The following is a 143,056-nucleotide window of genomic DNA, read 5'->3' on the forward strand; positions in this document are numbered from 1 at the left end:
ATGGCACAACAGTGGCGGGCCTCAACATTAACAATGATGATGATACAGAGAGGAGGCAGAGAGGTTTACGGAATGGCGTCAGAACAACAATCTGTCTCTGTGTGTGGAAGAGACAAAGAAGCTGATTATTGACTTCAGGACAGACTTGCAGTGACTGCATTCACTGTGGTTCTGCTGTGGGAGACAGACAAAAGCTTGGTGTGCACACTGCAGGCGGCCACGCCTGGTTGTTACGGAGCATCCTGACTAGCTTCATTACTGTCTGGTGGGTGAAACTGCAAGAAAGTGGTGCACAGGCCTGTGCAGACGACAGGGAGAACCTCTTTGGGCTCTCTCCTGTTATACTTGAAGAACCTCTTTGGGCTCTTTCCTGTTATACTTGAAGAACCTCTTTGGGCTCTCTCCTGTTATACTTGAAGAACCTCTTTGGGCTCTCTCCTGCTATACTTGAAGAACCTCTTTGGGCTCTCTCCTGTTATACTTGAAGAACCTCTTTGGGCTCTCTCCTGTTATACTTGAAGAACCTCTTTGGGCTCTCTCCTGTTATACTTGAAGAACCTCTTTGGGCTCTCTCCTGTTATACTTGAAGAACCTCTTTGGGCTCTCTCCTGTTATACTTGAGAACATCTGCTTTGCATAGCCTACAAAGAACCTCCACCCACCCAGCTCAAATGCTCTAATATCTGACTGGAGATACAGCAGCATCCGGCCCTTCACCACCAGACAGCAAAACAGCTTCTTCCTTCTGGCAATCATGCTGCTAAACATCCTGCTCCCTCCCAACATCCCCTGGCCTGAGTCTGACCACTGAGCAATGCACACATATACTACACTGTACTACCCATCTACTCACACAGACACAATGGCACTATGCCTGAACATTACACATTGCCTTGTTGCCACTGACTAGCGCTACTTAGGTTAAACTATGACCATATTGCACATACTATACTATTACTATCACACATACAAACTATTGCACCATGCTCAGCTGACCTATCTTTTTATGTCAAATATTTTGCTGATTACAATTTCATTGTTGTATTTTCTCCTCTGCAGTATCATTCTAATACCTGCACTCCTTATACATGTGCCTTTGTCATGACTTGCACAGCTTTGCCTTCACTGGGTTCTGCACTTTTGAGATCCAGGTTGTAACAATCCAGGGAGTGGTGTGAATGTTCAGCTAGCTAGCAGGTACTTGTTTTAAATTCATCTTTCAGCGAAGAGATGAATACAAATCTGATTTTTTTTAAAGAAAGTCTGCAATGAGGTGTCGAGGTGGTCATTGTACCTGCTCCAACAGTCTAGAGAAGTCTGGCTTCATGAGCATGTCAAAAAGTAGTCGCACAGAGTTGAGGTCGATGCCTGGGAATTTGGGGTTGGTTTTGAAGTGGCCATCATCACTGTTGAAAACAAAGAGGTGAAGAAAAGTGAGAATTATTCTTAGAAATTAAGGATAATTTACAGAATCCCAAATGAACTAGCCTCATTAACAAACATCATACTGTTTAAAAAGTGTCTGGGCCTCTTACTGTTACCTACCTGTTTATACAAATCCAAGACAGATTTTCAACTCAAAACCACTTGTACTTTTTTCAAATAATTACTTGAAATGTTACTCTATGATGGCCTAGTAACAGGGTATTATGGCATGTCCTTAAAACATTCTGCAATACTGTACATGGTGAACTAAATTACTATATTTGTACGTAAAAGCCTTAACCCTGGCCTACTAAAGTCAAACTAAGCACACGATAAGTGAGAGCATGTGTTGGGCTGTCCTGACTAGGGTGTTGAGAGGAGGGTATATTTTGGGTATGAGGCACAGGCTGGTAAATCCTGGCACGTGGCAACATTTGAGAGGGTGGAGGTTGGCAATCCCTGCACCTTTTCATCTCTGTTTTACCCTCTCTCCCTCCCTCTCTCGCACCCTTCTCAGGATGAGCATAAAGATCACAGCACAGGGAGCAAACAGAATCGGCAGGCATTTAAGCTCATTCCCTCATCCGAATCGCCTCACCGTGGAAACAGTACCGAAGACACCGGACACCAAAGCACAGTGGACAAGCAAGGGAAAAACGCCCTGCATATTTATGCAGCCCCCTGCATGTTTATAAAGGCCATTAATTGCAAAGTTGTGTCGAATGTCAACAGCTGACTGACAGCAGAGACCCCTGACAATGGATATGTGAGATTTCACTCTAATGCCAGGCGATACCTGCTGCCATTGCTTCTGTTGGCACAAGCAGTGATTCCATGACATCACATCTAACAAGGCCAAGGGCTAAGCTCACTGCAATGCTTTCTGGGTAAACGTGCTCTTGTGTCGTCGGAGTGCCAAACGAGCAAGCACAAAGGATGGCACATGACAGCCATGTCAACCATTAAAGGAAGTAAGAGAAGTGAAAGGAGAAAGGTCTTTTAATTTTTTATTGTTTCTGTATTAACTTACAAAAACAATTCCGTAATTCCATAACAATTCCATTTCCACTTTAGGAAAGTCAGCTAAGACACATGTCTTTTTTAATTATTATTATTATTTTTTTTTTAAACTGCTTTGTTTTGAGAGATTAAGGGACGACAGAGTGTTCTTAGGAAGACATTATGCCGATGAAGGCTCATAAATCATTCCCATGACCTGAACTCATGACGTAGAGCGTAGAGCTTGTTGTTTTTGTTTTTACTTTAAAGACGTAGGTCTAATGACTGACCACAGAACCTGACCTGGCTGAAAAACATAAAATCATGTCATCCTCTGGTGGCACCATCTCTTCAAGATAGCAGATGCGAGGAGTTAACATAACCACCCACACCACACTCCAGTGAGTCCACCCTTTCACCCTGAACCATGTCCCAACAGGCAGAAGAGTGGACAGAGCTAACCTTTGGTCCAGAAAGCTGGCGTTCCAACATGCAGTGGATGAGAGCAGTAGAATGGCATCGCTATGGAAAAAAAGAAAAAGATGGAGCACACTTTATTTATCTGTGGAGATGTACGGCTGTTTGATAGCTGATTAGGTGACAGTTCATAATTCACTGACGATAAAACTTAACTTAAAAGCACTTTGCAGACAATTAATCTAACACACTCTTACTTGGTTATGGTGGAGTCTGTGCTGTCAGACAGCTTCAGTCTCAGCATGTTCAGGCTCTCATAATTAATAAGCGAGATGCTCGTGGAAGCGTTGATCATGCGGAAGTCTTCTGGAACTGCAGAGTCCTGTAAACACAGCAGAAGCGGTGGTAATGAGATCTCCATGTTTGACAAAAACATGACACTACTCAGACAGCCACAACAGGACATCTGTTTGGGCTGACTGTCTCTCGAGTGAACACACAGACGGAAAACAAGAGCGAGGAGAAACAAACATACACAAGCCCCCTATCATTTCATGGCCCTTCCATTGTCTACCTCTTGGATAGGAAGATTTTGAGGTGTTTCCTATTATTAGTTTGTCATATTTAGTTTCACACTGTTTTACTCAGTGAAGTTAATAAATAAATATGTATTGGAATGGATAAATAAATAAGTCATGATTACAAACAAGGTCTACAATGCTTACATAACAGCACCCCCTTGTGGATCATGTGTCTGTCTCTCCACAACCAAACCCAAGAAGCAAAAAAAAATAAAAAATTCCATCTCCTCAAGTTTATGACACCTAGATTTAGGCAGGGCTCCAAGGCACCAAACATCAGCTTGAGTCAGAGTGGTAGTTCGTGAGGCAGAGTCTAGAATTCAGAGTGATTACTCACTTCATCGTTGCCATACAACAGGAAGTTATGGTCTCCCCCGCAGTAGATTTTCCTAATGACGAAATGCTCCGGATCTACAGAGGACGGAGAGAAAAAGAGTGGAAGAGTAAGAAAGGATGAGGCCACAAGTAGTCAAAGGCGCACAGAGGTGTCACTACATGAAAGCCTACAGGACCAGCAGCGATTCATGGAGAACACACAAGGACCGGTACGCTGATGCAATGCCATGTGAAGACGGTGGACACTATTTTCACACAGCTCACACACATGGAATACTTTACATGTGCATCCTCGTCATTCAAGACCTTACCATGACTGCTTTGGTGAAAGGTCTCACAGAGTTCAGAGTTCGCGCCCTTCATTACCTACTTTAGCTTTGGTAGCTATATGCTAGCGCTGCCAGAGTGCCCTCCTAAGGCTCCTGTTTACCCTGCACTGAGCTGCTCCAGCAGCAGCAGAGAGCTTCCCTGGCGCTGTCCCTCAATCTGTCTGTCCTGGATGCCTGTGTATCCCCTTACGAAGAAAGAAGTTAATCTTAGTAAACATACTAAAACCAAAAACACAATTGGCTAATTTTGTTAATTTATTTCAAACAAATGGCATTATTGTACTGTGTGTTAACTGTCTACAGTACACTAATATTGTAATTTGTTTGAAATAAATTACCCAAATTACCCATAAATGGACTCCAACTGCCAAGCCACTATATGTTTGTCACCAAAAAACACACAAAAACATCATTAGAGCTGAAGACAGTATAAAAGGTTGTGTCAGCTGCTTTGGCAACAGTCTCCAATGCTGCTTAATAGCACCTGAAAAAAATCTCTGATCAGAACAGAACAAAAAAAAAAAGTATTTTTTTTTTTTTTTAAATCACACAAATTATTAAAGACAACTGGCAACCATGGGATAACAATTGTTGAAATCTTTAAATACACTCCTGACACCTGACACATTTGACCACTAGAGGGCAAAACTGAGATGAGCAAGTATGTACACCTGAGTGTGTGTGTGTGTGTGTGTGTGTGTGTGTGTGTGTGTGTGTGTGTGTGTGTGTGTGTGTGTGTGTGTGTGTGTGTGTGTGTGTGCGTGTGGTTAAAAGTTGAAGCTGTTTGGTGGTTTGAATGTAATTGTTCAGCTCGTGTATATGACCAGGCACAGCTGCACTAACTCAGTCTGCTCCTCCCCTTCTCACCTGAGGACTGTATCCTGGCTATGCAGGAGGGAGGGACGCTGCGGAGAGGAAACGGGCTCATAATGTCAGTCGTGGCACCAATGCCCAGCTGGCCATCAGCGTTGCAGCCAAAGGCGTACACCAGGCTGGACGAGGGCACAAATGCCAGGGTGTGGTGCCTAGACACATGAGCAGAGGTATGCAGTCAAACCACCAGTATACACGTCTGAAACCAAAAAACACTCAGACAAGACCCTAGAACAAGCACGAAGAAAGACAGGAGCCACATACTCACATAATTTCTAAATAAAGTGCCTGCCTTGAAATGCTTCATGTAGAAAATACTCTGAGTTGCCCTTAGCGTTTCTCCCGTCTGTCTAATTAGAGGAATGCTGACTAACAGTCCTCCAAAGAACAGCTCTTTACAGGATCCTTCTAACTTTAGATTATACAGAACTAACCTCAACTATACATAAATGTTTAGCAGTGCCAAATCCATTTCATTACTGAAGATTTGTATGTTCAAAAAATAAATGACTGAATGGATGAATGATAAATACATTACGGGACAATAATGTCACCTGAACTGGCAAGGGCATGGGTCCAGGGTGTGGTGATATGGGCACTTATCTCCCTCTGGATCGAAATACTGTTTTCTGATTGGCTAATGGGGTGTACATTAAGTTCGTATAACCGGACACCTTGGACGTAGTCCCAGTAGAAAAGTTAAATCGCCGTTCCATATCAATGCTCTTGAATGGTTACCATTGACAACCAACGTAACGTTTTTCTTCAAAAAAAGCACTAGGCTTCAAATTAAGAATTCATCAGGTTATTATGCATATTAAGTTTCCTAAAGATAAAGGAAATTCTAAATAATAATAATAATAAAAAAAATTTGGATGTTGTAAACGGGAGATAAGCGGGATAACGGCCTTCGAGCTGTCCAGTTCTACAAAGATAATGGACTGCGCGGAGCAACTCCACTCCACTGCGTGTCGTGGAGTTCTTTCCCCCACAGCGTCCATTACCTTTGTAGAACTGTACAGCTCGTCGGCCGTTATCCCTTACATAACCGAGTGAGGCATGCTGTCAAACTACCTTCACTTTACTGAGGGCAAATACCAACCTATGGAAAAGAGTCTTTGGAAAGTGAAAGTGACTGATTCCAATCAACCCAAACATAGTTAAGTATCCAAAATAGGAATTAGATGTCTGGCACAGAAAGCCTGTACTATACATATATGCCAAATAAGGGGTGGGTGATCATTCAAACATACTTGGTTGGTTCTACATGGGATGTAGTAAATGGCTATTTCGTGAACACCCAGTACAAATTGTCACAAATTTTTTGCTTGGTCGTTTTTATTCTCATGCTCTCTCCCTCTCTCCCTCCATTCACACCACTCTCCTTGCCTGAAAATCCACCTACACCAAATAAAACAAGCTTTTTCCTGGGAGATGACACTGGCGAGATCGTCGCACAAGATTTCTTTACAATTTTTGTAACATTTTAAATGCTTGCTTTTATTCTCAGAGAGGAGCACAAAAGACTGCAATAGCGTATTGTTGCTGTTGCAAGATTGTGAGCTGCTTCACATTGAGTTGCAAGAGGAGGAGAGACCAGGCCACAGTGCAGAAAGAGCTAAATAGCCCTGGACACCAGCTGATCAGCCAATAACAAGAGAGTTATCTGCCTTCTTCCAGTCTGTTGCCACCGACAGTGAATCAGATCCCTTGTAATTGTTGAAGGACCACTGGGAAATGTTCCTTCACATGAAAAAAAATAATAATAATAATCTGTGTCTGTCCACTAGTTTCCAATCGGAAAGGGTACTTAGTCCCAGTGACATGCCAGCAGGCATCTCTTTAGCCAGTAGGCTTGTGTTATTGGCACACATACATACACCACACCTGTGCACTCCTGTCCATACATATACACACACACACACACACACACACACACACACACACACACACACACACACACACACACACACACACACACACACACACACACACACACACACACACACACACACACACACACACACACACACACACGCACACACGCATACACACTTCTGTGATGTTGCTGTTATTCTGTTATTGTTTGTCACAGTAACAGCCTGGACTTATGACTTATGTTCACACACTACGCTATTTTTATTGTATTGTTTTTTTATGTTTTTGCCTGTTGTCACAAACATTATGCACAAAAAGTGCACTTAAATGTATGTTGTTTTGAAATCTCTCTCAGGGATTCTTGTTGAATGTACTTTCTTTTGAGCTCTGTTTTTGTTAAGGGTGTGCTTTTGTTAAGGGTGTGTTTTGGTTTCCTGGTTGGAATATATATTGTTTTGTTAAACTTAACTTGGTTGTGATTTCCCCATTTTTGTATGCAAGTTACAATTGTTCCAATAGGAACCACTTATAAACATAAACAAGAATGTTTTAATGCAGACATACGTGGCAGGGACCTATAGAATCCTCATTATGGTGTGATTGTATGAATCAAAGGATTAAATTGAGCATTTATGATGATTATGATTAGATGAAAATACGCCAAAGGTTATTAAAATATACACAGCAAATGGCAGTTATTCAGTTGAGACTTGTGAGACTGGAAAGCAGCAACACTGCCAAACACTGCACTGGTAAAATTAGGGCATACGTCTGCACATGAGGGTACACTTTGAGGTGGAATGCCTTGACAATATGTTACGTGTAATTACACTAATCTGGGAACCCTCCACTTTCCCTGTGTTATGACCTTATGTGTCAAACCTTCAGACACATATAGAAGAAACTCAGTATGAGAAAGTAGTGACACTCCTCTATCAGTGTAGGGGTTATGGGTTCGGAGGTAGCGGAGTGGGTTAGGGGTTTGTAGGGGGTGCAGTGGTGAGGTTAAGGTTAGGGGTTTGGAGGGAGCTGAGAGGTGAGGGTTAGGGTTAGGGGTACCTGCCACAGGCGATCTGGGACACCTCTGTGCCCATGAGCTCAAGGACTCTGCGGGGGAGGGGCTCGTTGTTGATGGAGTCGTGGCCCAGCTGGCCCCTGGAACCGCTTCCAAATGTGAACAAACCTCCGTCCTGCCCCAACACACAGTCACAGACACAGACACAGACACACACACACACAGTCAGACAGAAGACAGACATAAAGATAAAAAACAGAAGACATCAGCAAAGGATTGTGTCCTGCGATGAGTAAAACCTGAAGGTGATGACTGTATTATTAGTAAATGAGGACAATGAAATAGTTGCTTCTATTTTGGCTTTCTCTGCCTCACCATCATCTCTGCAACGTTCTGCCATTCTGTCCAAGGAAAACAAGAATTCCTAACATGGAAAATATGACTCTGAAATCTCTACTAGCAATGTGATATGAGAAATGTACCACACCTTTGTTAATGCAGCTGTATGCTCTTCTCCACAGCTGATGTACACTACTTTCTGGGATCTTAGGAACTTTATATGGCAAGGGACTGCACGATCTGGGGAGGCAAACAATAAGGAGCATTGAATGTGCTGAACCACTACAATGACTGAATAAGAGCTCAGTCCAACACACCAGAACACTGGATTTGTACTTCTGTTTGTGTATCTGAATAATCAGGGCTAATTAAAGGGTTTATCTTGTATTGTTTTTTTAATGTCTAATGGGTAACCCATTTCAGACAAGCATTTGCTCCCATTCACATTGTGTTTGTACTTAGATGAACCTAAGGCGGATTCACTTTAAAGATTGATCTAAGTCCAAGTCTTAAAATGCTGGTTTAAGATCGCCGCATGTTACAGGTCATAAGAGTGATGTACGTAAGGTGACCTCCTGCCCCATGGGAAGATGTCTGCTTCTGCCAGCCTGGTCCATTATATTAGCAAATCAACAGCTCACTGATCCATTATCCTTAATCTCATTCATGGGAACACTCATATCCTCAAAAAGCCTAGTACGTACATCACCAAAACTCATTTAATTACTTCACAAAAAGCACACATCAATCCTTTTCATAGCAGTTTCTGTACAATTCTGTATATATTGCCAAATTGTCAATCTGCATCATGTATTTTCCATAAAGAGAAACTCCCTTTATGCTTACCTTGCTCATCATTCAGGCCCAGCTGGCCAGTGCTGTTTTTGCCCCAGCCAAACACGGCCCCTGAGAGGGACAGGGCAAAGCTGTGGTCTCCTCCAGCACTGATCTGAGACAGGGGGATCCCCACCAGAGACTTGAGGGGTTGGGGGGACAGGGTGCTGGACTCCCCCTTCCCCAGACCCAGCTGACCGTTGGAGTTCTGGCCCCACGTGAATATCTGCCCGTCTGAGGATAGAATTAAAGGGGAGAGGTCAGTACAGGGATTGCGTTCATGTGTCTCAACTAGAGATGTGTGGCAGAAGCTGATAAACCTGAGCGTTAATAATTATGCATTCCTGATTAACAGAGTTGCTTTTTAAGTCTGTAAATACATCAAAGGATTATTTTGCCTCGAGAGACAACCATGTATCAGTGAAATAAAAAAGGAAAAAAAAAATAAGCACAAACAGTATAATCCCTATATTGGACGTTAAAGGCTGAGGGTGCATGGTACTACCTTTGGAAAGTGCAATGCAGTGCCGGTTGCCACACATCACCTGTGTGATCCGATGCTCACACAGCTTCTTGATCAACCTACACAATATCAGTTGTGAAAAATACAATCTTCAGCAAAAATTATAACTAAAATCAATATAAAATTCATAATATGACAAACGTTCTTTAGTAGACCCTAAGAAGTTCACATCTAGAGAGGATGTACTCTAAACAGGACTTTCAAGAAAAAAAACCTGAGGACTTTTTTTTTTTTTTTTTTAAAGGGTGTATGATCTCTCTGTAACCGAAGACGAAGCCCTGTTCCAACAACATACTGATCAAGTGATACAGGAACAAACTGATGAAGTTACAGGCTGAAGAGAGTAGGCATAAGATGCTGCCTCTTCCATGTTTCAGTGCTAACAAAAACACTAACTGAGACTAGATGTTTCCAACAAGGGACATTGTCATACAACACACCCATAAACATTGAAAACTGGGATTGCAAGGGTGGCATTTGAATTTCAAGAGGGCACTGGACAGTTGCCTTTACTTTTGCCGCTGCATTATTCCAACAGTAGTATTTCATTGTAAGAAATTGGTAACATAGCCTACACTTGCCATGATGCCTTGATAAACCCAGCCTGTCAACCGTACTGTACCTAGGCACTCTGACGACATCCTCTGCCATGCCCAGCCCCAGCTGGCCCTCACCGCCGGCCCCCCAGGCAAATACTTGGCCCTGCTCATTCACTGCCAGCGAGTGGGCAGAGCCGCACGACACGCCAGCAATCTTCTGAGCATCCAGTGCCCCCACCAGCTCTGTCGGTGGGTGGGGCAGAGAGACAGATAACCAAAAAGGAAGATAGGATGGAAGACAAGAAGGAAAGGGAGACAGTTTTCAGCATTAAATATGTATTTGTGTGTGTGAACAGGGAGATCTGACAACAGATCAGAAACCAGCACCATGGCATATCTGGAATTTCCCCAAGCTTTTCTCATTGTTATTGGATGGTTGTGAGATATGCGTCTACGCAGAAGACATTTAAGTGTGTGCAGCACCCGCCTTATATACACTATATGTGCCTAACACTACTACTGTGGTAAGCCCTCTAGTTTTAGCGCTCTTTGACTGCCATGTGTTCATCAGTTAGACAGACCTTACCCTTATTGTTAGAGGAAAAAATTAGCTAATTAGCATCACTATTTAAAAAGCAAAAGTCAACACATTATGTGCAGATGATTCATGGAAATGACTGAATGACACTTTAATATTCAGCAGCAATTCTGATTTAGGCCAACGGTTAAGTAGGTCAATAGTACACCCAGCAAAGTTGGCACTGTATCCCTGAAATACTAAAACTAAAACGGAGGGTCCCAGCGTACATTTCTTTAATGGACTGAAAATAACTGAAAAAACTACTCTTTATCCCACTGGGTGTTTCTAGTAAGACATTTACTAGTCCTAGGTGCAACTGTTCTTGAATATTAACTCATTAAATTATTAATAACAAACCAAGTCAGTCAATATATTGTTGTGTGTGAACAGGGAGATCTGACAACAGATCAGAAACCAGCACCATGGCATATCTGGAATTTCCCCAAGCTTTTCTTACTTTCATTACTAGCTCACAGATAGAAAGTAAAAATAAAAAATGCTGCCCACATCCTCTACTGCAAATGCTTTTCCTTTCCTCATGTCTTTCTAAACCAAATCAGGCTGAAAGAGAACTACGGATGGGTTTTAAATGGCACTAAATTTAAGCATTCAGCCTGGGGTATGGCTTAAATAATGCATCATCTCTGTGTACGAAACGCAGAGGAAATTGGTGTGTGGCCACTGATGCAGCTAGTGGTGATATGGCAGGCATGCAATGCCGTGTGCAGCGTGCTGCAGCCTGGGCCAAGTGAAGCTTTCTCACACTCGAAAAGCCAGATTCACCTAAACAGGTACACAGAGATGTGAGAGTGAGAGGATATGTGGCAAAGAAGCCACATTCAGAATACCACAGCACAGTACTACAAGCATGCACATTTTTAACTTTACATCAGTGGTTCACTCAATCGCATGTAGTCTTTCTTAAGGTGTACACTAGCTGCATGACCATGCAGCCTGCCTGACACACAAAAAAATAGCAACAGTTGCAGACACTTTCACAAGGACAGGGAGCATGACTTCACAGGCTCCAGGGGAAGCAGCTTACAGCAAAGTCATCGTGAAACAGGTTCATTTTGGCTGTTTGTTTTTGCTTTGGCCTATGACTCTTGTTTTGATTCCTGACAGCCTGATCTTCCTCCTGCTACTGCAGGCACATGATGAGCCCACTCACATGCAGGCACACCTGATCAAAACAGAGCAGCGGATTGGCCCGAGGCCATGTGGATTATACGTGCACGTGAAGCTGTGTATCTTCCTGGGAAAGAGGCTATGCGTCTCTACAACCTGTAGCCTGTAAGGGATTAGACACCTGGGTAAAGAAACTCAGAGAAAGTGCTAAAATAAGAACCCTATGGCTTTGTTTTGCTTGAAAAATTAAGCCATGGGCCTCCTCTATAACTATTAGGAGGTTTACCACTTACTCAGAGTTAACCTAGGTTTATCACTAAACCACTTAAACCAGGTTTATCACTAAAGCACAGTTTCATAGGCATTATAACTACCCCTAATGGGTGAGGGTGAGACTGAGAGGCTGCAGACGGTACAAACAAGAACATGTGTGCCAAGCTCTAAGTGTATGTGTGTTTATGACAGTATGAATTATGTGTGTGTGTGTGTGTGTGTGTGTGTGTGTGTGTGTGTGTGTGTGTGTGTGACGCAGGACACTCACCTGGCGTGCTTCCGGCCTTCTCGTGGCCCAGCTGTCCACTGCAGTTGGAGCCACATGTGTACACACTCCCATCATGCAACAGGAAAAGCGAGTGATGCCCCCCACAGGCCACCTCCCTCAGGGCCCTTCCGCTAAACACCCGACAGGTCCGTGGCTCTAGGACAGAACTCTCCGGCTCTCCACCACCAAGCTGTCCAGAAGACGCACTACCCCAACATAGCATCATGGCTCCAAAAGTAAGACGAAGAGAAAGCCAGAACAAGGGCTAAAGAATGGATGGAAGAATGAGGGGAGAGAGGCAAGGGGGAGCTTCAGGCTAGGTCACCCTGCCTTCTCCCTTTGCTGAGAATGACAAGCCTGCAAGGGAGAAAATAAATGCTGGCATTAGACAGCAATAAGCAAGAACTCATACAAATATGGAGGGCAGAACAGACTGCGTCACTTGCTCTGGTCCAAAGCGTCAGGTGGTATTTTCAGAATGACAGTGAGGTGAGACAGGGATGGGATGCCTGGAAGGGGTGGGGCAAGTTGACGTGTGACCATGACGAGATAAGGAACCTTCCCCAGTGCAGTTAAATAAAACTCAGCCTCCCCGTTAATCCCCCATCTAAGCAGCTTCAATCTGCCACGGCTACTCCAACCGGCACGATGTCCTCAGAGCATATACCCAGGGGCTGCGTTTATGTGTTCATTTACGAGCTTGGGCTGAACAACAAAAAGGTCACGAAGCCACAAGTTCAACCACCCAAACCCCAAACATTTCGCCCCCCTCCATGGGAGATTACTAGAACCAACAGTAATAGGAAGGCAAGGACATATACAAAAACTGTTCCGACAAAAATATGGCAAGACATGGAAACTGTTGACTCACGTTACTTCGTGGTTGCTTCTGACTGTGACACGTGATAAAATAAGTTTAAGCACAATGTAATTGGCAAAAATACGTCAGGTAACTCGGCCTTGTGTACCAGTTTTATCTGGCAATTTAACCACTGGAACAGCAAAACAATTTTGTTGAATATAACTTACTTAGCAAAAGTGCACTGTTTCGACATTAACCTTTGAATATAGAGAGATCTAATTGTATTGGCTAGGTTAGCAATGAAATCTCCTTCCAGCACTGTCATGCTTTTCAAGTCATACTGTTTCGTATCCAGGGAGATGTACTTTTGACCAGGGAGTAGAAGAGACCAGGGGGTATTCCACGTACGTGGTTTAGTGACAAACCTGGATAAATTAACTCAGAGTAAGTGGTAAACTCCCTAATAGAAGAGCCCCATGGTTTTGTTTTGACTGGAGAATTATGTGATAGGGCTCTGCTACTTGGAGGTTTAGTAATTATTCGAAGTTTATTTACTCAGGTTTGTCAATAAAGTAACGTTTTATCGAGAAAGATCAGCTGAAAGGCGTTACGTTAACTAAGTGCCACTCTTGTCGTTTTTATCAAATATGGACATATGAAGAACAGATAAACACACCACTTTACATCTACAGCCGCAGAGACTAGGCACTATAAATATATGTGTTTTGGCTCGCACCACCCCGCAAAAACGCTTTACAGCAAGACCTCGCTAATTTTATCGCCTAAAGATATGAGTTAGCATGCTAGCCTTTCATTGGGGTCAACTGTGCTGATGTTGGCATTTGCAAGGTTTTTGCATGCCTTTTCAGTACTGAGTAGTAGTAGTAGATTGATAGTTTTCGACCATAACACCTGACTGTTGCTTTGATTTCTGATCATATCAGACTAAAGAAAGCTATCTAGCGTTGGTGGTGGATTTGCACGGCAAATTACGTAATAGCAAACTAAATACGTCGGGAACTAGCTGGCTAGCTTGACTATTATTTTATTTTTTAACATAGCAGAAACTGAAACTTCAGTGGTTAGCTTTGCTCGCTCATGTTATCCAACAATATAACATTATAAACGTTAACAGATATTGGATACCACTTCGACTATCGAGCCATGAAGCCAAGAACCAAGCTATTAGGACAGCTAACGTATCCGTTCTCTTTACGTTATTCAAGTAGACAAGAAAGAAATGTTAACTTACATTATAAACAATGATAGTGCAAACTCACTACGACATCCAGTCGTTCAATACAATCCTGTGGTTATGACTACTGATGACACTGACGAATTTCCGTCCTGAAACAGTAGCGATAGATATCAACTTAGCCAGCTTGATAGAAAATGACTGACAATCACTGCAGATGTATTGGAGCTAACGTTACCGATGAAGCATCACTTAGATAATACAAACAAAATCATAACACAGACATAATCATGAATTTTAAAACGATTTGCACAGCCAGTTAGTTAATATATCTAGATATCTCGCTAGTTATGCCAGCCAATTTCTATCATATGCTACCATGCAAACAACTTCAAAATTGTCTGCTAGCTAACAACTCTGGGTCACCTGGAGGTTTGAATTCTGGCAATAGAAAAAAAGTGCTGCTATCTCAGTGTCAAATTATAATGCAATGAGACAGTTCACAGGAAATACTGTTTGTGTAGGGATATTTTAAGATGTTACCTGTGTTGATACATTCCTCGAATCCTTGGTCCAAACGTTTTGACAATAACAAGGAAGTTATGATTCAGATAATTGTCAAACGTCATCGGTCACGTGACTGATCTGTCAACGTCAGTTGCAACACCCTTCACTGCAGTTCCCTCCACTGCCGCTGTGCTCAGCAGCGTTTCGCCAGCCTATCCCATGACATCGGTCTTTGGCAATGGCCGCCGAAAACGGTTCAAAACATGTCAAAATACTAGTTCGGTCTAAAACTCAAGACGCTCGTTACGAACGATGAGTGTTGAAAATGAACGTAATTAAAAAAGCCCATCATAATTTGCATGTCTGACTGTCGTATTAATGGTGACGTAGATTTCAATTTAAGACAGTGAAATAAGTCTATATTTCACTGTTATTTTGCTTTGCTGAAGTGTGAAAGACTTACAATGAAGGTCTACATAAAGAAGAAATAGGAGTGAGTTCATTATTTTATTTCCCATAATAATATGCCATTTTTACGTAGCGTTCGCAGCCTTTCAAGTGTGTGGCATATTGGCCTAAAAACTGTACCCCCTAAATGAATGGATCAAATGTATTTATTAGAAGGGGTAATACATGATTCTGAAATTAAAAAGTGGGTAATTGTCGTCCGTGTGGCATCCACAAAGGCCAATTGACCTCTATAGGCCGAATTGCAAAAGGTGCTGTACGCAATCTTTCAAGCATATGGAATTGTGTGCACAACCATGTTATACACCTTCTAATAAATACATTTGACCCCATATATTGCGGAGCTACAATTTACATTTTTTTGCAGTATCAGCATATGTCAATTACACCTTTAGAGGTCAAAAGGTCACACGCTTGAAAGGCTCTATAGGCCATGTTGATGATAATTAACCATTTTTTTAATTTCAGAATCCTGTTCTACAACTTCCAATAAAGAAATCTGGGGCCGTATTCACAAAGCCTTTTATCTTACCACTAGGAGTGCTCCTAACTCGCACTAAAACCTTTTACGTAGGAGTAATTTCTTAAAAGTGATTCACAACGGCTCTGAGACCTACTCATACTAAGGATAAAACCAACTCCTAAGCTTAAGATAAAAACTCCGTTGCTATGGATGACGTCGATCCTCATGCACGAGTTTAGAAGTGGTGCGCACGGTGATTGGTTGCTGACAGGCGCTCTCATTCAAAACTCAGTCCTAACATCCCCCTAACGATCCCACTAAATCAACAGAAAATAAGAGAATAACCTAGGCTTATTCAATAGTTATGGATAGTGCACTTAGCAGAATGCACACGCATGATGACAAGTTTGTGCATCCAATGAGAATGACGCTTTGCACGTTAAGAGAAAGAGAAATTGCCGAAAAAAACACGGAAATTGCATGAAATCAAAGAAGTAATAATTAAAGCACCCTGCAAACTATGCGTGAGGCATGGGAGGACATATGTGTTAACATAAATGCTTCATTCCCTGCCGTGTGTCGCTCTGTCGATGACTGCGAGAAGCGGTGGTATGCGCTCCAGTCACAATGTAGGATGGAGATTGCGGAGTGAACTTTAAAAGAGCCGTCGCGGCTACAGGTATTGTGTCACCAAAATAGGCCTCATGCGTATACTTGCATGTTGTAGTTCAACTGTGCTCCCGGTTGTGGATTGAGGAAGGGTGTCAAAAGCCATGTCTTGCATGGATAACCACGGTCACCCAACAAGTGGCATTCAGCAGGTACATGGTGCCGCTCAAAAAGGCGCAGACCGCTCTCCATTAAAATGCGCGAATCGTGAGTAGATCCAGGCCACTTCGCAACAATATCCATGATTGTGAAAAATCCAAAAATCTTAATGTTATCAAACATTTAATTTCCGGACTGATTGGGTTGTTTCGGATAGTTGGAGACGTGATTGCATCCCACACTAATTCTAGTAAAATGTTGATGCCTTCACGGTTTAAACGATATCTTCTCAACAATTCAGAGTCGTTCATTGTCTCCAACACCTTACGTCTGGCCTCAGCCATTTTAAGACTTTTTGTGAATAGGTCTTAGTGACTTAGGAGTCCTCACGAGGAGTTTTAAGCTGTCCTAGACTTAGGTGCTACTTTTAGGGATAAAATATTTTGTGAATTGCTCTTAGTAAAAAAAAATAGGAGTCCTAAATTTAAGACTGACACGCCCATTATTTTTAGGAGTTTCTCCTAAATTCGCCACTTATGAGCTACTTTTAGCTTCTTTGTGAATACGGCCCCTGACCCCTATATTAATAATAATAATTCATTTTATTTTTAACGCACTTTTCATTCCAAAGAATCTCAGAGTGCCTACATATTAGAAATTAACTATAATAATACAATAAAATAAAAAAATAAATAAAAATTGTTAACATAAGCATAACAGAAAAGATTTAACACAAGGCCAGAAATGCCTTCCTGAATAAAAAAGTTTTAAGTCCAGCTTTAAAGGAGTCCAGCGTCTGCGTTGCCCTTAGGTGGTCAGGGAGGCTGTTCCATAAGTGTGGCGCTTCCGAGCAAAAGGCCCGGTCGCCCATGGTGCGGAGCTTGGTTTTGGGGACGCGGAGGAGCGAGCTGTTTGAAGACCTGAGGGTGCAGGTGGAGGTTTGGGGAGTAAATAATTCTTGCAGGTAGGGAGGTGCATGTCCATTTATGCATGTATGGGTGATTATAAGGTCTTTGTTGTCAATCGGGAAAGAGACAGGGAGCCAGTGTAGTGAGTGTAATATTGGTGTTATGTGTTCATATTTCCGGACCTTCATCAGAATCCTGGCAGCGCTGTTTTGGATGTATTGCAGCTTCTGGATGTTCTTGCCAGTGATCCCATAGAAAAGTGAATTACAATAGTCCAGTCTTGAGGAGATAAAGGTGTGGACAAGCTTCTCTGCATCTGATAGGGTTAAAGTGGGGCGGAGTTTGGAGATGTTTCTTAGATGATAAAAAGAGGTTTTGCACAGGTGTTTTATATGATCATTAAAGTTCAGGTGAGAGTCAAACTTAACTCCGAGATTAGTGACTGTGGAGGAGAGGTGGATGACCTGGCTGTTGAAGGTGAGATGAGTCAAGGAGGATGACTGAACCTGGTGTGGAGTGCCAACAAGAAGGGCTTCAGTTTTGCTACTATTAAGCTAGAGAAAGTTGTTGCTCATCCATGCCTTTATCTCCCCAAGACAGGCGGTGAGACATGACAATCATATTAATGTCATTACGGCCTCTAGAGTTGAATAGGCCGTGCGCTTGAAAGGTTGGGCTGAACTTTTTATTTTAAAATCTTGTTCTGCACCTTGAACTATCTTATTTCACAATCTATGTACCTCTCATTTTTAAATAGTTTTAGTTGATGTAAAAAGAGCATTTTAGCTTATTCAGTTGTCAATTCATGTGTATCAGATCAATTTGACTAAATGTTTGATAAAGTATTACAACTTCCTGAATAATACAGCTGTATTAGGCTTGTTTGCTTGTAAAAAAGTATATGTAGAAACTATCATGTAAACTATCACCAGTCATGTAACCTCATTTGTGGCAAACGCATTAAGGGGTAGTCTGACAGATGATGGACAAACATATTGAAATATTTATATGTTTATTTCTTTGTTTTTGTTCATATCACAACTTGGATAACTAGATGTGGGTGAGAGATGTGAGATGTGGGTTGCACGTCTCGCAAATATTGTAAGCACTGCAAATTGCTGAAGAATTGATAGACTGAAGTATGGATAGCCTTCTCAAAGTTGTTCTATTTTTATTTATTTTTTACTTCATTGTGCAGTGACATAAGTGCCATTAGAAAGGAGGTAGGCTATGGTTTTGTTTTATGATAAGATATCTCTCTGAACAATTGCGAAATTTGTGCAGTTTGATATTTATTTATTTTATTTATGCGTTTATTTAAAAAGGGACTCTGTACATTGATAAACATTTCCCAGAAAATGTAAATGCACCAGAATTAGCCTGGTTAGTTAGTTTTCATCCGTTGTCCCTTTGCATGGCATGACAGAGAGATATGGAAATAAAATAAAGAAATAATAATAAAAAATTATATAATTAAAAGAAATAATAATAATATAAAAAAGATAAGCAACAGTTTGACAAAACAGTGCAGTTAAGAAAACAAATGGTAAAAACCAGGCAGACATACAAGGTAAACAACAGTGTGACAAAACAGTGCAGTTAAGATAACAAATTGTAAAAACCAGACAGACAAGGTGTTTGACATAAAACAGAATGTACCACACTTAAACATTTTTTTTTAATCAAACTCTGGCTAACAACATTGGTGCAATAGGGTGATGTGGTAGGAGTACAAATGTTTTTAGAACATTCAATGCCAAAATGCTTTATCAGTATGTGGATTAAACTAAAGTAAATTAATTTAATTCATGCTGTTTCTGACCAGCCTACAATTTAGACTTAAACTTAGACTTTGAAGGATACCAAACAACAGCCCAACCCTTAGCCTACACAAATGTATTTAATCAGTATTTGCAAATGCTTGGCGTTGACATTTAAAATAATTTATCTACCGTGGAAAACAGTAAACTGTGCATAACTTACAGACAGAAACTTTTAGAGCTAGGCCATTCCAAACACATCACAGTAGTTAATAGCATGAGTAAGCTTGTCGCGTAATATGTCAATGCTACTGTAATTGGGAAGCTGTAAAGTGCCACAACAGGTGTTAGCCCTGGGGAAGTATTCGTCAGCGCTGTCCATGTTCACCCTCACAATTATCAGGTGGCGCTTGGCCAGCCCTCCAATAGGAAGCCGGTTTGTTCCATAGATGAAGGCTGACATGAAAGATATTGGAAAGGTTCTTAACAAATGAAAGGGTTTTTCTCAAATATGTCTGAAAAGTTGTTCTCAAATTTATTTCAGATGATGTATTGTACTTTTAAGGTAAATGACTTGAACTTACTCAAAAATTTCAACTTGTCCTCTTTCGACAGCTCAAACAGAACTCTCCAGAAATTCTGAATCAACAAATCTGCACTCTCACATCCATGGTACTCAGCAATCTGCAAATGAGCAAATCAGTACACACTAATCACTACTACACATATCATTTAACTACCTGGTGTTACAAGTTGAGGTGAAGTCATTTACCTTCCTGAGATCCTCCCACTCATACTCTGCCTCTCCTAAGCTGAGTATCCTTAACTCATCAGGATAGAACATCTTCCATGTTTGGGCAGGGCATGCTCGACCAAACCCTTCTGCAAAGGCCTCAAACTGTCGTGCCACGGATTTGTTAAACACAAAATCCACGTACAGATCAACAAATCGTTGCCTGATGATAAACAGTAAACAGTCTGTTAGCGCTTTATGATAGGCCTGTTCACCGTTTCATTGCTTCAGAGTTGTTCACTGTTGTTGATCAGTTCTTTTTTCTTCTTCAAACAACCCTTACAAAATTAAGGCATACAAAAAGGGCATATAACCTGTTGCCTTTGGTCACTAAAACCTCTCCCCCGTTTGGAATGAGATCCTGTCCTTTCACCTAAAATCAATTAAAAAGTAAATCAATCAATGTCAGTGTGACAAAACAACTGTTCATTTTCTACATATGCCAAATGCAATCATGTTCTTACATTTAAATACTTACAGTGAAATCTTGCTCCAACTGTTCTAGGATTTCATTCTCATAATCCAGTAATGCTTTTAAAGACCTGGTGTGATCAACAACAAAATAACAAGAGACATATACAACATTAACCTCACTGTCAGCGTTTACCTCACAGGAATGCATTATTAGTACTTATAGTAATACGTTGAAAACATACCTGGCCTGACATGGTGACAGTTCCTCCAAGTCTCTCAGTGTTGGCTTCTCCCCCAGAAGCTTTTTAAACAGTGCTGAAGGAAAGGGAATGTTCACTAGACGGTAATTGTAAAATGCCATCCCAAAGATGGTGCCTATATCCCTGTAAACATCAACAGCTTTGCATTCCTGTAAAATATGAACAACATGTAGCATATTAACATGTTTGTGTATATGCTTGTATGTATAGTCTGTGTTATATACCGTTCCATTTATCAATCCATCTACTTTCTATCTGTGTTAACTTTTTTATTTTAAACTGTACATTCTTGAAGTTTCAAAATCTCACATCTGACATGAACCACACAAGTTCAGATTCCTCAAAGATCTCTAGCAGCTTGGAATCCTCTGAGAGCAGAGCTTTGCCGAAGAGGCTAAAGAATTCCTGGGATACACCACCATCATCAATGCCGTTTTCTTCCATGAATATCACCTGATAGACATGATAAAACTCATTAAATAAGTAATTCCCCCTGTGAATGAATATTGCTACATCAAATTGATCGTACTAAACAGACAGACCTTCAATGGCCTGCTAAAGTCATGGATGTTCCTTTGCAGATACTCAAATGAGTCCTTCAGTAAAGTCTGTCTCCTTACATGCAGAGCGTTGCCATTTATCTGCAGCATGATGGAAGACTAATACAAAATGGAATATTATTGAACACATTCAATTAGATGAGCATTCTTATCAGCACAACAAACATGTTTCTCAGGGCCATCATAAAACATGTCTGAAATGATCAAATTAAAAGTCTGGACTCACACATCTGATTTGTTTGTCCAACAGAAACACAACCTTCTTTGTATCCATGTCAAAGATGCAAGGGAATGTTGTTACAGACATGACTATTTTCTAAACATGGAAAAATCACAAAACACTGTATTAATAAATTGGTAAGCAAGTTAGGGTAACCTTTAGAGAAATACATAATATATATTTATGTACCATGTAAAGTTTTATAAATTGCGTGAGCTCTGCAGGATCCCAGCCGAACAAAACCACATTGCAAACCCCTTGTGATACCTTTTAAAAACACAAAAACACAGTATTAAGTGTAGTTAGTTTTCATCTGCAGTGCCCTCCAGAATTTTTTGAGTTTATTTTTGAGTATGAGTGAAAAAGGCTAATGAAAATCATAAGAAAACCTCAAGAAAAAAGTCACAGCTGATCACAAAATTCACATAATTAATTCAACATGTGTGACGCAATTTTTGGCACTCCCTCATTTAGGGCCTGATTTACTAATATGCGAGTGCTTCTTAATCTGCGTTCGCAAATTAACGCACGGTGTTTTAGCGCATTTTAGTTGGTATTTATCAAACCAGATCGCGCTGGGCAATCTGTGTTTACTCCGCCCTATATAGGGCCTGATTTACTAACATTGCGACCGCTGCTTAAACTGCGTTCGCACATTAACGCACGGTGTTTTTCCGTATTTTCAGTGGTATTTATTTAGGAAGAGAAAATGAAGCTACAGCAAGTGGAGATTGATATACTGGTTCACGTTCGCTCAATCACTGAACCTGATTCAATGTGTGCGCTGCTATAATGTTGTTCTGCCCGCCATCACCTACAGCAAGATGTTTAAAAGAACACGATTATAAAGAATATGCTATTGGTGGTATTAATGCATAAACTGTCTATTATAACAATATAGATGTGTACATGGCGAGATTAATCATTTCTACAAGGGACATGGGTTCACTACAATATATATGGACGTGGGTGCAATCAATGGTTCATATTACATTCGGAAAGTTTGCGATTTCAAAAAAAGTCCTGTTTGATGTCTATAATTTCAGCTGTGGCAGTGGGGAAATGTATTGACCAGTGCGCCATAGCAATGCTTCGAGTACCTGTGTGAATATTTGTGAAGGCTGAGACATATCAACTGCTGATACTATAACTGTTTGAAATGATCCGGTGCCAATATTTGCAATGTTTACCAACTGATTGAATGGAATGTGATCTCCGTTAGAGGGTTAGATGTCATCTCTGATCTGGTTCAGTAATTGAAGTATTGCGTGGCTGGTTAACCTGTACCGTCTAATGATTTGTGGTTCATTTAACTGAAAATGTGTTATGCGAGTTGAAAAAATGATTTCTGTGCGCTGTCTCTGTCTTCTTTCTTCGCCTTGCTCTTATCACTGCTACCATATCAACGTTTTCAGACTCAATGAAATTGCGCTTCCTGGTTAAGACGTGCTTTTATGAGGCGGAGAATTATCCTGCAAATTGGAGACGTGCGCTCCACAGGCAGTTTAGTAAATACCACGCATGACATCATTAGGCGCACTTACCTTGTCTCCACCCATGTAAATTGCGCCTCACGCCTACGTTACCACCCACCTCCAAGTTACCTCCCCTGTTCACACCCACAGGCGTTAATATGCGCTGCGGCCCCTTAGTAAATACCGTTTTATGTTTACGACCGCTATTTTACGCCAGAAATGGGCGCAATCCTGTTAGTAAATCAGGCCCTTAGTATTTTCTTCAACTGTCTTTTGCCAACAGATCAGCAGAGTCCTGGCTCTTCATGAGCTCAACCCACAGGTTTTCAATTGGATTCAGGTCAGGGGTAGGGATGGGTATCGTTTGGGTTTTTTCCGATACCGGTACATAACCGATACTTTTAAAACGATACCGGTGCCTAAACGGTGCCAGAACCGATACTTTTTTTTTTTTTTTTAATTAAAGACATTAGGCTTATTTATTGCCGAGGCAAATAGTTTTCTTCAAATTTAACAATATATTAACTGTTTAAGGTATACTATAAATAAAAATAAATACAAAACACTTGGCTTCAAACCTTTTAACTTCAACTATGAACAATATATTAACTTATAACAACTGTTTACAGTATACTTAAATAAATATAAATAAATACATAACACACTCTGTACACACACTTCACACTTCAGTAATACTTTTGCAGAAATATGAGCATGTTTGCCTTCAGAGTAAAAAAGATATTAATTAGTTTGCATTTATTTAAACCCACTGGTTTTGTGAATGTGTACTGCCCCTTTAAGAGTTTAGCTTCAGAGCCTCTTGAGTTCTCTCCCCCATTTACACGCAATTTTGTTGTTGCATATGCTGCACGTCGCGTTGTTTGAATCTTTTTGTGCGAAATACAGCCACACTTTTGATCGTTTACCTTTCGACATTTTCTCCGTTATATTGATGGCTAGCTCTGTTTGTGCTTGCTCTGTGCAAGGCTGCCTGCTCTTCGCTGTCAGACTGTTGCAATGTTATTGTAGCGTCCGAGTGCTCTCTTAAGAACTCACATTGAGAAGGAATATCTTTGGATGAGACGGTAGCTCTCCGTTTAATAAAGCGTATCCAACTTCTGCTTAGAACAACCACACTTATCTTGAAACCGAAACCACACGCAAGTCAACCCATTACCATGGCAACTACTCAACACAAATCTCGTTTCCACTAGTCCCATACGGAATGCAGCGTGAGCGACACAGGCGAGAGTCTACATTGGGAGATGGAGCAGTTTTATATGTGCCCCACGAAATCTGTTAGCAACACAAAAAAGTATACAGATCGTACTCAGAAAGATCTACGCCACTAACGTTACATCTCGTTAGCTATCGCTAGTTTTGTTAAATTATAAAAATTTAAATTAAAAAAAAAAAAAAATCTGCTCAGGCACCGAAAGGAAGCACCGAAATCTGCGTTGCATTTCGGTCCGGGTAGGTATCGGTTGTATGGAACCGGTGCCGTATTGGTACCGGTTCTCGGTACCCAACCCTAGTCAGGGGATAGGTCACAGGAAAACCTTTATTTTGTGTTCATTTCTTTAACCATTTTTGTGGTGTTTGATGTGTGCTTTGGATCGTTGTCCTGTTGAAAGATCCAACTATGACCAAGTTTTAGCTTCTTCATTAAAATCACCAGGTACTTTCTAGAATCCATAATGCCATGTATGCGAACAATACTGCCAGGGCCTTTAGAGGAGTCCCACAGCATCACATATCCTCCACCATATTTAACGCTTGGTTTTAAGTGCTTTTCTCTGTACCTATCTTTATTGGTGTGTGGCAAACTCTGAGCGCTTTTGCTTGTGAAGAAAAAATAGAAAGTCTTCTTTCTGGCATACCTTCCAAGCAGTTTATTGGCATGGACGTGACGTGTTATGATGGATTTGTAGACGTGGTGACCCTAGGACGCTACCAAACTCTGTAATTCTAAAACTGGGCTTTGGAGTTTTTGACCTCTCTGGCCGTCATCCTCACTGTGGCTGCTGACAAAATGGCCTTGTGCCTTCAAGGCTGGTTCATGATAGTTTTGAATTTCTTAAACTTCTTAATGATTGCCCTGGCTGTTAATATGGGCATTTAACTCCAACCAGCGTTTTTCTTCTATCCATTCCCTGACTTGTGCAAGTCAACACACTTTTGCCTTATTGCAATGGAATATTCTTGAATCTTTCCCATGTTGATGGATCGATTTGGGCCCTGTGTCACCTCATTTCTATACAACAGTGAAACATTAAATCATTGATGACTGCTTAACATTTCCTAAACACTTAGGCCACCTTTAAATAAGTTACATATAAGAAGGATCATACTTAATTTACATTTCCTTGAGTAAAATTCTTGGGGTGCCATAGGGACATATGTGATTTTGTTTTAAAACTTTATTTTTCACTAATGGTTGCCTCACTCGCAGACTAAATTTACCTTAAATAAAGATACGATTTTTTTTCTGTTTTCAATAAAACATTGAGATTAATAACCAAAAGGCTTTTATAAGCCTTTTCAATCATCTTTAGAAAAGGTGACAATATTTCTGGAGGGCACTGTACAGGCCGATTTTTACTTCTCCGATTCGGTAGTAGAGGGAAACTTTGGCACGCCTTGGCAACACCTTCACCCAGGTGTTAACGCCCATCCCAGCCCTCGGAGAGCTGGTCGGAGAGGAACGTTTTTTTCTAACTTTTCGTAGAGAGTAGGAGAGAGTCGGATACCCCCTTGGCTGTGATTGGTCCACTAACAACATTATTTCCCAACGACATCATAACCCACCGAGTCAATGTCTCTCACAAAAGAAAATTATCGACAAGTTCTCCAACAGCTGAATCCAGCTGATTACAACCACTATATACTGTATAACACTTGTTGTCTCTCTACATCTCAGTCACGGTGTGTGTCGAACTCACTTTCATTAATCCAGCCTACTGATTTTTGTTTAGCCTCCTATCTTGATCTATTTCTTTTATTCAGACGTTACATAACTTTCATGACCACAAATATAAATTGGCCAGCGTTTTAAATTGTTTCTTAATGTAGAATGGTCGGAGCAAAGCCTCATGGGAAAGGGGACAACTCCCGTACAGTTAAACTGTTAAACAAACTCCCGCACATAGGAAGAAGGCTGTTATCCTTAATGGGATTTATTTTATTGTCAAAAACGCCAAGTGGAGTTTATTTACAGCCAACACTATTGTATTACGAACACTGACAACACACACACATAATGAGAAGGTAGCCTACACCTGGCGATTCTCTTGCCTTTAATCTTTCACCTTTGAATAATCTAAAACGTCGTTTTAAAGCGCTGTCCTTATAATTATTATTGCCGCGGTAAATTACTTTCAGCACCCACAGCCGTCGTAGAAGTGTATAGGGCCTGTAAGTACGATCAAATCCTTCTGATTCCGACCACCCGCCCATTTATTTTCGAGGGCGGAGAAGGTCGGAGAAGGATGCAGAAGTGTATTTCACTCTTAAGTCTTCTCATGTTTAAACACAGCTTGTATGCTGACTACTATGTGGGGGGCTATTATTAATACTTACAAAGGTGAAAAAGTCGTTAATCTCCGTCACATGAAAATGACTGTCACTCAGTCCACTGTGTCTTTGGCTGTTAACCTGCCAAAGGTAGAAACACCAGGGAGTCTTTTCATGTGCTTGACAGGATGGAGGGGTAACTTATACTTTTTTAAAAGACATAACATGTTTTGAATGCAGTCTGGAGATGGGCTTACTGCATAAAGCTTCTGTAGCACCACCACGGTTTTCTTCAATGGCTGTGAGTAGTCTCTCTTCTCATCTCTGATCCGCTCAAAGAACTGTGTGGATACAGAGTGGAAGTTCTTGACCACAGTTCTGAAGAAAGAATACCCAATTCTGGACCAGTATCCATCTGTGAAGTAAAGATGTTTAATACTATTATTACATTTTGTGTGTGTGTGTGTGTGTGTGTGTGTGTGTGTGTTTTTTATATATATATATATACTGTATACTGTATGTATACACCATATCACTCGTCATATTTTATTATTGTATTTATTACAAATGTATCCTACTTTGGTGACCAAAGAGGATAGATTTTGCAATAAATACTAAACCACATCAAATGGATAACAATGCCTATATGAATACATCCATATACATGAACTTACTAATCAGGAACTAAATGTGACATTTTTCGCATTGCCCTTCTTGCCATTACTAACCTACTACGTACATGGACTAAATTTGTGAATGAAGTATTTGTCTTTTTGCATACTACAGTAAATAGCACTAAAGTTCTGTATACATTTTTGCAAACTACAGTAAATAGCACTAAAGTTTTGTATACATTTTTGCATACTACAGTACATACTGTAATGCTAAAGTTCTAGCTTGTTTGACTTGTGAAACTGTGAACCTCTCATCCAAGGTCATACTACTAGATAATTGTTGGTTTAAGTTTTTCACTAATCACAGAGGAGGTTGTATTAATAACTTTACTTTTCTTTTCCTTTATTTAGGCATGACTACCAAATAAGTTACAAAATGAACTATTTTGCTCAAGAGAGACTGCCCGCAAACAAATTTGATCTTTTTATGAATGTTGCTCAGTTGAATAGGAGTAGCACATCCTCTGAATTATTAAAAGTTTAAATATTATATTTATTGCTGTATGACATGAACAGAAGCTGAATTACAAGAAACCTAATGCATTCTTTGGGGGTTGACATGGAGGTACATTAAAAGTCAAACCGCTGTAGAGCAAAGTCATGTTGCATATTTATTCAAGAATGTTACTTATCAACCAAAAAATTACCACATTGTTAGAGTTAAGGGTTAAGATATATAATATCAGTGGATACTCACTAAGAACCTTCAACAAATCAGGATGCAGTCTGAGAATGGCCTCAGCCAATGAGACAGCGAGGTCTGTCCCCAGCTGCTGTTTGAGCAGCACCCTCAGCAGCTCAGGCAGGATGAGGTAAACCCTGAGGGCCTCCACTCCAGCAGGGCAGTGGCTCAGGGAGGGGAGCAGATGCCGCTGCACCACCCTCTCAACCTGAAACAAACACAGACAGGCAGAGTGGAGTAGCCACAGTCTTCACATTGCTGGGGGGCTGCAGGTGTGAAAACTATGTTGAGACATTTTGCCATTAAATTACAAATCTCAAATTGTCGTAAATTGAGCAAAGAAAATGAATATGAATGTTACCTCTTTCAGAACCTTCTCTTTCTGTGACAGCTTCTCAAAAAACTGGCGAGTCATTGACAAATCCAAACCGCACTGATGTTCTGAAGTCGAGTAATGTTTGTCAGAGCTGCACACAAGTACGGAAGGGCTTAACAGGGTGTATGTAAGAGAAATACTGTGTATATATCTATGAAATATGATGAGCAAATGACCTCTACCTTTTTTCAAGAAAACTCCCATTGATACATGAGACAGAGGAGAACATCTTTGTGATGTTCCTAGAAGTATGGAGTAAAGGAGGCAATGCGTATTTTATTTGTGTGATAAAGTATTTTTAAAGTTTTTTTTAATGAGTACATACAGTTAAAACCAAATGGTAACATAGTGACTGAGCCATAATTGGTTACCTCTTTGTATTTGTCCAATCTTTTTGGTTGCTAGAGATCCATCTGTCTGCTATCTCTAAATCTAACTCCCATGCCTTCTTCATTGGATCAAAATTAGGATGACCAGCAACCCACCTCTGTAGAATAATGTAACGTATCAAGTCTTGGACTACAGAATAAAACTGCGATAATGCAAATTTTCAATTGAAGGATATTTCAAACATACCTCTCCAGGCCTACTAACAGCAAACGACTGGTTAGCCCCTGCAAAAATTCTCTTCATGGTGCTGTCATTGTTTTGCTCTGTCAGGGTTTAAAAACATTGCTGCTACTCAAAAACAAATCTATTTATTTAGCAAGTTTGTTTTTCATAAAAAGTGCTTATTGCCTTCAAGTATTTATGTTCCATTAAAAGTATATCAATAATATATTTACACCACTGCCAAATAGTTGAGCAATATGCTCCAATACACAACAGAAGAGAACAGCTAGTTCAGAATGTGCCTGTTTACCTAAGAAACAATTAAGAATAAAACTGTGTAAGGATGCACAGCACAGGGTTAACTATGTGTGAAGTGAAAGAGATGTTTTACCTTGTGGTAGATCAACAGGTAGAGGAACAGCCTGATTGTTTGTCTGGCCACTCCCGAGCTGCCCTTGCTCTCCACATCCAAATGCATAAATTATGCCTTGGGACTCAACAAATGCCAATGTGTGATATCTTAGACAAAAACATATGTGCACTGAGATACAGCATTTCCAAGTTTTGCTTTTTAATTTTTTCTGCTGTTCTAAATACATTTTACAAATGAATGTTACCTCCCACAGGCTATCTGAGACACCTTTGACCCCCAGAATTCAGCCACCAGTCGTGGTCGTAGTTCATCTCGGAGAGAGTTGTGCCCCAGCTGGCCATATCGTCCTGATCCACATGTAAACACTAAACCATCCTAGACAAAGAAACACATGAAAAGTTGTTCCTATTCTGTATGTCAGGAGTACACACACATATATACATATATATCCAGCACACACAGACACAATGAAATACCCATTTACCTTGGTTAACACAGCAGTATATTCTGCTCCACAAGAAATGAAAATGGTCTTCTTCTGACTAAGGGAGACTACAGGGGCAGGACTGAATCTGTCTGCACACAAGAGTCAATGAGTAAAATCAGACTGTAGAAACAACAAGTGCCAGTGCCATCCGAATGATGTAGCACCCAGTACCATCCCAATGATGTAGCATCCAATACCATCCCACCCCTAGTTATTTGGAGATGTGATAGAAGGCAGTAGTCAACATAGAATTTACTGATGGTTTAAATGAACCATTATACAGTATAAATGATGTTGCTTCACTGTGAGGTAACAATCCTCTGCTTCCCCTGTACAAACCTGAATCGTCTCCAAGGCCCAGCTGGCCAGTGCTGTTTTTGCCCCAGCCAAACACGGCCCCTGAGAGGGACAGGGCAAAGCTGTGGTCTCCTCCAGCACTGATCTGAGACAGGGGGATCCCCACCAGAGACTTGAGGGGTTGGGGGAACCGGGTGCTGGACTCCCCCTTTCCCAGACCCAGCTGACCGTTGGAGTTCTGGCCCCACGTGAATATCTGCCCGTCTGAAAGCAGAACACATCTTCACAGCGCTGACTTCAGCAAACATCAAATAACACCCGTTTTGTTAAATGACAAAAAATACATTTGTTAAAACACATTTCCTGCCAAATCTTCCTTAATCTTCCATGGGTTATAAAAAAGGAAATTGATGTTCTCCAAAGGCACATATCTCATTGACCATGTTTACTTTATGCCATATTAAACTAATGGTTTTATAAAAAACAATATCACCCACTGAAGAGTGTGTATGCCTATAAAAGTTGATTATATGTGTAGCGTGATGGGGGGGTTCCCAGCATGCATAGGGCGTGTGTGTTTGTTGTGGTTATTTAGTTGTTATCATTCGGGTTAATCGTCCCTTTTGTGTCTAGTAGAGGTGTTTGTAAAATGTCCATAATTTAGCTTGTGTCTTGCGTTGATTCATTCCTGTGTTAGTTTAGTTGTCCACCATTAGTGTAATTGTGGGTTCCTTGCTATACCTCTTCCAAAAAGAAGTTGCAGCCAAAACCAGAAGCAATGCTGTTTGTTGTCTCTGGGAAGAACCCTTTGAGTGACACAATATATGCTATACATTTTTTTTTAGTTTATAACATGAATACCTTTGGTAAGAGCTACTGAGTGATGGTCCCCACAAGCAATCTGTACAATTTTTCTGTTTTGAAGGTTTGCCAGACACCTGAGTATGAAAACCAAAGACACGTGATGAGCTTGGCAAAGTGCATGATAGTAAACGTAGCTGTGGAACTAAGATTTCACCTACTTTGGGAGGCTGGATACATCAGAGGAATTCCAATGAAGCAGTGTGCCCTGGTCAGTTAGCAATGCAACATGTGTTGCTCCAACACAAACTGCTACAATCTTGCCACTCCTTGTTAGACTGACTGCAGATATAGAAAGTGAAAGGTGGGTGAAAGGTACATTTTCTAAATTCAAAATAATGTTGACTGTTATTTATATTATAGATCAAGAATGACATCTGCTTATAAATGTTTTGTGTATTCGTAATATACATAATGCACATGCCATTGCCAAATATATGGAATGTCAATGTTATCCAATGTGAAGTAGGCCAACAAAAATGTTCTTCCACAAGTCAAACTGTAGATCCTGCAGTATAAATGTAGAGCTGTACAAATGACATTGCCCGGTAAGCAAAAACAGGGTGAGGTACTGTAAAAAAAAAAAAAAAAAAAAAAACTGGTGGATAGAGGGCGCTATTAAAGCAGATATTTTACTTCAAATTCCTTAACAGCTTTAACACGCCTAATTTCTGTTCGTGTTTAACATACTCCGATGAAACTCATATAAGGGCTGGCATCAGCATGTCATGTTCAGAATTTCAGCTTGTGTCTCAGTCTAGATAAAGACAGAATCTGGGCTTTGTAAGGGCAGATTCGTAATTTTTTCATTTTACGCACGATGTTGACTGCACAATTGATGCGTATTGACGGGCAGCAATTAGTAATCTCCGAAATACGATAGCCACTTTTGCGAGCAAAATTTCGACATGCAAACGAAGATGGCCAAGTCTGATAGGCCTAAGTAGGTAACACTGCTACACTAAGCTTAACTTTTATAAACTGCTAAACCTGTTTTACTTGATGAGAATAGCTATTTAAATAGCCTACACTTTGGGATTAATAGTAGGCTACCACCTTGGTTTGTGGAATACACTTTACACTACCATAACGTCTCTGACGCCACTTACTTTTTTTCCACGTTGCTCCCTCTTGACTGTTTAATCTCACTGCCACTGATGCACTTCCATTTTCCCTCAGGATCGCGGTCACTCGTTCTCCAATAGATAGGTCGCTGATTGCTGCTGCGGGGACAGCCATCTGTACCGCATCGGATGTATGACAACACTTATCCTTCTTGTTAAGAATATTAAGTTCTTGAAGTTTTGCTTCCCCCCAACAATACATCTTATACTGATAGGTGTAGTTTTTCATGTAACAACGACAGTTAGCCTACTATTGGCAAGGACATCAAAAACATAGATTCTGAGTAATCTGAAAACCATCTGTGAGTGTTCATGAGGAGGCAAATCAACACATAAGTAGTGATGCTGACGTCGAGACCGAAAATGAAACTCATCGGCTAGGCTACAACAGAAATGAAACTTGCTGGTTTCGAGACAGCTATACTACTCACAGAGAAAGGCCTTTTTGTCATCCTTTGAAAGCTCCTGGACTGTCTACCAGAATAAGAGTTGGGTGATTTTCAAAGAATCCAAATTCATACAATGCATTTTGGAGACAGATTCACATGTCACCCAACTGAAATAATAAGTACACTAAAACATCCCCAAAGAACATACTCAAGTTGCACGGGCAAAACAGTGGTATTTTACTAAATGCTCCAAACAAGGGACATATTTTACCTTTAAACAAGTTCAAGAAACATGATGGTAATACAGCGATTGCTTAATAACCTCTGTAAATTCATGCCCATAACCAAGTTGACAGTGGTTCCCAGAGGCTCACTATTGTACACACTACATAGTACATAGTTAATTACTGATATATATTTATGTAAAGTGTGTACTTTATGTATGTCTTTTTTTTGTTTGGTTAGCAAAACCTACTTTGTCCGATTTTGAAGAAAATTTGCAGAAAGGTGTAGTATGAACAAAGGAAGAACTCATTACATTTTGGAACGAAAACGTACACGAATTTAGTTTCGTTTTCGCTAACATTGCGCGATATGGGGCGCCTGGGCGAATTCAGTTTCGCTTTCATTAACGTTGTAATAGACGGCATTTGCCCTTGGCAGAGGAATACGCTCCACTGTGTTCCATTGCAGCTATGTAATTAAATCAAGCATATGGCCATGAAGCAACTGGATATTAAAGAAGTGGGATTCTGAGTCCGTGAGGATTACCTTTATTTGTAATTTACATTGCTTTATCTGATTCAGAACATTAATACGGATTAGTTTCAAATACATTACATCATGTGTTTTATCAAGGAACTGCCTGCAATGCAAGACTGGATTCATCCGTTTTTGCTTAACCTGTTTGAGATTGTTCCAGTCCAAAGTCTGTGTAATCAATAAATACATCTGTCTTTTTTCTGTTGAAATCAGCCTGTACAGGTAAAATGAGCACACTTAAACATTATTGCATGGTGGAAGGAAAACCTAGGTAAACATAGGTCACCTTTTTAAGAGTTCATCAGATCTTTATAGTCGCTCATGATGATGAAAATTCTCTGTTACAAGTCATTTATGCTCTTCCAGTACTGTGCAGCCATTCCTCAGTTAGTCAAAAATGCTACATACAGTGCTGTCAATCAAAGTCATGCATTGCTAAATAGTCACTTATCTATAAATAATACACTTCATCAAAGAAACAGCATTTGTTAGTGCACATGATTAACATAATTCAATGATTTAAAAGTGAATCTTATATTTCTTTTCAGAGTCTACATAAACTGAATAGGTTTCATTAATATGTCGAAATGTGTGATACAAATGCAATGTGATACGTGTGATACACGTGTGATGCAAGAGATTTTTCTGTGACACCATGTTAGGACTGTTAGGGTTTGTCATTCTTTTCAGAAGCCTCCATTGTGGTTCAGAGCCTCATTGAGCAGAGTCTGGAGTCTCTCTTTGGACTGGTACATAGGAAGGTCCAGAATGCCATGACATGTGAGGGATTCTGGGAAATGATTCTGAGATGACTTGCACCTGACGCGTATGGTCATCTTAATCTGATCCATGCCCAAGATCGGCACACGACCACAGCCAGTCAGGAACACTTAAAGAGTACATGGATGGGTAGAAGACAGAGGGAGAGTAAGCCAGTGGCGAAGGAGGAAAAAAAAATAAGAAACACAGACAAATACATCCATGCACCCGTTATGTCCTGAGATTGTCAACCAATACTATACTGGAATGTGTGTGCTGGACTTACAGATAAGGCTTTCTTTTGATCTTGAGAAAGCTTGTCAAACACCTCCCAGAACATTTTAATCACAGGGTGGTTTCCATGGTATCCTCTCTCATACACTGTGTTCTACAAGAGATTTAAACTTTACAGTTTAGCAAGGTAATAGCAAAACAAAACAAAAAATAAATGATACGCAGAATGGCCTACATTTTTTTTGCATCAACAGTAATATAGATAGATAATGTAGATACTGTTGCTAGCAACAACAGTGATATAGATATAAAGCTGATGAGACACTAAGCACTGTTCCAATAAAAAAACAGCTTCTCATCAGGGCCAAACATCCATAACACACATTATATACCCAGAGGTGTATCATCATTGTAAGACTTCATAGTCATAATAGGTAGACTAATCACATGTTTGAGTCTGTCCCAGTCGTAGTCCTCCCTCCCCACCATCAACCTCCTCAGCTCCTCTGGGTAAAACATTTCCACCATGTCTCTGGCACACTCTTTGACCGCCCCTCTTGAACTCCTCAAACACCCTCTCCACTGATTTGTTTAAGACATATGTCACATACGACTGCACAAACGCTTTCCTGTTTGCAAGAATAGACAAGTATGACATGAGATGCACTGCAAAAGGAAATTCCATGTCCATATCTGAATTAGACTTGTTACGCTGATTATGTGGAGGTAAACACAATAGAAGATCAACCTCAGTCAGTCATTAGAAATGGACAAAAATAAGGTAAATGTGAAGTGAAGTACTTGTTTTTGCTTGTCACAAGTTTTCCCATTTCTTTTGGATCCAGCTCGACTTTAATGTCATCCCACGTAATTTGTCAATATGATGTATGAATTTCTTTCATGTGGCTGCTAATTATTTGGTTGTACGCTTGCAATTAATGATGATTGTGCTTAACCTCCACAATACTTACTGAATAGGTTGTGTCTAGATTTTCAATGCCATCCTCAGAATAGTCGTACAAGATGTACCGCAAACTCCTTTAGAAACAAAACACATATGAATACAATCCAACGATGTATGTTGCACTAGTATTGCATTAGAAGTAAATAATAACTCCATCATCTGGTTAATGCTTATTAAGTTACGTACTTACTCTCCAAGAACAAGACTGAACTCAGTCAGGTCTTCCAGTGTTACCTTGACACCCAGAAGTTTCTTGAACATAGCCAGGGGAAACGGTAAGTTTACAATGTTGTTGTTGTTCAAGGCTAGACCACAAAGTATTCCAAAAAAGAAGTACCTTTTGGTTTCATGTTTTGGCTGTTTAGGAAGAAAAAAGTTCAACAGATAAAGAATAGTACAACAGAGTACAAGGTAGACAGTTCTCTGTGTTAAAAAAAAGGAAAAATAATTTACCTTAGATGGGAACCATACAAGAGTTTTGGTGTAATCGTACATGAACATGCAAGAGTCCGGTGCAAAAAACTCATCAAACCTGTGAAGGAAAAAATCCTTTTGGTGCACAAGTGTCAGTTTTGACTCGTCAACCTAAAAACATGTAATTGGACCTAAAAACATGTAATTATTGTACAGAAATAAAGCTATGACCGTCCTTATCATTCCTAGCAACATAGAACCAACCAGTTGATCCACGAGCTAAATGTGCTTACCTTTAGCTGTTCTAGAGAAGTGTTCATGGTAACTAGCGGCCAATTGCCTAAATGTATCCTCCAGGAGATGAGGGCGTCTGATTTTGAGCATGAACACAGGAGTAGGGGCCTCCTCAGGGATGAAGCCAGGACCTTCCCTCCCAGTGAAAGATTGCTGATGCATCAATTGGTGGGATGCCTGACATACAAATAACCCAGACAATGTCAGGATTATGGCTTTAAAGCAGAGCTGCGAGTGTTGTGAATGGCTGTATGACGTATTTATTCTCATCCATCATATGTGGACTCCAAGGGTCGGGATACCTTTCAGCCCTAGGTTCATGCTGTAATTTATTCTAACAAGCGATTTCCTATTTCCTAGTAAGTCAAGCTGCAGCTGACCTGTTATTCTGAGTAGGTGACATAATTTAGCTTTCATAGACAAGTTATAAGGTAAGGCGCTCAAATGTGTTATGAAATTATCTGTGAATCGGAAACCAGTTGAATGTACCATGACAGTTGATGACAGTTGAAGAATAAAGACTAAAGAACTTGCGGACATTGTGATATCGGGTAATACTTTATAGGACTTAGTACAAGTCAGTACTATTCAGAAGCAGCGAAAATGCGTTATTGAAAGTGATGATGAAGATGAGACTACTACAGTTTGAATCACTTGTGTTTTACTGAAAATTAAAGCCATTTTAGCTGAGCCCTGTTGTCCGTTTTCTATTGATTATTGTAACTTAAAGTTAGCAAGTAATTGTTTGCTAGGCAACACCTGAAACACACTGTGTTGTGAGAAGACTTGAGAGCTGAACAAAACGACATGTTTTCTATTTACAATAACCATTTATTTTCATTTACAAAATGAAAGGAGCTAAAACTGCCATATACTAAACAACTTACTAACCTCGACCAGTCGATCATGCCGGAAAGTATCATGCCGGAAAGTATCAACATATAATATGTTACAGCCTCAGTCTGATATTTCCCGGCATGACCTCACTCTTAATTAGTAAGTAGTTAAGAATAGCATAAAAAACGTATTGAGAATAATAATAGAATAATAATTGAGGAGAAAGACGTATACATGTGTAACATGAGCATCATAAAGGTAAATTAGCACCTTGCTCTGAAGATCTAAGAGGAATGGAAAATGGCAGAAAATCGCAGGTGTAAGTGCCTCTTCCTACAGGAAACCGACAATTAATACATTAGTATCCATGCAAATTCATCAAGATATGGGAATATTGTTAGAATATTTGGCACTGATACCTGCACTTGTGATCATTTCATTTGTCTCCACGATGTCACATCTTTCTGAAGCATGATAGGGTCTTGGCCAAGTTCCTCAATGTAGAAATCAGTAAAAGGAACTTGCTTAGACATCTCAGGTTTCCTGTTTGCCTTCAAAGAAAATTAGAGAAATTTGATACATCACCATGACACTCCCATTGTTAAAACAGAGCTGAGCAGGTCGATGTTCAAAGCTCAGTAAATCTTATTACAGTACTTGATTTTATTAATTTATGAGTTTTAAAGCAGCACTAAGGAGTTTTTGGCTTGGAGCTCTCCCTAGCGTCGAAATCTGTTTTATGACAAATTAACGAGTCAACAACTTTGCTTACACAGACAAACATCAAGCAAGTGCAAGACAAGACATAGCAGGACAGCAAACAAACTACTTACACAATAGACCGGAAGGCTCCAGAAATCCTACAGTAATTTCCCTATTGACCCACGATGGCAATGGCGGAGAGGCCATTCTCCATAATAAAAGTAATTGTAGCGGCACAATTTTTTTCAAGCTGTTATTTTAAGGTAGAATTGTTACATATTGTAACTTTAACTTCCAAGCCTCGATTCTGGCCAAATGAGAGGGGGTTTATTTTGAGAATATGGATGGATAGACAACACTACTAATATACAGAATATACAGCAGACCTCACAGCTATACAGATCTATCTATCTACCCCAAGTCTATGTGCACAAATGAAGTAAACATTCATGAATTAGTTGACCCTTTTATTGTGCACTGTGTTCTTGTATTGTAGCAGTGATCAGAGGGGGGCATCAGGTTTTCCATTCCTGTAATACTGCAGTAGTACCTTAACATTTCTTAGACTCATGAAATGCCATCTGATGGCTAAAGAAACACTCACTCTGTGAAGGTACTTGAGGACCTCGAGAGTAGCTTTCACCTCAGGGATGTGGTCCAGCATCAGGTTGGCTCTCAGGAGGAAGGACAGGGCGTATTTCCACACCTGGATGTGCTTGGACATCATCGCTTTCCCCACAAGCCCTCTGTGTGTCACAGACATCACTATGACATTTACCATGTCCAACTGCTTTCAGGTACTAATGTTTCAGTTATTGACTACCCAATAGAGGATTCAAACTCAAGAGTTGATATAAAACCCAGCACCTATCGGGTAAGACAGAATTCAATCTAACGATTCAGTCACTGAATTGAGTTTGATGAGCTTTTGTTGGTCTGATGTGACTTTTCGAGTCTAAGCAGGAGAGATCCAAATATCACACCAGATTTCTGAATCATGCCCACATATCATGCCCTTTCATTATCATGCCCACACAGCATGCATGTACTATATCACGAACAGGAAATCTCAACATATTGCAGTTATTACTAAGGTCACATGTGTTTTCCTCATGTACAGGTCACATGCAGATCAGACGGATGGCAACCAGACAGGTTATCAAAAGTTAACGGTAAAGGCCAGGTATTTAGCGAATGCTTTTATCCAAAGATATCCCACATTCCACTTACAGCGATCGAGAATCAAACCCTAGTGAACCAAAAGCAGCAACGCTAACTACTTCACCACTGTGCCATAAACACACCACACGGTTATCAAGGGTCACATGATCTTACGTAGAATTTCCATGACACAGTCACCAAGGTTAGTCATGGCCACTGTGAGTGGCAGAACCAGGTTAATGACATTCTGGTCTTTATGGAGAAGGGGACAGACAGGAAGTAGTAGAAAAATGTCTGCTGCCTTCTTAGCTGATGAGGAACAACAAAAGGTTTTCACCAGCGGTCTGATGTCTATCTGTGAGGACCGAAGAAAACATATCAGTAAAAAGAAAACAAAGTTTAGTATCTTCATAGAATTATTCAGAGATCGTATGAGTTGATTATAGTAAAATTGAATATTGAAAAGGTGTATGACTTAACTGCTTTGCGGATCCAAGGAACTTGCAGCCGTTTGTCAAATGCCTTACTTGCAGCTTGTAAGTATACTCTAACAGAATTTGCTGTCATCATAGCTTGAGGGCTCACTGTAATTATTGAGACCACATTATTGAACATACATGGTTAAACTTTATATTCCTGATTTCACAATATAGTTCCACCTGATCATGTTGTACTGGAAGTGACATAATAACTTACATGTCCTTTATGAAACTTCCCACAAGACTTGAACTTGATGAAATATCCGGAAAATTCTGTAAGAATCCACAGAAAAATAATCAATGTATTTGCATAACACATGTATTAATAGGCAATGCTGTGTTGAGAGTTTGGAGGCTAAAAACCTACTAAATGCACCTTTCAGCCTCGGCACAGTTTTGATCACCAGTGGTCATTGTTAGCCATCTCTTTCCAACTGGTTGCAGTGGTGATGTTGCCTGAAGGAAATAACACCCTGCGGCCCTGGTGGCTACGGCTGAACACCACCCGTGGGAATATCCCTTACCTATCCCACGCTCACTCGTACTATATTGCTTAATTGTACAGGTATGCTATTGTTTCATTATAATAGTATCCATTATCACCGTAATACATTTAATTCAATTATTTACCAGCACTGCTTATGACCCGTACCTTCTCAGGTCGGATGAAACAAAGTTGTAATTCCATCCCACTGAGATGTTGAAATCTAGTTGTTGATGAGACAGTTTAGTTAAAATAAAACGTATTCATCAAATCCATTGCCTCAAATCCATTGGCTGCAAAGGTAACATCAGCGGTGAGCTGCCTCTACCTTAATACCAAAACTGGCAAGCCAGTTGGCTACCCACATTAAGTATCTGAGAAATGAAAATGTAGTAGTGGGATGGATGATAATTAAACATGATTGTGCATCGCAACTTCAGGAGCATTGTAATGTAAATATGGATGTTGTGTTTTTTTCTGTAATGCTAAACCAGTGGCAAAACCTGTGGCATCCACAGGAGCCAATAAATGATAACCTGCAGCCTGTGAAGAATGTTTTGTCAATAACACAAATGTGCTTCTGCTTACATATACGTAAGCTACACTACAAGAAGTTCTGTTGCTTACAAATACACTTCAGTAACACCTGCCACAGGCTATCTGTGAAGCTGGCCCATCTAGGCCTTCCACCATCCTGGGTTGAAGCTCCTTGGCTGCGGAGCTGTGTCCAAGCCGGCCTAGGGCCCCCTTTCCAAAGGTGTAAACATGTCCATTCTAGGCACCGAAACACAATGACAGTTAAAGATAATAAAGTGACAGATTTCACATAAGGGATAAATAATTCCAGTCTCTCTATATCTCGCTGTATGTGTGTGTGCATGTGCATGCACATGCATGTGTGTGTGTGTACCCGGGTGAGAACAGCAGTGTGTGCTTCTCCACAACAGATAGACCTTATGTCACAATCTCTGAGGGCAGGCACTGAAACATCCTCCGAGAGCAACTTCTACCAACCATCCAGGAACAGTTTGGTGATGAACAATGCCTTTTCCAGCATGATGGAGCACCTTGCCATAAGGCAAACGTGATAAATAAGTGGCTCAGGGAACAAAACATTGATATTTTGGGTCCATTGGCCAGGAAACTCCCCAGACCTTAATCCCATTGAGAATTTGTGGTCAATCCTCAAGAGGCGGGTGGACAAAAAAAAAAAAAAAATCCAAGCATTGATTATACAAGAATGGACCGCCATCAGTCAGGATGTGGCCCAGAAGTTATTTGACAGCATGCCAGGTCAATACTTCCCCTGACTAGTAGGAAAAATGTGGGCGGGGGAAGTGGTAGACCTTAAACTTTGTAAAAAATTATATTTGTGTCATTCTCAAAACTTTTGGCAACGAATGTAGTCTTGCTACCCATGATGATTATATGGGATATTCCTTTATGAGCGTGAATCTGACAAGGGTCAATGGGAACACTCCACGAGATGATTGTCATTCTTTGCCATGGGAGTAAAGGAGTATGATCAGAGCGGTAAATTAATCTTGGTAAAGTGTGGTGGCGAGTACAACATTAGGGGAGGACATGAGACCTCTTCTATGGATTGGGTACCTCACGCTCGTATCCGCGTACCAGATGCGGACAAGGGTGTGGCTTTACCACTATTGCTGTGCTCCTATTGGAGGGAGTGAAGCTTAGGGAAAGCCTCCCGAGAAAGCTATCTGTTTTGTAAGCAAACGTTGAAAATATCACAAGGACGTTGAACGTGAACTGCGAACGGAGTATAGTTAGGTGAATTGGATTTTGACTGGAGCAGATAAGGGTATGAACAATGTTGTTCTCGTGAAATCATAGTGTATAATCTACAGCTTCGGGACAGGGCTACTTTAATGAAATGGCTTCTCTCTAAATACAGCTACGGGTACGGTTACCCAGTGGTGCTAAATGGTTGGCTAACTTTCAATCGCGCATTTAATCGTCCCCGAGCGAAATAGTTCAGTTTTGAAATGAGTTGAGCAGCTGCATGTATGGACGTTATTAATATGGATGTTTGTGCATACAAAACACAATCGCTGTTTGGCATTGGTCAAGTTGTTGGTTTAAGAAAGCCAGTACTCCGATGCTAGTTGCTAGTTGAATAGCTCTCTAACATGGCATTTAGCTTGTAGTCCAGAACCAGATGGAATGGGAAGGAGGCGTTGCTGGTACTGCGAGTAACCATATTATGTGTTGAGCTTGTTGCATCATGCGGTAAACTATGGTGCATGCTAAGATGGTAGTGGTTAAAAGTCTATAATTATAAGTTATTATACCTGGCTTTAAGGTGAGCTAGTTCAAATTGGTATGTGCCACTGCTGGTGAACATGTAATAAATCAATAAGAAGGCCTATAAATACATATTAATTTATTATGTCAACTACAGTTTGTTGTATTTTTGTGTACTGAAGAATCGTATTTATTCCATTGTATATCGGCTGACCCGTGCACATGCGCACGTTGTTCGATGCTAGAACAATTCGTGTCGGTAGAACGTTAACTGCTAGCTGTCTATTTACCAGTCCACCGCATACCAAAATAACTTGATATGCTGATATATTCAGTCGTCAGTCATCACACATTTTCTGCGGAGTACCAAACAAAACCCGTGGTGAATGAATGTGATGACAAAATGTAAGATGTCATGCAAGTACATTGTTTTAATTACTGCACTGAGATGTGCTGACCCACTTCTGTTTTTGTTATATCCTCATAGCATTCTCTGAACTGAACAGCTGCTGCCTGTTCCTCACTGGAGTTCATTCCACCCCGAGGTTATGTCAACAACTGTACTCCTTCGACTGGCTAGGTCTGCAGGAGGGCCCCACCTATGCTATCGTGCCGCCCGGCAGATTGCCTGTGCCCAGCAGCAGGAGAGCCGGCAGCGGGCATTAAGCACCTCCAGCATGCCACTGTCCAGCAACTCTCGCTTTGACCCAGACAGCAGCGGCCAACCCACTACCTGGGACTCGTTTGGCATCTGGGATAATCGCATTGATGAGCCCATCTTGCTGCCGTCCAGCATTCGCTATGGCAAGCTCATCCCAAAGGTGAGCCTGTCTAAGGTGGGCTGTGCCTCGCTCATTGGCCAAAGGAAGGAGAATGAGGATCGCTACCAGCTCTCGCAGATGACTGACAACATCATGTACTTTGCTGTGTTCGATGGCCACGGCGGGCCCGAGGCAGCCGACTTCTGTTACAAGTTTATGGCAAAGTACATCAAGTAAGAGGCCCTGCAAGATGTCATACTCTTGCTGTTCATTTTTTTCTGTCATGGACAATGTGATAATAAGCTTGTGAGGGTATGAATAGAAATGTTAGGAATCACTACTGATGTGATTATTAAGGATTTGTGATATGTATTTTCATAGTAGGCCACGTTCCCAGAGCAAAACTCATTATGATACTTGGGTAATCATTTCAGCCCCTCTTAACTCCCTACACAAATAGTTCACTGTTGGTAAGACTCAGAAGTAGTAAACAAGTTATTTGTTCTACTGTTACCAGAAGGTCAGAAGCTCACACTTTAGTTCAGACAAGCAAGTGACGTGTAGAGAACTGTATTTACACTTACAAAAGGGAAAACACCATGCATACGCAAAACTTTGCCTATATAAACCGTGTACTTGTTGTTGCAGAGATCTTGTTGGTGGAGAGGAGAACTTGGAGGTGGTTTTAACAAAGGCATTCCTGGAAGTAGATAAAGCCTTAGCCAGGCATCTTCACTTCCCAGATGGTACGTACTACAAATTGAAATGTGAAATACCACTGTGTTGCACATTGAGTTCTTAGGGTGCTGCCGTTTGTGTTGAGTTTGGCCCCGTCTTGTCTTGGAGCATGTAGGGAAGCTTCTGTAAACTGACAGTATTTTGTGTAGATGTCCACTTCAATTTGTCCATATCTGCCCATATGCTTAAGACAGAATAACATATTTGTAGATGATTGTAATGATTGTGATGTAATTGCCATACTTTAAACACATTAATCATATGCTATTTTATGTACCCTGTACTGCATTACTGAAGGCATTACTTTAGTCAGAGCAAGTAGATTTAATCCCATTCATTTATCATGGTTAATCTAGCTCGATTGACTCTACATCTACATACTGCAGTAGTTCAACCCCATCAAGACCTATATAAGGTGGAGGTGAAGGTGTTAGATCTGCTAGATTCTTCTGTCGGTGCATTGATTGTGAGGCCCAGCCCTTGGTCCTGGTGCGTGCAATGTACAATTTTGCCCTTGTGTGTGTGCGTGTTATTCACGACAGCTACGGACCCAGCTAAAAGCCTCTAAGAGCTGAAGCTCACCGGTACCTTAATGGAAGGCGGGGGGCTAGATTGGTACAGCGGGTCCTTGCCTGGACTTCTGGAAGGTTCCACAACTTTCTCAACCTTTTTTTCTTCCTCTATATCTCTCACATTCTCTTTATCTTTTCTATTTTGCTGAAATGGCTTTTCTCCTCACGTGCAGTGTTGGGAATCAGACACTTGGACTTAACTGTAGTATTGCAGGTGTCTGAATTAAAGTTTAGAGCTATATTTGTAGCCTGCTGCAGTCTGCATTTGATTTATAATGGCCTTTCATTCCCACAGAGTACGCTAAAAGATGTGGCCAGGCTGATACCATGAGCCAAGATTGGAGAAGTGTCTCATTTGTTTTAGTTAATGGTTGCACTAATTAATGTGCTTGTTCAGAAAAAAGAGACATTTTAAAACCTAAATTCACATTTCAACCAAACATAGAAAAAGCACACACAGCTGCAACATATTTTACCGTCTCCATTTTAAGGGAGAATACGCTATAGGTACCTCTGTTAAAGTGTATTTAAAAGTATCGTGATTTGCTGGAACTTTTAAAAATGTTTTAGTTCTATAGACAAGACTTATTGGAACAATCAGCTCCATACTGTAACCTAACTGTGAAATTACATTTTGGCAGCCAGGTACCCTGCCTCGGGCTAATTATACCTAGCTACTGTCCGGTTAAAGTGTACCCTTTGAACTCAGACTGTATGCTATCATGTCATCCTGCCTGAAAGACCTCCCACACTCTCACTCACTCACTCGCTCAGTCTGACAGAGGAATCTCTTGTCACTCTTCCAAAGGAGGCCCTGCATGCTTAACTCTCTCTTCACTGCTCAAGTTCATATCCTGTTTTGGAAACAGAACCTCCCCTCCTCTCCTCCTTCAACCGCCCTCCCCCTACAGTCCCCCTCCTGTCCTCATTCTGTGGAGTTCAGTAGCTAGCGTGATGGCATCCGGTGTCTGAGCGAGAGAATGTGTATGTTGCTATGTGTGAGTGTGTGACCGAGAATGGACTAGATAGCTGTGTGTTTGTGTAGCCCACATGCATCCATGTTTTCGAACAAAGTGCTTACTAAGAAAGCCATCCCTGTGCATGTCTTTGTGCTTGTGAAGTGTGTGCTTGTATGTGGGAATGTGTGTGGATGAGTGTGCTTGTGTAACCCCTCACACCTCTGGTCCATTGCAGCCACTCCGGGCACCACGGCAACGGTGGCGTTGTTAAGAGATGGTATCGAGCTGGTGGTTGGCAGTGTGGGTGATAGTCGGGCGATGCTGTGCCGTAAGGGCAAGGCCCTCAAGCTCACGGTGGACCACACGCCGGAAAGGAAGGACGAGAAAGAGAGGTGCACATACTGATGAACATGCAGACATACAAATAGCCCCAGTGTATGAATATTCAGACATACAGCTACATTTCTCAAGGGGTTTGAATAGTTTCAAGCTCGTCTCACACTGAAACACGCATGCATATATTGTCACACTGGTCTAACACATAGCCATTTGCAGTCACATGTGTACAGTCACAACGATTTACACACACTTCTCAGTATAAGCTGATGAAACCATTGGAGCAGCAGCTCCCATTTAGAAACGGACTGAACTTCGTAAAAACATCAGTTGTTTCTGACGACTGACATTAGTTAAACTGCACTACCATGTCACAACATTCTCTTCCCTGTATCTTATCTCACAGTAAGCGCAAACAGTGTTTAGGCCCCACAAGCTAAACATTTAAGGAATCGCCTTGAGTTGTGTGTGCCCTCCAAACAAGTCTGTGCCTCCATGTGTGTGTTGTGGCCACAGTTGATGCACATTTTGTTGATGCGTTCTCTTGCTCTGTCCCCACAGGATCCGTAAGAGTGGGGGCTTTGTGACTTGGAACAGTCTGGGGCAGCCACACGTCAACGGCAGGCTAGCAATGACCCGCAGCATAGGCGACTTTGACCTCAAGAACATGGGGGTCATCGCTGAGCCCGAGACCAAGCGTGTAAAGGTGAGCAAACTCCCTGTTACACGTGCAATGTTCTCTCAGTCGTCTACCAGCTTCCATTTTGGTAGGGTGTGAAAACAAGTTTTCCACAACAAAATGGCAAAATTCATGGTGGTTTATATCAGAAGTCAAACAAACTGGGTCTGAAATCACTAATCGCTCTAAAATGTTCTGTGCTGTGGCTCCATAGGTCAGATAAATGCAGTCATATGCAGTTCCGATACCGTATGGATATTATGAAAGGTACCCTTGGCTGAGATTATAGGGAATTAAATGGTATTTGCTGTGATGACAACAATTTTGGCCTATTGCCTCAAATGGATTAGTAGTAGAGGGCTGTAGGAGTGGGTGTTGTACTTCACTGACTGCTGTAGTAATCACAGTGATATTTACGACATTATGTTTACGTATGGACACCCACATGTGTATAGGCAAGTCTGTCTCTCCTGCGTTCTGTCTGTGTGTGCATCCATTGCCTGGTGTATGTGTGCAAGCGTGCTTCATGTTTCTGTGACTGTGTGGTTGTCCACCAGCTGCATCATGTCCACGACTCCTTCCTGGCACTCACCACTGACGGCATCAACTTCATTATGAACAGCCAGGAGATCTGCGACATCATCAACCAGTGTCACGACCCCAAAGAAGCAGCCCAGAGAATCTCTGAGCAGGTATGTTATGTCAATACACAGCGATTACACATAGTGATCACATGCTTTGAGTAGCGCAGGCCCCAGGTTAAACCCTGTTTAATTAACTTGCTTAATCTTTCAGTAACCGCTAACCTCCTGAGTTCAGATTTTTTTTTTAAAACAAAGCATTGTTACATGAGTAAAGAGACTAAAGGAGTATGTAAACGTTTGACACTTTCTGAACCATGTTTTTATAGGAATCTAGAACTGGTATCATCTCCAAATTCATATTCATGGTACAAGGTCATGTAAAGGACATCTTGAAAAAATAATTGCAAACATTGCCCACTACATTGCCATCTATATTGTTTCTCAGTGCTGATTGTGCTGTTAATGGTGATTAGTAAGGTTTTTGCATGCCTTTTCTGTAGTTAGATTATTGACCAAAACTGCTTACTGCGGCTTTATGATTAAGAAAAATAAGATCTACTTATCAGTTTTTTTTTGGGTGGATCTTTCTTGTAGATCTGTAAGATTTAGCTTTTTTGACCTGGAAAGCAGCTTTAACCTGAAGATGACTTTTGAGTGCAATGAATGTGCATATAGACAGCTGATGTGCAGGCAGGTCATGTTACAGACCAAACAGAAAGGGCATGCACACTGAATATTTGTCAGTATTGTCATGGGAGGTTGGTGTCAGGTGATCGTGTGTGTGTGTGTGTGTGTGTGTGTGTTTCATAATGTGTCAACTCACGTGTCTATTTGTCCTGACAGGCAATACAGTACGGCTCAGAGGACAACAGCACCCTAATTGTAGTGCCGTTTGGCGCCTGGGGAAAACACAAGAGCTCCGACGCCAGCTACTCCTTCAGCCGAAGCTTTGTGTCCAGTGGCCGCTGGGCTTAAGGTGGAGAGAGAGAGGGAGAGAGGGAGAGGTGATGGAGAAAAAAGGAGAATGAGAGGCTATTTTTATCCCCCCGGAATGGGATGCGTCCAGTGTGCAATATGTAGAGATCCAATCCAAGAACCATGATCCAGCGCCTTAGAAATATCACATCATCTAACGCAGTATGTAGTGTAGGACTGGGAGGAGAGGGCTTAGAACTGGGAGTAATGTGCACTTACCACGGGCTATGTCCAATTCATCAACATGCTACCACATCATTTGACTCCTGACTCTTACGGCGAGTGTTGCACAGAATGATTTTTGACAGTAAGGTCATTGTTAAGCTGTAGAGTAACTGTTTCTAGCAATGTTTCCTCTCCTTGTTTGTGTCACAGTGGCATTTGCGATTGCAAAAGGATTTGCACTCTGTCACCACCTACAGGCTTGGACCAATTCAGACAGCTAGTGATATTTGGTGTTGCATAATACCTCACATGTTTGAAAATGTGCAATAATTATCCAGCTGAGTCCTTCTGCACCTTTACTATGGGCCAGAGTCGATTGGTGCGGCAGCCACTTACACATGAGGGCCAAGTTGTCCCCAGCTGTTTTGAACTGTGGTTAATCGCACTTTGTGTGTGGCAGATGTAGGCAGTATTCTGGTTACTGAGTTGCAAAGAAACAAGTTTTCTGGTAAAAAAAAAAAAAAAAGAAACCATCCAATGGTGTTTCAATTTTAAAACTTTCATTTTGCATTTACACTCAAAAATCAGCTGTTTGAGTTTGCACTTCAACTGTTCCTCTTAATGTTCAGATTGCCTGACTACAGCCCTGTCTATTGATAGAACTGCAGATAAGACATTTGCACAGTTTCCTGGCATTTTATGTTACATGCTATAGTTTGTGAAATAATTACCTCAGCCTCAGTTACGACAGCATATTAAAAGTATGGACAAAGCTAATTGTAGGAAGATTCAATCGGCTTCTCTTCATTGGCATTTTCTGCACTCTCATAATTATCAACTGGTTTTATGTGTGTAATTCCCCATGCTTCCGCATGAGGTTGTACTTCACCTGTTTTCTTTAGTCATTCTCTTTCTGTCAGTAATAGGCTGTGCTGTGTCTCTTCTTGTTTTGCATTGAGTTCAGAACTTAAATGGATGACCAGGTTGTTAACAAAAAAAGGAGCAGCTATAGTTTTTAGATGTTCGAAGGCATTAAGAACAAAGAGGTCTTGATGGCAGCTCTTTCAATGATTGGCCTTAGTGGTGACACTGTGTAAAACCCCTTGCTACTCACACCCTACACACTTAGTTCCAAAAGTACTGTGAGGATAGGATGTAAACAAAGTGATGTAAGTTATTTGCACTGTCCGGGAAATGACCCCACCTCCTCAGTCTATTCCATAAACATCATCGGCTAGTCTGATCTACTGAACATGTTTAAAATCGTTTCTATACCTATGGCATTGCAATTCTGTGGCTGTGTCAGTGGAAACAGTAAGCACTTAATTGGCACCAGCTTTCAGTGTTAGCCACAGAACTAGCAGCAGCTATAAGGGTTAAGTTTGGTTCCATTAAGGCACTCTGTTGAGGAAGGACTACTAAGGCCTTCATAGAATGTCTAGTTTAATGAAGCAGACGTGCTTTCTGTCCCAGTGAAGTAAAGGTTTTATTTTTGTTCTTGATCCCTGAAAAGTGCATTGTATGTTAATCCTCTTGTCATTTTTGTATAATAAGGTTTTTGTATATAACTATTTATATATTTGATGTCAGGCTAAAGTACTGTGGTTTTTAAAATGTATACTATTGTATAGCGGTTGCTCAATTGAAATTTTCAAGTATTTGTGTGGACTACATTCGGTTCTTGTGTTGAGTGAGCATATAGAACAGAGTTCTGCTGCTGTCATGTTGAGAGAACTAAGAGTGAGGTAACAAGTGGGGAACTGTGGTCGAGTTTGTTGCTCTGTCTCTGTGAACAGTGTTGGTGTTGGGAGCCTTGTGTGACATGAGAATGTTTCAGTGAACTCATGCAAGTGGGTTGAAATCTTTGGAAATGACTGTGATTTGGACTTAAAAGGCCAAGGCATTGTGGGACTTGGTTCAGCTTTATGTCTTCCCACATGGGTTCCTTTTTCAGCAATCTCTTCTAAACAAACTAGGTCTGAACTCTGGATTTTGGCTTTGTGGGCCTCTAATGTAGTTATATACCAGGCACAGCATCTCACAAACTTTCTCTCTTTTTGTATGTACCAAAATACACGTATCAGATTGTTCCTGTCAGTGTGAACAACTACCAGTAATGAATGTATGATGTGTATTATGAACACATTTGTTCTCAAAGAAGGCCATAATTCAAATCCTCCTGCCTAGACCCGAGTGCTACTTCCAGATTGCTTCCTGTTTTGGCTTACTTTTGTGGCGTTTGTTCAAATCTTTTTTGTTAACTCAATTCAGTCCACTCTTCAGCCCTCCTGACTTTTCCCCCACTATTTAGATAATGTAACATATTTCATCAACATTCACTGCAATTAGTGAACATCACTATCCATGGTAATAGGAAGTCTCTCAATATGAAACCAGCTATTTTTACTTCCTATATCTTGGAAGTAATTGAAATATTTTGCTGTACAGTATGTTTAACCATTTCGCCTTCCCAGGTACAATATACAGTTTGTTTCCATGCTGTGTACATGTGCTTAAAATCTCTTAATAAACTCAAAATGAGAAACTGTTTGTTTGTCCTCTTTTAATGCAATTGTATAGTCGGTTACTTGTGAATGCCTCTCACTTGCCTTTACAGGCTTTGTTTTACTGGTATCAGCACACTGTGCAATTCACACCACTATATGCAGCTTTAGCTATGTGCTTTACTTTCACCTTTACTGAAAAAGATGTGCTTCTCATTGACGCACTCACTGTCTGTGATGGAAGTGCAAGTGTTTCTGTGGATTAGCGGTTGGATAAGGGCAGGTGATTTTGGTACAGTTTTAATTTGAGGCACATTCAGGCACTGGTTTTGGAGCCATTAGTATGCTTTAATCATCACATAAACAACCAATTGACTATCAATTTCAGAGTCAGTTCAGTTGTTCGGGCTACTTTACCCTACACCAAATGACTCCATTTAGTGTATTGTGCAATGTACATTGAAGCGTTCAATGTGAACCCAACACAGATTTCTCCTTTCCTAAACAACAGTAAAGCCCACAAGATGGCGTTGTTATTGCACTCCCAACATAATACCTAGAGGGCACCTCTTGTTCTGCAATACCTCATCAGTGATGGGTCAGTATAATGGGAAATTATGGAGTGGTGATTTATACCCAGTTTTATCCTTAGAATGAGGCCAACTGACTGGTTAGAACTTAAACTGTTCATTAAAGAAAAAAAAAAGTATCTTTTTATGGCAGGAGTTACACAACTAGACTAATACCTAATAGGTCTACTTTGGCAATCTTTACCACAGTGAGGAGTGAAAACCTCTGAGTGTTGTTGACTAATTCAATGTGGCACGGGTTATTGACCTTAACTATTTACGCCAGTCTCGTCACCTTTTCTTGATGTGATTCAGATGTTTTAAACTGGTGACGTAAAAACACACTGGTCGGACCTATATGATCATTAACTAAGATCTCCTCCAGAGACGTTTTGTGATTGGTTCTATTCTTGTTAGATGTGTGCTTAAGGTCCTGGCTATTGTTTAATGGGCCAGTCTTGTTTGACATTAGCAAGCAATAAATCAAAGTTACAAAACGGCAGATAACTTGTTTCATAATGTGAACATATGGTGTTATGAAAATCTGAATTATGTCAACGTTCACTGTTACAAAAGCATACATTTGTAACTAGCCATGTGTGAAGGTCATACAACTTAAGTCAAACTCAAACCAAAAACAGACAAAACCAGCCAGAAAGACATGTAATCTGATATATTAAATACTGTAGTCTATCCATTATTCTTTGTATTACTACAACACTTATATTCCCATAATGTGCAAAGTAAATAGCATAAGAGGTCTGTTTATTGCATGTAGCAGGGCTGGATGTGTTTTTGAATTCTGAAGTTGTGTTTCCCTTACTTTCTCTGTCTGTGTGTTTGTATTTTTCCCCTCTGTGGATCTGGGGTTCAGTGGTGGCTGTGTCGTGTGACGTTGTGTTTGGGGTACCACGCTAAGATCCTCGTTTTACCCCATCCCAACTCATTACAGTGCATGAAATGCCCTGTATTGTTATTCCTAGGCTTCTTCTTCTTCTTCTTCTTATTCTTGTTACCTTTTTCTGCGATTAATTCAGCCCGAACCGCTTAACGTAGAAACTTCATTCAAACTTTGTCGCGTAGGTCTTGTAAACGACACTTATGCTATGTATTTTTCACTTTTCTAAACTTTATACATTTTAAGATATTAAAGAAAAACGAATATAAATTTCTCCCATTGACTTACATTGGGCCATTATGACATCATAATAGGGTCTTTAAACTGGCTTGCACCTGTGCTTTACTGACACCTATGCCAAATCAAAGGAACCTCCTCTCTCTCTGTCCCTCTCAATTTAACTGTAACTATAGGAACATTAAGACACCATCCATTCTTTATTTTTTTCTCTCCATCTCTCCATCTTTCTCTCTCAGTCAACTTTCTCTCACCCTCAATCTCTCTTCTTCACTCCATTTTTATCTCCTTTTTTCAATATTTTCACTCTCTCTTTATCTCTTCATCCAGAGCCACTCTTGTTCACTCTTCCACTCTTCTTTCCTTTCTTATTTTCTTCTTCCATTTTTCTTTCCTTCTTCCACTCTTCTTGCCTTTCTTTTTTCCTTCATCCACTCTTCTTTCCTTCTTCCACTTTTCTTTCCTTTCTTCACTCTTCTTTCCTTCTTACACTCTTCTTTCCTTCTTTCACTCTTCTTTCTTTTCTTATTTCCTTCTTCCACTCTTCTTTCCTTCCTTCACTCTTCTTTCCTTTCTTCTTTCATTATTTCACTCTTCTTTCTTTTCTTCTTTCCTTCTTCCACTCTTCTTTCCTTTCTTCACCCTTCTTTCTTTTCTTCTTTCCTTCTTTCACTCTTCTTTCCTTTCTTCTTTCCTTCTTCCACTCTTCTCTCCTTTCTTCACTCTTCTTTCCTTTTGTCTTTCCTTCTTCCACTCTTCTTTCCTTTCTTCTTTCCTTCTTTCACTCTTCTTTCTTTTCTTCTTCCTTTCTTAACCTTTGCATTTCATGCACTGGTATTTCCTTCAGGAAATGCATTTTCTAGTTCATATTATTATTTATACTAGAAGAGTAAACAATAAATTACCAAGTTTTCAAATGAGCCCTATTCGAGACAAGATACTGTAATTTCATTGGCTGAAGTGGCAGAGTCCAAAATGTATTGAAATTAAGTTTAATAATAAATGTAAACTATGGCCTATTATTTTCCCAATCAGTATTTGCATTAAGAGTTACTGTATCAAAAAGCCACGTACAAAGGAGAAAGCAATCGAGCCTCTGTCAAAGTCCTGATCAAAATTCTCCTGAAAATCCGTGGCACCATAGTCCAGGAATGCCATCCCCATCAACCTAAATCTTTTATAAAAAATTCTACCCAGAATAATGGGGTGCAACACTGCAAAAGAACAATGTGTAAAGCTGGTACTTTCATTTTAGAATACTTAAGGCTGTTATTTAGTAGATAAACAACTTATTTAGCCTTTAAGATATGCTACAATATAAGTGTTCAGATAAATATGTCAGTATCTTTTGGAAACCAGAAAATAGTGATGACTTTCAGGGGGGTTGAATACTTTTGCAAGCCACTGCACTTAAACAGGCCTCCAAAGGCAAAACGCATGGCCTACTTAAATTTAGCATATGGTCTAGGCATTACATTACATTCTTCTTCATACCTGTGACTGTGACTTATGTCACACTGAAGTTTTCACGGATCATCTGAGGCGAATGTGCTCTGCCCACCTCCCGTTTAATTCAACAGCTTCTGGAGTCTATATAAGCAACGCGTGGTATGGGACTGAGTAAATCCACTTGAGGTCACTCCGGGAACAATTGCAAGGAAAAGTCTGCTTGTCACCTCGAAACTAAATTTCTTCAAGACAGGTAAGGCATTTTGCCTTTTTTGTGTCTGCATTGGGCCAGTTTCAGCAGTCGTAGTTGAAGCGCTCGCTTATTCGATATTCCTCATTGAAGGCTAAGCTCGCGAGGCATAACGCGCGGATCTGTCAAGGAAACTGCCGGTGACACCTCGTGCTTACGACAAGCTTTCGTAACCGTAGCTTAATATGTGCACATTTCCCCCTCCTATGGACACTGTCAAATCCTGTTGTGTTGTGGAATCATTTTTACCGGTTTATTTAGTGGAAAGTCCTTGACGATGGCTACTGTCTCCCCAACCCTAAGGTGCCAAATGCATCAGTTTGTTTGAACAGGGAATACATAAAGTAAGCGCCCATACATTCCTCTCAGAGTGATGCTCGCCTATCTTGTATACGGGAACTAGTATTAAAGAAACTGTTAGCCTTTAAAACTCACTTCTCAGAAGAATGCTTCAAATGTATTGTAGTTCACGATCTACAGAGATCTAGTATGACAACTACCACCCAAACATGAGGTGTGTCGTTACAGTGAGTTTGTGGAGAGAAGCTACCTCAATTCTTACGCAGGCAATGGTCAGTGATAACATGCGATATACTTGCAATAGCTTTAACTTCCATGTGAGGAAGGATCCCTACCCTTTTGCTCAATGTGTTACTGTCTCTTTGAATCACTGAGATCGTTTGCACAACATCACCAAACTCTGGGATTCTCGCCACTTTCCAACTCTGCAGTGAGGTCGCATGATGTTGATTTCTGAACATCCCATAATTGAATACACTCAGATATGTTGATGGTGAACAATGTAGCCAATGTCTGCCCCTGCTCAGCTTTTGAATAGCTTGCACGACGACAATAGTTACTCTCATGACTACGAGCTTCAGAAAGGTAGTAGTAGGAACACCAATAGTGAGGATGACAACGCACACTGCCTGGTATTATTATACAGAGCACCTGTGCCTTTGAATGACACTGCTGTTGCTCCGCATCTATCACATTTTACCTGCTCATACATGAAAGGTGTCCTTGATACCTTTTCACAGGCTGAGTTGAACTCTTTATATCCCTAGCCAGTGGCTGAGCAGCTCCATGCTTGACTTTGACCAAGAAGCATTCCTATAAGGGGCATGCCGAACTCTGATATCATTGAGGGCTCCCTGCTCATACACACACAGTTGTATAGAAATGTATGGCCATGTTTGGTAAGGTACAGGTACAACATAAAATGCTTCGCTTAGCCTTAGATCATGTTAAAACAAAGACAAAAGAAACTTCTCTGCAGTCAACTTGCTGTTTCACTCATTTATTTAATTTTCCCATATTTACATTTTGTACAGGTATTTGTCATAGCATTAGCACAGACTTCAACCATCTGTTTTTCTTTTGTTGTCTTTAATGATTTAGATAATAAATAATAATAATAATAATAATTCATTTTATTTTTAAAGCACTTTTCATTCAAAGGAATCTCAGAGTGCCTAGATATTAGACTTATGTAAAATTCAGTCATTTCCTACAGAAACAAACACTGAAACTGGAAACATCATTTTCTACAGTTTCTTTACAGTTACTGAGGTAAACAGTCACAGGTCTATCTCTGTAAGGATCCTTTCCATGTTGTCAGACAAAAGTCTTGACTTGACTTGACTTGTCAGGCCTGTCAGTGGCAAGAACAAGCAGTTTACTTTGATGCAGATGCCTTCACCATGGAAGTACGTTTACATTTTGCTGTTGCCAGTTATAGTGTTCTAGCTGAATACTGAATCGATCGTCAATTGTCCTAAGTAAAGGTTTGGACCCGAAAAGACCTAAGAAATAGGGACCAGGTAATGTGAAAAATCCCAAAGTTTCCATTTAACAAGTGAGTTCTCTGTTTAGTAAGCTCAAATATAATTCACAGACTGACAACAACCACATAGGAATGTATTGGCACTGCCTTCTCCATGCTGTTGCCTTGTCACACATGTAACTGTAGTTGCAACTTTGGTTGGGTACAGAGACGCCCATAGGAGATGGCGGATCGGGCAAATCATGTCAACATACAGGTGCTGGAGGATATGGGCACCAATGGCCTGGTAGGGCCAAAGGTCATCACCATGGAAACAGGCAAGACTCAGCGTGGTGCTGTTGTCAGCTTTCACAAAATCCAGTATAAAGTGGAACTCAAGAGTGGACCTCTATGTAAAAGGAAGACCACCGCTAAGGAGATACTGGTAGATCTCAGGTGAGTCAAAACACACATAACCACTCCCTTTAATGCAGTAGTTTACATAATGCTATGTTATATAATGTATGACGTATTATGTAATGTCAGAAAGACTGTAGCTCCTACCAAGCTTTTTAGTTTTAACATGTCTCTGAACAATTTATAACTTGTTTAAGTTAGTGGAAGTTAGCCTCACACATTTACAAATGCCTTCATCAGTATTAATGACATATTTGCTGTATCCTAAATCTGAGAAAAACGACCATAACCATCAATCATACCTGTATTTCTGAATAAAAATCATGAATTAAACAACAGCCTAACACAAAGGATAGATAGATCCACAGCGTATTGTAATTGTGCTTGTTTCAACTCAGTAGTTATGGTTCTTTCTCACATAGCCTGTCCCAATGGCAGTAAATGCCTCTGGCGTTTCCCAGGGCAGATCGAATGCATAATTTTGCCTTTCTCCATAGTGTTAATTATAGGCTATTAAGCATGCCTTCTTGCGTATAATCTCTTTGATATACCAGAGTGCAGCCTGCCAGGGAATGGAATTAAATGTTGTCACGTGATAGGCGACAAGACTCTACTTCATTTAGTTCCTTTTTTTTTGTCTGAAGGACTGGTTTGTGTAAGTCCCCGATAGAACCTTTCTTTGCAGTCTGTGGAATGTACCAAATAGATGTCCAAGTGCATTTACTTACCACTAATTCATTTCAATGGTTTTTCTAACAGTTTAGGGTTATTTCAGATAACACATGGTCACAAATATGCTTTACAGAGACCATGAGATAAGCCCACTATTGCTAAGTGCCCGTAGATGTGTGTTTTGGATGTGTTTTGCTACACTGCTGGGCATTTACATTTAGTCATTTAGCAGACGCTTTTATCCAAAGCGACTTACAAGGATGTATACACATTTGCATTTACACTGATGGCACACTGCACATCAGGAGCATTTAGGGGTTCAGTGTCTTGCTCAGGGACGCTTTGACAGGGTATCGACAGGGTAACTAGCAACCTTCTGATTACTAAACGACTTCTCTACCTCCTGTACTACTGTCGCACGATTTTGGCACTGCTTTATTTAGAATAGCAACTAAAATCAGTACAGTCAGGACGGTTCCTGTTAAACAGGGGGACAGGCTTGTATATTACTTCTGTTACCTTCTTGAGTAACAAACCTTTACAGTGCAACTAATATTATTGCTATTCTAATTAATACTGCTGCACACCTATATAATAGACATACAAAATGTATGTATATTATATGTTTGTACCATACCCCTATTTCCTTGTGCCACATACCACTGGAAAGTGTTATTTGCTAAATACATTTGGCTGCCAAATACAAATGAAGTACAGTGATATTTGGTTACCAAATGGAATTAATTGCCAAGAGTGAGGATGGTCTTTGTGCTCTACTCTTCTAATGACACCTTGAGGCCAAGGCAAGGTAAGTGGCTCGGCTGTTGAGAAGCTGGATTATAGCACTTTTACTCAAAGAACTGCCCAATTCAATCTTCCTGCACCGCAGCTAAAGATTTTGGAGTGAAGGCAAGGTTTGTTCAATAAATTAATAAATGTGATCTGTGCAATTTTGACTGGGTGAAAGTTTGCATTGCGTGACTGTGTTATATCTGCGCCTGAACGTCTGAAATTTTAATGAAAGTAAAATGACAATTAACGTTTTACTCCTCGCTACTGCCCATAATATTTAACAAAAACACGCTCATATTAGACCAGACTTAACACACTATCTGAAAATGTCTCGTATGCCCTAGTGCACTTGAGGAATTTTTGACAAAACCAGTGAGTTAACTCTGATCAGATCTCTCTCTCTCACTCTCTCTCTCTCTCTCTCCCTGTTTTCCAGTGGGATCATGCAACCTGGTTTAAATGCTATTTTAGGACCCACAGGAAGCGGGAAGTCTTCGTAAGTACATTGAGATATTATAAACCTTACGAACATTTTAAGATCCGACAACTGCACTCCTTCCTTACCAGGACTGCTCAGTCCTACATTTATTATTATTATTATTATTATTATTATTATTATTATTGTTATCATTTACTTATTTTAAAGAATTACTTCCCTCCTTTTGGAGTTACATGATTTTATATGTGTGCACTGTATTATGTCAGTTCCTGTGAAATGCCATCACTAGTGCAAGAGAGGTAACCTGGATGCTCTAGCCTCTCCATGAGGGCAGGGTATTTAAGGCCACCAGAGAATAAGAAGCCATAAAATTGTATCTATGTGCGCTTCACGTAATTAACCCTTACCTATACACATTACTTTATTATTTCTTAAGGTTCCTGGATGTGTTGGCTGCCAGGAAGGACCCGACTGGTCTGTCAGGAGAAGTGTTGATAGATGGAGCACCCCAGCCCCCCAACTTTAAGTGCCTGTCTGGCTATGTGGTCCAGGTAGCATAAACTTCCTGGTACTGTCTGCATACAGTATACTCGCAGAGAAATGGCATGCTCTGAATGGCTAATGCTGTACCTCATACTATGAGACCCTGCATTGTTATGTCTGTAATGCAGAGGTTTGAGTGGTGTTGTGGTGGTATTTGTGTTTTTTCTCTGTAGGATGATGTGGTGATGGGAACGTTGACTGTCAGGGAGAATCTGCGTTTTTCCGCAGCACTGCGTCTGCCCGCCTCAGTGGACCAGAGGGAGAAGGAGACGCGTGTCAACCGGCTCATCAAAGAGCTGGGACTCAGCAAGGTGGCTGATTCAAAGGTGAGGACAAGGTCTCTCTCTCTCTCTCTCTCTCTCTCTCTCTCTCTCTCTTTCTCTTTCTCTCTCTCTCTCTCTCTCTCGCTCCCCCCTAGTAAGGTTTCTGGGTGATAATAGATCACTCCGAGGTCCCAGAGAAAAGACTGCTGAATTTCCTTGGGATAACGGCATGCTGAATTTTCGAAATAACTGAAAACAGTCATAGAATTTCCCCAGATTCTCTTGGAGAGAAATCCTTCACGTGCATTTGTTCGAAGGTTTGGAAGTCAGCCACGATTGTGTTAAGGTGGCAAACACACGGACAATTACACTTGCATAACTCACAGTTACGGGTAACTGAACACACACAAGAGACTCCATAGCCACTCATCGCACTCCAACACACTCACGGGCAGATACACATAAACAGAGCAAAGAGCATTTCTCTTTGTCTCTCACTTCCACACATACATATACACAGAAACTCTTACCCTTTCCCTCTCCTACTTTCTCTCTCACAGACACACACACTCCTTTTCTCTCACTCCTACTTGAATAAGAATTTTCTTATTTATATGTACTTTATTTACTCAATAATGTTAAGTTGAATGAGCTGAGCAAAATATAAAAAAGAAATCTTCAGAATGAGCCTGTCCTCGCTGTGTGTTTTCTTTAACATGTGTTTTCATACACATCAGCTTAAGTGTGTTGTATTTTATGTATATATTTGTGTCTGTGTGGGGCTGTTCTGTGTATGTTTATATGTTTTGTGATCTTGTGGATTGTGCAGGTGGGCACCCAGCTGATTCGAGGCATCTCTGGAGGAGAGCGTAAAAGGACCAACATTGGCATGGAGCTGATCATCGACCCCTCTGTTCTGTTCCTGGATGAGCCTACCACTGGTCTGGACGCCAGCACAGCCAACTCAGTCCTGCTGCTGCTTAAGAAGTACAGACATATTGAACCCATGCAAATGATGCAGATACTCACACACACATATACACAACTAGTCATTCACAGAGACCCACACATGCAAATACAAACAGAAAGGAACGTAAACATTTGTTTGTGCCCATATCATAATGTGTAGAGATATAGTCCTTCAAGATAAAACAAACTAATGCCATGCAGTAACATTACCTGTAAAATGGAATAAACAGAAGCCTAAATTATGAAATAATTTCTGGCCTCAGACAAGAATGTTATAAGTCTAACTCTTTTGTGTTGCTTTAGGATGGCTAACCATGGACGCACCATTATAATGTCTATCCACCAGCCGCGGTACTCCATCTACCGCCTTTTTGACTCCCTTACCCTGCTGGTCAGCGGCAAACAGGTGTATCATGGGCCAGCCCAGAATGCACTGGACTACTTTGCTAATATAGGTCAGAGCTATGTGAACTGTTGTGCTGCACCTCCGTAATCAATAATTCTGTTTAGTTCAGACTTCTTAGAAGTCTGTGCAACAAAACTGGTCACAGGTCAATGCAGTTGACAGGCAGGATAGACCTGTCATGAAATCCATAAAAATAAACTTCTGTGTTTGTTCACACTTCTGATATTGTTCCTCAGGTTATGCATGTGAGGCACATAACAACCCGGCAGACTTCTTCCTGGATATCATCAATGGAGACTCCACGGCAGTCACCCTTAATAAGATGAATACCTCTGGAGGTACAGTTACGTATGTTGTTCTGCATGTGTCTAGTGGCGGACACAGGAAGTGGCAGGGACACTCTTGTGATGCATGTGTGTCTACGTGCACAAGAATTTTGAAGGGCCTTTGCTCTGCCCTTGGCAACACGTGGCAACACGTTCATTTTTGTAACCGCCACCGGCATGCCCCCTCCCCACGCACACATATTCCGCAATTTTTATTATCGAGGCCTACATGAAATTCTGCAGCCGTTATACTGTTTAAAAAAAATATTTAAACCCTTCGGAGGGGCATCTTGAGTCGAGGAGGGCAGACGGGCAGTTGCCTGGGCAACCTTAGCCCCCTCCTGTGCACGACCCTGCTTATGCTGGTTCCATGTTAGGAAGTTCCAACTTTCACATTAGGACTCTTACCTGTGCATTTCGGTTGTGAAATTGTCAGCTATTTTATCTGACATCGGTGTAGTAATTGCCACAATACAATATCACCTTGTTCACCTTCTAAAAGGGTGGGAATTTCCTATTTCTAGTGTGTTTCCCTGCCAACTAGCAGTTCTTATAAGCCCATAAGAGAAATTAGGCTCAAAACAAGCACATTATGATGATCAGAGGCTTTGATATGGCCTGATGCAGTCAGACAGATTACCCTTAAAACTCAGCGGTTAGCATTGGACAATTTTCCACTCAGGATGTCTGGATGTTGCCAAATCTGGAATCAATAATATTGGGCTCCTGTAAGTGAATAACAAGAGGGTCTAACAGTGGGACTGACTAGGTTTTCTTTTAATAACTTAAAAGTAACTAGAGGAAAAACGTTGTGCCCATATACTCATCATTGCATTTAGAATAATATAAGGTCATAAAACAATGTTCTTTGGCACACCTGAGTGGATTCATGCCCTTCACCTTATATGAGGCCTACAGCAGACCTATACCTTTTCAGAAAGCTGTGTATGTTGGTTGTAGCTTTGTGTTACCATGTTGGTACAGTTTAAGGAGAACCCTGAACCATGTTTGTACTGAGTGAAGTTTGAGGAGAACCCTGACCATATTTTATCTGACTTGTAGAGTTAGACTTTGAGGAGGGAAGCAGCAACCGACAGAGTATTGAGGACCGATTGGTTGAAGAGTACCGTAACTGCAGCTATGCCCGCGACACCAAGGCCGAACTGGAACGCATCACCAATGGCAGAGACTACACATTTATACACAAGGCCCGTACCATCACCTACAACAGCTCATTCCTGCATCAGCTGAAGTGGGTGCTCAAAAGAACCTTCCGGAACCTGATGTTGAACCCACAGACTTCCGTGGCTCAGGTAATCATTGTTCTTAAATGCCTGAAAAAAAGATACAAGCTAATAGATCAAACTGTATAAAATTCTACAACTTGCCTTGTTACCAACATTAGATGTAAAGATGCAGAGGTGGCGGAAAATGTATGTAGCAAACAGCTCCTTGACAAATTATGCCACATATTTGCAAAGATAATCAAGAATTCACATACTGCTTAGTGTACTTATCTATTTTTTAAGGGGGACACTCTCTTGACCACAACATTTTTTGTTAGATGTTGACAAAGACTTTGTGTCTAAAGTGCTATACACTGCCTGGCTAATCACTTTTATCCTGACTGGCTGCTTCCTCAGGTCAGGTCAAAGCATGAGTGTGACCCTGGGGTCAAAAAGTTGAATCTGATGAACTAAACACCTCAGGAGAACTTGTGTGAGAGCAGGGGAGAGCATACGAGGACCTTTGTCTTTTTTTTTTTGCTTGTTATATTCAGCACTAGTACTACTACTAATAGAAGTACCGAATCTAAGCTAAAACACACACCACATCATCATAGGCACGCTCTCAATCCTCAGAGACTCCTGAGCAGTTGTTTAGCATCATCCCATGCTACTTTTGGACTGAGGATCTGTTTGGCACCAAACACAGTGAAATGTTTCACCACTCCATCCCTTCCTAAAAAGAAAGAAAGAAATCAGAAAAGAAAAGGAAACAATTTTGTGAGATCCTGACGCTGACGACCTTATGACAGGACTTACCCAGCTTGAGTAAGTGACTCAAGAGTAAGCCTGGTACTAATTGCCCACCCCGCCACCCTGGCCGTCTCTGAAAGGGAACTTTATGCCCTCATTAGCCCCCCCACTGCAGTGAAATGCCAGCCACTGGAGCCCTCACTTGAAGCATTATTAACAGCTAATGGGCTCACGGATGAACCAGACTAATCCAGGGCGTCCTGGCCTCCTAATCAGATTTTGTGACTGCCGTGACCCCTTGGTTGCCCCCATTGGCTGGGATCTGAAGTGATATCATATCTGGCAGGTGGAGAAAGGAAAGGCATTGGGAGAGAGTGGTGCAGTGTGGTGGGGTGGGGTGATGAGGGATGGAGCGGTTTAGTGTCTCATGACTGGGGCCTCACCTCTGTGGTGGTATGTGTTTGTATCTGTTGGCCAGGGATCAGGGAGTTTTAAACTGTCTATCCCAGTCGAATAAAGATTCATTATACATCTCCATTCTAATCTTCCACTCTCATCCCATCCTGCTTCACCACCAGCTCAAATGTTTCCATTTTTGTCCATGCATTCTCACAGTTCACGTCTTTTTCCACTCTTTTTGACTGTTTTATTCAGTTGGCCTCCTCATGACTTCAGAGGCTCCATTCCTCAGTATGGAGAGGGTTGGTGGCTGTGGGAACAATTCTCCGGAAAAAAAAAAAAAACACTCTCTATCCACCCTACTTGTATGTGTGAACAAGGCCAAAGATACGTCAACATTCTTGGAAGACTAATCCCCTATGCTAGCCCCTCACAGCGAGTGTTCCTGTTCTCTTCACAGATCAACTGGCTTCATGTAGGTCATGTGTGCCTCCTCCTACATAGTAATCGCATGTTACCTTACATGCAGTGAGTGCTCAATTGTGTGGAAACCCTGGATCCCTTTGTTTTTATGTAATGGAATAATGTAAGTTGGTGTCTACATTATCATGGCTAATGGTGAACTTTCGCTGGCAGAACAGGTCACTTGAAGGGTCATGGTACTGTTTGGGACCACAAGGGCTGAGAAAACATGGCTTACCAAACTTATGTCAGTCACTGCACAGTCACTCTGCTAGTATAGCCAGTACTACAGTACTACAGTCTACAGTATCACCCACAACTGCTGCTACAAGAACTGCTCCCAAGGCATGGATGCTCATGTTAATCAACTAGCAGCAGTCTTTCCTGTGTACACTCAGTGCTCCTCCCTGATCTTTGCATTGGTAAAGAGCTAGGTTCGGAGCTATGGCCCCATTCTTTCAGTTCAGTTTAGTTCTGGCCCCAGTTCAGGTCTTGAGGTGTTTAAAAGAACCTTGGGTTATGGTCGGATAGTGCGTCCTATAGTCTTTTCTTAACCTTGGTTTTCCTTGATGAGTTAATTTACACCTTTCCTTGATGAAAAACATGAATAGGTCAAGGAAATACTTGAAGTAGAATTCATAAAGACTTAGGTGCTAAGAGAATCCGACTGCACTTACACTAGGCTTCTAATTATGTGAAGGGGGATGGTATTGACATGGGTCACGCTGATCAGATGTTGATTGGGTTGTTGTTGCTGCCGCAAGGAATTGCGGGGCGATACTACCTCCTTTCCTTTCTTAAAAGGATGGTCCAGTGTACCCTTTGCTGAAGGAGATACGAAAGGAAGAACTGAAGCACCTTTCCTAAGCATTAAGATAACCCTAATCCTAACCCTTTTATCAATGCTGCCACTTACATACTCCTGGGTCATTTCACTCAAGGAACCTTCCTAAGCAGGAAAGACTGTCGGAACAGGGCTTTAACAGCCAAGAGTAAGGCCGAATCCCGATTCTTCCCCTTGCCCCTTTTGCTTTGTCTTGTCTTTGTCTTAACCCTAGCACTTGCAAGTGTAAGGGCCAAGGGCTGAGATCTTTCCCCTATGAAATGAGACGCCACTCAGTTTCGGGTACGTCATGCGTGACTGTATGAGCTATGAATCTAGCGATTTAAAAAAAGTCTAATGAAGAACATGGTTGCAAATATATATGTATACAACTGTGTAGAGCACGAAACAAGACTGTCGTCATTTTTAAATTAATTATAAGCCAAAAATACTTACATGTAGTGTATGTAGCATGATAGCTGGCAAGCTACCATATAAGCCAATGGAGTGGTGGTATACGCGCTAATTGTATCCTAAAACTACCGTTTGAAAGCTTCAGTTAAGACCTACAATACTATGCATCGTTCGAGTAGCACATTTCAGATCAAACCGAGTCATTATAAAAATATAAAAAGTTGTGTAGATAGCTTTATTCATGTAAAATATTCCTCGCTTCAAGCAGCCATGTTTTTTTGAAAATTCCCGAGCTGGTTTCGCGGTGTGCTCTGGGATAGCCCTTGGAGGAGCAAGGTAGCTCTCCGATCATCTCAAAAACAAGGGCCATACACCCCTTAATCTTACCCCTTAATCTTGATCAAATTGGGTATTGAGACACCACTAGCTCTCACATGAACGCGCAACTTCAAGGGTAAGGGGGAAGATAAGGGGTAAGGGGAAGTATTGAGATTGGGCCTAAATGTCACATTTGTGTTGCCAATGAGAGATGAAGGCCACAACCTTTGACCTCTCTTCTTTGTTGTTCCTGTAGCTTGGAGTCACCATCTTCCTGGCTCTCATCGTGGGGGCTATTTTCTTTGGTGTAAAGGATGACCAGAGTGGCATCCAGAACAGGTGAGTGCAAAAATGGAAGAAATAACATAAATTCATACATATAATATGTATATACATAGCATGCTAAACCAAGTGTGAATTATGCACATGGATGACAACATTATCAAAAAAAACTTGTATGCATAATGTAGACACTTGATTCTCAGGTTTCTTTAATCTGAAATTGTGATAATTAAATTAATTTCTTAATGCATGACAGTTTTAGTCCTTTCACGTGTAAAGAGTCCTTTCACATGTAAGAGATTGAGGACAACCACAACAAAAACCTAAAAAAGAACTTTGCACAAACTAAGGAAATTAAAATGAAAACCTCTACAGATTGACACATTTACAAAGTGTTCTTGTTTTCAGAGTTGAGTACACAGACACAATGAGCAACAGCAAGCCAAGGCCAAAATGGCTGCCGTGGCATTTGATCTGATTAGAGTCCATAGCAGTGTTAAGGAATAGGTCCTTAGATAAATGCTTTAACCTGAAGTGTTATAAGCTGAATAACATACCCTTTGGGACCCTCTTTAAGTGGCAAGTGTAAGCCTCTTACCTTAATCACACACAATGCACATTATTTTGATTACTGGCCCCATTTCTTGTGCTTTGACGTGCAGTGGAGCACATACAGTCTACACACGCACACCGACACAGACACAAGCATACATACACACACACACACACACACACACACACACACACACACACACACACACACACACAGGCATGCACTTACTGTATACACATAGTTTCATACATTTTCATGTCATGATTTATATATGCACAACATCAATCAAATTATCCAGCTCTTTCCTCACCTTGACTGGCTCATGGCTGTGTGTGTCTCATGCCTGAACTGGCTAAATGGAAGGATTTAAATTTTAATGCCACTCTAGTCACTTGACATTTCGTCTGGCTTAGAAAAACCCTTGAATTGTATTATGGATTGGTTTGTCATTTTTCAACAAATATGTAGGAATGTAAGAACCACAGTAATCCATAGGTCATGGGTTTTTATTTGTGCATTGATGTATTCACAATAACATGAGGCTCATTTGCCACAGTATGAGTACAGTTGGTTTAAAGAAGCAGAGATATGTATTCATCATGGAGATGCTACAGCCCAGCACAGTGCAAAGCACAACAGAAACCATCCCTGAAAGCATAGAAGTGTTTCCCTGCACCACTGGCATTCTACTTAACCTCTGACAGTCCTACTTTTGGACATATTTATGTACCCAGACATGTAGGGCCAGCAACAGTCAATATTGTCGTGTACATGCATGGCCTTAATATATATATCATCTCTGAATAGCTAGTAGAGAGCACGACACCACAGGTTAAAGCAACAAGAAACAGTATGCAACATTTTCCCATCTTTGGAACTATGTTTTACTGGCAACTAGTTTTGGTACTATCCTCCAATTAATTTTGCTGGTCATGTGAAGGATTCCCACTGACCAGTGACCACCCAGGCTAAGTGCTTTTGTTGGTCCAGCTTTCAAAACACAACATCGCCAGCTACCCTGTATCACTTAAAGACACCCGTTAGCATGCTACCAAGGTTTTAGGACCAACTGTGCTGTGTTTTGCATGCCATTTAGTCCAGTGTAAAGGTGTAATGAAAAGTTATGTTACCATATTTTTGTAATTATAAAAAATGTCCAGTTTCTTAAATGTTGTACAGCAGTGGGGTTTTACAAGGTGTGCTGATTTCCTTCTGCAGATTCGGTGCAATGTTTTTCATCACAACCAACCAGTGTTTCAGTACGCTCTCAGCTGCTGAGCTCTTCATCACCGAGAGGAAACTCTTCATGTATGTACCACAACGGGTGTGCGTGTGTATGGTGCGTCATGCACAGATGCATTTGATATTAGGGGTTTCAGGAGGATTACTTGCTATTATATTGATGTATTACCAACAGGTGAAGTAAATTCCTTCTTGAAGTCAAGTGGTCTTCTCTTATAGAAACAGTGCTGATGTGTAAATAAGGGTTTCTGCATTTTATTTTGAGGCTTAAGTGCCTGATCTGAGAGACTACCTATGTTATCTCTCTCCAGTCATGAGTATACTAGCGGTTACTACAGGATCTCTGTCTACTTCCTGTCCAAGATTCTGTCTGACATCATCGCTCTGCGCACAATGCCATCAGTCATCTTCACTTGTGTGGTATACTTCATGATTGGTATGTCTGCTTTTATTATTAGTCCACAGCAATAGTTAACAGTAACCAGTAACCAGTAGTCACTATTATTTAGTTGCTGTAGATGTGTTTTACTTGATTATACTGTAGATGGTTGAATGGTGATTCTACCATTAAGAAATCACTGTGTAATGTTCATCACTCAGAGTTGAAGTAACAGTGTTATTTGACAGGGTTCAAGCCCACTGTTGGGGCCTTCTTCCTCTTCATGTTCACGGTGACCCTGGTGGCCTACACCGCCACGGCCATGACCATGGCCATCTCAGCCGACCAGACGGTCGTGGCAGTCGCCAACATCTTCATGACCATCAGCTTCGTCTTCATGATGGTGAGTGCACCTCCTCAGACATGTCACTTACATTCAACACTTATTTCCTGACAGATGACCAATAACCAAATAGAACCTATAGAACTAAGGACAGAAAGAGAGAGAGGTTGATCCTGCTTTTAAGTTTAAACATATACAGCATGTCTTCCTTGGTTGGTTTTGCAAATAGCAGATTAGCCCATCTCAGTAAGTTCTTGTATTGATATCAAGATTTCTGAATATTTGCTATGATTTTGACACGATATCATAGCAATTTATAGAGAGTATACTTTTCCTTCAATTCTGTACTCTATGGTACCGAATCCTTAAAGCATCTAATTGTTGTCAGCTGTGGCATATTTGTTCTGTAGATATTCTCTGGCCTACTGGTGAGATTGACCAGTATCATGGACTGGCTGGCCTGGCTGAAGTACTTCAGTATTCCTCGCTACGGCTTAACAGTAAGTATTGCTAGCTCCCTACAGAACAGGATGAGGTACAGGAACATTCAGGTAACAAAAAGATAGCGCCACAGGCATTGTTACACAAACGCTTACCTGATTCAAATGCTTAATGTATGGATTTGAAAAGACACTTTCAAAAAGACAGAAACCAAGTAATATTCAATATTAACTTTACAAGTCAAACTTTTTTGTTGTTCTCTATTTGACAAAAAAGCATGATGAGCAAGAGAGTTAAATAAACCTACACCTTTTAAAGCATTTCTTGTGTTCACCATGTTCGTTTGAACAGGCTTTGCAGATAAATGAGTTTGTGGGTCTGGAATTCTGCAAAAACCTCTCCATCACCTCTCGCATGAACAACCACACCATAAACCCTGTCGAGCTGACGTAAGTACACACGGGGCATACACACCTACAAGTATGGGTTCAGGCACACTTAAGCACAGAAGCACACACACTCACACAAATATGCATGCATACTTGTATTAGAAGATGCACTCAACATGAGAAATGAATAACTTCAATGGTAGATGTGACATGCCTCCATTTTCAAAGGTATTGCATTCCTGTAACTCAGTTGTCCCTCTTTGTAAAATTCAGATGCAGTGGTATGCAATTATTAAATCCCTGAATAGTCGATTGCTTATCTTGATCTGACTGTGAACTGCACTGAACTGTCTTTCCTGCACTTAGAGCTCTCTGGCGCCATCTCTTGACAGATACCCAGCAGTGCACATCATTTCCATCTAGGGATCCCAACTCATATGCTCTTATGACGAGAGCCAGAAATTCACAGAAATTCATAGTGTTAAGTACAGTCAGTTTGGCATAGTTAGAGACAAAAACTTCATATTTATAGGAAAACTAAAGTTAGGGTTGAATTTAGGATTATGGATGGGTATAAAGTGGAAATCAAAGTGCTGTCACACTAAATAGTGTGTTACACTCTAGTGCTGTCACAGTAACTAGTGTGTTACACTAACTAGTGAGTTACACTGTATGTAGTTAATGAAGTACACAAACATTACAAAGTAAGAACAAAGTTAAAACTATTTGAAATGTAAGGGTGACCAATGGTGTTTGAAAATTGATCCTGTATGTGGTGTGCTACAACTACTGGACTGTCTGTTATGACTTATTGGCTGCTGGTCCATCTCATTTGTAGATGCACAGGCGAACAGCAACTGGAGGCCCAGGGCATTAATTACTCCACATGGGGCTTATGGGAGAACCACGTGGCTCTGGTAGTGATGACCATCCTCTTCCTCACCATTGCCTATGTGAAGCTGCGCTTCATGAAGAAATTCACATGATCACATAGGATTCAACAGCTCACCCATTATGCTGAGTAATTCTGCTGTTTTGGTAAATCACACTGCACTAGCAAGAAGAAATAAAACTGCCCATGTCTACAGTGTTGGAACACAGGGGTGGGGCGTTTACATTACAACCTAAGTTGAAGTTATTTGTTCTGAAATGTCTTCCTTTTCACTCTGATATTTAATCTCAGTATAATGTTGCCTTATTGTATGTGCTATTTATCCTTACAAATCATATTGCCTTGTTCTAATTATAAGCCAAATGTTTCAAAGTATTTAAAAAAGCTGTCAGCAGTCTGAATCATTTATGTGTATATATAGCAAATTGAAGTGCCTTTTATATGGAAGATATGTTTCTGTTTCTGGTTCGTTTTCACATTTTGTTGTAAAACAATACTGCATGTTTTATTGTAATTGTTCCCTTGTGAAATTGAAGTGCATTTTGTATTCAGGATTTTCTGAAAGCTTAGTTTAAGTTCTCTTTTTGCCTTGTGTGTGCCCTGCCATCTGTTTGAACTAAAGCTATACTGTTCTGACTGGAGAGTGTTGCTTACTGATGACAAACTTGCCAAAGACTAACCGTGCAGAATTGGTCTTTGGTCCATTTAGATGTTCTAAAAGCTGTTTAGTGATTTAGTGGGAATATATGTCTGTTTGTTTTAAACACATCACTTTGAAGTGCTCCAAATGTCAAATATGAACGGGTTAATGATGGTCTCAAGGACTCATTGCTGGCAGAGGTCAGTGAGTTCCCGACCTTAAATCCAAAGGTCTCACATCATCATAATCTCTCTTAATCAGTTTAATCAGTCCACATCAACAAACATCAGTCGGTGGATTATCATAACACGATCTCATGGTCTGCACACACATTTCACACCATTGCTGTTGAAAACCAAATCCAGAGATTTAAACTGAAATCCTTTAAACCCCCTACGGCTGTTCACACCTAAATTATTAGCGATAGGACTCCGTTTTAATGTGAGGAGCCCCTGAACTACATGAAGTTAGATCACAACTGAAAATGGTCTTTCTGTGAGATTTTATTGAGCATCAGCACAGTCTCAAGATAACATCAGGAAATGATATTAAACACACTCAGGGTTACATTAATTCTGCAAAGTACAAAATAGTACCAACAATTTCACATGGGCTTCCCATGAACCTAAGATGCACTCCAAATCGAAGTTTGTTACAAGTTACAATGTGTACCATATGTGTTCCAATATAAAAGAGTTAACTACCACCAAGCTTTATATATAAAACAATACCTAACCAAATGTGCCACACTTTTGTGTACCTTAAATATAAAAATGAATTGTGAATCCAATATTGGTAGAACCTGCATATCTAATCATAGATAAAATAAGACAAAGCTCATGCCTCAAACAATAGGAACGTAGATGAACATTGTGAAGGTAGGCTGTAGCTCCCTTTAAATTCATCATAACACAAACTTTGGCATTGTCAAACTATGGACATGCACCCCAAAATAATCCACAGGAAACTCCACCTTGTGACATTTACATATGGATATGGAATTGTGTTGCATAAGCTTGATAAATGCATGCAATACTGAGTGTAACTCAAAGAAGGTGCGTGATTAACAGGCAGACTGCTGCTCTGTAGAGTGAGACTTATGGTGCCTTCACTTAGCTTTTTCATCCCCAAAGTTTCACACCATGCCTTCAGTGCTTGCTGATCTGAGGAGTTGTGCAAATTGCTTCATCATATAGTGTGATAATCATATCAGTCATCATGTAACACTGCATTATTCATTATTGTATAATAATAGCACAAATAACACTATTGGTAATGGTAATACTGCCTTCTGTTCTGTATTGCACAGATGTGAACACATGCATGACTCCTTCATAAGATTAGGCATATCAATTCAGATTTGAGCTCAAACTGCACTTTCTTTGTCCTACAGATAAGCAAGCAATGCAAGCTTGACTGAAGAAATAGTTGTATTCTGTGAGCAGGAGCTATATGTGTGCATAACACATGTATTTGGTACATGTTTCTTTCATCCTAGTCCGTTCATAATTATTCATTGGCCTCATGATCAATATAATGAGAGGAATGTTTTTTTTTTTGCACTTTGGAAGTTTTGTGCTAAAGATCCGAATCCACTTTAACAATGAATAGCATTCCAGGGTCGGGTTGCTAGTTGGTATCTAAACATTTTAGCCTGGCTAAGTAGTAGAGGGACCATCTGTTTGAATTCTTTCTCTTGGTCATAATTATTGTAATTATTATAATCAATGAGCTATTTCTTTCATTTGGTCCCTGGTCCAGCATATCTTTCATTGTAGCATCACAAGGGGGAGGAGTCTCACACGTTGCCCCCGGCGTCAGTTCCCTCAGTGGACAGTGAAGAGGGCGGGCGGGCACTCCGTGGGCGGGGCTGAGCTCCGGGACTAATGGGAGTGCCCTGCTGGTGACTGACTTGGGAGATGGTATCGTCTGACTCCCAGCGTTCCAGTTCCTCCCTCACCAGTCTCTCCATCTGCTCTCTGTGCTGCTCAGGGTCCCTGCCTGTGCGTTCATCCTGACAGAGAGAGAGAAAGAGAGAACTCAAAAGTTGTTTTGTGGAAAACAGGAGGACAGTGACAAGTCTGACAAATCAATGAAAGGTATTGTGATCAGTGATTGCCCATAGTGCTTTGACTGAAGAGTAACAATGTAATTCCAAATGTCACACATGAATGTCGTTTAGACAACCGTCAGGAGTCACCTAATCAAGCTACTCTATACTATTTGCACATTCACTGAAGATACAGAGGGAAATGCACAGAACAGTGCAACCCTGCTCTGATCGGTTAACAGTGCTGGGCTTTTGGTTCTCTCCTCACCTCGGTCATTCCATCCAGCAGTCTGCCCAGCACATCCTTCCTCTTCAGCTTGGCTCGCTCCATGGCCTCCAGCTTCACAATGACGGCGTCGATCTTGGACACGATACTGCCGATGGAATGCTCCATACGGTCAACCCTCCGCACCAAGCTGAGTGGGTGGAGGGTAACAGTCATAGTTCATAACAGACATTCCGGTATATTTAAACATATAAGTAAGCTTTCATGTAGGGGAATATCATTTGAGGTTCCAAATTAAGGTAAAATTCCCTAAATAACAAGAAAACTGGGAAGTACTGCTGCATTAAGGAACTGAAAATTCAACTTGAAATATACACAACCAAACCTTTAGTTCTTGCCTGCTTCTACTGTATAGGGTGTACTTGTTTATGCTGAATGTGTTGATTAGCAATATATGAATGTGTTGATAAGCAATATAGCACTCGTGGGAGTGGGGTAGGTAAGGGATAATCCCACGGGTGGTGTTCGGCCGTAGCCACCGGGGCCGTAGGCCCACGAGTGCTATATTGCTTTTATAAAACAATTCTACCGTCAACAAATTAACATTTCAACACGAAGTTATTGATAAAAAATGGTTTATTTCGCCATTGTTTCTCCTCAACAAAAAATAGTTCCATTGTCAACGTCTTGGTTTGGAATTTTAAGAATTTTGAATTAACGGTTATCATCAACGCAAATTTTTCATGGCGGAGTGATTCATTATTAGCTGTGAAAAGTCCCGTAACTGTTGGTATGTTGACGAATAACCTATAACCTATAGGAACGTCTCTCGTCCAATCAGAAACAGCAAAATTACCCGATAGAACCCAATTGTTTTATAATATAAACTAGGCTTATACAGTACATCAATATTTGCATTCATGGGACAAGATGCAAAGAAGGATGCAGTGTTGGAACAGTTTGGGTAATGAAATTAAAATGTCTATTGAACTGGTATGCCTTGTATTGAGAGACTTAGCTAGTGGCAGTGGCTCTGGGGTCTTTAAAGGCACTGGCTCTTGGATACTTACACTTGGAACTCCTCATAGGACACGCCTCCAGAGCTGCTCCCACGACGACGTGAACTGTGGCCACTGTCCTCGTCATCATCCTCCTCCGAGTCTTCCTGGCTACGGGAAAAGCTCCGCCCACTCATTGGCCTGGGCAGTGTACTCCGCTCCAGATCCAAGTCCTCCTGGCGTGTGTGCGAGAGACACTAAGTATCCGAGTGTGTGTGTGTGTGTGTGTGTGCGTGTGTGCGAGAGACACTTAGTATCCGAGTGTGTGTGTGTGTGTGTGTGTGTGTGTGTGTGTGTGTATGTCAGTGTGAAAGACATTGGGCATCTAAGAATAAGCATACATACCAACAAACACAGTATCTGAGAAGTCTGTGAGTGTGTGTTTGGGTAAATCTGTGATTGCATGTGTGCAGACATACTTTCTTTGTGTAGGAAACACTGAGTGAATAAAGTTATTTTGTTCCTGTTCCTTACCAAGCCATAAGAGTCTTCACCTTAACTTCTATGTCTACACCAAAAGCTCTACTGTTTCTTTTTCTCACTCAACCATACAACACCGTTTGTCACGCACTCTCTCTTTCTCCAGGTCGTCTCTCATCTGCTGGTGCTCATGCTCAGTCAGCTCCTGGTCTCCATCAAGGTCATACTTGGCAAAGATGGCCTCTATCTCAGCGTCTGTGTGTCCCTTTCTGCAAGACACAGGCATTCTCACACTCATTACTGCACTCAACGCAAAGACAAAGTTTTAAGAGCATAGTTTGACTTTAGTTTAGGCATGGCTTTAGTCACCCTTTGAGGTCCTGACGGAGCTCATCAAAATTCAGCTTCCCTCCTGCCTGACGGAGACTGTCTGAGATGTCGTCCACAGTGGTCTTTTTCAGTCGCAGTTTCACCATGGCTTTGTAGTACCCCTGACAAAAAGCACCAAAGGAAAACTACAATTGCGCTGTCCACTACACATACATATATAGTTTATAACTCACGCTCACTGTTAGTGATAGTAGGTGCAAATAATGACTTTACACATTGAAAGTTTCTTTCACTCGTCATACCTTCTTGATGAGGTCGCTCAACTCCATCTCAGACCGCTGTTGGGACATGTCTGTCTTCACTTCAGAATAGGTGTCATTAATGATGGCCAAAAACATGTTCTGGCATACAGAAAGGAGAGAATATAAATCACCCAAAAAAATGGCGTTGCGTTTATGTGGCAATCACAGTAACTCAGGAGCTCCAACTGAACTGTCTTACCAACAAGATGAAAAACATGAAGAAGACAAACGAGGTGAAGTAAATTGGTCCGAGAATCCCATTGGCCTCTTCAATCTCAGAGAAGTCAAAGTCTCCCAGAATGATACGGAACTGTGTGAATCTGAATGTCAACACACACTGGGTAAGCTTGTATCACTTATAAGACATAGGTCATCATCTAAACACCATCTTCAAAACACAAGGACAATTTTTTAGCTAAAGTTACCCTGCTTTTATTTTTTTTTATTTGAACTCTCTTTGTGATATTGTGCCTCTGTTTCGCTTCCACAAATAGATTTTGCTTTCACACAAGCTACATCACAACCAAGACAGTACTGGATGTTACAGAAGGGAAGGCCATAGTTAACAATCCAAAGACCAATCATTCATTCTTTTGAGATTAAACTATAGTTTGACGCTATGTACTGTGTGATGTCATCACACGACAAACAGACGAATAATACACACACTGCAGCCAGAATAACTCACATGCATGCTTGGAAGGTACTGAAGTCATTCACTTGGGTCCCAAACACCAGGTAACCCAACTGCGCATAGGCCAGGAAAATGATGAAGAACATGATGGCAAAGCCAATGAGGTCCTTTGCACAGCGGGACATGGTAGTGGACAACTGGCTCATAGTCTTGTTGAAGTTAATGAACTTGAAGAGCTATAGGTAACAGGAAGTTCATATCAGCACAGAGGAACATAGAGTGCACATTTATTTTTGCTCAGTGGTTAACAATCAATTTGAAAAAGACCTTAGCTTGTGTACTGAACTGCAGTAATAGCAAACTGGTTATACGAGGGTAGTGACATGAGGGTAGTGAGTAGTCTCACACCTTATCCAACCATGATGCCTTCAGGGGGTTGTACAGAATGCCACAGCAGTGACATAACTAGGCATCAAATCATCCACCACCTTACCACACAATCCAATTGATCAAATTATAGTCTCACCTTCACCCAGGCGAGGAAAATGATGACAGCTGCCAGGTTGTTGAACTGCACCTGGAGTCTGGCCAGGGACACAAAATTGGGGTAGGTGGTGTGGTTCTCCAGGAGGTACTTCAGGTTACTGTTCACCATGGCTGTCCTGCAGATGTTCATGATGATGGCCGGGACACACAGCTGATGGAGGAGAGCAGAAGGGAGGATGAAGTGGGGTGCTCAGATATTACACATCAAACAGATTGACCATATATGCAAAGCTGATGGAGCATCACTGCATGGATATGTGGAGGTTTTAAGACCATACGTGGACATTCTCAAGGTATGTCTATGTGTTTCGCTCTCGGGTTATGGCATTTGTATAAATACTCATTTCACTTCTGCTTAGTCATCTACATGAGGTGATACAACGGGTGGTATGGATAGTTCAGAAAGGCGCCCACTATGATGATGAGGACATCCAGGCAGTTCCACAGGTTTTTGAAGTAGTGAAGGCGGTGCAGAAGAATCTCCAGGGTCTCCTCTACAACATAGTAAAGCACAAAGAAGCAGAAGGCCACTTCACACAGCCCCACAAAGCAGTCCCAGCTGGACGCGTAGCGAATCAGACGCACAGTCTGGAACTGCCAGGAGGTGACAGCGCCCCCTGTGGCGGGGAACTCAATCACTAGCCTGAGGAGGATAGAGTGAAATCATGTCATGAATGATGTTGAATGAACTGATTAATCAATTAAAGACACACTAGGCAACACTGAGGTATGTCTAGCTTTTGTATCATCTTCAAATTCACTTTGATGGTATATGGTTATGTGAAGGTCTAAGGACACTAGTTAGCATGTTGGCAAGCTTTTATCAGTGCTAGTGGGGCTGTTGGTGCTCTAAGTTAGTTATCTCGTTTTAGACTCATTTGCGACCATTTCAATTTTGTACAGAGTAAACATTCTCTATGCTATTTCAAAGTCTCTGTGTGTGTTTATGCGTGTGTGTGTGTGTGTGTGTGTGCATGTGTTACTGAGAGAGGACTTAATAATAACAGATGAAAGCACAAAATGGTAAAAGCCTTAAAGAATTGCAAGTGCTGTACAACTGCCAACAAGTGTGTGATGAACTTGTGAAATTGTATAATGATGTCAATTTCCGTACCTGACAATGCAGAAAAGATTGATGTTTCCATTGTATACAGAGAAGTCCAGAAACACTGCCCTGGTTCCGCGGTCCAACCAAAGATTGTCTTTTAGCACTTTCAGCTGATTGGCTGACTCATCTCGGCCTCGGGACAGGTCCTGGTAGTACCCACCCCCACCATAAGTGGCCACCTCCCCCCAGTGGCTGCCTCCTCCCATGCTGCTCTCGTCTGAGTACACCCACCTGGGAAGCACAAACGCTCACATCAGCTCCACCCTGCTAGGGCAGTTTCCATCAACAATCTTGACATACAGTATGTCTTGCCTGCACACATTAGCCTACAGTATCCAAGAGTGTATAACATACTGTACCTGGAGCAGGCTCAAATACAATACACAACAATAAGTAAACAAACATTTGAACTGCTGTTGACGCCACTTTGCATAAAATGTTTAAAATATACATACGCAGTGCCCTTCTTGAGCCCGAATGCTGCTTTGTCTTCACTGGTAGAAGAGTACATGCTGTAGCATTCCTTGACCTTGTCCCTCAAGTCTTCATGGACAGTGCAAGATTCGTTTCGAACTTTGACCTGGTAAAGACGTGGAACCCCCAGCAGGAGGTTTTCGTAGTAAATGAGGCTCTGGTTTTCCTGAAGGGTCTTGTTGTTGTACCACACCTCCCAATACATGCCATTGAGAAAGGGCCCATCTGCAAACTGGAGAGACCACAGGCTTTCAGTTGCATATCACTTAAAAGACTACATACCTCAAAATTGTTGATGAGACAAATAGAATAGCAAAGACTAGGGCCTGAAATTAAATGTCAGTGTAACTTATCTTTAAAAATGATACGAAACCTTGGGTGATATATTGCAATTCAAACCAATCATTTTGTACAATCCTCCTTTTCATTATACGACTCATTATCACATACAGTTTATTACATAAAACACTTTGTTTATTATAATCAGTGTTAACTTCACTACTAGGGGTGTGCAGCAGTTTCAGTGATTTTTCCCTTGCCATATTCTTTAGATAGTTTCATACACCTGGGTCAGTGTGTATCACAACACTTACTCTGCCTGCGTTGCAAACCCTTAGTTTAGGTAAAGGGAAATGTCCGCAAAATGAATGTCTGGTGAAGTAAAATTGATTCGTACCCTCCAGAAGTCATCCATGGAAGAGATGGTTTTAAATGAGGTTGGATCTCCACTGGCTACTGGTGTGTCCAGGAAGAGCTGAGACATTACTTTGGTGTAAAAGTACATGTTGGTGCTCACCATCCCATATGTCACTACAAAACACATTTAAAAAAACATTAGGCAAGGTTATTGCTTAAGCCAACCTGAAATTGCATTGACTTGTTAACAACAGAGAATGATGTAAGATATCAGCAGAAGCAACCTGCAAAGGGTTCTGTCAGAAACTTTCCATCAAAGAGTTCTAAGTAGAGCAGCGAGGGTTCTTGAGTATACCCTTTTTTTAACAGTGTTCCTAAATCATTCCTCTTTTTGAATGTGCCTGCCTTCTCGCCAGGAAAGGATTTCCTGAGCCACCCCAAAAAAAATGTTTTGGTTCTCAGCCTTTTTTCCGCCTTCATGAATTCCTTCCAAAAGAGTGCGGGCAGCAAAGAGAAGGAGCAAGCGAAATAGACCAAGACAGCCAAGCCAGATGAAGTCAACTGGTGTCCTACTACTCCATGGCCTTGGGACAGCCTACTGCTTAACATGAGTCATATGCAACAGGATTTCAGTGCTTTTGATACAGAAAGCAGTGGTTTCACTTCACCTTGTAGCAATTATCACACAAACAAACTACCATGAATATTTGAACTATTTCGAATAATGTCTCTGGATTGCATATATTAGGGTCACTTACAAATGCAGAGAGTGATGAGGAAGACGATGTAGGTGATCATCTCGCGGAGAACATTCTTCAGGTATCTCTCTCTGCTACTATCACTGTCCTCTAGGAGCCGTGTACCCCACAGAACTGAATGGAAACGTGTTAAATGAAAACAATGAGATATTCCACATTTCAATTTAGCAAACAACAACTGGATTTTACATACTTCTTATTTTTTCAAGAATCCTCTTTCCACAACTACGGTGATCATGCCTCTCTTGTTGGGGGACATCCACAATAGGTGTTGGGTAAAGTCCCCTGTGTATCCGCGTACTGCTACCCCCAGTGAAGCTCCCAAGACCGCTGCTCCCACTGGTACTCGAACCCGTAGACACGGATCTTCGGCCAGGACTCGCCGGCGGCCAGTCCGATTCCATCATCTCTTCTTCGGGCTCGAACCCTGGGTTGTCACGGCTCCAGGCTTGCCTTGAGCTTGAGGTAGGGGGTGATGGCGTCCCCGGAGTTGCTCCAGGGTCCAAGTTCTGATTATGTATTCTCTCCATCTCAATGCCCTCGCTTGGATCTAGTCTATGCGGCAAAGATACACCCGCGGCGTCCGCTGTTGAACGGCCACTCTGATTTTGTGACTGATTAGTCTTGATTCGGGGGGAACTCATGGTTTGTTTTAGTACAATCTGAATTTTGCTAAAGTAGTAGTCTAGATTAACTAGAATCCCTAACTCACGTTAACAGATTTAGATAGATTCCCCAATCCACGTTTACAGACGCTGTGTAACTCCCCCCATAGTAAACAAAGTTTAAACTACCTATTTGAAGCAAATGTGAAATGCTCAAAACAATTACAGTTATTTCGCTTCACTGTAATGCTATGCTATAGGCATAACACTTCATCGATTGAGCATGAAAAAACCTAAATTCAACTTAACTTTTTAGAGGATTTTGAAGCGTCTTCGCAACTGCGTAAATATAGTACCAGCAGATCAAAAGTTATTTTTCTGATTAACAATCCCACAATCTAAAGTTGCTTACAAAGAAGCAAAACAAACTCTTCGTTTTCAAGACAGCCATCTTGTTCCCAGTTGTTCCCCCAAATCGGAGAATCTCATTTGTTGGGGAATCAAATTACATTAGAATCCGTTGCGTCACACCCACAGTGGCACGAACCTATGGAAAATTCAGTCACCGATTTTACTCCTCAGACTAAAACTTTTTTGTTTGAGCGAATAGGACAGTTTGCAGTGTATAAGTTTGCTGTTTGGCAGGTCTACTTTAAGCTGCTCGTTGTCGTTTTTGATCCATAAACTAATTGCACAGGGTACTGCTCGAGTATGTGCGCAAGAGTTCACCTCGAAGAAACATCAAAGCCGCCAATGTATCTCTCCTAATAACGTGTTGTGGACTGCTGCTGCTACGCAACGCCTCACCTATTTGATCGGCGGTGGTGCACTGAATGACGGGCTTCAGTATCCCTCACACATAGTTCTGCACGTTATCGCCTACATTCTACATCCTGTAGGTCTGTTGTTCCCAAACTTTTCATGGTAGGCCTCTCTTTCACAATGAGAAAAGCAAATGCGCCCACTTATCCAAACACCATGGTGCATGGATTAAGACGCTGATAGCGCCTACTACCTTTTTTAAATAATAAACTGTTGTGGAGCTTATCTTAAACATTGTTTCTACATTTCTACATTATACATTAGTTATTAACACTGAAATATTAGGATAATTAGTTGGCTATATTCATGGTTTAAGCTTTAATGCCTAAATCACTGTGCATTATGGAAGAGTTTTTCAGACATCACTTTGTTACCTCACAAAGTCTTCAAGTATGTCTGAACAAGTCTGCACTGTTTGTCTAAAAAGGTTGTGGTGGTATCACCTGGGGATGTAGACATTCTCACATTTTCCTGAACCGCACCAGTCGACTAAAGACAAGGTGGGCTGAAAACAACATAAGCTCTCTGCAGCTGTTTATACATGAGACTAAGAGTGAAACACCCGTTTGGATTGCAATGTGCAGCCAAGATTGAAATTAAATTAGTTACCGAAGTGCTGATAAACAAAGCTTAATTGTCAAGCATGGCTAAGCGCTTTCTCATCATCTGCGTCAGCATTGCCTGAGGTTATATTACTGTTGCTTATTCAATCATTATCTTCCCTATCTCTCCGCAGTTTCACAACAGGGAGCGTAATATTACCACAAACACTAGTCTACACCTGCATGTTGTTCCTGCATGATTCTTATTGATTTCCCCCTGAAAACATCTTTGAGACTCGGTGTGTTCTCATTTCACACCTCAACCATGAGAGTCGACAGTGCTTTTACGGTGGCGGCTGTTTTTATCATCTGTGCTATATCACATTGTTCAGAAGGTATGCCCGTCTTTATTCAATAGAAACTAAGTATTTCACATGGCTCAGTTTTGTTCAAGAGCAAGAAAAATTTAAATATGCAGACATTACTTTTTGTGTGACCTTTTGTTTTACATCTTCCATCCGTATAATGGAAAATGGGGTTGGACCTATATATCTGTGCTCTTCAAGTGCATCTTTATTTATTTAGTTTTTGATGTCTTTGTAGTTGTTTGTTGTTGTGTAGCCTATGTTTAAAAATGTTTAACTTAAATGTATTACCTTCCGCAATGGCTTTTGTAGGCTACAGAAACAAACCTGTCTCGTTTGTTTTTACATGTAAAACGCCCTGTATTTGCAAAAAAAATGTATTGCATTACTGTTTTCAGCAGTCCACCAGCAGCAAGTGGACTACAGTCCCCCATTTCTTGAAGGCTCTGAAATGGATGTTGAGAGTGAAGAAAGAAGCAGTGGATGTGAGATTCATGAATTAACCACCAAAGAAGCCTCACTCTCCCTGGCAACTTTGCCAGCTACCACAGAGCCTCCCACAGCTTACGTCAGCACCACAACACCTCAAACCACAAGATCCACCCGTCCTTTTGTGTATCGTGGGGAGTCCCTGATGATCTACATGCCAAGGGGAGGCAAAGAGTCACCCCAAAACTCTGGCAGCACAGCTCTCACTGAGGCTCAAAGACGCTTCCTGGGTATTTTGAAAACTGCTATTATGAGAGCAGAAATAAAAGCTACAGTGGTCCATGGGAGGCGTTTACAACCCATCAAGCCTGAGATGAAACCAAATCAAAACACTACAGGTCAAACATCGAACAAACCATTGAAACGTATGATGGCTAATCCTGCCTCTCCCATCCCTATGCCCAGAAATGGTGAATTTGATCAGTCCAGTTGGTTGCAATCTTTGCAAAATAGGCGTGCTAGCCAGGCAGGAAATCAAGGACCATCTCAAAATGGATCTCCTCAAAGTGGATCAAACCAAAACAACTTGCCCCAGGGTGGATCTCCTCAAAGTGGATCAAACCAAAACAACTTGCCCCAGGGTGGATCTCCTCAAAGTGGATCAAACCAAAACAAATTGCCCCAGGGTGGATCTCCTCAAAGTGGATCAAATCAAAACAACTTGCCCCAGGGTGGATCTCCTCAAAGAGGATCAAACCAAAACAACTTGCCCCAGGGTGGATCTCCTCAAAGTGGATCAAACCAAAACAACTTGCCCCAGGGTGGATCTCCTCAAAGTGGATCAAACCAAAACAACTTACCCCAGGGTGGATCGCCTTAGTCTCTCGTAAGTCTATCAACCCGTGATAAAAGTATATCATGGTCCGTGAGTAAGGAAAATAATTGAATTGCTTGGCCAATGAAAGACTTTAGATCAAAATCTCCAATCAAACTTCCTCTAGTGTGGAAGCTATATTCACATATTCTAAGGGAAAATGGTTCCAGACCTGGAAATTACTTAGCTGAAAATAACTTGCACCAGTCCAGACTCAATGTTTCAAGTCAGTCCTGACTTGATGTGGTTAATGATGTTTCAAAGACCTCCTGAATAACAGTTCAGATGGTCAGGTGATGTGTTTAACATGTTTAATTCCAGACATTTCCCTGTTTTTGCATAGGTGTTGAATATTACACTTGGAGTTAAGGTTTACATGGATTTTCTATAGGGTGGTGATGATTTCTCATTGGATTTTCCTCTTCTACACTTGCAAAGTGCTCAAGTAAAGAATTATGTTCTTTTTTTCAGAAACTACAGAAAAGACACTCTACATACTTTCTTTTTTAAATGTTTCTCTGAAGCTCTCCTCATCTTCTTGAATCTAATGCAAAAAGTTTAATGTTGTCTTTTAAGAAACTAATAGAAACAATAGATCAGGCTACACAATTCACTGTGCACATGCATGTGTGTGTTGTGCTTACTACATTCATTGGCTTACAATGCCCTTTTGCTTTGACACCACTGTGCTCATTGAAACCACATTTCAATAAACAAATGTAATGATGTAAACATTTCCACTTCACTGCTGCACGGTTATGTGAAGCTCTGAAATGCATTATAACTGCTTTCTTCGAAGATGAACATTCATTATAGATATGACATTAGAAGTACAGCGTCTTTCGTTGCCGTGGAGCAACCTGAGGAAAAAAGCTTGGCTTTCACATGTGTAGTTGACAATCTATGTGGCATGAATGGTGGTAATCTTTACAAATAGGCCTACTCTGGAATGGATTACCACATGGGCCTATGGTATTTGTACTGTAAAAGTAAAGAAAGAGAGAGAAAGAAGACATGTACTGAAGTGCAGGTGCAATTCAGTGCCATCCAGTTCAATCAAGACCTCTAGAACCTGTTTTCAAAGTTTTCAGGGCCCGAAAATCCCTGATGTCGTGGGGCTGAAAGGCCAAAATACAGCAAAGCTTTATTAAGTTTACTTTAAACTGTAGTATTTATCATAGTGGTGCTAGTCATTTTCATAGTGATCAAGTATAAGCAACATTATAGTCAAATTCAACTGTTGAGTTGTCCTTATCTAGAAAATGTCTGGTTTAACTGCCTGTATTGATGCTACCACTGGAGAAATATAATCATTATTTTGTCACTTGTAGGTCTGTAGTTTCTTCACCACTGTGAAAATAAAAAGTCTGAAACAGCCGATTACTCTAAACATGTGTTCCACCTAAGAAGTGCCCCAAGCTCCTGCAGTGGAAAAGTGCAATAAGACAAAAAGTGTTGGACAAAAAAGTCAAAACTACAATGTTAGCTAATGCAAATACAGAGCTAATGTGGTGTAGCAAACATACCATTAACTTTTAACCAACTAAGTTAACAACAATGTTAAGTAACATTAGCTATGGCAAATGTTGTCTGTATTCCATAACTAGCTGACTATCAAAAAACATCCTAACAGCTTGTTAGCATCATGATCAAAATTGACACTCATTGTCGTATATACATGAGGAATATATATTTTTATATTCTATATAAATGTTTCACACTGATGACATGACTGGAAATCCCCTCTTTTGCAGTCATAGATATGCAATACCATTAAGTATCTTGCCCCTACAATTAAAGGTATAACCTAGGCCCTGTTGCTACTCGATTAGCACCAGCTGCCCAGTCCGCTCTGCACATGCTTCTGTACTCTGCACTTCACAGCATATTCCGGCCCCGTTTGTGTAAATGTAAATGTGTAAACAGTGTTTGAACCATGTATAACACATTGCAAGCATACGTTGTACGACATTGTACGGCCAACATAAAAACATGTTATGTTTGACTAAATTTAGGAGGCCATCAACTCAGACATAGAAGGAATATGGTGACACAAGCTGCTTGGAGCTTGGAGTGCTTGCTTTTTTGTTTTTCTATCTCACATCATAAGCTGCAAGTGGATTTTATCTAGTGACTAGATAAAATGCCCTGGCCTTACTTGCAGCTTATGATGTGAGATAGAAAAAGTGTTTTTCGGAAATTCTGGTTTAGGCTACCTGCCTTTCCCTGCAAAAAAAAATAAATGAAGCGGGCAGTGTCGTAGAAGATGATAAATTTGGATCGGGCACCAAGAATGGATTGGTCAGCAAAAGGCGAGTTGGACCCCTGAACTTCCAGATACCTAGGGCGAATGATCAAGACTGAAAATGAGCAGATGGAATTTGTTAGGGGATAAATAGTGGGTTAACTATTACTATTGAATAATGAAGATGGTATTTTAACAGCTGAATATTTTGGAACTGTATTTTTCGCTGGTGAATATTTTTGCATTGAATTTTTAATGCAGGAATTGTGTTTTCAGTTGACATATAAAACCAAGATGAATTGCAGTGCAGAACTCAAGTACTGTTATTGCTGTAATTATGTATTATTTGTATCAGGTTGAAATTCAGCAGAATTATTATTGTGATGTCTTTTTATTCAGTTAAAATAATGTGATGTCTTTTTATTCAATTCAATAGGCCTATGCCTTTTTTGCAGGACTAAAGACATTATTAAACTTCCATAGCCTACATGAAACTACACACATATTAAGTGAGTTTGATTTATATAGGCTTCACATTTGCAAACTGCAATGAACAATATGTACCATTTAATAAGAGTTACAAAGATTGCAAAAAAGTACACATTAGGCGTAGACACATTCGTATGGATATTACACCAATAACCTACACAGGTTGTTTAGTTGTTTATTATTTCTGATGAGAGTAGGCCTATTTGTTTGAAATACAACCGTTCTGTAGCCTACACAGCAACGCGATGGAGCACATTGTTCGAGGCGGTTGCTTCTGTCGGGGCAGAAATTGAGGGTGCACACAGGAAATGGACTCACTGGGTTAACCTGTCTTCTAAGGGCTAACAAGTTAGCAGTTCGGAAATTCTGAAAAAAAATAAAACAATGCAACGTTTCCTTAGACCCGGTGTGGGACTGAAAAGTGTAGCCTACTGCATGTGACATGAAAGTAAAATACAGTCAAAGAAACGTATTTAAGACGCGTATGCAGTGTTGCATTATGGGTAGGACAATTTAATTTAAAATTGCTTAGTATTGCCAATGAAAGTAATTTAAATGTCGACACAAAAGCCAGAACGAATATATATGCACCCAAGAACAGTTAAGAATCGGTTCAAACTAATATGCCTATTTAAATATTGGTGTTGTTTTTCTCATCTAATCCAGGTCATCTCCGGTGCCTCAGTGATTTGTTTTCTTAATTTCCTCTTCTGACGTGATTTACAAGGTGTATAGGGTCGCACTTCGTTAGTTCAGAGGTGTTTCATGACATATTTGTACAGAATTGAAACTGTGGGGCATATAATAAAGATAGGAGAGTAATTTCGAAGCAAGACTTTTCACATCGCAAAGAGAAAAATCCTTCCCCCTGCATCGAAGTCATCGGTGTCAGCACCACCGTCACTGTGAAATATAGGTACACGAGTCACTATCGTACAGAGAACATTGAAGAAGTTAAGACTATACTTTCAGGGATCATTTCTATAGTCATTGACTTTGAAATGCGTTTCTAAAGTGATGTGTCTCGCTACCCACGATGATGAGCTGCGATGTTCTTCTCTGAGCGCGAATCAGATAGAGATTTTTGGATTTTTCCATGAGATTTCTGTCATTGATGAACGTTCCTAGTGGTCTTTGACCCTAGGAGGAGAGGAACATGATCAGAGTGGTTGGTAATGGTTGTTTAATAACAGTGAAGTCACAAGCCCACATAATTGCCAACTGTTTTGACGTTATTATTCATGTGTTATTCGAATTTATATTGCCTCTCTGGCTATGAATAGATTTGCTACGCGTCTTCCTAGAATATGTATAGAGTTGAAGCAGTTTGGCATATCATTTAAAAAGACCAGATTAGCAAAACAGCATTTTAAGAACATTGACATCCACCCTAATTTCGAAGCAAGATATTTCACATCGCACAGAAAAATATTCTTTCCCCTGCATCGGTGTCAGCACAACCGTCACTGTGAAATGTAGGTACACGAGATAGTATCGTCCAGAGAACATTGAAGAGGTTAAGACTATACTTTCAGGGATCATTTCTATAGTCACTGACTTTGAAATGCGTTTCTAAAGTGATGTGTCTCTCTACCCACGATGATGAGCTGCGATGTTTTTCTCTGAGCGCGAATCGGATAGAGATTTTTGGATTTGTCCATTAGCTTTCTGTCATTGATGAACGTTCCTAGTGGTCTTTGATCCTGGGAGGAGAGGGACATGATCAGAGTGGTTACTGGTTAGTAATGTTTGTTAATGTCAGTAAGTCACGATAACACATAGTGGTCATCTAATTCAGCGACCTCCATTATATAATATTCGACTGTAAAATATAATCTAACTCGTGAAAAAAACCGAAATAGTGTTTATCTCTTATATCACACGCGCACAAACACTGCCCCTGTCCAGTTAACAAATTACGCTTTTATACAAAGAGTCGTATTAAAGCTCGTAGCCTTCGGGAATCGAACTTGTATCATTCGCATGTTGAGAGACAACGTCACCTGCTGCAACTACTGTCAAATATTCACCATTGGTTTGGATTCAAGGCTGTTGGCTAGATCAAATGAACAGTTTCACTTTCATTATGGAATTACATTGAGCAAAAAATCTTGTAATTAAATAATATTTTTTGTTCACCAGACTTTTGTTTGAATGCATGTTATAGTAGCAGGCCTTTGCGTTGAATGTATTGAACCATTGACCAGCAGGTGTCAGTAGAGTGCTTTCGAAGCCTCGAGAAATTAACCACTTTTGAACACATCTGGACGGAAAGCTTCAATGTTTCATTACTGACAACATTTCTACCAAATTTCAAATACAAATATTGTCATTTAGAGCATTTTTTTTGCTGAAAAATGACAACTGGTGAAAATAACCAAAAAGATGCTGTGTTTCCAGATCTCAAATAATGCAAAGAAAACAAGTTCATATTTATTTTTAAACAGTACTATACTAATGTTTTAACTAAGGAAGAGTTCAGAAATCAATATTTGGTGGAATAACCTTGATTTACAATCACATCTTTCATGTGTCTTGGCATGCTCTCCACCAGTCTTTCACATTACCGTTGGGTGACTCTATTCCACACCTGGTGCAAAAATTCAAGCACCTCAGCTTTGTTTGATAACTTGTGACCTTCCATCTTTCTCTTCATCACATTCCAGAGGTTTTAAATGGGATTTGGGTCTGGGAATTGGGCTGGCCATGAAAGGGTCCTGGAAGAAAACTTGCTTGCTTTTGCTCTGACAATGTCCCCAAACTCTGAGGAGTGGTTTCCTAGCAGGACAATGCCCCATGCCACACAGCCAGGTCAGTGAAGGTGTGGATGAAGGACCACCACACCAGGACCCTGTCATGGCCAGCCTTATCTCCAGACCTGAGTCCCATTAAAAACCGATGGACTGTGATCAAGGGGATAATGAATGGTCACAAGCCATTAAACAAAGCCGAGCTGCTTGAATTTTTGCGCCCAAATATTGATTTCTGAACTCTTGCTTAGTTAAAACATTAGTATAGTGTTGTTTAAAAATCAATATGAACTTGTTTTCTTTTCATTATTCGAGATCTGGAAACTGCATCTTTTTGGTTATTTTCATCGGTTGTCATTTTTCAGCAAATAAATGCTCTAAATAACAATATTTTTTATTTGAAATTGGGTAGAAATGTTGTCAGTAGTTTATAGAATAAAACAAAAATGTATGACAATGTAATCAAACACATACATACATAGTAGGCTAAAACCAGAAAAACGAATGATTTTGAAGTGGTCTCTTATGTTTTTCCAGAGCTGTATGTATATAAATCCCAACCCCACTTTCTGGTTTAATTAAGGTCAAGTACTTTTAGTACTATGTGTGAACATATTTATGTCTCGCGTAAATTAATTCCTTCGACGTTCAAACTGACGTCCGCAGGTTGTTAGATTAGCATACGTATGTTGACGTCACTCCAACGTAGCTTCTGCCCTCCCCTCTCTTATGGTGGATGTTGTCTTTCCTGAAAGCAAGCTTCGTCTGTGTTGTAGGAGCAAGTTTAGCTAACCACAGCAAGCTAGTCAGCTGCCACACATGACAGCGCAATTTTTGGACACGTGGTTTCTCCAAGGGATATAAGACTAATTATCGTAATTTGAGTCAAAATATGTCGCCGGACATGATACTGGTTGCCTCTTAGATGGTACTTAGCTTTTCGAGGCTGGCTGATGAGCTAGCTAGCCTTTTTGCTAGCTCTGAAGTCTAACGTTACATAGAGTAAGCTGACTAACGTTAGCGTTTATGCTAAGGTGTAAGGCAGCCGACTGCGTCGAAATATCTGGCTTAATTTCGTAAATTCACCTTTATGTGTGGTCAGTTTTCAGTTAGACTGACCAGTGGTGTACCTAGTAACTTAAATTACTTAGAAAGCACGGTCTGTTTCTGCCCTGCCTGAAGAGGATGAACTGGATTTTCCCTTTGTCAAAGGGCTCTGGACCAATCCCACCTCTTAACAGTTTACAACAACAGAGACAGAGGCAAATCGAGTCACTCAAAACTGCCCACGCGAAGTAAGTCATTTTAATCAAGCGATTGTAGTTCACACTGTATTATCAGGTTTATGTTACTTAACGTAGGTTGTTCATTCGGGCGATAGCTCTTTCTGTTGTCGATATTGTGTCTCCTTGTCTTGATTGTCATGCCAGGGGTCAGATTAAAGTATTAGCTAGCTAACTAGGTAACGTAACATGCATTGTTTACACAATATCCCAGACAGGCCTCTTGAATATCTGCGCCTAACAGTGCTGTGAGCTCTGTAGTGTACAAAGAGAATTGCACAACAACTGTTGATGGCGTGCGAAATCCGTAGCTTGCTAGCTGGCGAATCTTGTAAACAGCAAAAGGCCTGCTCAGAATTAGATTTTGGGCAATGTCGAGTATGGATATAAACTTGGTTGCTGACACCCCTTCTTGTTATTTGATTGAGTGGTAATGCAGTTCTTCTTCTTTTATGTAGTATCACAGAGATTCAGAAAGATGTGGAATACAGAATTCCTTTCACAGTCAACAACTCGACCATCAGCGTCAACATGTGAGTTTGGGACAAGATCATTGACAGGCTATCTTTGTATGTTGTTTGGGCACATGGATATTTGATTGGAAATTGTATTCAACTGTAGAACCCTACCACATTGCCCTCTCCTCTATCCACAGATTGCTTCCACCCCAGTTCCCTCAAGAGAAGCCGGTGGTGAGTGTCTACCCACCTGTGGGTCATCACTTAGTAGACAGCAACAATGGTACAGTCATCACCAGCCCACTCCTCACCAACGTGAGTACCCATCTCTCAACCTTCCTGCGGGTATAGCTGTAACCACAGGGGGAGTTAGCACAAATGGGTAATATGTTCCTTAAACAGACAACTTCAGTAGGAACTCCACTATGTACCCCCCTATGAGGGATAGTACAAAACATGGAGGCATAGTCTGGAAGGGTATGTCTGTTGAGAAGCTGTGCCGTGCCCAGAGAAAGATAGACTAAAATAGTCTACAGTGCTGCATATGAGGGTGGGGTAGTCACTGATGAAATGTTACTTACGTTATTCACGTTGTAAAGTTTCATTCTGAGGTTGGTGCAGTCATAGGTCATACTTGAGCAAGTGGGGTTCCCCAACATCACTATTACCCAGTCACACAGGCTTACACGGTAGAGGCCTGAATATACTGTACTTGTAACAGTTTGAAATGGTGCTAAAGTACCATGACCTATTTTCTGTATTAATATTTGTACTCTTGTTGAATAAGTATTTATATAATGACATATTTTCCTGGAAATGTCTGACCTCATTCTCTCTCTACCCCTTTTCCATGATGTGTGTAGTTCGGTATGCACTCTGACCTGGGGAAGGTTATCCAGAGCATCTTGGATGAGTTCTGGAAGAGCCCACCAGTTCTCATGTCTGGCACCACAGGATTTCCTTTGTGAGTAACTGGTAGCTGTTTTTGCTTGTCACTTCTTTTAACCTGTTTAAATCACTTTCTAAAATAATATTTGTGGCTTTATTAGACTTCTGTAATCAGTGAATTCAACTTTAATTTCCTAATCACTGTCATAGTTTAGCCTCCAATACATGTCCAGTGCAAAAATGGTAAGTGCACTGATACTGAAAACCATTTGATAAATACTACGCATCTTGCTGTAATGTCATACTGTTGAACTTTTACTAATGCCTCAGGCGTGTAGTTACTTTTACCAGTGCATTCAGCCAGTACTTACTCGAGACCTTGTGATAACAAGAGACCAGCATCACATGAGGCATTGTTACTTCAGCAGAACATGGCAGCTGATCTAGATTGACAACTATGGAATTCAAATAATTGTGCACTAGCTCACTTTCCTGCATGCATAGGTTCACTTTCTCCCTGTGCGCTGTCAAACATAAGTGTCTACCAATGTCAAGTGAAGTCCTGCCTTTTCGGGGGGAAAATCTACAACGAAGCATTCAAGACCTCTTTTTGCTAGGAGGAAATGTTGATCTTGACTGTCTACCAACCGTATGGAAACTAAAGCAGTACTTTTGTACCCAATGTCTTAAAGACCATTGTGTTTTGACTGAATAGGACATGCTACCTGACACCTCATAACAATTACATTAATTAAAAAAAATCATTGTCACTATTTCACACTGACATATTTACTTTCTTGTTTCCATCTCTCATTCAGCATGTACAAGCCATCTGGCATGCCCCCATACTCTCCCCAGAGCTTCCACTTCGTCCCCACCTTCCCCCCGCAAGACAACCAGCGCCCCATGGGCCCCATCCGCCCCGCAGCACCGGCATACGGCCTCATCACAGACCTGCCACTGCCCGTGCCCACCACCGACTCGCAGGTATGGAGGCAGCATGGAAACAAAAACGCCTCTACCATGGAACATGTTACATTGCATTTGCTTGGTTGTTTGTGTACCAGGATAATACACTCAGGCCTTGACCTTTGACCTCTTTTGTTTTGCTTGGTTTAGGTCGGGATGAACGGTCACATGTACAAGATGCCTGAGATCCCGGAGTCATTTGCAGAACTGACAGATATGAGGTAAAAATGAATATGACAGGAATTGACAGAAACCCTTTCCTTGAAATAGAGTTTTCTACTTGCCTGTTCTGGGACCCGTTTGCCATTGTTTGAGCAGCTGTATTAATTGACTGATTGTTTGTCTACGTGTCCTAGTTTGCCTCAGCTGAAGGACATGAGTGACAAGGAGGATGTCCTGCTGGAGTTCTTCGTGTCTCTGCCCCAGCTCAAACAGGTCACTAGCGATAAGGAGGACCTGGTCAACAATATTGTGGCAATGGCCAGTGAGTACAAGCAGCACCAAACAACCTGTTTGCAGATACGTCCAAACATACACAGTGACGTGTGGCTTCTACCTCTTTGCCAAACTGTAACCCATTCAGCAACTGTCAGTCACCAAACACTAGGGTCCAAGGCAGCAATACTAAATAATATAATGTGTATATGCCTCTCTTCTTCTGGTTGATTCATTACTGATTTAAACAAAAGAGATTCATCTTTTCCTTTCTTCCTTTTAATAGAGAAAAACCTACAGCTGGAGCCCCAGCTGGAGGGGAAGAGACAAGAGATGCTGTTTAAGGTAAACCCCTTTTCAGAGTTGCATTTGAGGCGGCTTCTCTTGTCATCCAGCTGTTTGGAAACGGTTTCTTCTTTGTAGAGTTGCATCAGCTATAACGCAATAGGGTTTCGGATTTGTCCTGGGTGGACTGCAAATATTTATTTTGTGTGTTTTGTTTTTGGTCTGCTCAGTACGAACAACTCACCCAGATGAAGTCCAATTTTGAAACAAAGATGCAGAGACAACATGAGCTGAGTGAGGTAAGCCCTAACCATAACCCCTAACCCTAGCTGAAGAAGCAAATTACCTCATATTTTCATGATTAATCCCCATTCCTACTACAGTTTGCTACAATGAGGGGTTGTGCATTTGGCGATACACTCTTGCTCATATTTGGTTTCCAGTTCTATCAGCACATCTTTTCTTCCTGTTTAGTCAAATCATGCATCTGACCTAAACAGGACACAATTGTCAGTTTGTCTCTTGTGTCAGTTGTGGCTCAGACTGTGTCTTTCCTTTAAGTTGTTTTGCTCTGTCTAGAGAGTATTATACTGGTCCTCCACTGGCGTCCGTCTACAGATGGAGCTTCTCTTACTCCTTTTTTCAATACCCCCTCATCTCTGAGTCCTCTTTAGCTGTTCTCAGACCAGTGTACTTACTACTGAGCAGACATCCTCTTCTCTTCTGTACAGAGTTGACAATAACCTAAAGCACATCTCTAGGTCAGTAATTGGTGACTTTATGGCCCTACTTTCCTTCTCTTTAGTCAAGCTTATGACGCATGGACAACCTCTGTGTGGTATTATTTGAGTCATAGTTGTTATGCAGGAGACAGTTGTGTTTAGCATTCTGTAAATAATCAAATTGCAGGCACAGTCACAATATTGTCAGATAGTACCTCTTCCCTCAGAATGAACCTCCTTAACACATATTCTTCGCATGCAATCACTCTCTTTTTTTTTTTTTTTTATCCATACGTGTACCCTAACATTGGAGGACTTTGTATGTGAGTGGTCAACAAGGACATTCTCCAGAGCAAGACATTTTCAGCCATCCAGAATGTAGGTTGATCTCGGTTGACATGTAAGTGAGGGTGGAGCATGTAGAGGCTGACCTTGAACCAGTGGAGACTGACTAGTCTCTCCGCATGGTTTCCATTGTTCCCTACTCTGCAAATGACTGACTGAGCCTATCAATGGCATCTGATTTAAACAAGAAGGTTCTAGTTAACCCTGATGCCAATCAAGTGCCCTTAGAGCTGAGATAATAGAACATTTTCAGTGGAAAGGGCCTAAGGAGCAGAGCCTGGGGCTCTAGGTCAACACTGGGGCATTCATGAGAGCTCCTCTTCCCCTCAGAGCTGCAGCTTGAGTGCCCTGCAGGCACGGCTGAAAGTGGCGGCCCACCAGGCGGAGGAGGAGTCTGAGGAGACGGCTGAGGGCTTTCTGGAGGGCAAGACAGAGATTGACGACTTCCTAACCAACTTTATGGAGAAAAGAACGGTACGGGACACTCAAGCAGGGAAATACTGGAACCCAGTGTGAGAGATGGGGGTGACTGAGTTGAGCATTGTGTTGAATAGTGGATATAGGAATGTTCCATTTATGTGTGTTTTTTTTTATATATCCAAATCAACTTTAAAATGAGTGTTATTACTCACCTTCTAAATCCACACTGAGATTTTAGTACTAATATTCTGGAGGATGTGCAAGATTTTAGAAGGCCTGTGTTGACCATCACATTGTGTCGCCCCCACAGCTGTGCCACTGCAGAAGAGCCAAAGAGGAGAAGCTGCAGCAGTCCATCAACACCCATGGACAGTTCTCCACCACCCACTAGCTCTAAGCGGATGTGGTGTTTTTTTATTACAACAATAGGTGCGTGTTCCTGGTGTTTTTGAAATACGCTTTGCATGCTGATCTAACCTCGGTAGTCACTGGTGCCGTTCAGTGTTTTTATTTGATTTCCTCAATGTCATTAGGTAATGGCAGGTTTGTTCTTCCACCACGGTTTTTATTATCATCTAAATAGATGGGTGTTATTAGCAGTGATGCTACTAAAAAAACACAGATTACTGTAGGCATTTTTCATATTCCTTTCAGAGTCTGCTGTAGCTGTCTGCATGCAAGTTTAAATGAACAAATGCTGAAATGGTAAAGGCAGTAAAGTCATATACATCTCCAAGTTCACATACAACTTAATACACTTGCTCAAGAATGAGAAAGATTTAGTATGTTGGATTAAAAAAAATTTGATCAAAGCAGTGGACTGAATAAATATGTCTGTGGAAATAGTGTCCTCTGTAAGTCCTCTTAGTATTTGCAGCTTCTTTACTTTCTGGTTCATGGTCACTTTGTTTCTTTGTGTGCCTTCCCAGGTTTGGATATGACCAACCAGCAGAAGGGTTCAACACATCAAGATGAGAAGCACATTGTGTTACTAGGCAGAGAGGAAAACACTTGTGATGAGTAATTGCCCCCTAAGAGCTAGGCAGACATTTATGAACTGATATCGGCATACAATGTTTATTGATGATTATGATGCTATTGATGACGAGTTTGTTTGGGGGTCCATTTACTTGAATCCGATTGGTCAACTGTGTTAATGCTGCCGAGTACTTATGAACTTAACAATAAATACTGTATTTAAATAATGTTGATAATAGGCTTTATTATAATCAAAGACACTGTGTATTATATGTTGTTATTTAATTTGTAAGGTTAATTAAAAAAACATTCAGAAAAATTGTCCTCTTGTGGTTTTGAATGCTTTTGGTCAAGTGTCAATGTTTTTGGTTAAATGGATCAATTTAAATTAGTGTTTGTGTTGATGAACACATGTGGGAGCATACCACGGAACTAACCTTTTTTTAGAAGTGATGTCTGATGGTCATGTCTCATTTGTATTTTGAGCATGTGATTCAAGTGTGAGAAGTCATGTGACAGTCAAGTGTGATCGTCATGACTTTCATTGTACTTGCAGACTTTGGTTGACCTAATGCAGGAACTGTGATATTCAGGGTTAAAGCTTTACTTAGTGTTTTTTCTAACCACACCAGAATCTAAGTAGTTTTAGTTCTTTGAATGCAATGCAGGGTACTTTTTTTTACAAGATGTACATTTCCCCTTTGCAAGAATGACTCTTAGGCAGTGCCATTGTCCATATGGTTGCGTAATGGACTGTAGTCATCATTTCTACAACCCTTAAGTTCTTTGGAGCTCAGCGTAGTACAGTGTTCTGAATGGTGAAAGCGATGTTGGGTTCCTCAATGCTAGTTTGAATTACTTTTTTCAACTGTATGAAATTTGGCTGATACTTATGTCTCAACAGCTCTAAAGATGAATGAGCAGCATTCCTGGCCCAGATCCTCACCTTGAGTTAAAGCCAACACTTTTGTTGAGCTCATGTGTATGAAGTGTGACTCAACTCAGTGAATTAAGTGGAAGTCCATCACACGCCTTAGAGGTTTCGAGTGCCTTTAATGTGAATCATCTTTCTACACCTCCCTTCTTCAGCCGAGTATTAGCAGCATAAATGGCTATCCTATTCCGAGGGAGAAACCACAAACAGGTTAAAAAAATCGAAGAGAAATGTCCTTTACAGTGGAATTGTTTTTTCCCCAGATGGATGCTCAGGACAGGTTAAACTTGCATGTATGAAAGCAACTCCAGTTGTAGTGGATCATGGTTTTTAATTGGTAAGGGTACAAATAACAAGGTGTACCATACATCAAAAACAGCCTAGGTCAAGTATGATGGGGATAGTGCGGAATGAGATGCCTTTTCATTGACAGAGGGAAGTTTTCCTATGTGTCACAAATGTGAAAAGCACTCAAGAACAGTTCAAACACAGTAGATACACACATTCACAAACAGGAGTGGGAAGTACACCACCCTTTTTCCCCTTTCATTTTGTTTCCTCTGAATTGTACAGGTGGTTGTATCAGACTTCCATGTCCCTAACTACATTATCCTATAAATTCAAGAGTAAAGACTAAAATGGAACCCTGGGTCCAAGATGCAAACTGACTAGCATAATGTTTCCATTTCCGCTAGACTAAAACCTCTTAAAAAGCTCAATTGTAGTTTTAGAGAGAAAATGTATGAGGTTACTTTGGTGTTAAATATGTATGAGTATCGTGTAGTTTGGCAGAAAAATGGTCCCAATTAACTACAGCCCTGGTTGGACTAGTTTCACTGACTTGAGAATGTTTTTTTTTTTTTTTAAATAACAGGTTCACCCTTGCCATACTGACTATATTGCTATTCTTGCTATTAATATATGTAACTAATTACTGAGATAACTGATTCTAGATAACTACCACTTTGCTAACCTGAGAAATAAAATGGAAAAGCTATATTCTGAGTATGGAAAACAACAGTGTCATTGATCTGAAAACATTAAAGTGCACCGCTTAAAACAGCACAAGAACATAAAACAGGATACCAGTAAAAAAAAAATTCAAATGATACAAACATAGTGGCCTAACATATCATATTGCACATGTAATAAATAGTTGTTTCCCTTAACTGTAAACAAACTTAAGACATTTAAACTCAAGAAAAAAATATTTGACCGCAATTTGCTCGTTTGACTCACATAGGCCCTGATCAGCTCTGTGGCTCAGTGTTTGTGTGCTCTGAAACACGTACAGTGTATTCCCACTGACACCACCTGCCCAGAGATTATATAAAAAAAACAAAAAAAAACCCAGTGTTTTTAAAAGGTCGGCTCAAAGGGTTTTCGATGTCACATAAACGTCCACCTAACCTCACCCCACCCCAACTCTAGCTACATTTCCCTATGTTCCCTTTCTGGGTGGCCTGGATTTGTACTCAGGCAGTGACGTAGGCAGCCTCGTACAAATCAGGGTCCTTGTCATTTCCACTGCTGGAAGATCGGCTGCTGAGGTCAGCCACGCCAGACTCGAGGTCACTGCAGGCTGAAAGGTCATCGGGTTCACCCATATCTAAGGCCGATGCGAGGGGCAGAGAGAGGGGTGGAGCCTTGCGCTCCATCTCCGGGGCAGTGTCCCAGCAGGGGAAGTAGTCCTGAGGGCTTTCGGCCACGCCCACTTCCCCCCTGTCTGAAGCAGGTGGGGCCCGCCTGGGTGTGCTGTCACTGGCTCTGCTCATCTTCTTCACTACAGCCTCCACCTTCTTTCCCGTCAGCATAGCTATTCTCTGTTAGGAGACAGTGGCACAGAACATGTCAGAGATGGAACACAGTCTATCAGGAGTCCAGTCATGTGATCAAGAGACACAATTTATAAAGCAGTAAGACAAATCCCGCCAGACCCCTGGTGTAAGCGTTACATCAGCGTTTCATTTCTTTCAGGATTAACAAAATAGTTACCACTGTAAGCTCCACCATGTATTTGACTGATGAGATGGCTTTTTCTGGCTCTTAGCCTTAGACCACACAGCAGTGGATGGTGGATGCCTCTGATCTGGCCCTAATATGGTCCTGCTCTGTAGCAGATTCAGATGAGCTGCAAAGATGCCATTCACAGGTATGCATTGGAGTGCAGCCAGCAGATGAGGAGGGACCATGGGCATGCATGAGCACACAGAATGCTTCCGGTTGGGACTTCTTTTGTGTATTTACATGCATTTTCATGTATAAATGTGTGTCCGTTGTCCAGTACGCACAGTAAACATTGTAGTGTCTGTACATTCTGAAGGGATATATGGGTAAGTTCATGACAGTGGAGGGAACATGTGGGGCTGGTTTATATACCCCCATGTGTAAGACCTCCTAAGTTTACAGGGCATGTTTGTGTTGCATTTATACTTGTTTATGTGTCTGGCTGTATGTGAATGTGTTTGTGTGTGGATTGTGTACGCTTGCTGTAGGTGAATGTCTATAAGTCATATGATCTATAAATGTTTGGTATCAAGGGCGTAGGTTTGGTCTCACCATTGGTAGTGACACTGCCTTGTCGAAAGATTGCAGACGCTAGGGATATATTTAATACAAGCAAAAGTAAAATTATCTACACTAACAGGTGTCGGATGTCTCTTTTCTTACTTTCCTATCTAAAAAGCTCAGAAGGGTCAAAAATATCAATGCTGAGACCAAACGAAATACTAATATGAGGCTTTATTATTTCCTGGCGTATTTAGTGGCTTTGAGTATTGCTGAGAAAGTGAGCCTCTTCAGCCAATGAATTGACAGCATCTTGTCTCGCAGGCTCAAGGGCGCATTGGAAAACTTGGACATTTATTTTTCACTAATAACACGAATGAGTTTGTAAATATAAAGTTTGCATATTAAATTTTTTCTAACAGACAATTCAAATGAACTAAATATTGGTGGGAACAATTGTGTCTTTCTCAAACTTTGGTCGTGACTAGTCCCTATGGACCCTATGCGAACTTACGGCCTTGGTGCGTATTTATGTGTGTGTGTGTGTTTGTGCGGAGTTGGTGTATGCCTTGTTGGGTGGGCGAGCGGACCGTCCCTCGTGGTACCTCCTGGTGGGTGGTCAGCTCCTCCTCCAGCTGCTGCGTCTCCTCGCGCACCGCAGACAGACACTCGGATGCAGACTGGCGTGCCGCCACCGCAGATGGCTTCTCTGCCCGGTTATACATGCTCTTCCAAAACCTGCCAGCACAACCACCAAACGCAAGAGAAGTGGGATGGAGAAAAGGGTGTATGGACAGAGAAACAGAGCAACACACACACACACACACACACACACACACACACACACACACACGCATGGAACAAAGTTCAATAAATAATTTATAGGAATTTACAGACCTGTCTAGTGCTTTGCCATTAACAGTAGTGACATCGAAAGGCAGTGAACCACTTATTCAGTAGATTAAACTAGATGTGGTTTTCCTTGCAGACCTTTCTTTGCCTTAATGTTCAAGACCTAACAGCCACATGGCTTTGCATTTGCTACAATACACAGGGCCCACACTTTGGATAAATCAAATGTCCCCTCCTCAGGAATCAAATCACCATGTTCCTCCTCTCAGTGAATGGCTTACTTGTTCAGACTTTCTCATTTAACCTCATCATCTGTACTATCAATAACCCTAAACCTTACCTTTGTCAAACTGAGTCAAACTAGATCAGTGTTCCAGTTGGGAGCATACTGCGCTACCATCGTGGTATGACTTAAACAGTCAGCAGCCAATACCATTATATAGAACAGCAATTCCAACCACATCAGAGTAGTCACAGTATGGTCTCACGGTACATGAGTTCTTTTGGTATCTTATACATTTGGATAAATGGATGCCACATATTTAAATACGAATGTATATTTGTGTGTCTTAATGTAACGTGTATGCTAGTCTGCCGTGCTTATGAACCGTGTTGAAGCACTGTGGAAGGGTTCTTACGGGATACAGCAGCAGTAGATGACGGTAATTACATTTATATTCTTCCTCAAAGAAGAAAGGTGAATGTATTTGCTGTGTTTGGTCGGGTTACGGGTGTTTTCCGGTGCAGAGAGCAGAGGCTGGACACTCACTTGAAGCAGTGGGGGGTGGTGACAGGCCGCAGTACACCCTGGGTCTGGCTGTGGTCGTCTCGGTACAGTGGGTTAAAGAACTCAGCCAGCTGTTCCCACAGGACAGGCCAGACAGAGTGGGTTCGCTCACGGAGCCTGGGGGACAAAGCAGGGCAGGAGGGAATAAACCAGTCTGGCACACAGTCATACAACAACGCTCTGAAGATACAGTGCATATTTCTACATATCCCCTGTTGCTTCATGCAAGCTGGACTACACAGAGTTTGAGAACTGGAACACTCAAACTGGACATATACTATATGCTTTGCTTGTGTCACTTTAAAAGAACGCCCATCCCTAAATGATGTTCCAGTCTCTAGAATCATCGACAACATTCAACAATAGCGCAGTCAGTCCCTTCTTAGGTTCAGTGCCAGTCAGTCAGTATAATTAAGACCTGTGATCTCAGACCAAAACAACAGAGGTGTTGTGCACCACTGCTCACCTAAGATCCCTTCTCTCCTTTTGGCAGTTGCCCAGGAAGTTGCCGTACTGGCAGGAGTGCACATGCATGTGCAGCTGGAGCAGGAAGCGCTCATTGAACTCAAAGGCACATGGGAACTGCTCCATCAGCTGCCACACACACTCCAGGAACTGGTCGATCACTGGAGACACCTCCTTAGGGTCACCCTCCAGGTGAGCGTACCTGGAAACAATGGTATGATATTTTTGTTAGTTTTATGTTTTTCAGAAATAAAATTGAATTTGTTTGTTGTTTTTTTAACATTTTATTTCAATACCAGTATCTACAATATAGTGATATTTAATGTTTTACAAAAAACATGCTTTCTCTCCTTTGCTACATTATTATTTGAAGATATGTTTTGTAAGAAACAGACTACAGACTAAGAATACATTATACAAAATACATTTATTCTAACTCATTTTTGATTTTATTGATTTGGTTGACCCAAGAGGAACTAGATCTTGTATTTTCAAATGCTGCACCTGTGAGAAAACTTGTGTCCAAACGATACCCAGTCTTTTTCGATGAGGACCTTTTCAGAACAGATAAAGAAAAAATTAAGACCATGAGGTTTGTCAAATCAACTGAGTCATGCAAGGAGGGAAGTTTTTTCTGCAAAACATGATCTCTAATGTTGCAATAGGACTCAACATCATATGAGTAGACGGTGGGTCTGTTGATTTTGCAAGTGTACTGGATGTGTCTTGATGGTGTTGATCATAAGTGATTGTGTGTGTGAGAGAGAGAGAAAGAGAGAGTGTGTGTCTGTGTGTGTGGTAGATGGGTTATTACCATGAATCCTTTTAGGGTGCGATAGTAAGGGTCCAGAAGGACACTGGCAACTGAGCAAGCCTGTGCTGTGCGGTCCCAGCCATCTGAGCAATGGACTAACACACTGATCCCTTCTTCTGCTACAGCCTGTACACACACACACACACACACACACACACACACACACACACTCTGTCAGGACAACTTCATATCAACAAAAACTGAGACTCGAAGAAACCAACCTTGGCTTAGTAAGAGAAAGTAGGTTTGGGGTCATACCCTTGCTATGAAGACGCCAGCATCCAGGACAGCTTTGATGTGCTTGAGCCAACCAGAGTTCTCCAGGCCCCAGAGGAAGTCTCCCATGGAGGGGGACCTGATCTCTCCCACTGCAAAACAGGTGACATGAGCTTAATATAACACCTCTAAACAGGTGACTTGAGCTTACTATAGCTAAATTCAAAACAATGCAGTCACAAGAAAATGTGAACAGTGTGTGTGTGCTGCTATGCATATCTCATTACGACCATTTAACAGACTTAAACACACACAGACACAGACACAGACACACAGACACAGACACAGACACAGACACAGACACACACACACACACACACACACACACACACAGATGCAAATAAACAAGAACCAGGAATGTCAGAGAAAGCACATATACTGTATATGTAAAGAGGCTAACTTAATCATATTGAGGGATGATGTATGACTTACTGTCGACAATTCTCTGTTGGCTGTTTCTCATGACATGGATGTTCTCGATGCCAATGAACTGCAGTTTGATGTTGGTGTAGTGGTCCTCGTTCTCATAGCCTTTACCTGCTGCGCGATTGGCCATCGCATTCAGCTGGGAATACACAGTTCAACGTGCATGAAGACAGACGTGAGCACAGATTCATCACGGTCATCCACAGTGCTTAGATAATATCTAGATTGCAAAGAAGTAAAACTGAGCTGATTAAGTTACACTATTAACTCTTGACAAAAAAAGTAACTGGAGCAGTGCTTTGCATTTTACAAAAACATCTTACATTAAGACATTTAGCAGTCACTTTTATCCAAAGCAATGTACAAAGGACAAAACAATAAAGCTACGAGCAATAGAGACCTAGTGTAACAATAAATACTACTTCACAAAACAGTGCACACACATGTGCATGAGAAGGTTATCAGTCACCTTTGGCCTCGTGTCCACCACATACACGAGCTCGCTGGCTGGGTTGGACTTCATAATGGCCTGGATCATCTGTTCGTCCTCTGTGGAGCGTGCACTGAAGCCAGACAGTGGCTGACTACTGCGACAAATAGAGGCCTAGAGAGAGAGCGAAAGGAAGTATCATATTGAACTATTCACCATTTATCTAAAAGCTTTAGTAAGTCAAAGCCATTGACGTAGCCTTGCCCATCCCATATTTTAATATAACTGCTTACAATGAAACACATTAATTACAGCATATACATTTTACATTGGTCATCAGTCAAACTCAGGCATTCAAACATTTCACCAGGGTCAATGACCTGAGTTCTGAGTATAAAATCTGTCTGGTCATGGTGGTAACTGCATACATCATATGCATCATAGCATCTGACGCTAAACATTAACTTTCTGCTCACATAAAATACTATGGTAAGAGTCTACCTGGCTCACTAATCAAAGATAGGCTAACACAGGGGCAACGGGTGTAGTACAGACAACATTTAAATATTGCTGGATTTTGTCCTTTCTCTCTATCTCTCTGTCTCTTCTAATAGGTAATGGACAAGTGGACAAGTAGAAACATTGAAACTCTGCCTTTGTTTCAACATTATCACATTACATCTCATGAGAGAGGATCATGACTCAGCAAAACTGTTAACTGTAACATCACACTGATATTTAATAACATATGTACACTGAGCAGCTCATGATGGAGAGGTGTAGACAAAATTCTACAGAAAATCTCATTTTCTCTGCTTCTTTTCTCTACTTTTTGAGATAGCAGAGTCACCATTTCAGCTCCCAGACAACAGAAGTGCTGATAGTGTGTAGAGGATTAGGTTAGCAAAACACTTACACTGTTATCCCTGTGATAGTAGGACAGGACAGGGAATCTTCTCCGGCTCCTGAACTTGGCACTGCCCACAATCATGGGCGGTGTGGCCGATTTTGGCACATACAGATCAGAAGGGTAGGTGTCACACACCTGGTGGACACAATAAAAACAACAAATTGATCTATTTTATTGTTCATAAATCATACTCCAGTGGAATCAAGCAGTTTTATTTTATCAACCAGTTCAGTGCGTGCACTCATACTAAAGTGCTTTTCACCCCCTACAAAAATCCTCAACTTAAGAGTCCCATCCAGTGAAGATTCACAACTCGTCAGCATGTAAATCAATGACACGTCTCATACTGCTATCTAATTTCAGAACATCACATGGGTTCCTACCCGGTACTCGCAGTTGGCAGGGGTGTGATACCAAAGGTTGCTGGGAATCCCCATTCGCCCATACTCAGCTCGTAGGTCTATGAAGCTCCACGCCTCTTCCCGATCATCCTTGTTCACGTTGGGATGGTAGGAGAAGCATGACAGCTCAGTGTATCTCTCTTAGCATAGGAGAAGACAGGAGAGAGTCTTAGACATGAATGCTCTTACATGTACCACGCTGCAATGGCAGGGTCTCTGTTCCTTTAAGACTGGGAAATTTAAGAAAAAAACATTAAGCCTTTTATCACAGGGGCAGATTTGTAATGTGTTATTGTCAAGTATACTCAAGTATAATTTTTCTTGGGTCCGCTGTTGAAGGTGCTGCACATGAATTCACCCGGTCTGGAGAGGCGTGCCAGGGAGGCCTGTACATCCAGACAGTCCTTCTCCTGAGGGATGAGGAGGTGGTAGGCCTGGAAGTTCTTGCAGCGGATGATCAGGGGACTGCCAGAGGGGTTGGTGGGGGGACGTTCGATACTGTTGACCAAACTGTGGAACACCTGCAAAAACAGAAGGGATTTTTCTTGTCTTTGATATAGATGAACAGCTGTTTTGCTTATCGTTATGTTTGATAATTGGTTCGATTACTGAAACATGAAACATGAAATTAAATAATTAAGAATGACAGGCAACCGTTGAAATAGTCTTGAAGCCAATGTTTCACGGAGGTCAAAATAGATCATGAATTAAAACGAAGGAATTCAGACCACTAAAAAATAATGTAGCTCTGGTTATATTGTCAGGCAATGATCTCCTACCCATGTTTCCTTGCGAGCCTCTGTGTTTTCAACGAAGATGCTGTGCGTGGATGAAAGATACAGTGTCCCCGCAGCGGACTTCCGGGGGGTCACTCTGTCGATCAGTCTGACATTTTCGACCTGTAAAAGACAACAAAAAAACACTCATACTGTATGGAGGTCAAGCACTACTTATAAATACATTCTCATCAATGGTTGAACAACTTAAATAACTAAATGCATAGGTGAAAGAATATAACAATGCAATATAATTAGGTATTTTCAGTAGGCTAATGATTAACACACAGTCCCAACAGCCGCCGTGAAATGCGTATTTCCCATGGTAAGGACGTGTTCCTCAGCTATTCCATCCGTGCTCTGGTAATGTGGCATTTCATGTGGTCACACACAGGCCCTATATAGCCACAGCATTTCACAGACTTCCTCTCTCGTTGACACAGCTATTTCACCATAACCACCGCGCAGCAGTCAAGCGTACCCTAATCATATTTGCACGTTCCCAAACTGGTACGTGCGCAAGAACTAGATATAATATGCAGGTCCACACGATTCAGTCAACGATGAACAAATGACTGCGCCGATGTACGTTTCACGATAGGCTAGGCTTTTACCTCCCCCCACACACACACACACACACACACACACACAATAACGACTATATCACACATCGCAAAAACAATGTCTGCTATAATCTCTAGTATAATGAACAGTTATGCCGAGTTGTATGTGTGTAACGAATGCGAACCCGCAGAAAAGAACAAATAGGAGGGCTTGCTTACCTTTGGCGTCCTGATATGCTCCATCCTCGAACGGAACAGCCAAAATGGTGCGCCGAAGAAAATCGTATACAACCGTTTCGGAGGACACTTTTTTCAGCAAGATACCACCATGCGCTCCATGTTCACAGTGAGGTTAATGGACTGTTCCGCAGGAAGCCCACGCCATCGTCCATCGTTGTCCGTGAGTCGGTGCGACAGGAGATCTGCGCCCTGCACCCACCAGCCCTCTGTTACGGATGACAACAACACGTATCGTATTCGTAGAGATTATGCCGCCGAGCAGCGCCTGCGCAGACTACCCTGTTCTGTGTTCTCCATCATGGGGGTAGGAATAGATCCGATGACAAGACTGAATAAATGCTTTTGGCCTATAGGCTATGTAGACCTGATGCATTTGCTTTAAAGATCGATGAATGATAGACTTATATAGTGCATTTGAAGTCATACTCAAACATATATAAAAAAAATCCCCTTCATTTATTGGCAACTGTTTCAAACCATATCCACTTATACACCCATTATGGATAACCCTCAGGTGACAGGCCCTTACTCATCAGAATAGTTAAACAAACGAACGATAAATTGTCCACTAAATAACTTGCTATTGTAGGCCTATACATTTGTATACAAATACATCCTGTTCGCAGTTGTGACTAACACAGGGCATCAATTACTTACATTTGCCATTCATCACCTAAAATGTATATAATCATATTTTAATAATCCTGTTCTGTGATCCTCTTTACCATGGCACAAGCAGACCTACTTGGAGTAGATAAACCTGCTTAAAGCCTGCCACCTGACCAGGCTTCAGTTAAATGGCAGAAATATTTTTTACTATGGGTAATTATACTGGCCCATAACCTTAAGAAGTCTGAGACACTTGAGTATCTTTGCATTATGGCAGATGACGCGGAAAGAATAGTTTAGTTTAGTGATTTCATGTGAAGTAGGAAAGTTTGTCCTTATTATAAGTGAAGGCTTACTGAAATGATGTGGTCCAAGTTTTATTTTAATACGATATTATAAACACCATCAACAGACTCTATCATTGATGTATGACCTTGAGGTTGAGTGGGACACTTGTAGACAAAGTTGGACATTGTTGGACATAAGAAAAAACTAAACTAGTCTCCCTCTTAAAAATGTATTGTTAAAATATTTTTTTAAAGTATGTTTGAAATGTATGTATAATTAATATAGATGTATTTTTATCCTTCAGTTTCAATTGGCCTGTTACAAAAATCCCATCCATAAACATTAAAAGTTTACTGAATTTGGTAGGTAAATTGTATAGTTGTCATATAATTGCGGCTGCATCAGAAAACTAAGGATGGCTATTCACAGGATGGCCTCATACCATTCCCTTCCCATGTATCTGCATTGCCGTCCAGGGGACATCCTTTTTATCTTTGGCCTCTTCACACCAGCTCCTGACGGTGCATTTATATTTGTATCCCTCAATTATTCCTTTTGTTCTGTCTTGATGGTGCAATCATTCATTAGTTTGTATATCTCTGTCTATGTCTTTGTACTTCCAGTGCCATTTCTTTTATCAGCCATGCAGCATCTGAGCAACCATCTGATATGATTACCAACAAGTAGATTTACAGTCACACGTTTCGTTTTAATCTTATGGCCACATTACCGTTTATGTTGTAGTGAAATGGCTATGTGTTTTACCTGAAAGCCCCTGTGTCATTATGTAGCTCTGTCATGTTCAGTGGGAGAATACTATAGGCCCATTTCTGATATTTTGTTAATGTTAAATCTGACTTTAGTGAATGAGTATCTCTAATTCCTGTGTGTTGCCAGATGTGTGTTGGTAGATAGGTTGCTATGGAGGCAGTCACCTACTTACAGCTTTGCCTCTTGGAAGAGTAGAGCTTAAAATACTTCAATAATTGTTGGAAGCTGGAAACGTCCTTAATGCCATGGCGTGTCTACAGGTTTGAACTTGAGCCTTACCCAACACTAACAGTAGATGGCAGCAAACTTTCAAAAACATTTTTGCCCCCATTTTTAACAAGACTTTTAAAGGGTACCCACAGATTTAGGTTTCACTGAATTTAGAAGGCGTGTAGTCCTAATGAACCTACAAACTACTTGCCTTTTTCCAAAAAAATCGACATGACACCATTCATTTTAACATATGTGCAACATACATCTTTACATCAACATACATTTACTTTACTTATTCAAGCACACGTGCCTTACGTTTTCTTTAATTTTCACCTAAATGCAGAGGAGCAGGACTTCACAGACAAGTAAGTGCCTTCATGACTGTTGTAAAGTGTCGGGGCAGTTCAAAGGCCGAAGCCAGTTATAAATGCCAGTTCGAACGGGTTAAATTGGCAACCACCAGGCATTATTCATTACATAGACAGCGTTTCTTTTAAAAATGCCTTATAAAAATGCCCACAAACCGAGAGTGTCGCATTTTCGCAAAAGCAGCTAGCCTATTTCACTTGCAAGGTTGCAATCGATTTTTAATGAGAGTTACGTGCTCCTATCAAAACGCATCAATTGTGCGGTCAAAATGTTGCGCAAAACTAAATGACATATTTGCCACACAATACGACTTCTGCTAACTTTTGAAAGATTGAGACAGACACTGGAAATGTGTACGTAGCATGCTGATGCCATCACACATGTTGTTTGTGAGTTTAATCACATAACAAGAGTTGAGAAATTAGACAAACAAACCTGCACCTGGTCTCCCCTAGTCCGTCCGTCTAATGTCCTAAAAAACTAAATACAACAGCAATGTTCTCCTGTGAGGTTTACTAAAACATTTTCAAATATCTAGCCCATGCTAAATGTAAATATGGGTGTAGTGTACTTATTTATAGCATTTGTTCACAGATTATTTCTCCTGGGATAATATTGCTGGAATATTAGAAATCATGAGCTACAGAAATATTACAACATGCTTTGTTAAGACTATTGGTCCAACTGGAATTATGTCATTAAATAAAAATGACTTCTCCACTCCATTATTTACCTTGGCGGTGTGATGTGATGGTCTCTTGGAATAACTCTCATCCCTCACTCCTGCATCCGTGTGCTCCTAACGTTACACCTTGAGGTGCCCAGTTTAAAACAGAGGGTCTGACAACAACAGTGGTTTAAGTTGGTCAGAAGAGCGAAAGGATAACTGAATGTCTGCTGTCTATTAGCTACATCACAAAATATACCTAATCGGTTTAAAGTTATTGACTTGTAAGAATGGCGGGATTCTGAGGGCTTTCAAAAAACATTTAAACTTTTACGACATAAAACATTTGGGTACTCAAAGGTAAATTTGAAGGGTGCAGGTATAGCTTACATGAATTAATTAATTAATTAATTAATTAATTAAATGATCGTGTGACCAAGCGTCGAATAGTGCCATCTACAGATAATCAGCATATTCCAAGCTCGTGGATACGCAGGCATCAGGACTGCGGAGGCTTGTGACTAGTGTGCAGACAAGTACGTCACACTTAACACAGGTGTAGCGGATTTCAACATGAACGTCTCCAATCTGACTGCACTGGCAGACTGACGTGGCTTCTGAGGTGAGTGGAACAGAAACGTAACCAGCAAGTAGTCTAATCAGAATTAGTATTGAGGAAAATGTGTTTGTTCAAAACGTGACCGTCTTTCTTGACTTTCCAGAAAGTGAGCATGTGTTACTGTAACCCGATTTCAGCATAGGTTTCTGAAAATTACATTAGGTGTTTCGTGCCGAAAGCGCTAATGTTTTGTGTCGAGGCGGCAGCCTGACATTTCACACTGCTGCTCCTTATACCAAAGTGACCAATGCCAAGAACTGAAAGCTACTAGCTATAATAACCATTGATGGGTTTGCTCCCCTAGCTTCATTGTTGAGGTGATTTACAACACTTGTATTGACCCCATGCTTATTGGTTAAGATCCACAAATCTTCGAATGCCTGCTACCGACTAGTATTAACTAATGTGATCACTCATCATTTTGAAGTTGAAGATCAGACAGCCTCTAAATGCAATTGGTGTCATGCTGCTAAACATCCCCCCACTTACAAACTATCTGCAACCACTGAAATATTCAAGGGAGGCGATTTTCTAGGTAGCTGGCGAAAGATCAAGGTCAGTATGAGCACAAGGACTGATTAAATATGATCATAGACAGTGGTGTAGTCCAGGGTATACGCAGGTATACGGAGTATACCCACTTATTTTTCAGTCAGCATTGCGTATACCCACTTCTCAAACCAGGGTGTTTATCCTGTGCTGTATGGGCTGCTTAAAAAAATAAGAGTATACCCACTTCTCCAGTGACCACTTCACCACTGATCATAGACACCTACGTAGTCTGTATGTTTGGCAACACATATATTGTCAGAAGGCCAACAAAAAATGTAAGACTTTGCAGTGAGTCTTAATATGTCACCACACCATAGGTCTCCATTTTCATGAAGTTGCAGTGGTGTTTTAACAGTAATAATTCTGAAGGAGAGAAACTAAAAGATACCTGAAACCCCAATGCTCATAGGCTTTCTGTGCCCCTTGTTCTTGTTGCTTTGAGTGTATCATTATGTTTGGCCCTGACAATGTATAATGAATAATGTTTTAAACGTTCTTTCAGTGGGTATGTTTTACAGTATGTAGCATACACATCAACTCTAAACAAATGTTTAATTCTTCATCCAAAACCCTCTTCCTGTATCAAGACATTTAGCTTTCTGGTTGTTATTCTTTGCAATAGCGCTATACGGAGGGGTAATCCTTCCCAGGGATATGTGATGTAATGGCTTTGTATAAACCAATAGGGTGCCACTTCTGCCGTGCAGCAGTGTCTGCATCTGGCCAAACTGAGGAGTGAGAATATTCTGTTTTAATTACAATCCGGCTTAAGATGCAGCGCTGTTGTCCTGGCATGTCATCCCACATCAGGACTGTTAAGCCCCATTTACAATGTCCAGAGGCTCCTTCATTGCCTTGTGACATGAATTAGATGTGTGTGTGTGGAGTTTTATTTTTGTTCTCTTCTACGCTGTGACCATAGTCCTATTTGGATGTCACTGATTTATTATTGTGGTAATTGTGTACATGTCCTGTTAGATCTGCCTTAAGGAACATGTGTAAGGGTATTTTGTGTCCTTGACTACCATTGTGGTGATGGCTCCCACTGGCACGGGAGGTGTGTGTGTGTGTGTGTGTGTGTGTGTGTGTGTGTGTGTGTGTGTGTGTGTGTGTGTGTGTGTGTGTGTGTGTGTGTGTGTGTGTGTGAGTGAGAACTGGAGAGTTCAGTATGATATCAAAAGAGCTGTTGAACTAGGTGTTATTGACCCACGTAAAAGCATATGAAACAAAGCAATAAAAAAGGGAGATGAACAGTGACCGATGAACATAACACAGCATAGTAAATAATCATTTTGAGAAGTGTCTTTTGACCTGTTGACGATTTCCAAAGAAAACCACACCTTTTTCAAATACTAAAGTTGCTGCATGGACTTGCCCCAGCTATTATTCTGTCACTGACAGTTCAAATCAAATGGACCATAATGGTTAAAGGTTTTGTTGTCAGAAATCTTAACGGGTAAACAGTTACACCCTTAGATGTTCTTAAATGTCACAGTCGTTGAATGGGCGTGATCTCCTGAATGTATCTTGAAAGGACGGCTGAACTTACCTAACCTAAGATTTACTTGATCAGAGTCCAGTTTTATATGACTGACTGTAAAACAATGAAGCTCAAAGGTGGAAAACGGTGCTTTCTAAGTCAGCACAGAAGTGCAAGTTTGAAGATATGTTCATTGCTAGGCTTTCATTAGCTTAGAGGGCTTACTTAAAAATTCACACTTTCCAGTTGTTAAGCTGTTAATGCAGTTCATCTTTGAAGTTATTTTGCATGGGGTCAATACTCATCTCATTAAGAAGTTAAGGGTGGTCTTAGTGCTGTAATACTACCCATTTAGTTTTACTACATGTTTACTCCTCTCAGACTCCCCCTGTCCCCCTGATCTATTTTTGAAGGCCAGGCCTCCTCGATCCGCCTGTGCCAGGTGTAGAGGGCACTTGGGGTGTCACTGGGTGTCCTATGTGGCTGAGACACTAGATAGGATTGACCTAATCTTAATGATGGGTCAGGACCCAAGACTGTTTCCATGCTTTGAGGCCCATGGGAGTAATCTTGAAAACACTTAAGGCTCTTGATATTTTTTTCTTTCCCTCTCCTTTGTGCTGCCTCAGTCAAGGGGTTTACTCCCGGCATGAGACTGATGGTGCGACCTGAACTGGATACCCTGCTGATCCCTTGAGTGTGCCGGCCCGGGAGCCTTGATAAACAGCCTCCCTGACTGGCCAGACTGTTATCGACCTGTCAGATGCACATGGGTCTCTGCTCTGGACTGTGTCACATTAACCCCATACAGCAAGGACAGGCTCTGTTTGTAGAGAGACAGGAGGGGACCATGTGTGCTTGAAAGATGTTTGTGTAGTCTGGTGGAGGGCTGGGATTGAAGGCATGAGGCATGAGCATAAGTGCCAATCTGTTCAGAGAGGAAAATGAAAATAATTGAATTGGCATCCCCCACCAACCTCATTATCTTAACTTTTATCTTTAATGTTTCATCACGACAACCTGGTTACAAGGAATAATGGTAGGTGCATACAGTGCCGTTGAAGGTTGCTTTGTGTAAATATTATTGTAGGAGTCTAAACAAAGAACATGTATGGAACGGCCGGTTGCTGGGGACTCACAATTATGGGTCCCCAAGAGGTCCCTGAGGCCCTGAGGCCCTGAGGTGGCTCTTGAATTCACTGAGGTTTCATGAGAAATGTGTGTCAGAGGTAAAACTTTGTGGGTGGTATGTGTGTGTGTGCTTGCCAGTGTGTGTAAGTGATTTGGGATTTTAACACAGTTGTATACAGAACATTTTAAGAAGGTACAAGTACATGGTGGTGCCCTTCAGTATATAGTACAAACATGGCAGCAGAAGTCCGCTATCTCAAGCAAGCAAGCATATTGACGAAATATACTTGACCCTATAAAGGCACATGTAAGAAGCTGGAGCTATTTATATCATTAGCAGAGCTTCCTTTTCGAATGAAACACACCACCCTGAGCGTATTGTGCATATCTCTGAGTGCCACTGTCAAGATACGTTTTTTGTGGAGCCTACTATTAAAGGAAACTTCTCACAGCTCTGGCAGAACTAGCTCCTTGTCACAGACACTTGAATTCCCAGTCTAAACATGTGCACTCTGACAAGCTTCTTATCTGAGAGACTGTTCACACCTGGCATAAAATGTTACCAAGACTTACTGCATCATTTTGGAATAATAATATGGAAAAATATCTATTTTGTTAAACTCTGCCATGCATCTTACCATATTAAATAAACCTGAAGATCAACTAAAAAAGCTATGGGGGAAAGCACATTGAGCACTTAATACGGATATACCCTGGGCCCAATGTACAGTACTGTGCAAAAGTTTTAGGCAGGTGTGAAAAAATGCTATGAACTAAGAATGCTTTGAAAAATGTAAACAATAAATGTTTATTTTTTTATCCATTTACATGGTAAGACTGAGCACAGCAACAAGACACAACGTAGTTATACTGCATCAGCAGGGTCTCTCCCAGACAAAGATTTCAAAGCAGACAGGGGTTTCAAAATGTGCAGTTCCAGCTCTTTTGAAGAAGACGTTGAGGATCGTAGACGCAGTGTTCAGCCAAGGAAAGTTAATGCAGCTGATGAAAAACACATCAAGCTTATTTACCTTCAAAATCGGAAGATTTCAAGCAGTGGCATCAGCTCAGAACTGGCAGAAACCAGTGGTACCCAGGTACAGACATTTACTGTCCGGGGAAGTCTGGCCAGAAGTGGTCTTCATGGAAGAGTTGCAGCCAAAAAGCTCTACCCCGACAAGGAAACAAGGCCAAGTGACTGAACTATGTAAACATAGAAACTAGGGTGCAGAAACATGGCAGAAGGTGCTCTGGACTGATGAGTCAAAATTAGAAATATTTGGCTGTAGAAGAAGGCAGTTTGTTCGCTGGAGGCTGGAGAGAGGTACAATAATGAGAGTCTGCAGGCAACAGTGAAGCATGGTAGAGGTTCCTTTCCAGTTTGGGGCTGCATTTCTGCAAGTGGAGTTGGAGATTTGGTCAGGATGAATGGTGTCCTCAATGCTGAGAAATACAGGCAGATACTAATCCATCATGCAATACCATCAGGGAGGCGTATGATTGGCACCAAATGTATTCTGCAGCAGGAACATAACCCCAAACATACAGCCAATGTCATTAACAACTATCTTCAGCTTAAAGAAGAACATAAAGTCCTGCAAGTGATGGTATGACCCCCACAGAGCCCTAATCTCTACATCATCGAGTCTGTCTGGGTTTACATGAAGAGACAGAAGAATTTTAGGAAGCCTACATCCACAGAAGATCTGTGGTTAGTTCTCTAAGATGTTTGGAACAATTTACCAGCCGTGTTCCTTCAAAAACTGCGCAAGTGTATCTGGAAGAATTGATGCTATTCTGAAGGCAAAGGGTAGTCACACCAAATATTGATTTAATTTAGAATTTTCTTCTGTTCCTTCACTGCATTTTGTTAATTTATGAAGAATTGATGAAAATAAACTGTTAACACTTCCATTTTTGAAAGCATTCTTAGTTTACAGCATTTTTTCACACCTGCCTAAAACTTTTGCACAGTATTGTAGTCCGAACCATTTACGTAGAATCAACATTCATATCTTCCATTTAAAAACAGATTTTTTCACAAGCGCGTGGATCTTTGTCAAACATGGGTGAGTTAACTCTGAGCAACTCTGAGAAGAGCTTTATGGCTTTGTCTTGATTGGATGATTAATTTACACAGCCACTAAACCACGCACTTGGAATACCCTCCAGAGTCCAGCTCTTTAGATGGGATATATATGTTTCTGTTTACTAAATAAAGGCTGGTGTTATGATAGCCTGATGTTTTACCACTCTGATGTTTAGATAAAAATAGATTGCTGTTAACCTCAGATTGATTTTTTTTGTTATACATCATTGCCATTGCTCATCATTCAACATCACTTACCCTGGTTTACTTTAATGAAGGTCGTCTGGGTTAAATATAGAACAAAGTTTGAAGTTTACTTTGTAGGCTAATCCCTAAAACCCACCAAACACTGCCTTGATAAAACTGACACCAGAGAGATGCTGATCTTTTTCCGGCTTGGTTGACACTGACATTGTGTACAAAAACCGAAATCTATATTTTTCGGAAAACTTGTCAACTTTTGGGTTAACGAGGGGGGAAGGAGGAGCTGCAGCAATAGTCTATTGTTAAAATTGTTGAATTGTTTTTTTTTCCTGCATACACATATGCACTCCTAATATATCTCTACGTGTTTTTTTTTTAATTGTCAGACCTCATGGACAAAGCCAGCTTTGAGTACATACTTTGAGCCAGCTATACCAATCCACACTGGCCTAGTCACTGTATGTTCCATTCCACTCACGATATATGTTACATACTGACTCCATATTCTAGAATGTTTTGGATATGGGAGAACAGGTATGGTAGATGGGATGAAGGGTCTGCTGTTCTGTTGTTGTACATGTAATCTTTATGTGCATATTGCCTACTGGGTCATTCATGTAGTCACACATACCTTCATTCTCATGCTCTTATTGTAGAATCTCCGATTTTTTTTCTCAGTGAATAGGATGAAAGTTGTAATCTGTTCTAGGGAAAAGGTTTCCTCTCCTTTTCCTTGGCTCATAAATCTTTGCAACATGATTGGTCTGGAGCGTTCCCCAAAACATTTTCCATACTCACCCCAAAATGTAGGATAATTTTCCACGGGTTGTACTGTAATTCTGGATAATTACCGCTAATCCTCTTGTGGGTCTGGTGTTGATCTTGTGACTTCATCATGCAGAATGGCTTTGAATCCAGCTGTATGTTGAAGTATTTAACTACAAATACAGTCTTATTTGATTAATGAAAACTTAGATTTGTCCTGTTATTTTGTTGACTGTTATTGGTTAATTGTGGCAGGAGTGCTGATGTGTTGAACAATGCTTGTGATTGTTCTTTCTCCCTGTAAACATTCGAAACCTGCTTGATTTCTTGTCTATTTTGCTGTCGACTTGTGTGAGTTCAAGCTACTATCCTAGTTCCCCCCCTAGTTCTTTCAGTTTTGAAACATCCTCTCATTCCTCTCTTCTAAACAGACAATGTACCCCCTGAACCATTTACTTGATTGCAACCATACTACATCAGTGAGATTAGTTCCTACAGACAGAAATCCTCCACACACCCCGTCCCCCTTCCCATCTCTGCTGTGCTGGTCTGACCCATACCCCCTCTGGGCTGGGAGAATTCCAGTCCCCACTCAGCTCACTGATGTGGAGAAGTTTTCTCCTGCTCAGGCGTAATCTCTCTCGTGAGTGGAGTGATTGTGAGGCCAGTTCTCAGCAATGAACAAGTTGTTTTGATCTCCTTCGTTTGTGATTTTAAGGATAATGTCCATGAACGGGGAAAATTGAGAAGTAGTTCCTATCTTTTATTCCAGTGAGCTCTTGGAATATGGGTCTGTGTGTGTAGAAGTGATTTTATATGTCTGGCTGTATGTGTGAGAGAGAGAGGGAGAGAAAGGTTGGGTGGCAGGTTATCTTGGCTGTTACTGCAGTGGTGGGCTTGTATAAGTGTTCCATGCTCCTGCTGTGGATGTGAAGTGTCTCTGTGTCTCTCTCTCTCACTCTCTCCCTCCCCGTCCTGTCCTCCCTCTGGAGCACGTCTGCATGTGGGGAGACACATGAAGAGCTCACTGGGCCTCTCTTTATTTACATTGGTTGCTTCCAGGAAGGGTTGTGTGTGTGTGTGTGTGTTTTAGATATGTCCTTAACTGTGTAGGTGTGTGTGTACGTTAGAGGTTGCATGCGTATATGTGAGTGTGTGCCTGGCCGTGCCTGTACTACGGCAGGGATTCGGGCGACTCAGCTCATTTCTATCTCCATCCTGTCCAGCACTGCAGCATTCCCCCATATGTCCCAGCATTAAGGCAGCACTGCCACCAGAGGAAGCTGAAGCCAAGACCCTGTCCTGCTTGTAATCACAGATGTTCCTCATCAGTCTGGCAGTGAAGACACTGTAAAACTTAGCAAGGTTAAAGGAATAAACAGGAAAATGTGTTGATTATGTTTTGCATTCTTGATGAAATATTGGTGTTTGTTACAATGTCAGTACTCTCTGCTCAGTACTCCCTCTGGTTGTCCCAAGTCCTGGAAGAACAACAAGGAAGAAGTTCCTTAAACTCAATGAGAAGAACTTTTTATGCACTGCTCAGTCAGTACAATAGTTCTTCTGAATTTGTACATTTTAATGCCCTGCCTTTTTTCAGAAAATCAACGAAAGTAGCTACCAGGACATTGCAGAAACACTTAAGAGTCAGGGAGGGCTAATGATTTATTGTGTGTACTGCTAGTAGCCGGTAGAGAGGAGTGCTGTGGTAGGATGGATTGTCTCCTGTGCATGGTCTGTGCTTTCCACTGGAGCTGCAGTATAACCAATTATGTCCTGGAATGAGAACAGTGGAATCTCTTCCTGTCAGTGTAAATGTCATTGATGCGCCCATTCACTCAGTGTTGCCCCTCCTAAAGCAATCCATACTTGGTGACTGTGTGTGTGTGTGGAAGGGGAATGGGAATGGGGAATTCTTTCTTCATATTTTCTAAAATGGGATGTTCCTACATGATTTCTAAATAATGACGTACTGTTTAACTTACCATGTTGATCTTATCTAGGCACATCATGTTTTTATCCTCTTACTCTGTGCGTCATGAACAACCCATTGATGTGGATGCTACATCAATGAGAGTGTTCCGTGTGCCCACGTCTGAGTTTTACAGTAATTTGAACTGTGGATAGGATATCACCTATTTTGGTACAGCTCATTAGGGATCTGTTAAATAGTAGAGAGACTATGTGGCATTTTAGCACCGGACAACTTTGAATGGGCTTCTGAATGGCTTTCCCGCTTTTGTAGTCAGCTCAAGTCCAACGCTAACCCTCAAGTGCCTGGTGAGGGCTCAGTAATCTGCTTGTGTGAAAGGAAAGTCCTGTGGCAGGTTTAAGTGAGGCATCTGAGAAATACCTGATTAGCTGTAATCACACAGCAGGCTCAGTTTGTTTTCCCCTCCCTCTGTGTCTCCCTGCAGGGAAGGCTTCTCTGTCTGTCCTTCTCCCAAAAAGCAGCCCGGTTCACCATTGACTCAGCCAAAAATTCAGGGGGAGATCTAGCTGCTTAGCAACAGCGAATTCCAGCTTGGCCTGATGGACAGGGGGGCCCCTCCCTCACAGGGAAGTTCTTTCAGATTTTGGCGAGGGGAGGTTAACCCTCACTTTCTCTGGATACCCATCCACTGTTTGCCTTTGTGTTGAAAGTCATAGAGATCTTGTTACTGTATCTTAGAAACCCTCCCCTCTTCAGACCTTGAACTGTGTGTGTATGAGGGAGCAAGTGAGTGTATAGCCTACCTGACAGAGGTGTGCTGTAAGGATGTACGTGTGACGAATCGCAGCAGTGCGCATGAGGTGTGTGTGTGCACGTTCACGCTGCAGAGGGTAGAGCTGTTGTCGCTGCTGCTGCCACTGCTCTTGGCACGACTGGCTCCTGGTGAGGGGGCAAACACATTCCTTGGCATCAGCGTAAAGTCTCTCCCACATACACACACACACACACACACACACACACACAAACTAGCTGCTGCTGCATGGTTTGGCTGCAACTGAAGTCTGGAGGGGGGGCTAATGTTTAGTGCTGGTCAGTCTGGGATTGCTCTCTGTCGTTCAGTGCTGTGAATGGCATTGGAGGAATAACAGGCATCTGGCGCACAACTCAACTTGGATAGTTCATATGTGACTAGTATGTGAGCTGTGTTCTCGAGGCAGCCTACAGCTGTTCAGTGTTTCTGTTCGATGATCTAAAGGCGCTCTTTCAGGTAAGCAAGCCAACTCCTGCAGAGTGTGGGACAACAGTTTGTTTGTTTTCGGCTTCATGTAACTGGAATTTAAAATTACACATATGTTTTATACCTGTGTATATATAATACGTATTTACGAGGTTGATATGTAAAAGCGAATAGACTTATTTATCAATACATTTTTTGGCAGATCTTTTTTTTGTTGTTACAATCTTATTTGCCGTCACAACTTTCCAGTGATGAAATCAAACTGGGATGCGCTAGCGCTCGTTCGGATCAATGAATCTATATTAACTGTTATGTGTTAACTGTAGGCTATGTGTGATTTATTACATAATTTCTTTGAGGTACTGTCAACACCTGCGCTTTATTCTTTTGCATATTATCTGACCGTTCAAGCTCAATGCTGTAGCCTGTTATGCTGCTCATTGTCGTAGTAACATAGATAGCATACTTCACCTCACTGGCAAGGCAATTTACAATGAGTTGCGTTACTTCGGTGCAGTCCATATTATATCTACACAAATCATGTAGAATGTACTGAGCCTGGCTGGCACGTCTCCAAACCCTGTCTGACGTTGGCAGGGAAAGGTATTGATTGGCCCGCTTATTTACGCGCGTCACTGCGACGGCAGAGTCTGGTCTAAACACGGTGTGAAGAAACGGTGTTGTTTCAGCAGCCACGTGACGGTGTGACTCTTAAAATGTCATCGTCGTCCTTCCACGACCTCATGAAGCTAGAGGAATCAATCCGCTTCTGTAAGATATTTGTTTTCACAACTAAGGGTTTGGGGTGACTTCAGCCAATGTACCCAGATAGTTTTGTTACACACTAAACCACACTCACCATCATAAGTCCAGCCTATGACATTTTCCCAGAGATACAAGTTATGGATATATTTTGTGTCACTGAACTGCGTAGGCAAGTGCTTGTGACACTGCCCACATGTATTTCGCTGTTGTGGATAGAGATCAACGAATAGTCGTAGGCAACTAATGATTGACATTCATACAGGCATTACTTATTAACCTGCCAGTTTGGTAAACTTTAGGTTCTGGTGGTCAGTGGACAGGCCTGTGGGTGTCGCAAAAGGTGCGGTTACACTGGAGTTCAATGTGCGGGATCTGATCCATCTTTTGTGTAGCCTTCAGGGAGTAGGTAAGGATCTTCAAAGTTTTATAAGGTGTCGATTAAAATACAAGCTGAACAGTATATCGGAACACAGATCTGACAAGGGTGTGGTAAACCGCTGTTGCCCTGCCGTGGAATATATATATATAGTCCATATTGTTTTTACAATCACATAATAATTTAGTTATAGTTAAAGGAACAGTTAGTTGGAATGAGAAGAATGTGAGGGAAACGTGTTTAAGATTCCATCAGCATTTGCTGTCATGAATCCAAAGTATCCACCTGTGTGTTTCAGTTCCAAATTTCAGTCAGACTTGTGGTTGGTATAGAATGAGCTCGATGTTTGATCTTTTCAGGGCAACTGCAGGAGTATGTATGAGTGAGTGAGAGGAAAATCTCTGGTCATTGGAGATTTAAGAAGATATTTAATTAAAGCTGGATTAATTTCAGGAAATAACCAGTCGATTGATGAGATGTATGACCCTTTGATGAGATTGTCGCTTGTCATCCATTTTTTCAGTACCGTTTATATCAATGCTGTTTTAAAGACCCATGGGTTTCTGAAGGGGACTACATTTGTCAATCTAAATGCAGATACAAGTGCTGTAAAAAATATCCATGCAACTGTGTATGTTAACATTAGTCTGGCCATTAGTCTGATGATGCACGTTTAACTACTTGCTCTTTTCAGTGCTGATTTCAGGGGATGTAAACATTTTAAGACACTAAGTCGAAGTCAGTATCCACCCTTTCCTGTGTGTAAACTGCAATGATGACCTGTTTGTGGAGAGAGGGATGACCTTTAGAGGAAGGTGGCAAGCTTTCCTTGATAACCCTGTAAGGCGCTAAAGCAGATAAGCTGGAGATGTCGGCAGCAGGGTGGAGAGGTCCCCTCCAGGGCTGCGTGGCTACCATCTCCAGCTTTAGAGCACAACAGCTGTGTGTGTGTGTGTGTGTGTCGTGTTATGTGCTCAGCGTGTTTCCCTGCTTTAAGTGACAAATATGTACTTTATGTAGTCAAAAATGCCTTTAGGCAGTAAGGAGGAAAATACAAAGTTCACGGTGCATTCTCTACATTTCCGGTTGGTTTGGTTTGTGTTTCTTCTGCTCTGAAAATGCAAACAATTGCTGAAACACATACCGTTGTAGAATCACGATTCTTGCAGCAATATATTGTTATGGGAGGTCCAGAAAAAAATTGATAATTGGGCCACAAAAACTTTTATTGCAAGGGAGAAATACAGCTGTTCTGCCTCAGTACTCTACAAGTTTACCTCAGTGAAGAGGTAAGCGAAGACCAGCTTTTTCAGTATCGATCTCTCAATTGCACTTTCTAATGACTCCATCTCAAAACAGGTGGGAGTTTAGGCCACTTTCTTGTTTTGGCGGTATATAAACACTACAATTGAATGGAACTGAAAACACAGTAGTCTGTTTCTCTCTCCCTCATTTGCTGACCCATTTCCAACTCTGAAGTTGGGCTTCACTTTCTGTTATGACTGGCCATTGTTGTTTTGAACTCCCCCTCACCCACCTTCCTCCCCTGACCCTTTAACAAATCAGAAGTCTCGCTCATGCCCTAGTCCCAATCCCTAAATTCTGGCAGGGCCAAACTGCTAATCCCAAGCAGTGTACCAGCCCTGCAGCTCTGTCCTGCCTGGCCGTGCTCCAACAGACAGAGAGAGAGGTGGAGAGATAGAGATGAAGACACATGATGAAGGGCCTGGAGAGAGACTGAACTGATGACTGAGCCTCAACACAACTGCTGCATTAAAGTAGACTTTCTCCACTCCTTTGTCACGAGAGTAATATGTGCTAAAGTGAGGATTGAAGAAATACACGGTTTGTCCTGCAGAAGAAAAAAAAGAACGCATGCCATTTGCTTTTAAGAGACACAGTGAGCTGGGGCAAATGGAGAGAGGGAGCGAAGCCTTGTGTTTGAATGAAAGAGGTGGAGCTTTTAATACATAACACTCCTAAATATACCCCATGTCCATGCTGTAATTTTCTTCATAGACATTTGACAGGTGCACTGTCTTTGTTAAGGCTTTTCACTTTATCATTTACCATATTTGTCTTGGTTAGCGTCATGAGCCCCAAAGAATAAGTGCCATCAGTACCAATCAAACTGTTGTGGGCTACAGTGATTGAATTGACTAAATTCCCCATTTCATAATGTGAGTCAAAATCTCATAGAGAAACTGTGTCTGCATGTGTGTCCCAGGGACCGTTGTTTCATTTGTGGAGAGGAGGTCTGCAAGAATAGGTGGTGGGGACACTACATTACTCATAAACCATCATTGATTTTTGGAATACAATCCTCGTGTTTCTTGGATGCTGATTGACTAATTGGATTCTGGCAGGTGTGTGTGTGTGTGTGTGTGTGTGTTTGTGTGTGTTACTTTACAGAAGTCCTTTCATCCACACTAAAATGTTCTGTTGCCTTCTTTACTTTAGTAAGCTGAGGGTTTAGTTTCAGCCAAGCCTCCATATGAGACGGGTTCCGTTGATGGTGTATAGAGGCAGAACAGAGATATACCTTACATAATAGGTCTGGTTTTGCCAGCATTTTCCCCAAAACATAATTGAAAGGCTGAGGTCATGAGCCCTACCATTTTGCATTACATTATCAAACACCTGTAATATAGTTTCCTTTTGTGCACAAACATAACCTTGATATTCCTTTTGTGCACAAACATAACCCATATTAGAACGCAGCGCAGAGACCTTCGCACGATTGACAGAGTTCTGTCCCACAGCAGTGGCATCCCTGCGCCTTTCCAGATGAACGCTCCTAAAGTCCCTGGGGGCGAGTGGCCTGTCCCGGAACACCCCCCACTCTTCCCTCTACCCCACAGACAGAGTGACATAAGCTTACCATTTGACCACTTTTATGTAATGGTTAGTCAAGGAAGAATCCTCTGTGATTTAAAATCTTTGTGTGGATGTGACCAAAGTACACGTGGAGGGGAAAACAAACAAAAACGGCTTCCGTGTCTGCTTCAGCTGCCTGTGCTGTAATTGTTCAGCCGTGCTAGTCATGGTTCCTTACCCTATCTGTGTGAGGAGAGCCATGAGCCCTCATCCTTTCTGACAAGCGTGCAGAAAGAGCGGGGCAAGGCCTCCCTACATTCCTCTCTGTCTCTCTCTCCACCCTATCCTAACAATTGCCCTGCGTGGCAGATTATCCATCCACTCCAGGGGGGAACAAAGCCATGTGATCTTAATGAGAACAGACGCCACTTTTTGACTCTGCAGACAAAATTCTCTCTCTCACTTTTTCTCTTTCTACCTGCCTATCTCATTTCACAGACTCTCTCACTCTTTGGTCTTTCTTATTTCTCCTGTCTGGTCTTTTTGTGATTATTACTTTCTCGGTCTCTCTCATATCTCTCTCTTTGTGTCATGGTGTCTCTCTCTCTCTCTCCCTCAGTGAGAGCTTATCGAGACTCAGCATGCAAAGACGTCAGTGCAAGTGTAATTATCAATGTTACAGGATTAAAGGCGGCACCCATCCCACGCTTGCGGATGCCGTGGACTTTTGTGCAGGGCGCATTTCACGTACTGATGGGTGCTGCAGGGATAGGACAAAGTGTTCATTCTCTCTGACTTTCAGCTTGATTTATGTCTCCATGAACATCAGTCAAATGAGTGACCTCGCTGGAGCGAGAGTCAGGGATATAAGGAGGCTTAGGGATATGGTGTGAAGGAGCAGGGCTTGCATACAATAAACACTACACAGTATGCACTGAATGCAGTGTGATTTACATTTAATAAATTAATGACATTTTGTACTTGTGTATCTTCTTTTGATCTACAGAGAAGGGGGTGAGTAATTCATTGTCAAGATACTAATCAAGTCAAGATAGAAAAAAAAATATTCTTTTTTTTTTTTTTTAGTTGTCGGTTCTTCCATTGTATCGCATACCTGGTCAATGCTAAAACAATTGTCGATTTTCCAGCAGTGCTTAACATGGCATCCAGAATGGCAGGCTCTTAAATTATATGATTACAAGTGTTAACTGTGAGCTATGTGATGTAATATTGTATTGTATTCTGTTCTATTGGGATGTGAAAGCTTTGTGAACTGTAAGGGCCTAAGATCTGAGGGGAGTGGCACAGCAGGGCGCAGGTTTGGCCTCTCAGTAATGCCGGTGTGACTCATTTCCACCTTAGTCATCCCCCCTTTCTTTCACCATCCCTCCCTTTTCCTCTTCACCTATTTGTCCCCCTCTATGGCCCTCTGTGCTGCCCTTCACTCACTCCATTTCTCCCTTCTCTCGCCATCTTCTGATTCTCTCTCCCTCCCTCTCTTTTCTCCTCTCCTTCTCTGTCGCCTCCCTCCACCTCTCCTGCATGTTTAATAGACGTGTTGTTATTTTGCATTGGTGATGATCCCAGTAAGACAGATGAGCCTTGGCAGTCAGACACTGAGCCAGAGGGATGAGGAGAGGTGTAGAGTTACGGCATCAGCTATAACACCGGACCCAGTGCTGCCCTTAGCCAGACACTCGTATAACACCACACGACTATCAGGTCCCCGGGTATCATACCATTGAGTTCATGTGAAGGCTAGCTGGCCCACGCTACCAGATAAGAGGTTGTGTGGTCAGAGAGAATTCAGATGCCACTGCACTGCACCCAAATAAAAGCCCGGGCATTGTTGCCCAACGGCTTGCGTCGGAAGAAGTTGGTGTGGTCTGAGGGAGGTGGCTTCTTGTTCCACCCTTCCTTTAAGGAAAAAAAAAACAATCAGCCTGTTGGCCCGGCGTTGTTTGCCTGGGACTGTGTGCAAACACAAGGCTCCTTTGTGATTGCTGGTGGTGGGGGATTGTAACGGCACTGGCTGCCCTGAATCGAGTTATCCTTTTTTTAGCTTCTCAGTCTTTGACCCAAATTAGCAGGGTGCTGAGTGACAGGCTTAACCACCATAGTCCTGTCTGTGTGGGTGCATTATCTATCATTATACCATGATCTGCCAAAAAGCCAAACAGGAAACATGAGTCACTCTAGAGAGCTGTTCGTGTTTGATATATTTTAGTCCAAGTTCAAGCAATCGCCTCCAAGCCAGACCCTTGTTTCTAGCACTGGAACATTTATATCATGGAAACTCCAGCAGGAATTCACCTCATTAGCCATTAATCGCTAAGTGGAAGAAGTGACTCCCCTTAAGTATTCAAATTATGTCTTCCTGCAATAATGACATGGGCTTTTCTGTCATTAGACTCAGAGCCTGGCGGAGATCGTTGCCGTATTAATGAAGTAACATTTCTTGCAAGTAAAAACACCCATCCTTGCTTTCCACATAATTTATGGCTGATCTGAATTAACCACCCTACTCCACTCTAGCCAGTAGAGGGCAGCAGCAGTCTCTCTAAAGCAGGCACCTCAGAGTCAACGCAGTTGAATTGTGTAACCTGCCATCTGTGTGAATCAATGCAGATCCCTACTGTACTCTTTTGAGGCCAGTTCACTCGTGGGAGGGGTGCTGTGCGGAACACTGCGTACATTTGAGTGCCTACAGATGAGGGAGAAGGACGAAATAACAGAGGCGGTTATTTAACTTTCTTCCACTTTTCCACTCTTCTTTTGCAGACACTTTTCCGAGGAGGACCACTGAGAGCAATGAGTTCCACTCTTCCACGTGAGTGGAGGGACTACAGCCACCTCTGCTCCTGGGCAGAGTGAACTTCTCAGAGTTGTTGCGACCTTGACCCTGTGGTACCTGCGCTGCTCAGGAGTAGCCCATGGGTACCTGGGTGATTTGACCCTGCCGTGTGTAAATCTGCAGGAGGTTTGTACCCAGTAGGAGCTGCAGACATGAGCGACATGCAACCCATGGAGAGTCCGATGGGCCATTCAGAGGGCGCCAAGCACGGCATGACACTGGCCTTGCGTGACGGAGACCAAAATGGGAATGCCTTTGCGGAGTCTTCCTCCTCCTCCTCCTCCTCTTGCTCCCCGTCCTGCCAGGGCGAGACGTCTCCAGACTCCGTGCGCAGCTCCAGCAGCCTGAGCAGTGGCCGCTCTGACAGTCCCCTGGATGTTGACATGCAAGAATGCAATGAGAGACAGAAGCTCCTAGCTGGCAGCAGTGGCCATATTGAGATCCCCAAAGAAACGCCACGGTTGGATCCTGACAACGTGTTACAGCAGTGTGACTGCTCTGAGTCCAATGAGAACTCCGTTTCTGTCTACATGGATGCCCGTGACCAAGACGACGACAACACCTGGAACAATAATGAGAACCTTGCTCTGGTGTTCATCCAAGAAGACACCCACGGTGACCATGGTGATATCCATGGAAATCCCTATGGCAACCAAAACGGCAGTCACAGACGTTACTCTGAGGACTCACCAGCCCCTCTGTGCTCCTCTGAGAATGACGATATTGATGATGATGATGATGATGATGATGATGATGAAGATGCCGATCAGGAGGACTCGTTCTTGTCAGTGAGTTCAGGAGACATGGTTATGAGGAGCATCACCATCAGCCTGGACGGCTCAGAGCGAGCCCTCAGCAGTGTGTCCGTCCTGGCCGACTCGTCCACCTCCTCCTCCTCCGACCACGAGCCCCTGTCCTCACACTCACCCCCACTCACAGAGAAGACCCAGGGTCTGGGATCATCTAATCTCACCACCCCCCCTGCCTGTCCTGAAGGTCTAGCTCTCACAGAGGAACTGCAGCAGGAGCCTGTGGATGCTGCTGCTGAGGTGTGTACGGTGGAGGCGACGGAGAAGGAGAGGGTGGAGGCAGATGGGGAGGTCCAGGAAGGGAAAGCCAATCTTTGTTCCGCTTCAGTAATGAATGAAACAAAGGTGGAGGTCGCCAGTGTGCAGGTGAAAGACCACCCGGAGGTCCAGACCTCCACCCCAGTTGTTGCTGTCCACAAGGCTAAGGCGCAAACTGCAGTGGCTCGGGTCAAACAGACTTGCCGTGCCACCAAAGCAACGGCATCGAAAACAACTAAGCCAGGTAAGAACGATGTCAAGAGGTTCCCCAAGCCAGACCTGAAGAATGTGAAATCCAAGATAATGTCTCTGCCTTCATCTTCAACAAAAGTGACCAGGAGTGACCAGCAGGCTCGAGGGAAAAATGTTGCTGGCGAGTTCTCTTCATGCAGCGAGAGAAAGCTTCCTGCCACAGCACTCAGACCTGCCCAGAACAAACAGGATGGACCAGGAGGTGACGTGAGGAGGCCATCCTCTTCCTGCAAGGCAAGAGTGGCTGCACCCAAACTAGCTGTGGCGCGCCGGTCCAATCAGAACTCAAGAGCAGCACCACAGTGGCCCAGGAGGAAGGCCTTACTGCTTAATGGTGTCCAACGGAGTTCAGAGGTTATCTCCAGGGACGACCCAGGAGACATGGGATGCGTGGAGGAGCCAGTGACCGATTCAGAGGATCAGGAGAAGCAAGCGGAGGGAGCTGGAGAGCTCACTGACGGCCCTGATTCTGCTGCAGACACAGCAGTGAAGGAGCAGTCATCAGAGCTGCAGGGAGATGGTGACCAGGTGAGTGCTCTCAACACCATACACACCCTGTTTATTTACTTACTAGGGTTGCATTTCAAGTATCTGCCAGCCAGAACAGAATTGGGTGATAGTATTTCTTTATTGATTACTAAATGATGATAATAAATGACGATCCAGTCCCTGAGCATAATGTGTACAAGTATGATGTTTCTTCTGGTTGCATCACGCCAATTTTTCATTAATGAAATTTTGTATTTGATTGATGTACAAGCCTTAGTGTATCCTAAAATCTTTTAAATTTTTAATGAAAGCTTATGACAACACTGGAAACACGTGTAAGTTTGTCTTTCTCAGGTGAACTACTATATTTTTATAACAAAAACAGTAAACATGTTTGATCTAGCTTATGTGCGATTCTGGATCATGTCAGCAGCCGCCTTGAGGGAGTTTGGATTGAATGGATTACACATTGGTCTAGTAACCACCTGTTATGACTTACTTTAAAGGGGTTATAGACTTAGTTTTCCCGTCATGTTGTTACTGCTTCAAAGAATGTGTAAATCTCAAAAAGGTCATGTTTGCTGTAGTGCCTTTATAACCGGTCGGAATTAGCTAGTTTGTTGTCCGTAGGCTATTGTGGCCCCCTGCAAATACACTGTAGGAACTGCCTCTGTGGGGCTTCACTGGTCTTAATAGATTCTGAAAGTTGTTTTTTGTCTAGTTCTCTAGTGCCATTATCTCATCACTGTCGATGCCTGAGGTGTCTCCAGCACCATTGTTTTCTGTCATAAGCTGTCAAGACCTGTTCTTGCAGGTGTTTGCGTTTAGTAATGACTGCCTGATGTTGTTTGGGGGAGTTGTCCTTAGAAAAGGTCTTTAGTTTGTCAGCTTGGCGCACTGTCTTGTCCGTGGTTTAGGTCTGACCTACAAGCATTTGCCTCAGATCAAAGGTCAAGAGAGATTTACCCAAATAGTTCCAATAGTTTTGACCTGAGCTGATGAGCACCAATAGTTTTTTTTGTTGACAACAGAAACGCCTCCTCTGGGTCGTTTGGGTTGTGTAGCTAACTGCTCAGGCACGTTGGCTCCACAAGCTCCATACATGTGGTCACATGACTCTGCTATGTCGCAATTCAGGCTGAAAGGGTGCATTAAGGCAGGGCTTAGCGAAATGTCAAAAAGTGACTCTGGCACCACAGGAACTTCATGGTGTGAGTAATTGCTGTGCAGCAAGTTCAGGACTGTCTTGTCAAACCGTCTAGCTAGTTTGGAATTTTGGAATGGTTGTTTTATTGGCTGATGGACATTTGTGGTATGGCTTGGTTTTTTCGTAGTCACATGTAGTTAGAAGGATTTGCAGCAACAGCAAAAATTTGCTGCTATATGAGTTGTGAAATTTTCTCTGCAAACAAAAGGAGTAAAAAGTAGAGCTGTTGCGAGTGGACTAAAAAAGACGTCAAAATCTCTCGTGTGCTCCTTCTCTCTACCCCCTCTCCCTCTGTCCTTCGCTCCACAAACTGGCTCCATGTGTGCAGAGTGTTTATAGAGAGGGGGGAGAAGATGGCAGGAGGGAGGGAAAGTCAGGAAAGGGAGAAAAAGCAGGGCTGGTCCTGGCACTGATGCCTGGAGGGAACTTCTTTTTTTTTTTCAGTAAAAGTCTGCGTGTCTTATTTCTCTTGAATCCCTCCCTCGTTCGCTCGGTCTTTTTTTTCCGCTCTCTCTCTCCTCCCCTCTCGCGCCGCCGCCTCCTCCTCCTCCTACTCCTTGCGTCTGTCAGTGTGCGTGTGTGTGTGTGTGTGTGTGTGTGTGTGTGTGTGACGCGCTTAGCTCCGTTCCTCTCCCAGCAGTTGTGCTGGAGCTGTGGAATGGCCAACACCATGGTCACGCAGCGAAGCCCCGAGCTGGGCCCCTTGGGCTGGAATGCCGTCACTAAACGCCAGCTCTTCCTGCAGAACGTCTCCTCCAAGCTGGGGCCGAAGACCGGCCTGCCCACCGCTGTTGCCTCAGTCGCCGCTGCCAGGGGCGCCTCTGCCACCTCTGCCTCGGGGTCTGTGCCAGCGTCTGCCTCCCTGGTGTTGGGTGCCTCTCTTGGGACCGCGGCTGCCTCCAGAGTCAAAGCTGGAGCCGGAACGTCCGCCACCTCTGTCCGGGACAGTCGCGCTACGACAGGGAATGTGTCTCCTCCGAGGGGCCGGCAAATCCAGGCAGTGGGTAAGTCATATACACACACACACATGCGCACTCACCAAGCAGGCATATGTGTGAGCAGATGTGGTAAACACAGGCCTTGAGGTGTCTTCAGTCGCATAGTGTCTCTCTGTCTTCGGCTGCCTGCTCTGGAGAAGCTGAGTGTAGCCTGTGAGTTGAAACAGCTCTTCTCGTGCCCAAGTCTTGCGGTTTTGTTTGTAGTGCTGAGTTAGTTCCTGGAGCCGTGTGGGTGAGAGAGAAAGAGAGAGCGGGGAAAACAGTGGTTACAAACTAGAGACTTTTACCCTTGCAGGCACACTGATGCAGTTTAAATGCCTTCACGTACCTCTGTACCCCTACTTCAGACACGCACACAGTTTTTAACTCCGAGCTTGTACTGCCAGCTAGGGAGCTGCTGATTGACTCACCATATATCCTCTATATAGCAGTGTGTAAATATATGTCGTGTGTTTTTTAGAGGGAGAAGGGTAAGGGGAAGCACCTGGTGTTGAGAGCAGTACAGACCTTGTTGTTTAAAAGGAGCTTTAACTCTGTCTAGTCACTGCAGTGTTATGTAAGGCAGCCTTTACGCTCTTCTGCTCTCACTCTCTCTCTCTCTACTTCTCCGGTCTTGCCTTTCCTTGTCACGGTGTATTATTTAAGCTGCGTGTCTGAGATGTTTTCGAGGCGTTTTGAAACACTAGACTCTACACTGTGCTGTCCTGCGCTGTGCTGTGCTTTACTGTACCCTTTTGGTCTCTTGAGTTTGCCGATCCATCTCAAAGCACCCACGTTTCCACAGAGGAAATGGGAGAGCATGGGCAGCATTTTTTTCTCTTTCTTTTTCCTCTTTTCTTTCATTCTTTTCTCCTTTCCTCTGCCCTTTGCCTGGGGGATGTTTCCACCCAAGTATTTGTTCCCCTCACAAAAGGCTCACTTGTGTCAGGAAATGGAGATCAGTGTCCGTGTGCGTGTGTGTGTGTGTGTGTGAGCGATTGTCCCCTGTCAGGTCTCCATGCTGTGTAACCTATCCCCCTAACCAACCATCAGATTTCCTCTTGATGTCTGTGTTGTAAGAGTGCTGTTTCACTATATGCAACAGCGTGTCTCCTTTGTGTCTGTTAAGGTGTCAGTCTTCGTTTTATATTTTTGAAAACCGTGTATGCGTGTCTCTGTGTGGCTTATGTGTCTGTGGTTGGTGTGCTGTACAGCAGTTCCTCTCTGATTTGACGTGTATGTGAGTGTTTAATGCACAGCTGCTGGGGGTTTGTGTGAGGGGAACCTACAATTGAATTAACTGAAAAGGGCAAATTCCTCATGGACAATTGCTAGATTGTTTCTGCCCTCCACTCAGGTCTATACTCCATACATCCACAGTCCAGAACTTTAGTTGTGGCTCACTCTTTGAGAAAGTCTGTGAACTGTGTGTGACTGTCCTTGGGGTCAAAAGGTTGGTTTGAAAAGGATACATGTTAGTCAAAGTAAATTATTTACTTTCTGTTTTACATTCTACAACTCAGAGTAGAGTTAAATGCTATTGTTTTAGCTTTTGTACATTTAAATGAAATTATTCTGAGATGTATTTAGCCCAGGGTTAGCATTCTAAGCATTCTTAAGGTTTTGGCCACAAAAAAATAGTTCATCTGGAATGTCACTGTTATGTTCCGGCAGTACTTCAATGCAACAGTAGAGGGAGCATGTTCAAAACAGTCATCTGCTGTTCTGCCTCTTCTCCCTCTGGATTGAGTGCATCTAAAATCTCAGGCTAGTAAGGGCATAACCATGGAGACAATACCGATAAAGATATGACGTATGTTTTTCATGCATGCACGCACACACACAGACACACACACAAACCCAAGCACCGCTTAGGGTGCCAAGAGGAGAGGTGAGTCATGTGGAGTGTGGGGGGTGTATTCATCCCGTTGGGAAGTGTGTGTTGTCAGAGGAAATAAGATGGACAAGAGAGCGGAAGCTCTCGACTGTTCCCACAGCAGAACCTTAAAACTCTCAGCTCAACAGCACCTGAGCCAACCACAGCAAGCTTCTATAGGGGCGATAAGGAGGGGTCCCATGGGAACTGTAGTTTTCTTGGTAAACACATGACTGAATCAGTCTGGCACACGCGGTGTACAGTGTAAGGCTCTGCAATCAACCTGGCAGTGCTTGTGAGAGAAAAAAGCAGGCCTATGCCTGTCCGCCGGCCTGGCAACCGCAGTGTCATTAATGTATGGATAAACTGCTGAATCGGCCGGGGGAAAGACCTGCACAGCTCACAGCCCACTTGGCTACATTCTGCACTGTGTGCTGTGATGTACATAACGCCGGCAGGCGCAGGGTGCTGGGTCTGCTGGGCAGGCTGCCAGGTGTAGCTCTCGCTCTCAATCTCTCGCTCACTCTCTCTCTCTCTCTCTTGCGCGCGCTCTCTCTCACTCTCTCTCTCTCTCTCTCTCGCTCTCTCTTGCTCACTCTCTCGAAGGCCGAGGATGTTGATGTGTGAATCTTGTGAGCAATGGCCCTATACCCTTGAGTCACCCCACCTCATACTATCTGCATATTTTGCTCTCTTATTCCCCATTTTCTGTCTTTATCTTGCTCTGTTTTCACAAGCGTCTGGACTGTGTTATCTCACTCCTTTGTTCTGTCACCATCCACTTCTCTCTCTCGCTCTCTCTCTCTTTCTCATCTGTCTGTCTATTCTATTCTATACTTGTTTGTTTTATTTTCCTTTACTCACTCACTCACTCACTCTCTCACTCCCTCCTCCTCTCGTTCCCCCTGTGTACCCCATGTGCTGTGATGCCAGAGTGAAGAAGTTGCTGATTTGCCCTTCGCAGTCCCTCAGCGTCACCCTTGCACTCAAACATGCTGAGTGGGCCCTCCTCTCTCTTTTCCATAGTTACTCCACTTCACTTTCTGCTGCTGCTTTCCTACTCTGTCGCCCTCTGTTTGCCTTCCTCTCTAACGCTCTTTGCCATCTATCTCTCTCTTCTCTCTCTCTTCTCACTCTGCTTTGCTTTACGATGCTTTGTCTTTGCCACACCACATCTCTCGCTATCTCCCCTCACTGTGTCAGGGTGAGGGTTATCCTGGGTTCCTGTCTGACTCGTCCTCATCTTCTTTCCTTGATGACTGTAGACATCAATCACTGTCTATTTATGTAAACACATTTGAAGCCTGCGTTTTGTGGGTGTTTGCTTTCTAGACCTTAGAGATAAAAAGGGCTACTCTCTGTAGCAACTTATACTGAATACATTTGTAGCAATAAGTAATTTCATATCTTAAGCCAGTGTGCATCATGCTGTACAGAATGGTATAGTGAGACTTCTGCAAGGTCGTTATAATGTGTATATGTGGTATAACAGCCATGTATTTTAGTTTTTTCTTATCAATGACGACTGTGTGTTAATTGTGATGGGTTATTTGGGGGCTTTGGTGTTGCAGGAATTCCAAAGATGCGGGTACCGGAGCGGAGCCTCACTTCATCGCAGCCTGCACCTCCTGTTTCTTCCTCAAAGTCCCAGAACCCCCCTGCGCCTGGCATCAACCGCCTCCCCAGCTCCTCTAAGCTACCCGTCAAGGGCCTACCCACAAGCCTCAGCTCATCGTCGCTAGGAAGCACCACCAGTGAGACCAACCCCATCACCACTGCAAGAGGTGTGTGTGTGTGTGTGTGTGTGTGTGTGTGCTTGCTGGAAATATGAATCTGGTTTGAAATCTACTCGTTTACATCGCTGAGCAATACCAAAGCTTGGTGAGTCATGTTGACTTTCCCCAGGACCACACATGCATCTCATGTCCTCTCTCTCTCTTTCTCTCTCACACACACACACAAGCTGTTCTTTCCAACCCTGTGGTTCTGTGATTCCTGGCTCCTTCTTCCAGTCTGCTCCGTCAGAATGGACGCCTCTTCTAATTAAACCCATTCCTCCCTTTGACTGAATGATGAATCCCTGACCAGATCTTCCCATCATCCCTTTCTCTCTCTATGTCCCTCCCACCTTGCCCCTCCTCTTTCTCTTTCCCTCTCTCAATTTTCATCGTCCTGCTTCTTCCTCCACATTAGTCAGACCTTCACTATTGCCTGCTGGAATGTTGGTTAAATCCCTCCCCTGCCCCACATGGTGTTCCGGAAACCTCTCTGTAGATCTGAGGTCACATCTGGATTGGTTTATGTGCGTCTGCTCCCTTGACCCACATGTTCGTGCCGTAGCGAGGGCTTTAATCCACAGGATTACATGTAGACCCTTCTGGGAGTGTCTCCCTCGCTCTCCTGAGATCAGTCATGATTAGGACTCGTGTAGCTTCAAAAACCCTTTCCCTAGTCCACACCCCAAATGTTTAACTGGCAGACATACTTTTAAGAAGTTTATATTCTAAAACTCTAAAACTCTGTGGGTGTTTTAAAGAAAGCGTTAAGTGGAAGACCTAAAGCTTATCCCAGATCAGAGAGGGGCTGTGTAGTTATGAGCAGTTGCTCTCTCCCCTGTCTACTTGTGAAGCTGATGAGGGTCGGTGAGCTGTGTTTGGTGGTAGTTGACTGACAGGGTGAGTTGATAAAGCACTACTGATTGAGCTGTGTCAAGGGATGCAGTAGCGAGCAGCAGCTCTTTTTGGAGCAAAGTTATGTACAGCTGCAGCTGCTCTGCTTTCTTCGGCTGGCGCGAAGGCCCGGTGGCTGCTGAAGGTTTTGGACACGAACAAGACGATAGATCAGTGTTCTGTCAGCTCCCAGCACATATACCACAGTCTGACGGGTTTCAGTGCTTTCTCTGCTGCTCTGAACAGATTGATCTTTTTTCCTGTTTGGAAATAACAAACAGCAGGGTGTTTTTCTTTTCTTTTCTGTTTTTGGTTTCTGACCCAGCAGACTGGTGAGTTTTTGGCTGCTGGTTGTAGACAGAGGAGCCTCATGATGACACGGATCTAAATGACCCCTTTCAATTCTGAGCTGAGCTCAATGAGTAGCTATAGTAGAGCCAATACAGTATTTCAAGAGAGAGAAGGGAGAGGGTAGGTGGGTAGGCAGTTAAGAGATGAGTGAAGGGAATAGAAAGAAGTCTGAAGAAGGATGGGGACAGACAAACTAGAAGAGATAGTAGAGCGGATGAAGGGATGAAGATTTCTCTCATTCATTCCTTTAGGTCACCGTTTCACCTATTTCTATCCATCAGCTGTTTTCTTTCAGGAAACTCTTTTCTGCACGGATGTAAATAATATTCAGTTGGTGACCAAGCATGTTGTCATGGTTACAGATGAGTGCTGCTTCTGAGGGGGTCACAAACTGTCTTTATGTACTAAAGAGACTAAAAAGGCCATGGTTATGTTCCCAACATCCCTAAAGGCTGTTTTAAGATGCGTATCGCCTCCCTAATTACAGTCATTTGTCTTTCATTTGGTTTCAAATACATAGGCTGATTGGACTGATTTTAAGTGGTCGGTAGAGATGGTGTTTATGTGGGTCTGTCTGTGCAGTAATCAGCTTATCAATGACTGTAATCATGGGTGACATGCAAACGAGCTGTGGCCTTTGATGAGTATTGGGCATACTTGCATGATGATGAAGGGGGGCGGGGGGGGGGCTGAAGAATATTAGCTTTTGTTGTCCAATTACATCACCCACAAACACACACACACACACGTGTATAATTTAAAATAACTGCAAAGATGTCACTCACTCATAGCACCTTACTGAAAAACCCTTTGTATCTCCACAGCTCCAAACTCTGCTCCAGGAGCTAAGATCACACACCCAGATGAGAAGCCCAGTCGCCCTGCATCCTCAGTGGGCCCGCCGGTCCCAAACAAGCCCCTCTCCACCAAACTTGCGGGCATGCGAAACAGGACCACCTCCATTCCTGGCAAAAGCTCAATAATAGGTGGGTGTGAAATGTCCACAGTAAGCATGCACTCCCACTCCCACACAGGCATGCAGTAATGCATATATACACAGAGGTACAGACATGCAAATACATCATGACCTTATGAGTGACTGACTCTTTTGGTAGATATTTTACACCACATGGAGAGGACTTCACATTGAAAACTTTCCTTGTGGAGTTAAACAAGATTAATACTAATGATTTCAAGTATGATATTGTAATATCTTAATACTTCTTAAGCGCAATAGAAAAAGCCCATTGTTCAATTGAAACCTCCTTTGAACATGTGTCTTCCATGTAGCAACCTCTCTAATCAATGCAGTGGTTAATGGCCGCCCTTTAATGTGTTCATGAGACATTCTCCCTCTGATTGCTCCACTGATGGGTTTAGCCCGGGGTTGTGTAATAGGCCTGTTCCCAGCCTGGAAGGGAGAACCTGTGTGATTAATGCCAGATAGCTGTGCAATGGGCTCTTAACTTTTATACCTCTGTCTTAGAGCCAAACTTAATCTTTTGTTATGCATTGCATTTCATCAGAGTTTTTATAGCAGCTGGTATAATGGCAAGCATGTGTTTTTCAGGCATGTCTTTGTTTACCGTACTCCCATGCGTGGGTAATTGATTCTCTAAGGATTTGTTCAATAGTCAATGATTGAGTACACGCATTACTTATGTCTAGAAGTATGGATCATATGGCAAAAGTGTGTGATGGCAATTTATTTAGTTGGTTTTAACAGATAAAACATAAAATTCTGATGTATTGTGATCAGATTATCTGTCTTATCAGACAGACTCTTGAATCAAGAAGTAATGGAAAGGTTTTGGAAAAAGTAGTATGAACATTCAGTTCCCACAGTAACACATATATGTAGATAACATGACCATGTTGGGATAATACATATTCCCAGCTCAAGCTGATGAAATATAGATGAACATCCCACCCTCCAAGGAAACACACCCTCTTGCCTACATCACAATACAACCATCCATATTTAAAGGTATGTGGAGATCCTCCAGTGACAGCGTCCGACCACTAAGCCCAAAATTACCAGGATGGACTAGGTGAAGGGCACCAAGGCCCTGAGTTTAGAAAAGGGACCCTGCACAGAGAGTGTTATTTCCTGCCCTGTGTTAAGTTGTCTGCTGCTATAGCAATGGGCTTTGACTCTTTCACCTGTGTGATTAGGCCTGAAGACTTCCGCGCTGGCCAAGCCGGCCCACAGCCCCCTGCAGAGGAGCGCCTCCACCCGCCTCAACAGAGCGTCCGCTGCAGCAATGGGTAAGGACAAGCTCTGGTACTCACGCCTCTGTGTGAGTCTGTGTTCGTTTGTGCCTGTGTCACCTGTGTATATGTGTGTGTGTGTTGTCAGTGTCTTGAATAGTTTCAGGGTTTGTTTTTAGTGGTTCTGTTTACCAAGTCCATTAGGTCTTTAGAGACGTTTTGACATTTTCCTTACGACTGTCCTTTTCATCCATTTAAGGCATTTGTACCATGTCATTTTTCAGAGGTCAGGATCTGGCTGCGTTGGCCCATGTCATCAGGGAGGAAGTTAATCTTGAGCGTTTCCCTTTCATATCATATGTTTTTATTGCACACAGCCAACACACACCCGTCTCAGTATTGCTACTAAGTCATTACCTACTCCCTCCTCCCCAGAACAATCCATTCAGTTTATTTAAAGGGGCAGGGCAGCTCCAAGGGGCTGTTGCGCAACACCAACACGTTGAAGGGAAGTTTGTTTTTGTCTTCTGGGGACTTGTTGTGGGCTCGCTGGGTTCTATTCGCACGCCTATATGGCAGCTGCATTTGCTAGCGCTGATGGAAAAGCCTTCTTAATTCCAAAATGTATCAGGATGCCAGCTTCCTCATTTATTTTACCCGCCACCCTCCAACCATCGCAAACAACCCGAAATCCTGTCACCTTGATTTGATTAGCACCAGAGGACGCGCTGTGCAGCCTTCCAGCTTGTGACCACAAACAGCGGAGAGGGCATGTTATTTGACGTGCACTCGCCTCTCTGCAGCTCCTTCTCCATTTAGCTCCTGTTCATGTCCTGTACACCTCGGCATCCCAGTCATGCACCTCTTCTCACTCACCTCACTCTCTTTCATAGATGACTGTGACGCAGTCACAGCGATATTGTTTTAGGAACCCTACAAAGAAAAGAACCACAGAATTCCAGATTTAGAAGTACTTTACAGTACTGTGCTGTACATCCAGGTACTTGAGTTAAAAAGTGTACGTATATCGCCTTTCTGCTCTAAGACATCCATAGCCCTGTCCTCTTAAACCCCCGACAGGCGTAAAACTGTACTGAGGCCTGTAGTTAAGTCCTTAATGTATGAGTTTGGCTGAAGCTGGCCTTTTGTGCTGCTGCTCAGTGGAGCAGGTGCTGCTATTGTGTGTGCTGAGGCCCTTCGGCTTAATGCCTCGCGCCTGGCATTAAGATTTGTTCTGTCTAACATGTGGCTGCTCCACGGCTGTTTTCAATAGTGTTGTAAGGATTATTCCTTTTCTGCTGACGAAACCCATGTCAATTCCACCACGTTGGCACCAGTACGAGGTCTGTGGCAACATATGTCAGAATAACAGGAAAGAGACAAGTTTAGGAGGGGATGTTTTTGCAGTTAAAGCGTTGGTTATTTGTGAATGGAACTCCAGTGAGATTTCATGTCTGTCTGAGATCTGCATCTTTATTGGCGCTGTAATGGGTGTGACGCGGTCAGATTTGCAATGAAAGTACAGTGTTGTGGGTAAAACTGGACTCTCATGCCAGTGCTCTCTTTGAATGTATGAGTGGGGTGTGTGCATGTGTTTTTCCATCTGGCTGCCATGTCCCTGTGGTTAATTGTGTGTGTGTGTGTGTGTGTGTCTGGATATGTATCAGTGTGTGTGTGTGTACCATTGTGCTCTGCAAGCTGCACATCTCAGATGTTGTCCGACATCCACAGTCTTCCAGTCTGGGAGTCCTGTCTCAGCCTCCACCACAGACTCTAATGGAGACCAGAACAGAGCAGGCAGGACCACAGGGCTGCCCTTTACTGAGGCTAAGGGCGAAGACACACAGTTATGACTGAGTTTTAGACAGCACTAAGTACTGGTGGAAAACTATATTAGAACACTCAGCACTTGCATACCTAAAATGTACTGTTTTTGAAATACAGGGAGTTAAGGGTGTTAATCCTGAAGAGAGCTGAACATGACATTACCAGTGACATGAAATGTTCATAACTAACAGGACAAATGAATAATCTGACAGGGGTTTGCTTAGAATACGTTTCCTCCACACCATTTTGGGTTAAGGACCTTTACAGTGTGATAGCTGTGTACGTTAGACTGTGTATGAAGGGCATTAGGGTGTTGTCAATGCTAATTCATATTTTTATAATCAGGAGCATTGTGATGGCTAGTGTGCATGATCAATAGATTTCCTGTTCAGTATATTCCTGAAAATATAGTTGTCAGCAGTTCACCGCTCCTGCCAGTTTACCCGTGTTCTCTCTTTCTCTCTGTCTTTGCCTCACAAGAAACCTGTCTATTAGCGTATGCTCTGTCCTCAATTCCAACAACGTCTTTCTTATTCATGGTCTCTCGTATCTCCCGCCTCTAGATTCCTCTCAGTCTCCCTCTATTTTAACCATCTTTAATTTTTTCAGATTCTTTCTGTCTCTCTCTCTCTATCTATCTCTCCACTCCTCATTTCAAATGCAAATAAACTATATTGGCATGGCGCATATACACATGCTAATATTTCCAAAGCACTCTTAAATCTCTCTCTCTAGCCCCCTCCCTTTCCCCCTCTGTCTCTCCCCCCATCCCTCTGTGCTTGAGAGAGATGCTCTGTGGCCTTGGCCCTGAGAGCTGAAGGATGGGAGGGATGTGTGGCTGTGGCTCCAGATGGCTTTAATTAGCTTTGGAAAGCGCTGGCGTGTCCTTCCTCTCCTGTGAAGTGCCTGCGATCAGTGCCGGAATGGGATGAGTTGTGTGTATTTGTGTGAGATTGTGTAATGTTGAGTATGATTGACTGTGTGTGTGTGTTAGTTAGAGGTGTGTGTGTGCGTGTGCGTGTGCGTGTGCGCGCGCATACTTGCTATACATGGCATTCTGGACCAGTCAGCAGCACACCATGTCCATATCCTCTCCTGTAGGTCTCTCTATTTTCAGACCACCTATTTATTATTAGGAGCTGCTATCCAAGACGTTGTCATTTGAAAGTGTGTATGTAAACCAGGGCTTATTATATCTGGCAGCACAGGATTTTCTCTGTCTAGTTGGGAGCTGCTGTGGTGCTGGCGGTTTTTCTCTGAGTGAGCCACAACAGTGGGCAAGCACCAGGATCCACATGCTGTTGAGCGCAGCTCTGCAGAACAGCACCACTCATCAATATTCCAAGGCATGCGTGCTGTTGCCCCCCCCCCATCCATGAGCTCCCTCTCTTTTCTCTTTCATGCTATCCCTCCTTTTTGTCTCTCTCCACTCTTTCATGCCCCCTCTCTTTATCACTTCTGCCCTCTCTGTCTGTCTGTCTGTCTCTCTCTCTCTTTGTGACAAAGACATCCATTGACAGATTCCTGCTGCTGTAATCCTACTGTGCCCCCCCCCCCCCCTCCCCTCCCTAAAGAATGATCTCAACGTTGCACCTGCTGAAGAGAGGGGAGGAGGCAGGGAGACTGAGAGGGAGACCAGGTTAAAAGCAGAAATATGGAGATGCTTGAGGCCAGATTTCAAGAAACTGTAAATGGAACTAGACTGGGACTATTGGGGTTTGGGAGATGTAGGTCAGAGCATGACCTTCACAAACCTCACATTTGCTTTAAATGTCCTTTTTTTTCTGATCATATTTCATCAGCTGTAACCTTGATAGCAGGCACCGGTGTCCAACATCCCTGCCTCCCACTTTGCTTTCCCTCCCCCTCTTTTTCATACTAAGCTACAGAGATCGAAAGCGAGAGGGAGAGAGAGATGACTCCAAGCCCGCCCACTCCCTTCTGTGTGCACACTCCTCCCCCTTCCTCAGCTTCTCTTCTCTCTCTCCATTCTCCACCCCCCCCTCCCCCCTGCCTCCGAGCATCTCTCGCTCTGTGAGTGTGAACGCGCATGTGTGTGTATCCGTACGTTTGTGTGTCTCAGTGCTGTAGCAAAGGGATGCTGAAGCCGGCTTTGTCTGTGTGTGAGTTGCTAACGGACGGGAAAACGAGAGGATTCTGAGAGAGAGGCAGAGAGGATTATCTTGTCTGCACTCGCTGTGTTTGTGTGTGAGAGGGTGCATGTTTGTGTGTATATATATTTGTGTGAGTGAGTGTTGTCCTGGAGGATTCCCTGTTAACGACTCTCTCGTGGCTACATCCTGTGGAAGCCTGTCCTCTTCATCATCCTCAGTGCTGCTGTTGTCAGTGGAGCTCCATCTCTCTCACAGCAGCGTTTAGCACTCTACGGCTGAGTGGTTCACGTGCAAGAGCGAATCGGAGAGCAGCAAGACTTTTTTTGGAGGGCATTTTTGATCTTTATTAGTTTCTTTTTTCCCAGTTGTTTTTACCCACTCTCTAACACTTTCTTTCCACTCTCTGTCTCCCAGCAGTTTTGGGATGTGATAGCAGAGTGGTTTGGAGGCTTTGTACGAATTTGTTCTTTTTGTGTTTTTTTTTTTTTTTTTGCTTTCTTTTGAACTCTCGGTACGCTCTTCTTCTCTTCTGGGGATTGTTACTCACATTGTCTTCCAGAGAGACGACATGTTGTGGTCTCCAAGACTCTCACTCTCCAACTTCCACGTGAAGTTGACAGCCAAGGGATTGTTCCGGAATCTTCAGCTGCTATCAGGATGCAAAAAGAACACTGTGGTGTTCCATGCAGGTCTGTTGACTCCCCCCCCCCCCCCCCCCCCCAAACCTCCCTCCATCCCTTCTCCCTCTCCTCTTTCCCCTTCCTCTTACATCTCTTCTCCCTCCCACGCTCTCTGTGGTCGCTCCTACATTCATGACACCAAGACACGATTCGTCATTGTCTCTACTCAGTACGGCTGTTTACAAAGAGCCGTTTGTGTGTGTGTGTGAGAGTGTGCATTTGCGTGTGTGTGAGCGTATTTTCAGCATGAGTGCTTCTATAGTGGCATGAGGGGGCTGGGTGCCATTTCCAGCACTGGCCGTGCCTAGCGGGCACCATGTGTCTTGCCACAAATAGAAACCCTACTCCTCCATCTATATACAGATGGGGAAATGTTTTTTATGTTTGTTATTTTATGCCTTAATAACCACCTCTGTGTGCGTGTTTTTTAGAGTACTTGTATAGAAAGTGAGTTTTTTTTAGATATGGGTTGCATTCGGTGAATTGCGGCGTGTTCAGATTGTGCGTGTGTACTCATGGCGCTGTTGGTGTTTCCCCGGTAGGCGCAGGGCTCACGTGGCTGGCTGTGGAGCTCCACGTCTTTAAAGGTTCAGAGACCTAGTTGTGCTGAATGTAGGTTAGTTCAGGCTTTTGTCACTGGCAGTTCATGCCAGGATGCCCGCTCTGTGCAACAGTAATCTAGATGTGCGCACACACATATCACCATCATAATCACACACACAGTGTTTTTCTGATTTTCGCTCACTCTTGCTTGTTGTTTTTCTGCCTCACCCCATTATTCTCTGGCAGGGTGTGCTTCATAGATGAGCTCAGGAGATTTAAGCGGATTGATCAAAATCTGTACCAGTGATTTTGATATCTGTTTGTCGTTTTGATATATTGTGCAGCTGTGTCTGCTTAGCTCCTCATCTGAATATTGGCTTTATTTCTCAAATTTTCTGTTGAAAAATTGGGCATGGTTTTGTTATTTAAGTGAGAGGGTTGTCTGTTGTAGAAATGGAAAGCTCCCAACACTTGTTTGAATGCAGTGGAAGTTAATAAACATTTATCGTCAGGCACCTTTATGGGCAAACCCTCACATTAGAACTCCCATTGCGCCTTGTCTTGAGGGTCCCAAAAAGGTGCATGCAGTTCCATCCAGTCACATTTGCACACATCATCCACCAGCCGTTCTATCTCCATATGAAGGTTACCATGGCGACTGTCATGTGGGTGGATGTAACGGTATCATTATCTGGGAAGGCGCATTGATCCTGCCATGGTTTATGACCCCTGGATGACAGGTGTGTGCCAGCTCTGAGGAGAGGAGAGGAGAAGAGAGGATAGGAGAGGAGAAGAGAAGAGAAGGGAGAGGTGAGGTGGGAACGCCCACCCCAACACCACAGAGCACTGCTGTTCTGAATAGTCTTCTCAAGCAGGGCACCAGGAGCCCAGAGGGGCTCAAGTGAGAGTGCCTGGATTGGGTGTTTGTAAAAGGACGCCCAGTCTGCACCCATCCTACATGAAGGGTCTGTTTCCCCCTGCCATTAGGGGTATGCTTCCAAATCCGATCAGCTCTGCTGGAAAAAAAGGCTGTTGTAATGCCCTATTTCTAAATACTTCATCCATTGCTCTGATAAAGCCTGATGAAAATGCTCTCACATGTTTGGATGCTCAACGCAACCACGCCCCTGCACCTCTCTTCCTTGCGCCAGTGTGTTGTACAGCATGTGCTAGGAGTGTTAATGCCACCCTGCTCTCCCTTTTCAGCTCTCAAATTTGAGATTTATCTGCCAGAGGCGCCTGGCCTCACCCCTCTAATCTCCTCATGCAGATTACCGCCTCACAGCGGGTTTACCTTTACTCAGATCACTTAGGTGTGTGTGTGTCTGTGTGTGTGTGTGTGTGTGAGAGTGCGAGGAACAGACTGTTGTATGGTGGTTCAACCTTTGCCTCGGACATTTTTATCTTTGAGGTTATTTCTCTTGCGCTCAGGTTCTTTTTCTTTCCCTCAAATTCAAAACCATGGCCCTATTGGATGAAAGGGTGCTGTAAATAAACCTATGGTTATATACACTATAATGAAAAATCAAAGGGAAACATGAACAAAGATGTTTTGATGTGCTTCAATATGCAAATCTGATGGCCACTCAGGTAACATTTAAATATGTAGGTATAATGCACTCTCTAAAAGGTCTAACTTACTGCATCTCCCTTTGCTCGCTCTCTTTTTTTCTCTGTCTCTCATTCTCTCTCTCTCTCTCACCCTCCCATTCTGTTTGCAATGGCCTGTGTGTGAGGTAGTGGCTCAGGCCGACCCTCTCTTTAATCCTGTGTTAATCTTCCTCAGAAGTGGGTCTCTTTAGTGTACTGTCCAGCAAGCATTCCAGACAGAGAGGATCCTCTTTCTTCTGATGAATGTCTACAGTCCTCTCTGCCATCATCTCTCTCTCTCGCTCTCTCTCTCCCTGCCATCATCTCTCTCTCTCTCCCTGCCATCCTCTCTCTCTCTCCTTCTCCCTCTCTCCATGCCATCATCTCTCTCTCTCTCTGCCATCATCTCTCAGTCTGTCTCTCTCCTCAAAGCTGCTCATTTTATGTCCACACATCAAAGGCTCCACACTCCCTCGGCATTCCCTACATTCATTCCTTTTTCATACTTACTTCACTCAACAGACATCTTATCTACACCGATGTCTTGTATAGTAAATGTATGCCTTTTAGTAGTAGTAGTCAGTCCTTGAAACTCCCTCAGATGTAGTTTTTGTTTGACAATGTGAATGAGCTGTTGTGTGAGGTAGACTGAGGGGAGCAGGATGTGATAAGAGGATGTAATTTGGGGAAGTGTTGTGCTGTGATGTGTGGAGAGGCTGTAGACTGAGTGTGATCAGAGAGCAGCGATGCATGGCACAGAGGCAAAGGCAGTGGTGGTGTGGGGAGGTGGACAAACACAGAACAGCCGTGTGTGTGTGTGTGTGTGTGTGTGTGTGTGTGTGTGTTTGTGTGTGTACAACTTTGTATGCTCACATTTTCCAACCAGCCTGCTTCTTTCTTTGCATTTTGTTGCCAAGACATAAACACACACTCACACAGCAATCCCCTTCATGCCCCCCTTCCCCCTAATGAGCCCCCCCCCCCCACTCCCAGACCCTGTAATAGTGGGCTGGCCATGTGGTGCGCTGCCTTGTGTGTGGTGTGGCTGGCTGGCTCCTCCGTAATGACGTCCCTGGTGTTTTGTATTACAGGCCACGAAGGCAGACGCCTCTCGCAGCAGCCAGACTGGGCTCAGGCGCTCTGTGTCCCCAATCAGCTCCTGCTGGGTAACACACTGATCCCGTCCAACCCCCACATCC

The 143,056-nt window shown here is 42.1% G+C and overlaps 8 protein-coding genes and 1 pseudogene across 16 annotated transcripts in view; 4 read left to right on the forward strand and 5 right to left on the reverse strand.

Moving 5' to 3' along the window:
* herc3 (HECT and RLD domain containing E3 ubiquitin protein ligase 3) overlaps positions 1-14,959 on the reverse strand; it is a 32,342-nt gene extending 17,383 nt beyond the window's left edge. Inside the window, exons 1-13 of one of the 3 annotated variants that reach the window (XM_080837892.1) lie at positions 14,878-14,959; positions 12,338-12,694; positions 10,172-10,331; positions 9,532-9,608; positions 9,039-9,260; positions 8,341-8,432; positions 7,898-8,028; positions 4,955-5,112; positions 4,189-4,272; positions 3,760-3,833; positions 3,099-3,223; positions 2,887-2,946; positions 1,295-1,406 (exon numbers count right to left, since the gene is read on the reverse strand). In XM_080837892.1, the coding sequence (XP_080694018.1) occupies positions 1,295-1,406; positions 2,887-2,946; positions 3,099-3,223; positions 3,760-3,833; positions 4,189-4,272; positions 4,955-5,112; positions 7,898-8,028; positions 8,341-8,432; positions 9,039-9,260; positions 9,532-9,608; positions 10,172-10,331; positions 12,338-12,563 (1,521 nt within the window). In that variant the 5' untranslated portion in view covers positions 12,564-12,694; positions 14,878-14,959. Of the gene's footprint in view, positions 1-1,294; positions 1,407-2,886; positions 2,947-3,098; positions 3,224-3,759; positions 3,834-4,188; positions 4,273-4,954; positions 5,113-7,897; positions 8,029-8,340; positions 8,433-9,038; positions 9,261-9,531; positions 9,609-10,171; positions 10,332-12,337; positions 12,695-14,391; positions 14,490-14,877 lie in introns of those variants that run through there. The other 2 variants (XM_080837893.1, XM_080837894.1) reach the window with 2 other exon arrangements.
* Positions 14,960-20,052: 5,093 nt separating this feature from the next.
* On the reverse strand, positions 20,053-31,984 carry LOC308363370 (putative E3 ubiquitin-protein ligase HERC3; the record flags this gene model as incomplete). The annotated part of the gene is made up of 15 exons (XM_080836182.1): positions 20,053-20,164; positions 20,316-20,374; positions 20,480-20,543; positions 20,658-20,824; positions 20,985-21,128; positions 26,510-26,584; positions 26,701-26,858; positions 27,815-28,007; positions 28,161-28,266; positions 28,752-28,761; positions 29,119-29,246; positions 29,345-29,475; positions 29,585-29,676; positions 29,927-30,148; positions 31,855-31,984. Coding segments are annotated over 15 exons (1,791 nt in total), but the record flags the coding sequence as incomplete, so codon positions are not given.
* A 1,722-nt stretch (positions 31,985-33,706) lies between these two features.
* Positions 33,707-41,569, reverse strand: LOC308363371 (putative E3 ubiquitin-protein ligase HERC6; annotated as a pseudogene). Its single transcript has 19 exons — positions 41,499-41,569; positions 40,960-41,023; positions 39,999-40,122; positions 39,517-39,571; positions 39,241-39,320; positions 39,082-39,137; positions 38,866-38,969; positions 38,550-38,740; positions 37,829-37,970; positions 36,942-37,073; positions 36,757-36,855; positions 35,677-35,862; positions 35,431-35,562; positions 35,168-35,334; positions 34,985-35,051; positions 34,815-34,885; positions 34,461-34,642; positions 34,062-34,167; positions 33,707-33,909 (listed from the first exon to the last, which is right to left on the reverse strand). The product of its transcript is annotated as a putative E3 ubiquitin-protein ligase HERC6 (transcript).
* Positions 41,030-49,921, forward strand: ppm1kb (protein phosphatase, Mg2+/Mn2+ dependent 1Kb). 2 transcript variants are annotated; one of them, XM_080837044.1, is made up of 7 exons: positions 41,030-41,170; positions 42,101-42,607; positions 43,023-43,120; positions 44,879-45,035; positions 45,541-45,685; positions 46,216-46,350; positions 47,086-49,921. In XM_080837044.1, exons 2-7 carry the CDS (start codon positions 42,162-42,164, stop codon positions 47,215-47,217), a joined length of 1,113 nt encoding a protein of 370 aa, XP_080693170.1. In that variant the 5' UTR covers positions 41,030-41,170; positions 42,101-42,161; the 3' UTR covers positions 47,218-49,921. The 2 variants fall into 2 exon arrangements, with proteins under 2 accessions (XP_080693170.1, XP_080693171.1); XM_080837045.1 differs by having other exon boundaries at positions 41,089-41,139.
* A 5,377-nt stretch (positions 49,922-55,298) lies between these two features.
* Positions 55,299-68,891, forward strand: abcg2d (ATP binding cassette subfamily G member 2 (JR blood group); the record flags this gene model as incomplete). The annotated part of the gene is made up of 15 exons (XM_080836475.1): positions 55,299-55,510; positions 57,372-57,431; positions 57,811-57,925; positions 58,091-58,243; positions 59,010-59,167; positions 59,453-59,604; positions 59,792-59,893; positions 60,944-61,194; positions 64,533-64,615; positions 66,330-66,419; positions 66,665-66,789; positions 66,981-67,135; positions 67,486-67,575; positions 67,868-67,965; positions 68,744-68,891. 15 exons carry the CDS (start codon positions 55,299-55,301, stop codon positions 68,889-68,891), a joined length of 1,992 nt encoding a protein of 663 aa, XP_080692601.1.
* A 1,095-nt stretch (positions 68,892-69,986) lies between these two features.
* On the reverse strand, positions 69,987-79,002 carry pkd2 (polycystic kidney disease 2). Of its 2 annotated transcripts, none has more exons than XM_080837818.1 (15): positions 78,173-79,002; positions 77,980-78,093; positions 77,262-77,395; positions 76,567-76,817; positions 76,118-76,342; positions 75,418-75,646; positions 74,984-75,154; positions 74,512-74,693; positions 74,023-74,143; positions 73,824-73,922; positions 73,561-73,682; positions 73,343-73,460; positions 72,784-72,944; positions 71,756-71,903; positions 69,987-71,451 (listed from the first exon to the last, which is right to left on the reverse strand). In XM_080837818.1, exons 1-15 carry the CDS (start codon positions 78,621-78,623, stop codon positions 71,236-71,238), a joined length of 2,742 nt encoding a protein of 913 aa, XP_080693944.1. In that variant the 5' UTR covers positions 78,624-79,002; the 3' UTR covers positions 69,987-71,235. The 2 variants fall into 2 exon arrangements, with proteins under 2 accessions (XP_080693944.1, XP_080693943.1); XM_080837817.1 differs by having other exon boundaries at positions 72,784-72,947.
* An 8,828-nt stretch (positions 79,003-87,830) lies between these two features.
* vps37a (VPS37A subunit of ESCRT-I) lies at positions 87,831-94,190 on the forward strand. Its single transcript, XM_080836921.1, has 12 exons — positions 87,831-88,395; positions 88,842-88,916; positions 89,039-89,156; positions 89,705-89,805; positions 90,548-90,716; positions 90,849-90,919; positions 91,055-91,182; positions 91,420-91,478; positions 91,649-91,717; positions 92,816-92,959; positions 93,216-93,334; positions 93,835-94,190. Exons 1-11 carry the CDS (start codon positions 88,286-88,288, stop codon positions 93,294-93,296), a joined length of 1,125 nt encoding a protein of 374 aa, XP_080693047.1. The 5' UTR covers positions 87,831-88,285; the 3' UTR covers positions 93,297-93,334; positions 93,835-94,190.
* Positions 94,191-95,012: 822 nt separating this feature from the next.
* On the reverse strand, positions 95,013-104,397 carry mtmr7b (myotubularin related protein 7b). Its single transcript, XM_080837482.1, has 14 exons — positions 104,245-104,397; positions 103,466-103,585; positions 103,045-103,207; positions 102,669-102,826; positions 102,292-102,420; positions 101,415-101,549; positions 100,952-101,084; positions 100,502-100,611; positions 100,244-100,369; positions 99,934-99,983; positions 99,431-99,631; positions 98,947-99,081; positions 97,931-98,063; positions 95,013-96,640 (listed from the first exon to the last, which is right to left on the reverse strand). The coding sequence occupies exons 1-14, from the start codon at positions 104,266-104,268 to the stop codon at positions 96,293-96,295; spliced, it is 1,965 nt and encodes a 654-aa protein (XP_080693608.1). The 5' UTR covers positions 104,269-104,397; the 3' UTR covers positions 95,013-96,292.
* Positions 104,398-107,792: 3,395 nt separating this feature from the next.
* Positions 107,793-143,056, forward strand: part of mtus1b (microtubule associated tumor suppressor 1b) — a 54,598-nt gene continuing 19,334 nt past the window's right edge. The window contains exons 1-6 of one of the 4 annotated variants that reach the window (XM_080837747.1): positions 107,793-107,804; positions 123,932-125,851; positions 127,660-128,023; positions 131,444-131,656; positions 133,717-133,878; positions 135,068-135,160. In XM_080837747.1, the coding sequence (XP_080693873.1) occupies positions 124,157-125,851; positions 127,660-128,023; positions 131,444-131,656; positions 133,717-133,878; positions 135,068-135,160 (2,527 nt within the window). In that variant the 5' untranslated portion in view covers positions 107,793-107,804; positions 123,932-124,156. Of the gene's footprint in view, positions 107,805-110,762; positions 110,873-117,082; positions 117,223-123,931; positions 125,852-127,659; positions 128,024-131,443; positions 131,657-133,716; positions 133,879-135,067; positions 135,161-143,056 lie in introns of those variants that run through there. The other 3 variants (XM_080837748.1, XM_080837746.1, XM_080837749.1) reach the window with 3 other exon arrangements.

This window comes from Sprattus sprattus, assembly GCF_963457725.1.
Source record: "Sprattus sprattus genome assembly, chromosome: 4".
Classification (NCBI taxonomy): Eukaryota; Metazoa; Chordata; class Actinopteri; order Clupeiformes; family Clupeidae; genus Sprattus; species Sprattus sprattus.

Bases quoted from the DNA above. Each gene is read 5' to 3' on its own strand.
- ppm1kb (XM_080837044.1), top strand. From the start codon at position 42,162: ATGTCAACAACTGTACTCCTTCGACTGGCTAGGTCTGCAGGAGGGCCC. The intron at 45,686-46,215 runs GTGAGCAAACTC...GTTGTCCACCAG, and splicing joins CCGAGACCAAGCGTGTAAAG to CTGCATCATGTCCACGACTC. The intron at 46,351-47,085 runs GTATGTTATGTC...TTGTCCTGACAG, and splicing joins CCCAGAGAATCTCTGAGCAG to GCAATACAGTACGGCTCAGA.
- pkd2 (XM_080837817.1), bottom strand. From the start codon at position 78,623: ATGAGTTCCCCCCGAATCAAGACTAATCAGTCACAAAATCAGAGTGGC. The intron at 74,694-74,983 runs GTGAGACTATAA...TGTTACCTATAG, and splicing joins TTTTCCTCGCCTGGGTGAAG to CTCTTCAAGTTCATTAACTT. The intron at 73,683-73,823 runs GTATGACGAGTG...GCTTTTTGTCAG, and splicing joins TGAGCGACCTCATCAAGAAG to GGGTACTACAAAGCCATGGT.
- vps37a (XM_080836921.1), top strand. From the start codon at position 88,286: ATGAACTGGATTTTCCCTTTGTCAAAGGGCTCTGGACCAATCCCACCT. The intron at 88,917-89,038 runs GTGAGTTTGGGA...CTCTATCCACAG, and splicing joins TCGACCATCAGCGTCAACAT to ATTGCTTCCACCCCAGTTCC. The intron at 91,183-91,419 runs GTGAGTACAAGC...TCCTTTTAATAG, and splicing joins CAATATTGTGGCAATGGCCA to AGAAAAACCTACAGCTGGAG.
- mtmr7b (XM_080837482.1), bottom strand. From the start codon at position 104,268: ATGGAGCATATCAGGACGCCAAAG. The intron at 100,612-100,951 runs GTAAGTCATACA...CCTGTTTTGCAG, and splicing joins CCAACAGAGAATTGTCGACA to TGGGAGAGATCAGGTCCCCC. The intron at 96,641-97,930 runs GTACCACGAGGG...GTCTCCTAACAG, and splicing joins AGCTGACCACCCACCAGGAG to AGAATAGCTATGCTGACGGG.